The sequence below is a fragment of the Mus musculus genome, chromosome 7 (assembly GCF_000001635.26).
Source record: "Mus musculus strain C57BL/6J chromosome 7, GRCm38.p6 C57BL/6J".
NCBI classification, from domain to species: domain Eukaryota; kingdom Metazoa; phylum Chordata; class Mammalia; order Rodentia; family Muridae; genus Mus; species Mus musculus.
This window is the reverse complement of record NC_000073.6, coordinates 88388545-88532723: the sequence shown is the minus strand read 5'-3', so window position 1 is coordinate 88532723 and position 144179 is coordinate 88388545. Positions and strand designations below refer to the sequence as shown.

The 144179-nt window shown below is 38.4% G+C and overlaps 1 protein-coding gene and 1 pseudogene across 1 annotated transcript; one reads left to right on the top strand and one right to left on the bottom strand.

The window, feature by feature from the left end:
• On the top strand, positions 1800-2321 carry Rps13-ps2 (ribosomal protein S13, pseudogene 2; annotated as a pseudogene).
• On the bottom strand, positions 41152-102451 carry Rab38 (RAB38, member RAS oncogene family). Its single transcript, NM_028238.7, has 3 exons — positions 102121-102451; positions 81963-82243; positions 41152-42116 (listed from the first exon to the last, which is right to left on the bottom strand). The coding sequence occupies exons 1-3, from the start codon at positions 102320-102322 to the stop codon at positions 41964-41966; spliced, it is 636 nt and encodes a 211-aa protein (NP_082514.4). The 5' UTR covers positions 102323-102451; the 3' UTR covers positions 41152-41963.
• Positions 102452-144179: the final 41728 nt, after the last annotated feature.

Sequence of the window (144179 nt, the reverse complement as noted above, 5' to 3'; positions counted from 1 at the left end):
CAGGTTTTTCAGAGAAGACAATTTGTACAAAATTGCTCTGAGTTATCTGCAAGTCCTTCTTATGTTCGCCATGATTTCAGAACAACAAAAATAGTAGGGAAGAGATTTTTTTTTTTAATGAAAAAATTGTACCATCCTATACTCCTCCTGTGTCACAAGATAGAAAATAATATGTAGATGAAAAGATCACTGTTAGCAACAAGACCTTTAGCAAAGATTTTTTTGAGGATTTGTTTCCTTATCTAAACGATAGAATAAATTTCACCACTGCTTTAATACCTGTTGTAAGGAATGACTGCTATGAAAATACTCTTTAAACTACAAGCTTAAGACTGGTGAGATTGACCACTAGGTGAAGACACTTTCTGCAAAAGCCTGACAGCCTGAGTTGTTTCCCACAGATCCACATGGTAGAAGGAGAATGCCAGGTCTCACAGGTTTTCTTCTGACAGAAAATAAATAAATAAATTCTATGACTCTACATGGTTGTTAATTTTTAATGAATATTAACACAGACCTGATTATTTGTAAATTATTCTCATCAGATAATTGTAAATAGCTATATTCATAAAGGAACAAAATAAAGACTCTTAAATATAATGAGTACAGAATCTATGACTCCCACTGAAGTCCTTTGGTAGGTAAGATCGGTCTGGTAAGATTCAAAAAAGGTGGAATGGCTTTCAAAATGATTAGTAACCAAGACGAGAAAACCCATCATTTATATAATGACTTCCCAGGGGCAAAGTTTGCAGAGAAATCATTAATAGGAACAGGTATTAAGACAGAATAAGTGATGTAGTGGGGGAATCAGTGCTTTGATTATTTTGAAAGAAACTTGAAAATGAGGATGCAATACACAAAGAGGAAATAGAGGCCAAGGGAGCACAAAGCATGAAAAATAAGTATGGTACATCTTACCAGGGGGACTAAAGATAAGCAAAGATGCACAAGACAGGATAACTTCAACCTGAGCAATTCAAATACAATGACTCCAAGGAGATGGTGCCAGAAGATCTGGAAGAATGAATTGTTTTGATGAGATAATCCAAATAAGGCCCTGATAGTCAAATGATGACAAAGGACTGCACTGTTTTGTTTGGGGTGTTCTACAAGGTTCACAAACATTCTTGGATACTTAATGACATTTCTTTCTTCTTAGCATGTGTGCATGTGTGGAGGTATTTAGGTTTTATGAAATAGTTTATCTTGAAACTTTACCAAGTAGACTTTTAGGGTTATTTTAGATTAAAACAGCTTGCAAAAGGTTACGAATCACCTATGTTATGAGTGAACTAAAATGTTTAATTAATCAACAAATTCAATGTTTTAGTCAACCAGTCCCTTTTGTGATGCCAGCCTGGGAGTTATAAGTGTGACAAAGACAGCTACTACTCTACCTTTGAGATACTTGTAGGTGATTTAGGAAAATGTTCAGATGACTTCATAAGAATGCTAATTGCTGCTTTTGTAGGAGATGCAGTACTACAGGAATCTTGGAGCAGGAGATTCCTGTCAGAGCTTAGAGTGGCAATGAGTCACAATGACTGTCACTGATGGACTTCCAAAAAGGCGTTCTGGAGTAGACGTTTTACGAGTGATCTCTCTTTTTCTCTCTCTAATCTTGTTCTTTCAAAGCATTTCATAAACACATATAACTATTGCTCAATATATGCAGAATATAGAAATCACTAAGTAACTCTCAGAAAAGAAAGTTCACTGCTCACTGTGTTGCAAGTGATACAAGAACAAAGTGAAAGTAAGTCTACCAGGAAAGTTTTATGTTTAGAAATGGGTGGCTCTTTGCTGCCAGACCTCCGCCATCATGGGTCGCATGCACGCTCCCGGGAAGGGCCTGTCCCAGTCGGCGCTGCCCTACCGCCGTAGCGTCCCCACGTGGCTGAAGTTGACGTCTGACGACGTGAAGGAACAGATTTACAAATTGGCCAAGAAAGGCCTGACTCCCTCCCAGATAGGTGTAATCCTGAGGGACTCACACGGGGTGGCCCAGGTCCGTTTTGTGACTGGAAATAAAATCTTGAGAATCCTCAAGTCCAAAGGCCTTGCCCCTGACCTCCCCGAGGATCTCTACCATTTGATTAAGAAAGCTGTTGCTGTCCGAAAGCACCTTGAGAGGAACAGAAAGGATAAGGATGCTAAATTCCGCCTGATTCTGATAGAGAGCAGAATTCACCGATTGGCTCGATACTATAAGACTAAGCGGGTGCTCCCACCTAATTGGAAATATGAGTCATCCACAGCCTCTGCTCTAGTGGCATAAATGCTGTTGTGTGCACAAGCAATAAAATCACTTTGAGTAAAAAAAAAAAAAGAAAAAAAAAAAAAAAGAAATGGGTGCGTGCCCCTCAACAGAATAATGGATATAGAAAATATGGTACATTTACACAATGGAGTACTACTTAGCTATTAAAAAGAATGAATTTATGAAATTCCTAGGCGAATGGATGGACCTGGAGGTCATCATCCTGAGTGAGATAACCCAATCACAAAAGAACTCATACAATATGTACTCACTGATAAGTGGATATTAGCCCAGAAATGTAGAATACCCAAGATATAAGATACAATTTGCTAAACGCATGAAACTCAAGAAGAACGAAGACCAAAGTATGGACACTTTGCCCCTTCTTAGAACTGGGAACAAAACACCCATGGAAGGAGTTACCGAGACAAAGTTTGGAGCTGAGGCGAAAGGATGGACCATCTAGAGACTGTCATATCTGGGGATCCATCCCATAATCAGCTTCCAAACGCTAACACCATTGCATACACTAGCAAGATTTTGCTGAAAGGACCCAGATATGGCTGTCTCTTGTCTAATCTGGGGCCTGGCAAACACATAAGTGGATGCTCACAGTCAGCTATTGGATGGATCACAGGGCCCCCAATGGAGGAGCTAGAGAAAGTAACCAAGGAGCTGAAGGGATCTGCAATCCTATAGGTGGAACAACAATATGAACTAACCAATACCCCCCGGAGCTTGTGTCTCTAGCTGCATATGAATCAGAAGATGGCCTAGTTGGCCATCAGGGGAAAGAGAGGCCCATTGGTCATGCAAACTTTATATGCCCCAGTACAGGGGAATGCCAGGGCCAAGAAGTGGGAGTGGGTGGGTGGGGGAGCATGTGGGGGACTTTTGGGATAGCATTGGAAATGTAAATGAAATAAATACCCAATTAAAAAAAAAGAAATGGGTGCCAACAATAGAAACTGAGCAAACAAGCACGTCAAGACATTTAGTTCTTATCCTAGCACAGAGTAGTGACTATTTTACCATTGATGAAAAATGGAAAGTCTCAGGATTATTAGGCATGGGAGATGAGCAACAAACATATCCATAAGAATTTCCCAAGAAAGAGGTGATGTATAGAAAATCTTGCCTCTGGCAAGGTGGCAGTCCTTGATGGAAAAGAATGCATCTCATAGTCACCAAATCTAATAGACTAACATTTATCTTCAATTCATTAAGTGAATTTTCAAGGAATATTAATGTATCATATGGGCTAGGCTTTAAGTGTGAGCACTGAGCAAGACTGACCCAATCCTCTCTCACACTGAACATTAATGGGCTCTAACAACCCTTGGACTCACTTTTATCCCAACTTTCTCCCATAAGCAATAGGTGACCTCAGAGCTCAGGGGGAGAACTTCTTGTTAGGAGTATGTTAAATCAAGAGAGATTTGTGGTTCTCAAGCATCATCTTTAATAATACAGACTGCTTGAGAAGCCTCTGTCTCAGTCAGAGGAAGGATTTCCTGCACAGCTAGAGCCTATGAATTTGCAAAATAAGTGGCCATACACATTTGGCAGTCAAAACAAAGAAGAAAATGTGAATATTTACATGATTTGATGTGGGAAAGAAAAAGGCAAACAGAAGCATTAGGGAAGCGTCATTATCCCTGGTATTAAAATCAGAGAGTTATTTCTCTAGGGCCTCACAGAGAGGATAGCATTTAATTTAATTAACAATGCCAGCAAATCAGCAAACAACAAAAAGGCCATAGCCAGAAAATCTTGGCTTTTTCTTGTTGGCCATTTGCAATCCAGAAAGAGACTTGTACAGTATCTGGGGAACAAGTGGAGATCATAATCTTCAAACAATCCTCCATAAATAGTGTTTTCCTGGAGCCCATTTGATAAATGCATAACATTGACAGTCTACTCCCTGAAGAAAATAACAGCAGTGTTGTCTAGTTATGAAGAATCAGGGCTGAGTGGGGCTGGGAAGAGCTCATACACTGCTAGTGGGAATGTCAACACATGCGGCTGCTATGGAAATCAGTATGGAGATTAAAAAACAAACAAAAACAAAAAACTTAAGAGGAAAATAGCTAAGTGGTCCAGGGGATGGGTTATTCAGTAAAAATCTACCCTACCCATTCAAGCATAAAGACCTATGAAGGATCCTAGAAATGCCCGTCACAGTAATACATCTTCATAATCCCAGTTCTGGTAAATGGAAAAAGCTCATCTCAAGGGTTTGCTAGCCAGCAAGGCTAACAGAATCAGTGAGCTCTAGGACACTGAGGGATGGGTCTCAGAAAACAAAACAAAAAAAAAAAAAAAAAAAAAAAAAAAAACGGTGTCCTGAAGTATGACTCCCAAAGTCATAAATACATTGAAAAATTCATACAAGTCATACAAAATATCCAAACTCTGGACTCACACTAGCCTGATTACTATTACTTTTCAAAGTATGAAAAGAAGCAGTGAAATTCTTTATGACTCCATTTTCTTATAGAATGGGGTAGCTGCAGAATCTATGTAAGCAGGAAATGTGAAAACATATGAAAAGTGTTCATCTCAGTGTGTTGAAAGGAGCATGCATTTAATAAGAATGAATTATTACTCACTTTTAAGTTACTCTATTATGAAAGAGCTGGAGTCTTGCATTTTGGAGAAAGACTATTTCTATAGTAGCCTTAAGTCCTGTGACTCACCAACTAAGTAGACAGCGTGCCCCTTGAAGGAGGCTGTCTTCATCTCTACCTGGAGTTCTCCTTTCAGAACTCAGGGTCAAATGTTACTAGGATTTAGTCATTATTTATCAACTACTTACTATGTCCCATTTACTGTTCCTGGTATACCACTTTTGCTGAAGTGAACAAAACAGCATGCCTCCTCACAAGGCTTCTGGCCAGGTTTTCCTAGGTCTCCCTGGCTCTTGTTTATCACTGCTTAACATAGAATGTAAACAGCAGAGCAGCCATGCCGGGTTTGACATGTAGCACCATGGGTGTGGTCTGTTAGCCTGGCTGTTGATTCCAGTGAGAAGAGACATCCTTATCTGCTCTCTGTACTTTCATCTGGTTCCCTAGACATTTCATTGTCCTTCAGAGGCTCTCAGTCACTGTAACAGTCTTGGTAAAGGTAAGCCTTTGTGATTCTATTAAATCAATTAAGCAAACATTCAATTTTCTAAGTACTTACTGAGCTTAGGAAGTTAGTGTACTCAATGTCTCTAATGCTTTGGCATGCTTCTCCTCTTGCAATCTATCTTTGGGAAACAAAGACAAAATCTCAGAGTCACTCAAGGCTCTGTTTTTGTTCTTTGTCTGTAAGTATCCTTTTGGCCACAATTGCCCCTCTTTGTGTCTCCAGGGAACAGCCAATGTCTCATTAAGACTCTTAGGTCTTACTAAGACATGAATCCATTTTCTACCAGTGGTCAGAGCACTCTCTGCAGGCAAGCTCTCCTCTTGCAGGGTCCCTTCAGCTCCTACAGTTCTTGCCCTAACTTTCCCATTGGGAAAGTGTCCCTTCACTTAGGACAATGTTTGACTGTGTATATCTGCATCTGTGTTGGTCAGGCTCTGGCAGGACCTCTCAGGGGACAGCTATACTGGGCTCCTGTATATTTTTAATGGGTTCTGAAATTTTTTTTCTTTTATTGGATATTTCATTTATTTATATTTCAAATTTTATCCCCTTTCCAGGTCTCCCCTCCAGATAGGGGGTTCAGGAGAGCTCCTGTATATTAATTTTGGGACACACTCATCCATCAAGCATACATTATCCATATATTCTTTCCTCTGCTGTAAGTACTCATCTTTTATTATAATTGTCGATCTAGATATGAAAAACTAGAGACAATACTCAGCGTTTTTGTTAGTTATGTTGCTCAATAAACCTCTTGATGTTTTTATGCCTTCAAAAAAAAAAAAGAATCCATTGTCATCTACTTTCTTGTGTGGATTCTTGAAAAACTTTATGTATGAAATAATTTCAAGCATATTAGGAAATTTATATACATTTTAATACCTTCTTTAGTCCAGGCATTAAAATACATTATTTACATAATTGTGTCATCTCAAAATAAAAGTAAAGAGTATCTTTATTGTACAGAAGACAAACTAAAATGTAGCAAAGTTAGGTGAGTTACCGAAATGAACAGATGAATTGAGATTAAAGCTCAGTCTGACTCCAAAGCCATACGTTTTTTCATAATAGTAGGGATCACTAAGGCTAGCCCTGTTAGGTTCAGAGCAAAATTATTCTCATTGTTTTCATGTATTACATAGTTTACAATGTTTTACATCATCCCTAACTCATACTAACAGACGTTCACAGCAGTTCATTCATTTGTGATAGCCAAAATTTCCCCCTGATATTGCCAAACATCTCAAAATTTAAAACTACTACCATATGCTAGACAAACAAACAAACAAACAAACAAAAACAAAAACAAAAACAAAAACAAAAACATTACCTAACTTTTATATATTACAGAGAAATTATGTATTAGTCAAATTATGTAAGGTAGCATGTTAGTAACTATGGAGATACAAAGGTACATTTAACATTTTACCTTTGAGTATGCTCCTAAAATGGAATTGGAATGGCCTGGGCTACAATTCAGTGGTAGAGCATTGGTCGAGCATGCAAAAGGCTTTAAGTCTAAACTTCAGCATCACATGAACACAGACATTGAAATCAAGAAAAGATTTTAAGATTGGGACAGGTCAACAATGTGTCTCAGAGAGTAAAGTTGCTTCTTGCCATGACTAATGACCTGAATTCATCCCTAGAATATGCATAAAAGGAGAGAATAAATTCCTGCCACTTGTTCTCTGTTTCTCTCTATATTCCATGACTGGTGGGTATAGGTACATATAATAAATAAATTAAGTAAATAATTTGAAGGTGCTAGGACTTCTTGAAGTTGTAGCAAACTATTTCATCGATTGAGAGGAGGAAACTTTTAGAGAGAAGAACTGTCATCTATTCAATGATCTGACCAACCTTATCAGCACCCTAGCAAATTGCTTCTCGGCCATTCGGCTAAGCTCAAGTGCAACATCCTAAAATGATGAGACAACATGTGAATAGTAATTATCACAATCAAAACAATTTTGTTAAAAGATTGACAGGCTTTTGCTGATTTTAAAAATAAATGCATAAATGCATAAATTCATTTGTGATAGCCAACATCTCCCCCTGATATTGCCAAACATCTCAAAATTTAAAACTGTATCAAACCACACATCTGTGTAAAGGAAAAGTCCAAATAGGCATCCATTTCCTTCTGCTTCTATCCTGAATCAAAGGATCTATGACACTGGACAGTCACAGATGCTGTAAGAGACCCAAGTGGAAGCAGTTGGTGGAAGCCTTGGAAGCTAAGTGAAAACAGCAATTCAAGCACCAGTTTCAGTACTGTGCAAAATGAGAATATTAATCATGCATATTTGAAGAAGGCATCCCAGATGTCTAGAGACATTAGCCAGCTTATGCAGCATAAATGAAGACATCACTTTATTTAATGGTCATTTAAGAATCAAATTATAGTATGTGTGTTAACTCAGATGTGGAGGGCTGATTCTAGCTCATGAAATATTAAACATGGGCAACTGAGGAACGCTGAGGCCATGTACAGAAACTGCTAAAACATAATCAGGATAGCTTATAGGAAAAGAAACACTACTGACATAATAGTCTTTTTCCATAAGCCAGTGAAATACCTGAATTCTGAGTGTGAGGGCCCTGATTTTCTTTCATGTGGTCAAATAGCCGCATGTCAGCCAAGAGTTTGCCAGTTTGTTCCTTTGGGAGCTCATCTGGCACCATGCAGAGGCATTGCTATGAGAGGAAATGATCAAGCTTACAGGGCTACTGGTATATCTGCAAGTGTTTATTGGTTGCATCTTTTTCGACTTGTTTCTGCCTATCCTGAAAGAGTGTTTTGTTCTCTTTGTGACCTCCTCAATTTCATTTTCCCTATTTTATTTTATTTTATCTTATCTTATTTTATTTTATTTTTACATTTAAAACAGCAGCTTCTCTGAAGTTTTCAGATAAATATATTCTCTTGACTTGAGGAGAGGTGTTTGTGATGGTTTGTACATGCTTGGCAAAGGAAGTGGCACTATTAAGAGAAGTATAGCCTTGTTGGAGTAGGTGTTTCACTTTCTGTTAGCTGCCTGGAAATCAGTGTTCTGCTAGCATCCTTTAGATGAAGATGTATAACTCTCAGTTCTGCCTGTACCATGCCTTTCTGGAAGCTGCCACGCTCCCACCTCCATGATAATAAACTGAACCTCTGAACCTGTAAACTAGCCACAATTAAATGTTGCCTAGGAGTTGCCTTAGTCATGATATCTTTTCCCAATGGTAAAATCCTAGGACAGTGTTTAACACAAAAATAAAAGACATATTATTTAGACTTAGCAATTAGATTATAATTTCATGGTGCTCTGAATGTGTCTTCCCTTAATTTTCTTGGAGTTGCTTGTGGAAGACAGATCTTGTTCTTCACAAGTAGTAAACGTACATTTGTTGGTGTCAATTCATCCAAGTTATAAAAGAATAGTTAGATTGGCTTGTAGCCCTTAATTCCTGCCAACTTGGCTTATATTGATTATATCTTAACTCCACAACAAAATTTATGATATATATTTCCTAAATCTCCAATAATAGAAAGACTATAGACTCATAAGTTTGTTCAATGTCTACAAGTTCAACTTTATTTAAGTTTATGTGACTTTAGTAGTCTTAACTATTACATGACAAACAATATATTATATATTTTGTAGCTCAAAATCACCATCCAAACTCAAAACCATCAGAAACAACATACATAACAAATGTTTGTTCATCCAGCAGTGGTAATGACAGAACTATTGAAAAGTTTCTAAGTGTGAAAACTAGAATCATAACTAGTTTTTGAAATCCATATCCTTTTGATACCTAGAGAATCTAAATATGGTCTTTTACTAGTCTAACTTGATAAATTTATTTTTTTCTATGCATGAAGTTTAGTGTTTTGGTAAGAAACAAAATAGAGTCTGCTTGGTAGAAATTTTCAGATGAATTATTTATTAGTGGCTTATAAATGTCTCCATTTGTTCCTCTGATGGAGTGTTCTAGTTAGCTTTAGCTGTCAACTTGGCACAACCTAGAGCTATATGAGAAGAGAGTCTCAAGTGGAGAATTACCTAGGTCAGTCTGATCTGTTGAATTGCCTATGGGGAATTATCTTGATTGCTAGTTATTGAAAGAGAGCCCAACGCCCTTTGGGTGGTATCATTCTGGGCAGGTGTTCCTGAGCTATATACAATGCAAGCGAGGCAGGAAGCAGCATTCATCCATGGTTTATGATTCAAGTTTCTTCTTTAGTTCCTGCCCTGACTTCTCTACTTATGAGGGAATAAGGGTAACAAGTACTCTTGGATTACCTTCGACTCTAATATTAGTTTCACTTTTTTACTGAACACTATTGGGCTAGAATTGGAGAGAGAAAAAGAGAAAGAGCACTTGTAATTTAAACTTTCTCAACATCTTTGCCTATTTCATTAAAATACAAGGAAACTTTACCATTCCACACTGCTGTGGGTAGGTAATACATGTCCTCTTAAGAGCATAACATAAGAATGCTACATAGCACAATCAAGAAGAGGGAAATAGGTATGAGCACTTGAGATATATATATATATATATATATATATGGCAGTGATTATTCCATGTGTACTAGAGTGTGGTTATAGCTCGGAGTTCTTGTGGGACTCCTAGTGGTAGAAGTTGGGGTGGCATTTCTGACTCTTGTAAATGCTCTTGAGACCTTTCCCTTCTACCAGGCTGCCTCATCCAGCCTTGATATAGTGGTATGTGTCTTTTATAACTTGTGATGCCATGTTTGATGATATCTTTTGGGGGCCTGCTATTTTCTGAAGGAAAACAGAAGAAATGGATCTGGGGAGAGAGGGGAGTTTCAGGGAGAACTGGGAGAAGTGGAGGGGGGGAAACTGGTCAGGATGTAATATATAAGTGAAGAATAAAACAAGCAAACAAACAAACAAACAAACAGATGAAAAACCTATCGGATTTAATTAACTCCATGTTACCAAGTTGAATATGTACAGCTTAAGGAGAAACACATGAAACATCACAATAGGCTTGCAAGCAACATAAGCTGAGTTATTAAAATAAATTCACAAAACTGATTACTTTTGTTTAGTAAGTTGTGAGGAAAAGCAGAAAATAATGAATGGTGGAAGAAGGCTAGAGAGGCATAGCGATGAAAAGATGTCACCTGAAAATTGATTTGGCAAATAAAAACAATGAAGCATACCACTAACGAGCTAACTTTTTTCTTGGTAGATGAGCCATATTTGGTTATAATTTTTAAGATGTCATTCTCTTTTCCTGATGTATAATGAAATATATATGTAAAGTGATACTCCACAATGCAATCTTCCCATCAAGAAAACAAAGTGTGAATTCTTGGACCAAAAGTCATACATTGAATATTATTGGACTTGGATAGTTGAATCAAGCTGTTCTACAGTGCTAATTTTCTTATTGTATAGTGAGTTATTTCCACAATAATATGTAAGACTGAGTCAAAGTAGTCCAGTAGAATGCTTTAGCCAAATGTATCATCTCAGGGTGTAAAAGCAATGTATCTTGATGCACTCCACATACACCAAAAAGAAAGAAAGAAAGAAAGAAAGAAAGAAAGAAAGAAAGAAAGAAAGAAAGAAAGAAAGAAAGAAAGAAAGGAAGGAAGGAAGGAAGGAAGGAAGGAGAGAGAGAGAGAGAGAGAGAGAGAGAGAGAGAGAGAGAAAGAAAGAAAGAAAGAAAGAAAGAAAGAAAGAAAGAAAGAAAGAAAGAAAGAAAGAAAGAAAGGAAGAAAGGAAGGAAGAAAGGGAATGTAGAAATCACTAACTCTCAGAAAAGAGAGTTCACTGTTCACTGTGTTGCAGTGATACAGAACACAGTGAAAGTAAGTCTACCAGGCAAGTTTTATGTTTAGAGTTGGGTGCCCAACAAAAGGAACTCAGCAAGCAAGCATGTCAGGCCATTTGGTTCTTATTCTAGCACAGCATAGTGACTAGGAAAAGAAAAAAGAAAAGGAGGGGGGAGGAGGGAGGGAGGGAGGGAGTGAGTGAGAGAGGGAGAGAGAGAGAGAGAGAGAGAGAGAGAGAGAGAGAGAGAGAGAGAGAGAGAGAGAGAGAGAGAGAGAGAGAGAGAATGAGGATTCATAGTAGGGAAAACAAACATAAGAATTAATCAGGTGAAGTTTAATATCATATCAAAAACAAAATTTTGTGCTTAGGAGCAAATTGAATGACTCAGAATCTCCTCATCTCTTAGAAAAGTATAATATTTGAATTTAAAATTACCCTTAGGTTACCAGTTTTGGGGAAGCTGGTTTTGAAATGTTGATAACCCTGGGGAAGGCTATATCCTTATACCCATTTGAAATGAGGAAAATGAGCTGTGGGATTTCTCTTTTACTGGTCTACCACACAGAGAAAGCTGGGAAAAGGAAGAAGCCATCTCCTGTCAGAAAGTAGTTTTCACTAAGATCTTCCCTTCACCTAGGATAAGAATCTTTCAAACACATGTCTAGGGAGATTTTACATTTTTCTTTGTATATGCAATCCCCATGTCCCACTGGAAATAGATATATAGCATCAGGTTTAAAGGTTATACTGGGACAAATAACTGTAATGTGTGATATCAGTGACTTAGAGATAAAATGTCACTAATGGGAATTTTAAGCATTGGAAAGGATGCTTGTGTGATGAATGACCAAATGCAACTCTGTGAAAGAATGTATAATACAAAGTTGGTTCTCAGAAAAAAAATGGACTATATCAGTGAATGGGTAAACAGTTACTATTTGCTTCTACTGGAAAATGGGCATTTGCTTTCCACAATCTATGCTTAACTGTGACTACGAGATTGCTACTATCCAATGCCATGTAACATACTGAATGTCAATTCCAAAGCAATCCTGTTTTACCATGCAATGTTCTATGTGTTCCTTGTCTCCCAACAATGTTTTAAATGTGAAGTCAAAAACTGATAGAAAAGAGCTTGTATTAATATAGTTTGGCACATGAAGGATGTACAAACTTCTGGTTCATATCAGAATATAATATGCATCAGAAAAGAACCTGACTCCATGAAATCTCTGAAATTCAGTTGCTGTTTGTTAAAGTAATAAGATTCATATTTTGAGGTAAGACCATACACATAAATCTTTAAGCTGATAGAACTTAAATAACAAGAATGTCATATAATTTGACTTAGCATGTATTTGAAATTTCTTTTGCAGTTTGGGGGGTTCTTTAATCATGATATTAGGTCTTTGTTTTGTTTTGTTTTTACTTTTTTGTTGAAGATCAAGATCTAATTCTTACTAAGAATTGTACTAGACACAAGGAATTGCTGAAAGTCAATACTCACCTTATATATGAAGATCATATTCTAGTGGGAAGGAATCAGATTCAGAGATTTCTTGAAATCTTTAGGGAAGACCTGGACTCAGGCTATGATATATTTTCATGCATCCATGTTTCTTGATTTTTCTTCTTAGCATCTCAGTCCTGATCTTTGTTTGGTCAGAGCTCTGCCAAATCCAACATTTAACAAGCTTTTGGCATATTCCTCTCAGTATCAGATATGAAAGGAGAGTTTGGGGGTTTATCTTCCAGGTCCATGTACTATACTCTGTGCTGCCTTGCTTTGGAAATATTGACTCTTGTGACACAATCATATCTTGTAAGTTAATGGAAACTAAGATTTCACTTGTAAATCCTAAATCAATCTAGTACAAGATAAACCACATTTTCTGGTATCTAATATTCCAAATATTCTTCTTGCCCATAGAATTTAGTTTTAATATTTTTTCTTTAGTCTATAATGCTCTGGGATTCTAGTCTTAAAAGAGTGTTTAGGGGTGGCAAACTACTGAATGAGGTGGAGAGAGAAATAGATTAATTACTACTTTCTAGAGTTCATTCACCTCCAAAAGCAGGTACAGGCAGTAGAATATCTCAGTACATTTTGCTGTTCTCTTGGGAAGAGATAATCTCTCTAGTACTAGAGAAGAAAGGAGTAAATGTGCCTTAATTTTCACTTTTCCACTAAAATACTGTCAGATGTGTGTCCTTGAGTTAGTCAGTTAAACAGTAATATAACTTATTAATCTACAGCTGAACATATTCATAATAAGCCATTATAGGGTTGCTGTGAAAACTGAATTAATAACATGGACATTGGAATGTAAAGTGATCTTAGATTATAGCACAGAGAGGCGCTTTTCAGTTTATATTTATCGTGACACAGAGTAAAATGTCCTTGTGATTTGATGTATTATCTGGTTTGAAATTTGTATTTCATATTCAGTTTTCTGTATCATTATAAGTCTTTTGATGGAAAGCTAGAAAGTGACATATGGGGCAAGGTTATTATAAATTTAGAAGCTGCTGCCCCGTTGAACGAGGAAACGATTCTGAAGTGACCCGAGCACTGCAAAGACATGGCTTTGTATTATAATCATCAAAATAGCAAGGGGCTTCGCTGACATGTTTGATTACAAATTTAAATGTATGCTTTTCACGGAGGGTTAGACACGTAGCAGGTTACTTGATTGCTGACATTCCAAGACACATCCTGACTCTTTGCTTTCTCACTACACAGCAGAGGCACTGACAACAGCCTGCTACTTTAATTCTTACTGAGTAAGCTGACATTTCTTTTTATTTATCGTTTGACACACGTTTATTTATTGATTTATTGATTTATTGATTTATTTAAATAAGTGCAATCTATAAATTCTTTTTTTTCTTTCTTTTTTTAAAATTGGGTATTTATTTCATTTACATTTCCAATGCTATCCCAAAAGGCCCCTACATGCTCCCCTACCCACCCACTCACACTTCTTGGCCCTGTCCTTCCCCTGTACCGGGGCATATAAAGTGTGCACGACCAATGGGCCTGTCTTTCCACTGATGGCCGACTAGGCTATTTTCTGATACATATGCAGCTAGAGACAAGAGCTCTGGGGTACTGGTTAAGTTCATATTGTTGTTCCACCTATAGGATTACAGATCCCTTTAGCTCCTTGGGTACTTCCTCTAGCTCCTCCATTGGGGGCACTGTGATCCATCCAATAGCTGACTGTGAGCATCCACTTCTGTGTTTGCTAGGCCCTGGCATAGTCTCACAAGAGACAGCTATATCTGGGTCCTTCAGCAAAATCTTGCTAGTGTATGCAATGGTGTCAGCGTTTGTAAGCTGATTATGGGATGGATCCCCGGATATGGCAGTCTCTAGATGGTCCATCCTTTCGTCGCAGCTCCAAACTTTATCTTTGTAACTCCTTCCATGGGTGTTTTGTTCCCAATTCTAAGAAGGGGCAAAGTGTCCACACTTTGGTCTTCATTCTTCTTCAGTTTCATGCGTTTAGCAAATTGTATTTTATATCTTGAGTATCCTAAGTTTTGGGTTAATATCTACTTATCAGTGAGTACATATTGTGTGAGTTCCTTTGTGATTGGGTTACCTCAATCAGGATGATACCCTCCAGGTTCATCCATTTGGCTAGGAATTTCATAAAGTCATTCTTTTTAATACCTGAGTAGTACCCCACTGTGTAAATGTACCACATTTTCTGTATCCATTCCTCTGTTGAGGGGCATCTGGGTTCTTTCCAGCTTCTGGCTATTATAAATAAGGCTGCTATAAACATAGTGGAGCATGTGTCCTTCTTACCGGTTGGAAAGTCTTCTGGATATAAGCCCAGGAGAGGAACTGAGGGATCCTCCTGTAGTACTATGTCCAATTTTCTGAGGAACCGCCAGACTGATTTCCAGAGTGGTTGTACAAGCTTGTAATCCCACCAACAATGGAGGAGTGTTCCTCTTTTTCCACATACTTACCAGCATCTGCTGTAACCTACCTGAACTTTTGATCTTAGCCATTCTGACTGGTGTTTTGATTTGCATTTCCCTGATGATTAAGGATGTTGAACATTTTTTCAGAGGCTTCTAAGCCATTCGGTATTCCTCAGGTGAGAATTCTTTGTTCAGATCTGAGCCCCATTTTTAAATGGGGTTATTAGACTTTCTGGAGTATACCTTCTTGAGTTCTTTATATATATTGGATATTAGTCCCCTATCTGATTTAGGATAGGTAAAGATCCTTTCCCAATCTGTTGGTGGTCTTTTTGTCTTATTGACGGTGTCTTTTGCCTTGTAAAAGCTTTGCAACTTTATGAGGTCCCATTTGTTGATTCTCGATCTTACAGCACAAGCCATTGCTGTTCTGTTCAGGAATTTTTCCCCTGTGCCCATATCTTCAAGGCTTTTCCCCACTTTCTCCTCTATAAGTTTCAGTGTCTCTGGTTTTATGTGAAGTTCCTTGATCCACTTAGATTTGACCTTAGTACAAGGAGATAAGTATGGATCGATTCGCATTCTTCTACATGATAACAACCAGTTGTGCCAGCACCATTTGTTGAAAATGCTGTCTTTCTTCCACTGGATGGTTTTAGCTCCCTTGTCAAAGATCAAGTGACCGCAGGTGTGTGGGTTCATCTCTGGGTCTTCAATTCTATTCCATTGGTTTACTTGTCTGTCACTATACCAGTACCATGTAGTTTTTATCACAATTGCTCTGTAATACAGCTTTAGGTCAGGCATGGTGATTCTACCAAAGGTTCTTTTATCCTTGAGAAGAGTTTTTGCTATCCTAAGTTTTTTGTTATTCCCGATGAATTTGCAGATTGCTCTTTCTAATTCGTTGAAGAATTGAGTTGGAATTTTTGATGGGGATTACATTGACTCTGTAGATTGCTTTTGGAAAGATAGCCATTTTTACAATGTTGATCCTGCCAATCCATGAGCATGGGAGATCTTTCCATCTTCTGAGATCTTCTTTAATTTCTTTCTTCAGAGACTTGAAGTTCTTATCATACAGATCTTTCACTTTTAGTTAGAGTCACACCAAGATATTTTATATTATTTGTGACTGTTGAGAAGGGTGTTGTTTCCCTAATTTCTTTCTCAGCCTGTTTATCCTTTGTGTACAGAAAGTTCATTGACTTGTTTGAGTTAATTTTATATCCAGCTTCTTCATTGAAGCTGTTTATCAAGCTTAGGAGTTCTCTGGTGGAATTTTTAGGGTCACTTATATATACTATCATATCATCTGCAAAAAGTGATATTTTGACTTCTTCCTTTCCAATTTGTATCCCCTTGATCTCCTTTTGTTGTCTAATTGCTCTGGCTAGGACTTCAAGTACAATGTTGAATAGGTAGGGAGAAAGTGGGCAGCCTTGTCTAGTTCCTGATTTTAGTGGGATTGCTTCAAGCTTCTCACCATTTACTTTGATGTTGGCTACTGCTTTGCTGTAGATTGCTTTTATCATATTTAGGTTTGGGCTTTGAATTCCTGATCTTTCCAAGACTTTTATCATGAATGGTTGTTGGATTTTGTCAAATGCTTTCTCAGCATCTAATGAGATGATCATGCGGATTTGTCTTTGAGTTTGTTTATATAGTGGATTATGTTGATGGATTTCCATGTACTAAACCATCCCTGCATCCATGGAATGAAACCTACTTGGTCAGGATGGATGATTGTTTTGATGTGTTCTTGGATTTGGTTAACGAGAATTATATTGAGTATTTATGCATCAATATTCATAAGGGAAATTGGTCTGAAGTTCTCTATCCTTGTTGGTTCTTTTTGTGGTTTAGGTATCAGAGTAATTGTGGCTTCATAGAATGAGTTGGGTAGAGTACCTTCCGTTTCTATTTTGTGGAATAGTTTGTGAAGAACTGGAATTAGATCTTCTTTGAAGGTCTGATAGAACTCTGCACTAAATCCATCTGGTTCTGGGCTTCTTTTTTTGGTTGGGAGACTATTAATTACTTCCTCGATTTCTTTAGGGGATATAGGCCTGTTTAGATCATTAACCTGTTCTTGATTTATCTTTTGTACCTGGTATCTGTCTAGAAACTTGTTCATTTCATCCAGGTTCTCCAGTTTTGTTGAGTATAGCCTTTTGTAGAAGGATCTGATGGTGTTTTGGATTTCTTCAGGATCTGTTGTTATGTCTCCCTTTTCATTTCTGATTTTCTTAATTAGGATGCTGTCCCTGTGCCCTCTAGTGAGTCTGGCTAAGGGTTCACTGTGTCCCTGTTTAGTTTCTGTTTCCATGATCTGTCCATTGGTGAAAGTGGTGTGTTGAAGTCTCCCACTATTATTGTGTGAGGTGCAATGTGTGCTTTGAGCTTTACTAAAGTTTCTTTAATGAATGTGGCTGCCCTTGTATTTGGAGCATAGATATTCAGAATTGATAGTTCCTCTTGGAAGATTTTACCTTTGATGAGTATGAAGTGCCCCTCCTTGTCTTTTTTGATGACATTGGGTTGGAAGTCGATTTTATTAGACATTAGAATGGCTACTCCAGCTTGTTTCTTCAGACCATTTGCTTGGAAAATCGTTTTCCAGCCTTTTACTCTGAGGTAGTGTCTGTCTTTTTCCCTGAGATGGGTTTCCTGTAAGCAGCAAAATGTTGGGTCCTGTTTGTATAGCCAGTCTGTTAGTGTATGTCTTTTTATTGGGAAGTTGAGTCTATTGATATTAAGAGATATCAAGGAAAAGTAATTGTTGCTTCCTATTATTTTTGTTGTTAAATTTGGCATTCTGTTCTTGTGGCTGTCTTCTTTTAGGTTTGTTGAGGGATTACCTTCTTTCTTTTTCTAGGGCGTGTTTTCCAACCTTGTTTTTTTTTTTTTTTTTTTTGTTTGTTTTGTTTGTTTTGTTTTGGTTTTTTTGTTATTATCCTTTGAAGGGTGGGATTCTTGGAAAGATAATGTGTGAACTTGGTTCTGCCATTGGAATACTTTCGTTTCTCCATCTAAGGTAATTGAAAGTTTGGCTGGGAATAGTAGCCTGGGCTGGCATTTGTGTTCTCTTAGTGTCTGTATAACATCTGTCCAGGCTCTTCTGGCTTTCATAGTCTCTGGTGAAAAATCTGGTGTGATTCTGATAGGCTTGCCTTTATATGTTACTTGACATTTTTCCCTTATTGTTTTTAATATTCTATCTTTATTTAGTGCATTTGTTGTTCTGATTATTATGTGCCGGGAGGAATTTCTTTTCTGTTCCAGTCTATTTGGAGTTCTGTAGGCTTCTTGTATGTACATGGTGATCTCTTTCTTTAGGTTTGGGAAGTTTTCTTCTATAATTTTGTTGAAGATATTTGCTGGTCCTTTGAGTTGAAAATCTTCATTCTGGTCTACTCCTATTATCTGTAGGTTTGGTCTTCTCATTGTGTCCTGGATTTTCTGGATGTTTTGAGTTAGGATCTTTTTGCATTTTCCATTTTCTTTGATTGTTGTGCAGATGTTCTCTATGGAATCTTCTGCACCTGAGATTCTCTCTTCCATCTCTTGTATTCTGTTGCTGATGCTCACATCTATGGTTCCAGATTCCTTTCCTAGAGTTTCTATCTCCAGCGTTGCCTCACTTTGGGTTTTCTTTATTGTGTCTACTTCCCTTTTTAGGTCTTGGATGGTTTTATTCAATTCCATCATCTGTTTGGTTGTGTTTTCTTGCAATTCTTTAAGGGATTTTTGTGCTTCCTCTTTAAGGTCTTCTACCTCTTTAGCAGTTTCCTTCTGTATTTCTTTAAGTTAGTTATTAAAGTCCTTCTTGATGTCCTCTACCATCATCATGAGATATGCTTTTAAATCTGGGTCTAGCTTTTCGGGTGTGTTGGGGTGCCCTGGACTGGGCGAAGTGAGAGTGCTGGGTTCTGATGATGGTGAGTGATCTTGGTTTCTGTTAGTAAGATTCTTATGTTTACTTATCTCTCTCCACTGACACACATGTATGTGCACTCACATAGACATTAAGTAGCCTCTTAATATAACATTACATCACTAAGTAACAGGACTTAATTTAAGCCTTTTCCCAGCTCTAAAATTCTATCAATTCCAGCAAAAACTGGGGCTCAGCAAACTGGGACTCCTATAATAGAAAGCTACTCTGGAAAGGACAATCACAATAGCTGAGTCTGGAAATAGAAAAAGATTCAGCTTGGTGCTTTCTTTTCAAACATTATTTCATCTAATCATCAAAGATATAATTTTTTTTTTCATTTTAGTTTTGTGGAATTAGTAGAATAAAAGAGGTGAGCATCAGTATGATTTTCGTTGCGCTTCAACGGTCAATTTTTCTGCTTTTCAAGAACAGAAACTAACTAAACATATATATGTATATACACATTTGAATATATATACAAATATATAATTTAAGAATATTCATTGAGGGCTCAAATCTCCTCAAAGTGCCAATATAAATCTTAGTATTTAAACTTCAACTTAAAACAGAAACATTGGACGATGTTATGATATCAAATCAAGTACATTTAAAGTTATGTGGTTTAGCTTCTGACATTACTAAAAGACGTAACTGCACAACAAATTCCCTGTTCATCAGACTTTTTCATTCTCTCTGTTCTCCCTCTACAGCATTTTGGTAAACCTTAGGTGTTGGACTTTTAATAGATGTTCCAGTTATACAATACCACGTTATTAACCCTCAAAACACAATACAACCAACATTATATATGCCGAGCAAGTTATATTTATATATGTATGTACATATACACATATGTTTGAAATAACAATAAAATGGAGACTGAGTTTGGAAAAGAGCAATGAGGGGTACACGGGAGGATTTGGAAGGAAGAAAGGAAATGGAAATAAAGTACTTATAATCTCAGAAAATAAAAGATAAACTAAAAGAAAGTTACCTGTGGATTTTATTAAATATCTCATAAATTTAATGGCATTTATTTTGAATAATACAGCAACTACATTACTCTTTGAAACTTTTTTCTTATTACTTTTTAAAATTAATTTACTTTTTACACTCTATATTCCATTCCCTGCCACCTCCATCTACCCTCCAACTGCTCCACATCCCACACCTCCTCCTGACCCCCTGTCTCCACGTGGATATCTCCCAAGCTCCACCCCACCTGACCTCTAAACTCCCTGGGGCCTTCAGTCTCTTGAGGGTTAGGTGCATCATCCTTGAATGAACACAGACCCGGAAGTCCTCTACTGTACTTGTATTGGGGGGTCTCATATCAGCTGGTATATGCTGTCTCTTTGGTGGTCCAGTGTTTGAGAGATCTCTGGGATCCAGATTAATTGAGACTGATGGTCCTCCTACTAGATCGCCATTCTTCTCTGCTTCTTTCAGCATTCCCTAATTCAACAACAGGGGTCAGCTGCTTCTGTCCATTGGTTGGGTGCAAATATCTGCATCTGACTCTTTCAGCTGCTTGTTGGGTCTTTCAGAGAGCAGTCATGAGAGATCCCTTTTTGTGAGCACTCCATAGCCTCAGTAATAGGAAGAACTTTTTCTATGTGGAAACACTGACTGATTGAGAAATAGAACAATAAATAGCTCTAAAATTCATGCATCCTTGAAGAAATCCAATAAAACACAGGACATATGTATATAAAATCAATTAATGAAAATACAGGCCATTAATTTAAAAAAAAGAATCTTTAGGGTTTTAGAGGGTGAATAGGATGGGGAAAAATAATGTTTATTCTAATAGTAAAATATCAAATTATATTGTAATCTTAAAAGAAAAAAAAAACTTTAAAAACATAGTACATGTCTAGACTAGGATGAACAGTAGAAATTGAAAATGAAATTTAACTTTTCTGGGCCCTGGGGAAATTGATTATATTTTTACCATAAGGTTTTTTTCTTCATTCTATTAATGTGAGACTGAAAACTAATTCAGTGAAACTTTTTATACTGAGAGTATTTCATAAAGCCTTACCAAATAATAATATCCCAAATGGGCACGCGTGTGCGTGTGTGTGTGTGTGTGTGTGCATTTGCGTGTGTATATAACAAGTGAGCCTGATTAATCAGACAAATAAATGACTTTGTAGCAACAAAGAAAGAGTAAAAGCAAAGGAAAGCAGAGGGGCAGAGAGGCAGAGGGGAAAAGGACTAGTGCCAAACATGTCAAACTAAAGTTCCACACGAACATTTCTCTTATTTAGGGTGGCAGTGAATGTATAATTTGATATATTGTTTATATTTTAAAATGAAAAAATTCATAAAGTATTCAAAGAGAAAACAGTAGAAACAAATCATAAAATATTAACAGAGTGTACAATTAAGTATTGTGATAAGAGAAAAAAATTGGAGAAAAATGGGATTTTAATTTTTATTCTATTATTTTGTATCCAGAAAATAATCAAAGAAGACCTGAGATCTTCTTTGGGGTATTCTCTCTCTCTCTCTCTCTCTCTCTCTCTCTCTCTCTCTCTCTCTCTCTCGTGTGTGTGTGTGTGTGTGTGTATGTTAGAAGACAACCTTGGATGTCACACCTCAAAAGTTTTTTATTTGTTATTATTATGTATTATTTATTTTTATTCTCAGGTAGAGTCTTTCATGGGCCTGAAACTCATTAGGTAGTCCAAGTAGGAGGCTGTGAGCCTCAGGACCTGTCTGTCTCTGGCATTAAGATTATAGGTGCTAGTCACCAAGCCTATTTGATATTGTTGATGTTTGCTTGCTTGATTAATTTCTTAAAATGTATTCTAGAGATGGAATTCCGGTCTCAATGCTTGCCTGGTAAGTTCATTAGTGACTGGGACACTTGTGAATATTTTTAAATGGAAAGAAAAACTTTAGAGAGTAACAAGATGTAATAAGGTGAGTGTGTGCTCCTATTTTCCCCATCTATTTCCTAAGCAGAAAATTAAACCACTGGACTAAATTAGTACAAACACAGTTTTAGCCATTAGGAAGAGACTTCCCTTTCCTCTCAAATTTCCTCTGACTTTTTAGAGTATCATTCAAAATCCATGAAATGCCTACACGGAGTCTATATAAGTCGAATGTTACAGGTCCAATTTCAGATGCACCTGTGGGTAAAAATAATAAAATTCCAAGCACCTACCCGACTTAGCTAAGTACAGAGAACCATGCAACACAAAGAGTGTAAACTATCAGGAAACAAAGTGTTTGCATTTGGGACATAAATCATTGTTTGCATGTGAGTCATGTGCTATAGATTTTAGGAACTCAGTGAAAGAAAAAAAAATAAAAGTAAACAAGACTATAATGGAACCTTCCTGAGGCAAACCTGGATGCTGCAGTATACCTGGACATACTCACAGTGTAATATACCTTGTGGAGTTCTTCTCTGTGAGCCAGCTATACCAAGGAGTTTATGGCTACACAAGGACCATGTCTATTTTCTACTGCCCAGAGAATGCAAACTCTTTTAACTCCCTTTGTAGCTATAGGTGTGTATGCCCAACTATTCCATTTCAAAACCTAAAAAAATTCCAACATGTAAAAATTTTTATAATAAGGAAAGGACAGACTGGGGCTTCAGACTGTGTCTCTATACAACTTATGTCTTAATCTAAGGTCGCAGAGGTTCTGCTGTCATATCAGCACAAGGCATGGTTATCAGCACTTGGTAGAGTCATACATACAAAAACAACTCAACACAGTATCAGTTCATCGGTGCTCTAGTGATCTTAATTATTTTGTCAGGTCAATCCTTTCAGAAAGTCATTAACTTTCTTTTAATTTGACTTTTTAATAGAAAAATTTAAGCACCTTAGGAATTTCTACATAACCCATTTATAAACACACAACCTGGTACACATACACAATGTGTGTGTGTGTGTGTGTGAGAGAGAGAGAGAGAGAGAGAGAGAGAGAGAGGGAGGGAGAGAGAGAGAGAGAGGGAGAGAGAGAGAGAGAGAGAGAGAGAGAGAGAGAGAGAGAGAGCGAGCTATTCAGGAAATGTAGTCACACAAATAGACAGAAGGATTAAACTTTTTGGTAGTTATTACCTAGAATCTTACCAGGAATTTGATGCACAATCAAAGTCATTTCAACACCAAAGTTGGAATAAAATGCTATGAGAACCACAGGCTAGTGTATCCCCCCCCAAAAAAAAAACCAACCAAACAAACAAAAAACAACAACAACAATAACAAAAACAAAAACAAAAAACAAAACAAAACAAACAAACAAAAACCCACAAACTTATCCTAAGGATGAGAATTTGATTTGGCGTATATTATTTGGTCTTATATGTATGACTGTGCACATGTTACTTAACTTCTCTGCCTCTGCTCCTTTTAAATGTATATGTATATTTATATGTATAGTGCAAGTTTGATATACCACTTCCAAAACTAAAGTAAACAGAATACCTGACTTCCAACCTGGTACTACAGACAGGAGGTAGGATTAGTGGAATGCTGGGAATACAGCTTTTAGCCACTCTTCTGTTTCACAGCTGGTTGCAATGGCCTTTTGTGTGCCACCCAACCTTCTGAGATTGGAGTTACAACTTTTAAGAAGGAGAAAATAATGGCTCCACACTGGGTTTTCAAGCCACCTAGATACTTTGTTTAAAAATAGGGCATCTGCTCATACTAATGCCCTGCAGATGCATCGCTGAAGCTCAACAAGAGCGTTAAACCCAAAGCCAGGCTGTCAGTACACCTTGAAGCCAACCTGGCCACTGCTTTCGACTTCTAATTTGTCAAGTAAGGCTAAAGGAAACCTGTATACTCTGTTTACCTCTGACATATTTACCATGTCCTGGAGAAGAGACCCAACTCCTGGAAATCCAAAAGGGTCTCTTCATTTTTCATCTTCTGAATAGTCATGCTAATGAAATGATTTTTTTTATTGTTTGATCTTTGGTGAGCTTGAGGAATGAATAAAAGTTTAATTTCTTTTACTCAGAAAGTTAATAGTAGCAAAATTTATTGTTCTTTATTTCTACTTGAAAACATAGCAGATCCAAGGAAGTGAAAGTGTTTCCTTAGTATCCACTCTGATTTAGAATAGAGTTCTTAGGACTTCCCTCATTGTCTTAATAATTGCTTAAAAATTATATAGAGAGGTACATCTTGTCTTTCTCAAAACATAATCTAAATATGCGGAGGAACTTGTCATTGCAATTTTCACAAATGTAAATTGAGTATGCTGAGTGTACAAAATTCAATAATGCACTGAAAAATAAATTCTGAGATTAAAATCAAGCCTGAGTTGTTATTAAATATTCAATGACATTCATGCCCTGGAGCACAAGGAAATCCCTTTCCTTGTAATATTACTTTATATTTCAATTTTCACAGAATTCATTACCACTTCTGGAGCCACAGATTTTCTTTGATTGATGTTCAGAAAAAAATAAAAGCAGGGAGTGAGAGCAAACTTCATACAGACCAAAGTGGGAATTCTTTACACTGAATTTCATTGTCACCAGTTATAGTCTACTGGAGGGAGTGAACTGATTCGAAGTGTAAGCAAGCAAAGACATCTCAGCAGTGGTTTGGATACAGAGATAGGGAGGATCTGGGAGCAGTTAAGGGAGGGAAATAACATGATTAAAATATAATATCTGAAAAAAAGTGTGAACTGTTCTTAGAGAAGAATGGAGTTCAGTTCTCTGGAGACTCATAAATTCCTATAACTCCAGATCTAGCACATCTGATACCTTTGCCACCTGCACATACATGCCTAGACTTCCACTCAAAAAATACAGACATACACATCATTAAATATAATAAAAGATAAACCTTAAGTCATTGCAAACATGTGAGTATATACACACACACACACATGAGCACACACAGGTATACACAAACCCCACAAACTCATAGACCTTCATCTAACAGAGTCGAATGAATGAAAGAATATACTTAGAGGTATCAAATAAGCTTTTCCTATCACCATTAGTGTTTGTTGCACTCTTAGAAGAAAGATTGGGGTCAGATGTCTTTAAATCTAAATGTATGGTTGTTGTAGACAATGCTCTTGGCACAGATGGTCACAGAAATTTTGTTTGTCTATGTGACATTTAAATTTTAATTCATATCAGAATATCACTAGATAACAACTTTGGAAAGCAAGAAGCAAGGGACTCATCTAAATATTTCACATTGATTATTTCATTTAATTCACTTAGGAATTCAATTAGCAAGATCTTAAAGTTTTATCAGCAAGTGTTTAATCATGAGTTACTTCTGAAGTCTCTCCCCCTAGGAGAAATTAAAACTCAAACAGGCAGCAAATCAAAAGGAAAGGGAGGGAGAAGAGAGAAGGAGATTACCTAAAAATCTGGTTTTCTTTTACCTTTTATTTTGGGAATTACAATTACAACATTTCTCTCTTTTCTTTCCTCCTTCAAATCCTCTAACAGGGAGTGGAACAAACCCAGGAAAGGAAGTTTGTTGAAGTCAACAATGATGAAAAAGGAGCTGGAGATCTGAAAACTGCTTTGACATCAGACATGGAGGTGCAGAGTTTAGAGCTTGTTCAGTTGATTGCCTGTCTTGCTTTGGGGCTTACAGTTAAGTGATTGTATGGATCCCAGAAGTAACTTTGAATTTTAGACTTTTAACATTGTTCAGACTATTGTAGACTATGGGGACATTGGAAGTTGGACTAAATGTACTTTTTATTATGCTGTGTCTAGATATGGACCCCATAAACTCATGTGTTTGAACAAGCCTATGCTGGCCAGGGAGTGGAATGGGATGGTTTGTATATTCTTGGCCCAGGGAGTGGCACTATTAGGAGGTATGGCCTTATTGGGCCATACCTGTGGGCATGGGCTTTAAGACCCAGATCCCAACTATCTGGAATTCAGTGTTCTGCTAGCAGTCCTCAGATGAAGATGTTGAACTCTCAGCTCAACCTGTACCATGCCTGCCTGGACACTGCCATGCTCTTGACTTGATGATAATGGACTGAACCATTGAACCTGTAACCCATCCCCAGTTAAATGTTGTCCTTATAAGAGTTGCAATGGCCATGGTGTCTTGTTCACAACAGCAAAACCCTAACTAAGACAATGATAATGGACTCTGAAACTGTAATCCATCCGGTGATGGTTTGTATATTCTTGGGCCAGGGAGTGGCAACATTTGGAGGTGTGGCCTTGTTTGAATAGGTGTGACCTGGTTGGAGTAGGTCTGTCACTGTGGGTGTGGGCTTAGGATCCTCACCCTAGTTGCCTGGAAGTCAGTCTTCCACTAGCAGCCTTTGGATGAAGACATAGAACTCTCAGCTCCTCCTGTGCCATGCCTGCCTGGATGCTGCCATGCTCCCACCTTGATGATAATGGACTGAACCTCTGAACCTGTAAGCTAGCCCCAAGTAAATGTTGTTTTTTTATAAGACTTACCTGCTCATGGTGTCTGTTCACAGCAGTAAAACCCTAAGACACATCCCAATACATGTTTTTCTTTATAAAAGTCATGTTCATGCAATCTCTTCACAGCAATAGAACTTAGACTAAGACACAAGGAGCATAATTTTTACTTACATTTTTGATAGTGACTCACTGTATAGTCAGAGTAGAGTAATATCCGACTCAGTGCCTTCCTGCTTTAGCCTTTCTGAGTGCCAGGATGACATTATAGGCATATGATATCAGAGTTGTAAAACCTCTATAAATTAAGATAAAACAAAACAAAACAAAACAAAACAAAACAAAACAAAGTGTGGCTGGGGAAATGTTTTAAGCTTGGATTTATTCTATCACTACAATTCAATTTTCTACAAGGTTAAAGTGAAAGCAGTCAATAGTATTTTGTAAAAGTCACTTTATTGTCATAGATTGAAAGCAAACTAAGAAGATTCTATTATGATTTTGGAAGTGTTATAATTTATAGTGCCTTGGTAGAATATATAATGATAAATGTAATGTTATAAAGCACAATACTTGAGTCATCGATTTCATTAATATTATTGGCAATCAGATTTACTGAAGCCTACAGGTTACATTTTCCTACCAGATAAAATACTAGGAAAGCCAATTTGTGCTCACTGATTTTTTTATTTAGTACCATGACACTTCTCCCCAAGGACATGAGAACACAGTGACTTTTTCAGGTATTGAGGAAAGGAGAGAGGAATCTAAATTTGTGTTTAATAGGGTCTTCTATTAAAAATGACATCATGTCTTCGGTATCTGCAGAGATTCCTCTTACTCTCATATATTTGCCTATCCTCCCCAGTGCACGCACGCGCGCGCGCGCGCGCGCGCGCGCGCGCACACACACACACACACACACACACACGCACACACAGAGGGGGGGGGGAGAAATTGATTTTCTGCAAAGAACATGCAACGGTTCTGAGTCCAGGCAGAATAGAGAATCCTAGCTTGCTTTGCTCTCTGGCTATTTTCAAATACCTTAGAGAGAAGAGGAGATCAGTACACATTTTGCTGCAAAATAATTTCCAGGTGGCTTGAAAGTTTAACATAAATTGTGACACAGCAGTTTCATTTCTAGAAATTTATTCTGAGGAATTAATCATGACTATATAAAAAGTGTATCTTTGAGATATTTTAAATTCAAATTATTGGTGAAAACAAGCCCTTCATTAGTAGTGTGATTGCATAAACTACACTGAATTACACTGTGTGCAATTTCTATCCACCCTCAAAATTTATGATGCAAAAAAGTTCATGCACTAGAAAGATAGTCATCATAAAGAGAGAGAGAGAAAAAAAACATTACCATCAGGTTAAACACCAGTTCATTTTAGATAGGGAACAAAATGCTTGTTAATTTGGAAAGTAAAGTCACTCCTAATGCTTTCCTTTATTTTACTTTTCATAACACACAAAGAGGCTTATTATGAAAACCTAGTCACTGTTTCATAGTACTGTCTTTCTTTCTTTCTTTCTGAGAAAAGATTTATTTCTGTGAGCACATGCTTCCTATTAATATCTTGAGCAGCTGATTATCAGTTTACCAACAAAGAAATAATAATATACATAATTATTGTATTAAAATTAAATGATACATATTAATAGCTGTATTCTTATATATCACTTGTATATTTAATCTGAATTGGAATAATTATTATTGTGATCATGAAGAAGGTGAAGGTGGGAAACTGATAAAAATAAACAACAAAGCTTCTCACATGCCTGAAGTAGTTTTCTACATGCAACACACTTATACCCTGCAGCAGAACATGTACTGCAAAACTCCGTATTTCTACTGCTGATGTTGTTGCTGAGGACTCTTCACAATAACTGAAAACTAAGGAATGATTATCAACACTTCAATACTGAAAACTGAAGAGCCAGAGTGTTAGAGTATGTGTAGAAAATTCATGCTAGGCCTTACCAATATCAAAGCTTCAATATGTAAGATTTCTTCAAATTTATGGCTAATGATATAGCAACCATTATCTGGCATCCAGATAATTTTAAAAAATCTGTAAATTCCATCACTAAATAACAAGCTTTTCTGGTTCCCTCTGTGAACTACAGACTGAATATCTTTTTTTTTTTTTTTGTCATGATGACTTCTTTAAGGATATTTACACATGCATGAACTTTTTCTCCAGCCCTACCAATTACTAATTAAAGGAACTTAATATAATACTGAATATATGCAGTAAGGATTACCATTTTTGTATTATAGATATAATAATTGAAATTGGGACATTTTTTTGGCATGCTGAAAATTTAAAATTAACAAATCACTTAGAATCTAGTGTGGCAAAGACAAGACTACAGGTTATTTTTTGATGGGACATTCAGGCAGCGGGTACAGGGAAATAAAGGGGGTTGGAGAGAAACTGCATCTCGCCAGAGCTCCAGAGCTCTGGGTGGGCAGACGTGGGGGATGGCTACACTCTTTCCTCACGGCCTGGGTGGGCATCTGGCTATGGGAAGTCATGGAACACCCATCTGCAGGGGGTGGAGAGGAAGCAGTCCGGAGGTCCTTAGGCCTCACAGAGGCCAGAGATGACAATCTCAGGATGTCACTGGATACCTGGGAAGAGCTGAGAACAAAGTGAGAGCCCCAGAAGCAGCTCCAGTGCTGAAGGGAGAAGGAAGCAGGGTGAGAAGCACTGGGTGGTTCCCATGTGTGTGAGAGTCCTTGGTCTGATCCGGTGGCTAGAAACACTGGGAGGCCTTCTCACAGGAGATTAGACTGGGCTCTCTAGGGGAAGGCCTATTCCATTGTTCTAACATGGAGGGTCTTGATGAGCAGAGAAGGTCCATTGTTTCAAAGATTTATTGTAGAAAACAGAGAGAGGGAGGGGATGGGGGAGGGGGAGGGAGAGGGGAGAGAAGTAGGCTGGCCATGGCCACATAGAGAGAGGGGAGAAGGGATGGGAAGAAGAGCTAGAGATGAGAATAAAAGAGGTAAGAGCTTAAGAGAAAGAGCAGGGGCCAAGCAGCCCCTCTTATAGTGGGTTGGGCTATCTTGCTGTTGCAGGGTAACTGTGGAAAGGAGCATACCAGGCTATTGTCAGGTAACTGTGAGGGTGGGGTCTACCTAGGAGCTTGGGACATTGCCTAAGTGACTGATAGTCACAGGATTATGGAGTTGGTGGCGCTGTGGTATCAGGCGCCTGTGTCTGGGAATGTGGCTCACTCTTCTGTCCCTTGTAGAGTTTCCTACTGACTCTCCAGAGTAAGCTTCACTGGGCTAGAACGCATGCTGCCTCTCATGGTCCCACATCATACAACTAGGAATCTTCTTTATTTTGTTCAGCTAGAGTGTGAGCAAGAGTTCAATATGATCCTTAATAAGATCAGCTTTCATCTTATGTATTTTGCTCTCACACTTCTGCCTGCATATATAGAAGCAAAGAGCCCCAAGATAATAGAGCAACTCCAGAGAAAAATAACCTCATCTGATTAGCTCCATGTAATGATTCCAATGATGAGGAAATGGCTAAGCTGAGCCAGTGACACAGGAAGCTTCTTGTGGTTGAGCTGTTGTGGCTTACCACAATTAACACGTGGTGTTGCTTATCAATTCATGGCATTTCTATTCCGAATTCAATCTGACATCCTTCCCTTATTGTTTTGGCTTTATTTTTGAGTTTTTATGCAATTGTCTTGAAGCTTAATGGCTCTCCTTACTGCATATCCATGAGCAACTACTTTGGGTTTAGCCCCACTTCTGTGCCTTCGCGTTCATACCACATGTGCTCTGTTACCCTCTCCTTCCTCCTTCTGAGGGTTTTATTCTCATTCAAGGGAACATTCTTGCTTACTAATAGCACTAGCAGCTATTGCCACTCAAATGCCCACGGTTAACAGTAAGAAGATAAGGTCCACATTGCCTCTCCTTTTATTCCAGAGATGAGTCTTCTAATTCTCTCTTATGCTAGTATGCCTATTGTACAGCCTTGTCGGTAGAGAGTGCTAGCCAGGTCCCAAAAGGAAGAAGGGACTTTTCCTCCTGCATTCAGTGTTGCTCATTCCTCCATAGGCTGATCCTAATGAATTCCTTTCTGGGAGACAGCTCTTTTGTCAGAAGACTTTGGTAGTGGTGCACACCTCCTCTCAGGGGGCTTCAGTAGCATCCATGCCAATGATTACCAAAGAATCCTGTGTATCGTCTCTTGAACAGGATTGTTCACTTTGAGCCACTGTGAGTTTCTAGGGGCCTCAGTAGCATCTTCTTTATCAGAGTCCAAATATCAACCTCAGTCAGGGGTGAGAAGTGGGGAGGCTCAGCTGACTTTTCTCCCTCTTTGAACAATTCTCTCAGTCTCAGAAATACTGGTTTCCCCTTGCATTCCTTTAGTAATTCTTCATAAATAACCTCCAGTTACTAGCCTATAAAACTATCCTCATATTAAATGTTTGCTGTTCAACTTCTTGTATCCCTCTCTTTTTACCTAAATTTTATAGTTTTTACACACAAAATCAGTACCCCCCGGAGCTCGTGTCTCTAGCTGCATATGTATCAGAAGATGGCCTAGTCAGCCATCAGTGGAAAGAGAGGCCCTCTGGTCTTGCAAACTTTATATGCCTCAGTACAGGAGAACGCTAGGGCCAAGATGTGGGAGTGGGTGGGTAGGGGAGTGGGGGGGAGGGCATGAGGGACTTTTGGGATAGCATTGGAAATGTAAATGAAGAAAGAAACATAAAAACCAAAGAATACTGTCATTTGAATTTCATTACGTGGGGAAATGTTCAGAATGTGGTCCCTGGGCTTTCAGTAGTCCCCCTATTTCTGGTCACCAGAGCTTGAATTACAGGTAACACCATGACTCTGTTACTTCTCACACTTCAGTGGGCCCATGTTACTCCATACCTTTATAACATTTTTATTCCTATCCTATTTTGATTCTCCTCAAAAACTCCATATCTCTTTAAAACAGATTATACTTCCAGCAACTTTTAAGAAACTCTGTTTTTCCTAACTGACATATAAATGTAATTGAAAACATTTTTGCACCAAGTTTTAAATACAAATTGATAAGCAATGCAAAACAGTTTATGTGCATTGTACTGTTCTCTATGATCTTACAAAGTAATTTAAGCACAAAATCTTTATTTGCTTGTTTTTATCAGGTGGGCCATGTCAACTTTCAGCTGACCTGTGCAAAGCTTATCAGCTGGAGCTGGGATCTGAGGACCTGAGAGAATGGAATGGAGTTAAAGTCTCTTGCTATAGATAGTCTTATTTCAGTTTCAGTGTGCTTTTACACAGGAATGGAAGCAGAGCTATGATCTAAGGAAGGCTAAGTTCAGAAAAACATGATCAAAAACCATCAGTAAGCACACTGAATATTAACAGAGCAGCTCTTTCCAGAACTTTCTCAGGACAAAACAATTTAAACACAATTTGCTGGCATGTAGTATAGATTATATCTGGAAGAGCCTGAAAGCAAGGCAGAAGGCCATATCCAGATTCAGGGTACGCTGGTCAGATTAGGTTCTATAGCTATGTTCTGACATTCAACAAGAATAAAAATGTCTTCTAAATTGAATGAAAATGCCTATCAAAGGAGGCATGAAATGATATCCAGAAACAATCCAGGAAACAAAATGCTCATGAGGTAAAGACTCCTGACTTTTTTTTTCTTTTTCTGGAGACTTTCTGACAGTTCCCCAAGGCCTTGTTTGCCAATGAGTCATTCTTTTGACCATGTTCCAATGGGCCATTTTTTTAACCATTATTTAATTTTGTAAAACTGACTTTTGATTTTTATTAGCATAAACGAGTTATCCTTTCATCAGTTACATTTTTTGATGTTTCCATGCTCCTAGAATATTTGACGATAAAATTCCAATAAGAAAAATGAAAAGTCTCCATGTAACTGGGGATTGTAGCTGTTAATGAACATTATGGTCAGGAATGTGTGCTGTGTGGACCATGCAGGATTCAGGTTTAACGCACTCTCAGTAGCCAGAAGCATTTGGTTGACAGACAGTAGATAATCAACTCAACATTTTTACTGAAAAAAACCAAAAGAAATAAAGTGATAATTTGTTGCTTCTTGTAACACGATAGTGTAATAAGATCCCTGCATAGTTAAACCAGGGGACCTAGATAGGCTCTTCTATCATCTTCACTAGCCCATTTCTCTGCACGACTCTCACCCCATTGTGTATAGGTCAAGAGTTCAATGTACTGCTGCTGGAGGAAAGAAATGACAGTCACACCCTGTAGCTCTCCTTATTGGGGTCTTGGGGGTGGGGAAGCACAGAGGACTGCATAGTACAGCCTCCATCACAAATACATCTCTGTATCTTACATTAGCTAAGGAAAGACTATTAAAAATAACTGGAAAGGCAGAGATCCTGGCTAGAAATCTCTCCAGAATCATGATAATAAGGATATCTGTTTTCTCTATAAGCTAATTTATTTTTAAAATTTGAAATCCTCCAGAGTAAGTAGAATAGAAGGATAATTAAATGACACGGTATTTGGAAATTTTATGTTGTAGGCTCTAGAAATAAATGATACTATTACCATTTACTCTAATGACTGAAGATACTATAAAAATGAAGACTTCCATGTAGTAGAAACAGAAACAGTCATCTCCAGCCTTAACTCCATCTTTTGCCTCTCTGATTAACCACTCTCTTTTCCTCAAAGAAAATTCCGAACTTAAAGTGCAGGAAACCATGACATTTTATTCTTCATGTTTCCATGACAACAGCTATCACAGGAAAAAAAAAAAAAGAAACCAACCGATATTAAGCACTATGTATTTTGTTACAAACCTTGACAGGTGGCGTATTTAATACAAATATAGAGACATGCTCAGAGTAGTGACTTGATAGCTATTTGCTTATGAATGTCTGTGAACATAAACTGATTGATGTTACATATCTAACATAACAGAACTTCTTAAAACTCCACTTCAAGGTAACCGAAAAAAACAAGAATGTATTTCAAGTATCAGAACATATATATATATATATATATATATATATATATATATATATATATATATGTGTGTGTGTGTGTGTGTGTGTGTGTGTGTGTGTGTGTGTGTATTTCCACAACATTGATTCATGTTCTAATAAAAATCATAACCCTGGTCTTCTGGAATATTGATTCTGGAATTCTTATGTCTAAAGTCAGCTAGGACAGTGCGTTAGGCATATACTGTCTGTGCTTGTAGATTAACACTGACAATTAATTCAATTGCAGAAAAATAATTGGGTTGTTGAATAGAGCATTTCAGTCTTAACCATGCTCTGAAAGTGAGTGCTGCCATGCTTTAGGGAGATACTTTCCTCCTATATTTGAGATTCTTTTTTAGTTCACATGCATTTTCCAGCATTACATTTGGAGCTTCTCATTTTCCTTTTCTTCAAGCACTGGAAGATGTACTATTGCTTGGGGGGCATTCAGAGAGGTAAAGATATCATGGGCAGGGACAGCTCAGAAGCAGCTGAATTTCCAGTTATACACAATGGTAGTTCCCAGCATATAAGAACAAGCAGTGTGTTCAGCAGTGCAGGCTAAGGAGACAGATAACAACAGTGGAATAAACACACTTCAGGAGACATCTTTCTGTGGAACCACATGAGGACAAGTTCTTCAAGTTGAAGTACATTAATGCCTCAGGGAAAATAATTCCATATTTATTTTTCTCTGCCTTCCTTCAATTTGTTTCTTAAGGACTTTGTGATTTTTTTTGCTCACCATTTATTCCACCTTTCACTGGATTTTAATATATTCACAAAGTTGTGTGACTATCATTACAACTATTTTTCTAACTTTTTTTTTGCTTTTCCCCAAAGAAAACCAATCCTTTCAGCTATCATTGGAACTGATCACTAAACAGTATCAGTGAGTTAGTTCTAAGTACATTTATATCTCTAAATCACATACATACACACACACACATATGTGTGTGTGTGTATATATATATATAATATATAAAAGCTCATCAGATGGTCATGTTGGACTCCTTTAGTTTAGTAATAACTAACTCATAGGATAATAACACAATAATACTTCTTGTTGATTATTTGCCATGTGTTAGGCACTGTGCTAAGGGTTTTCACAGATTGTATACAGCAGAATCTCTCGTGGTCCTGAAGAGAAGTGTTTGGCAGCAGCTTGCAGTTGGTATCCCTGCTTCCTGGAGAAATCTAAGAAGAAAGTTTACCATGACATTTAACAACATGGCTCTTGGCATCAGGACTCCTGGGTGTGAGTTCTGGCTCTGCCCACTGATAGATGTATGAGCTTTGGAAAGTTGATCACTGTCTTCAAAGATGGGTGAGACCATATTAATACACCATGGTTTGGATTCTTGAGGGTGGGTATGATTCTAAGACAAATCTATACCCCCAAAAGAGAATAATCTAAAGAGCAGAAAAACATAGACAAATTTTTGTAGTCCATCTAAATCTTACTGTAAAAGAACAGAAGAGTAGGAATACACCTCTATCCCCTACCTTGATTATAATTATAGCTAATGTCACAACTAAAGACAAATTATATTTTCATACTGGGGCCTAGCAAACACAGAAGTGGATGCTCACAGTCAGCTATTGGATGGATCACAGGGCCCCTAATGGAGGAGCTAGAGGAAGTACCCAGGGAGCTGAGGGGATCTGCAACCCTATAGGTGGGACAACAATATGAACTAACCAGTAACCCCCAGAGCTCATGTCTCTAGCTGCATATGTATCAGAAGATGGCCTGGTTAGCCATCAGTGGAAAGAGACCCATTGGTCCTGCAGACTTTATATGCCTAAGTATAGGGGAACGCCAGGGCCAAGAGGTGGGAGTGGGTGGTTGGGGGAGTGGGTGTGGGAGGGTGTGGGGGACTTTTGGGATAGCATTGGAAATGTATATGAAATAAATACCCAATAATTAAAAAAAAGAAAAAAAAAGAAATTTCTTAACCTTATTAGATATTCACCTTATTTCTTAGCACAGAGTGAATTGCTCATGTGTTTGCCTGTTTGAGCATAGCATTTTCAGGTCTGGGATCACAACTTAGTCATTTATCTCTCCACACACAGTTCTCAGGGGTCGGTGGTGGCAACACAGTGATTGATTAATATAGATTTGTGGAGGGCCAATGAATTACCATGGTTGGCAGGTAAAAGTGTCTCCTGCCAAGCCCGGTGACCTGAGTTTGGTCCCTAGGACCCACAGCATGATGGAAGGAGAGAACTGATTTTTAAAGGTTTTTTGCTGTTTTGTTGTTTTTGTTATTGTTGTTGTTGTTTGCCTCCACACATGCTATCTAGAATGAGCACACGTGATGTATACACCCATACAAAATAAAGAAGTAAATGTAACTTCTGTCCTTAAAAACATATATCGACCTATATATCAATGACTATATATGGACTGGAATGATGGCTGAGTGGTTAAGAACTCTAGCTGCCCTTCCAGAGGAATCATATTCAAGTCTCTGCGCCCATATTTCAGCTCACAACCATCTTTAACTCCAGGTCCAGCGGATCCAATGCCCGGTTCTGGCTTCCAATAGTACCACATGAAAACGATACTCAGATATACCAGCAGAAACACCACTCACACATGATTAATAAAATGTAAAAAAAAAAAAAACAACAACAACAAAAACTGTGTAGAAAATATGTACTAAGAGCTAGATGGTCTGGCCCACAGTTGTAACTCCAGCTATTCTGGAGCCTAAGGCAGGGATAACATGACAAAACCCTCGGCAGTAGAGTGTGAGAGAGAGCCTGTATCAACAAAACAAGTAGAGTGAGCAAGAAAAGCAATGTGTTGTAAACTTCATAGTTACTAATGAGTGCTCTGATGTTTTAAGAGACACAAGCACACAGAGCTTAAACAAATGAAAATTACTTAAGAATCACTGGTACTGAGATAAACGAGGCAGGGAGGAATGGAAACCAAAAAGGTTTCCTCAGTTTCCTATGGTGTGTAGCTTTACCTCTGGAGGAGGAAGTCTGAAGTTGATTCAAGCCAAAGTGAGAACACTTGATTCTTTGACTAATTTCCACTAGCCTTGCACAGGGCTCTAGGAGACCTTTACTCTGTGCTGCTCTGACCCAGGCATCTAGAGAACACTTGGAGGCAATGGTGCAGGGAACTCTAGTTGGGGGTCTCATGCAGAATGCATTTGGGATTCCTTGATCTTTATTTACTCTTTCTGCACTCTGCAACCTGCACTGAATGCTCATATTCAGTACACTCTGCTCTTTCACAGAGTTTTCAAGAAAGTCACTGGTCTGAATAGTTTTTCCACTCTTGTCCCCCTCCCACAGGGAAAATTTTTTTAAAGATCTTGAGCATATAGAACAATAGAATATGTATAAACTCCAAATATTTACAGATAACAAATGACAAATAAATGTATTTTAAAGAATTCTTTGTTGTATATATAATTTTATAATTTGTTAAAGATGAAAGTTTATTTGAAGGAGTTACAGACACAAAGTTTGGATCTGAGACAAAAGGATGGATCATCTAGAGACTGCCATATCCAGTGATTCATCCCATAATCAGTTTCCAAACCCTGACACCATTGCATACACTAGCAAAATTTTGCTGAAAGGACCCAGATATAGCTGTCTCTTCTGAGACTACGCCGGGGCCTAGCAAACACAGAAGTGGATGCTCACAGTCAGCTACTGGATGGATCACAGGGCCCCCAATGGAGGAGCTAGAGAAAGTACCCAAGGAGCTAAAGGGATCTGCAACCCTATTGGTGGAACAACAATATGAACTAACCAGTTCCCCCTGGAGCTCATGTCTCTAGCTGCATATGTATCAGAAGATGGCTTAGTCTGCCATCAGTGGAAAGAGAGGCCCATTGGTCGTGCAAACTTTATATGCCTTGGTACAGGGGAACGCCAGGGCCAAGAAGTGGGAGTGGATGGTTGGGGGAGTGGGTGGGGGAGCGTGTGGGGGACTTTTGGGATAGAATTGGAAATGTAAATGAAATAAATACCTAATAAAAAAACAAAAATAAAACAAAACAAAAAACAAACAAAAAAAGAAAGTCTATTTGAATTCTGAGAGGGAAGAGATTATTTTTTCATAAAGAATTAAATTTTGCAGATCATAGATGATCTTTAGTAATTTTTCAAGCTGTTTGGAGTTTTGATTTTGCAAACATTAATGTTAAGAACTCCAGTTCCTATAATAGCATAAAGTAATAGAAATACATTTAGGGTCATTTCAGCAATTGTTTAAAATTCTATCTTAACCTCAAGTCAAAATTCCTTTAGTGGTTTTTTTAAAACTCAATTCAATAGTTTAAATAGAAACTTTCAAAATCAAGCATTCTGACATGACTCCATTCAAATAGTTCAAATATTTATTTTACATTAACAGGCCCAGGCATGGCAGAAAAATATTAAAAATGTTCATTTTACAGCACAATGCTACTATGCTTCTGTAAGAGGAAAAACTCTTTATGTACAATGAAAGCACGGCAATTGACAACATACAATAATCTCCAATCTGAATCAAAGGGATTCGGGTAGCATGTGGTGACACAACATACCCAGTGCAAAGTATGTGTATTTTATGTACAGAATTAAGGCCACAATAAGACCTATGTAAGGTATAGCACAGGTTGAGTGCAGTCAGAAACACACTGGATTCATGAGGTATTGGTTTTTAAACTAATATTTGGTCGTTGTGTGTTCAGAAACCTTTTAGTGTTGCTAAATTTTCAAGATCCTTACATTTGATTATTTGGCCCCCTTTAGGTCCCACAATCCAGTTTATGAAGTTAGAGTCTTAATAAGGCATGGGGGGCAATGGGGAGAGACTACTTAAAATAGGGCTAGTGGAACAATCTGTTACCTTTTATTGTGGTTAATCTTTGAGATCATAACTGATGTTCATGAACGTATTCTACTATTCTCATTCCCTTGACTCAGTTATTTCTAGATTCCCATATGACTTTGTAAGTCAGATTTTATCCCCATGCATGTGAATTCTTGCTTATCCTTACAAATGTGATACTACAGTTACGCTGGCAAGCTATCACTATGCAAGAAAATAGCAAAAGAGTCCCAGTGAGACCAGAATTCCAGACATGTGCCTCTTTGACCCACTTGTTTTGAGCAATCCTATCTCCCCTTGACCATCATGATGAGTTACTCTGTCTGTTTTAAGTACCTTTCCTACATGCTGATCTATGAGCATAAGTGTTCAGAACTAATTAAGCAGCTGCTGATGCTACAGGGAATCCTTCCTGTATTCACTGGGTAAGTATCAAGTCTCTCAGTTGTCTAGAAATTTGGGGAAGCAAGGAGAAGCACATATTTAGAATTTCTCATTGATGGAAGAAGATCAACTCCAGATTTTATCTTTCAGTCTGAGCTGTCCATAGCATCATTTTAGTACTTCTTGTACCATAACCACATATATTGCACTCATGCTAAAATACAGCCACATATTTATTTACTTAAACGTGATATACTGAAAAAGTTTCTACGATGTTGTCTCTTCTTCCCTGCCCCTTCTCTCTTCTGGGAAATCCTTATTGTTTTAGTGAAGGGTGTGTGTTCTAAACTCTGGAAATGAAATAACTGATCGACTATTCATCTATTCAAAATAAGTACTTTATTCACATTCCCAATTTTTCTTTGCTGAAGCAATTCTGGGCATTTTTATATCATTTTGTTTGGGGCTGATATCATTGTCAATTTCAAGTAGATAACTAGGAGCATATTAATGTCTACTACAGACAGATTTTCCAGAATGTTAAAAATTGAATCATGAAGGAGTGCCTTCATGAGCAGATTCTCAACTATCTAGACTTAAACATACATTCTTAATTCTATTTACTGTATCATCTCAATTCAACAAGGTTAATATAATTCCCAGGATCCTTCTGGCATTTATTCGATAGGACATGTACACTACATTCCCTAACATGCTGATTGATCTGACTCTGTATATATTTTCTTCTTTAGAGTTTCCTTCATCTGTTTTAAAAACTTCTTTTAAGTAATAGATGATAATCATATACATATGCTACATTAATATATTTAGATACATTCACCTAATATTATTTAATTCATTAAATTAACATTTCTCTCTTTTTGTCACATTTGGGCAATTAGAACATATCTCTCAGTTTTTTATGAATATGTTGACTACAATAACCTTACTATACAGTAGAACACCAGTTGTAGATACTTGTTTGAAAATAAGTTACTTCATTTCCTTTTGAGTATAGATCAAGAAATGTATGGCTAAACCATGTGATAGATACATTTTCAGATTTTAATGGGATCTTTATTTTGTTTATCATTGCTGTTACATTAATTTTCATTCCTATCAATATGAGTTTCATTTTGTTTTCACCAACATTTCTTATTTTTCTTTTGTGTCGTTAGCTATTCTGATTAGAGTAGAATTACATCATTACATCATATTGTGGTTTAGCTTTGACTTTTTCTGATGGCCAGTAATGTTCTACGTTTATTTTTCATAGACATGTGGCCATTGATATTTTGTTATTGGAAGAGCATCTCTTCAGATCATTTTTATTAGGTTATTATTGTTGACATTGAGTTTTTAGAGTACCTATTTATTTTCATATTACTTTTTTCAGTGAATAGTTTGGACATATATTTTGCATTCTGTAGTTCACCTCTTCACATTACCGATTGTGTCCTTTGGTGTGCAAAAGTTTGAGTTTGATAGAATCATATTTACTGCTGATCTGTTCTCTGTCTACCTCATGAGAATCTTAGCAACTTGGCACTTCTACTAACAGCTTTGCTCATGAACACTGAATCCATCCTGACTGTGACTTTTTGTAAATGGTTCAATTTAGGCAAATATACTATCTATCCCCTAGGTTCACCTCTGTCTTAACAAACTTAGGTTGCCTTCTTCCTAAGACCTGTATTTGCATGAATGTAATTTACTTGGAAGGTTAACCAGAGAACGTCACCAGAGGAATAAGGAAATAATCTGGGATGAATCAAATGGAAAATTACCTCCATAAAAACCAGATACTAAGCACCACTAGGAACTATCTAGACTTAAACATACATAGAACACGTCTTGGAATTATCCTTTGCAAGTAAAAAGAAATGTGGGGAGCATTGATAGTTCATTCTTGTTCTCATGGGTGAAAGCTGATTCAAGAAAGATGAATTCCTAGATGTTTTAGGACTATCTGCCTTATGGGTCAACTGCATCAGGGATAAGGGTACATGCTAAGGGAAAAAGAAATACAGCACTAGCACATGGGTGTGGAGCTTACAGAAACAATGAATGTCAAGGGAATATGAAAAAAATATATGTTGTAAAAGTTGAAGTCATTGTGAGTATACTATGAATATCAAAGGGAAATAGTTCTATTAAAAATGTACCCACCTGCAACATTTCAACTGTTGTTTTTTGTTGTTGTTGTTGTTGTTGTTGTTGTTGTTTTTAAATTCAATGCTCTGCCACCTTCTTGGTCAGAATGTATGAAGCTATGTTTCCATGATTAATCAAAAATTCATAAACACTGATTATTTCCTTGACCTAAATACTGAATGAAACAGTTGGTGAAGACAGAATGCACACATCCCAATACCTTACCTCCTTTCTCAAATCAAATGTAGAAGTGCATTTTGAGAAATATGGTTGTATAAAGCCAAAAAACAAAAAACAAAAAAACCCCCACAGTACTAAGAAGGTAATATCAGAAACAGGGAAACAGCATTTTTAATGTTTTATTTTTCACTTGTGAAAAATATATATAATATATCTTCCACATACAGAAGAGTCCTGCAGCTTGAGTCAGAGGAAGCTGAAAGAAAGGCACATACAGGGAGCAGATCTTTCCATACAGTTTTCAGTTAAACCAGCATTCAGGGCACAGCAAGTGACAACAAAAGCCCAGGCTGCCTGTGCACACGACTCTGAAGAGAAACATCACAGACAACCCTTAGGTCTACCATGAATGGTTTCTATTTAATAGACCTATCAGACCACCCGGGAACAAATTGATACCTGAACAAAGACACACCAGGGCAAGACAAATCCCCACACTTAGCTTGACCTCTGCCTTGCTCTGTTATTCCCCTTCTCAAGAAGACCAGAAGCCTTTGTTGATTTAAAGGAACAAATATTAGGGCTGTCTGTGTCCCTGAGTGGCTTTGCTCAATGATAAAACAGCATATTGTGACAGACTAATATTTTAAAAGCTTGTAAACACTGTGCTGATGGGGTGGGAAAACACATAAAGAACATTTGCTGTTCCTCTTTGACAGGAACCATACAGTCATGTATCTTTGGCTTGTCACATGTGCTTCCCTATCCTGACGCTTACCCAAAATGGTAATAAGGAAAAACTGAAGCACGATTCATGAGGGCCACGGGTTCTGTCTGTCATATGCCAGCAGAGGAGCCTTCTAGGATTTGGCACAGCCAGAGCAGCTGACAACCTTGGGCGATGTGAGATGGGGCTTCACAATGTCCGGTTCTATAGACTCTAGGAGGTCACACTCATTTGCAAGTATGTGCTTGACCAGGCATCTTGAGGCTTCATCAATGTTTATGTTTTCCTAAGGGAGGGAAAACAGTTTTCTTTTAGTGCAATATTCTAAAATAACAGTCTCATATACGACAAAATCCAGTATTTAAAAAATATTTGTGTATGTGTGCATGAACATGTGCATGTATGTGTGTGTGTCTGTGTGTATGTGTTGCTTGCTTCTCCATGTACATGTGCATAGGCATGTGGACATCAGAGCATAGTTCCAAGTGATGTGTCTCCAGTACCTTCACCTTTCCTTGAGACACAGTATCTCACTGGCTGATAACTTACCAAATAGGCTAGGCTGTTTGGCCAGTGGGGCTCAAATATCTGTCTCCCCAACTCTGGAATCAAAGGTGCCTTGGGGGCAGCTTGTCTAGAATTTGTTGCCTGTGTTCTGAGGATCAAACACCAATCACTATGCTTGTAAAATAAGTAGCTTACCACTGAGCTAACTCTTCAGCCAAGGTGTTGTTTTCAGTGATTCATATAAAATTTCTTTCTACACATCATCCATTTTCCCCTCACCCTCATCTCTATCATCCATCTATCTATCTATCTATCTATCTATCTATCTATCTATCTATCTATCTATTATCCATATCTATCATCTGTCTAGCTGTTTAGCTGTCTATCTATCTCTTGGTTCTACACAAATGTAAAAATATAGATTTCAGTTTTTCAAATAGGAACAATATTATTTGGTGGATATATTTAACGTCAAATTTTTTAGATTCAAATTTTTTATTTTTACCTGTTCATAATCTTATAAAGAATAATATATTTTCAGTCTAGCTGAGATTTATAATTGCATGGGTTCATGTTGCTTTTATAGTCTGAATAGGAAATAAAGACAACAGGACACCTTTTACAGCAGTCGTTAGCAGTTTAACAAATATGTCTTTGTGCCACCCTGCCAAATGATACAACTACCATGTTTCTGGCCTCCTTGAACTTAGGTAAAAACATGTGACAGCTGCTGGCCAATTAAATATGAGAAATATGAAATGGTATGTTTCTTACTTTCTTGGTGAGGAGAGAGAAAAGTCAGGATTTAATTGTCCCGCATTGTTTTCATATAAATTCCCTTTAGGTGAGAATTCTTAGACTCTGTTTCAATCAGCTTATGATGCAACATGTAGCATGGATAGGAGTTATGCCTTGTCTATTTGAAATCACTAAGACTAGAAATTATTTTATTGTGGCACTTTGACATTCCAGATGGAGGTGACTCTTTAAAGGAAAACGTGAACTCACAAGTAGATCCAGGGATGGAAAGATAGCCTTGTGAGCAGTGTTTGCTACATAAGACTAAGGATCTGAGTTCAGATCCTTGGAATCTATGTCAAAGAATGGATGCAGTAGCCAGAGGATATTTAATAGTAGCATACTCCTGCATGAAGATGTGAGGCACTATCAGGAGACTTGCAGCACATTTATGGGCCAGTTAGTTTGATACTTGCACTGGAAGTACAACAAAAAGACCTTGTTCAAGCAAAACCCAAGTTTGTTCTCTGACTTACACACAGATACTGTGACATAACATAGTATCAGCCCCACAGCAACTCCATCCCTGCCACACATACATGGGTGCTCACATAAGATACAAATCTAGTGTTAGTAATAAAATAACCTTTAAGTTTGAAAAATGGAAGAAACGCGTTAATCTAAAATATACATCAGAGACTTAGTTGCTATAAATTGAAGATTTTTTTCTTGCTGGACAAAAATAAAAGTAACAAAAAAAATTTACCACCAGGATACCAAAAACCAGTTTTTCTCGTGTAGAATTCAGTGAAGATCTCCAGTAAACTTTTAAATCATAATTTATAGAACCTTTATAATTTACTTCTAGATAGTCCATGTCAAAAAATACAAGGGTTTTTGTCTTGTCAAACTATTGATATCACTGCATCTTTTTGTCCAACCTGAACAGAAATTATTTATCCCTAACTTTTTGTTTTACAAAATCATTGTTTTATTTTAAGAAACTTGAATGAAGTTCTAGTACACAGAATATACAAAGGGTGACGATGATCGCCAAATGTATCCATGGCCAATGGTACAAGCTGACAATAGATGTTATCATACTCTAAGTCCTTCATACCTGACCCTGAGTTTACCTGCTGTCAAAGCACAAGCTGTCATACCTTGTTATTCATTTTATTTTCTGGGATAATGCTCAATAATCGTCTCTGAGCCTCTGTTTTGTCAGCTATAAAGGGCTCTTTCTAACAACACAGAACTAATAAAAACTTGTTTCCCTTGACTGATCATGGGTACATGTGCTTTATATTCATATGCCAAAACCTTTAGGCTCATATTCTTTAATTTTACTTAGAATTACTGCAGGTTAAAAATTAGGTTTCGTTCTTATTGGTTCTGTTGCTACTGTTGAAGTGGAAGGTGAGTGACCTCCCTTCTGCAGCTCAAATGTCTGTCCCATTCCACGGACACCAGAGAACAGGAACACCCGTGCTACTGTTGCTGAGGGGAAGACTGCTGTGCTCCAAAGTCACTGTCCCTTCTTCTCACACCTGTCACAATTCTGTTCCCAGTGTCCTACCCCGAGGTCACACCTGAACTTTTTGCTCAAAGGCAATATAATCTGAGTTTAGGCAGTGTCTGGGACAGACCAAGATAAATGCTTTGCTCCTGAATCTAGCTAGTTGTTTATGTCACTAAGGAAAAACCTAGTTGGTGACTGTCTCTCTATTCTATTACATTCATGATGGGGAGACTGAGCAACCACACTTAGCCTTGTAGGTCTTTGCTATGCCAGATGGCATCTCTCACTGAAGAAACCATATATACTAGGGTGGTTTTAAAGTATACGCTGTATATCCAGATGACGATTTTTGCATCTGGTTATAGTACAGAAGATGGCAAGGTTAAGCATCTCTGGTCTCAATATTATGTAAAACTTGTTGTCCATCACCTCTGACTGGTTAACAAAGAGTTGATTATCCTACAACTGGGCAGGAGAGGACAGTAGAAGCAGGATGTCAGATCCCAGTGAGAGGGTCCCAGGTAGAGAGAGGGGAGCAGAAAGAGAAGGAAGGTGTGGAGACCATGTAAAGAAAACAAGAGAATTCACCGTAAGGTCTCAGTGAGATGAGAGCAACCAGGAGGACACACATGGATGGAGCAGATGGATCCAAAAGAAGTCTGAGATAGCAAGTAACTGGGCATTTATCTGGGCGCAAATAGAGGATTAGAATAGCTCAGAACCTGCCCAGCATAGTGTGTCTTTTAGTTGGGAGTTATAAGAGCTACATGAGTGTAGAAACTTGCTGCATTTATTAGGGAGCAAAGGGGAAATCAAGAACCCCCAACAAATCTTTCTATACACCCCAATACCAGACATGAGCTATAATCATATGTTGGAAGATAGAAATGTTAAGTTTAGAAAGGTTATAGATTTGCACCATGATTGCATAGCAGGTGGATAAGAAAGTCAGACATGACTTTTCCCTGACCATCATGTATAATATAACTTAGGCATTTTAGTAGTGTTTTAAAATTTTCCATTTATATATTAACATGACATTTATGTGTGGTTTCATTCACTAATGTACAATTTGGCAAAAATCTGTTAATGATTATGGTTAAATGCTAATACTGGAAAATAAATGACAATCATAATGAAATGATCAAAATCAATCAGTGGCAGCCTAGTTAGACAGTCCCCATAAAACACAATATGATGCAGGGGAAATTGTTTTGAAGAGTAATTTATCAAGTGAAGGTGAGGGAGGTTAGGACTGGGGAGGGGAAATAAGTGGAACAGAAGAGTGACAGAATCTTCACTGAGGCAGTAAATAGGCAGTTAATGGTGACCAAGCCACATCCATTATTTAACCAGTATTACCTGTTAAATATCTAGGCATAGAGGTATAAATGAGTAAGACCCATTCCAGTCTGGGATTACACACTAGAATCATAGATGTATAAAGTGTTCAGAAAGAGAATCTGGAAGCTAGTTTATTGCAGAGGTTTGAACACTAGCATCTCTTGGAGGGGAAGTATTATTAAGTACAATTCTATACAATTTCATTATAGACAAGACTATAGATTAGACAAGACACTGAGCACTCTGCCTTATCTGTCTGTCAGTCCATGTTTCATGAATGACAGAGCTTGAATGGTGATAGTTATGGCAGCATGCCTGACTCAGACCATAGGCTTAAAGATGAAGCCAGGCAGTCACTACATTCATGATAAGCATGCTATAACCAGGAAGGGATATAAGAGGTAGAGAAGGTATCTCAAGTCGCATGCTTATCTTAGTTTCCCCACGTGTTTGGATCTTTCGTGAAACCAGGAAAGGTCAAAGCATCAATCAGAGACTTTTTCTGATAGCATGAATGAGACAGTGGTGTCCTAGGCTTTTTCTGATAGCATGAATGAGACAGTTGTGTCCCATAGACTCGTGTGCTTGAATACTCGGTCCCAGATATTGGTGGTGTTTGGGAAAGTTATGGAACTCTTAAGAGGTATAGATTTGCTGGATGAAATACATAATTAGAGGTGGGATTTTATTTCGTATACCTGGCTCCAGGCCTGTTCTTTGTCTCTACTTCCTGACAACCAGGCTAGTCCATGTTTTTGTTGCCATGTCTTTCTACTTCTGGTGGACTATACAGCCTTTGGAACTTTCAGCTAAAATAGATAAACAATCTTCTGCCCTAAGGTGCTTTAAATAATGATCTTTTATCACAACAGAAAACTAATCAATATACCTAAATTTTCTCCTTTCAAAAAGAGGAATAAAAAAGACCTACCACATGTGTGATTACAATTTCATCATATTAATACTTAAAACAAGGGACATAGTTGGAGCAGTGAAGCATGGGGAACTATCTATATTCTTCACACATAAGGCTTCACTTAGCATCTGAAGAACAGTAATGTGTGAATTCTGTCAGCTGAAGAAATTGAGATTGAAAATGAGGAATTAGCTGGCCCCAAGCCACACATTAGTAGGTGGTAGGATCAGGTGTGCATTCAGGGAAAATAGTAAATAGTGATAATGACCACAGTCTTACTGCTGAAGGGAAAGGAAAGGAAAGTATATAATGTCTAAAGACAGTTTGAACTCATTTCAGTTCTTCTAAACATTTTCCCAATAAATATAGGGATGCAAAGGACAGGTTCTTGGTACCACAATGAAAAAGGGAAAGAGCATGCAAATGGCATCTCAGGTAAGCCTGATTTTAACTGCTAATACCCTTTCAAATATAGTTAGTGTGCTTTTTCTTGCTTTCCTTGTGCATCACTAGAGTGACAGCCAAGCAGGCTGATAAAACAAACAGCAATGTAGAAAACAGTAAAAGAATTATTTATTTAGTGGTGTGTGCATATGTCCATGTGTGTGAGTTTGCATGTACCCATGCATGTACCTGTGTGTGTGTGTGTGTGTGTGTGTGTGTGTGTGTGTATGCACATGCATGTGTATACAACTATGTCAACCTGAGGAAGTAGATTCTCACCCTCTATAGGGCCTTGACCTCAAATCATCACATTTGGCAGTAGGTGCCTTTACCTTCTGAGTCTCCTCTCTAGCCTGATGATATAGAACAAATGTCTCTCACTGCCATTCGTTCCAAGGTGGATGATAAAACCCTGCTAGTTGAAACTTGGGTTAAGTAGCAGGCATCACTTCCTGAGCTACTCTGCATCAATGCAGGCAGTCAGGTTCACATTGCAGGTGACTGTGCTGAAGCAGAATTGCTGGCTCAACTGTAAAGTGCTACCTGGGGATTTTTGTTTGCATATGTGTTTCAGAGCAGTAACAGCATCCCAGGAGTCTCTTCTGCCTGAAAGGGAATGTACACACTCTGTAATTCCCAAACCACACACAGACTGGCAGGATCTGGCTGATTCACTCAGACATCTGCAGTGTGAGATGATGTTGTATTGTGCTGACAACTTCAGGTCAGAATGCTCAGGCTGGGGCCACTGCTATGGATTCTCTTCACTGTATCAATTGATACACTGAGAAATAGTCTTAAAACTGCCAACAAAGCATTTTGCAAAAAAACAAATGGTGTGCATTCTATGGTTAGACAAGTGAGTTCTCATACACTCACCTCTCTCCGGGTCTCTCTCCTCTGTCTCTCTTACTGTCCCTGTCTCTCTCCATGTCTCTCTGATTCTCTATCTCTATCTCTCTGCCTCTGTCTCTCAGCCTCTCCTTCTTAAACAAAACAAACAAACAAACAAACAAACAAAAGACTTGCCAGCCAGAAAAACTCACCTAGAGCAGAGCCTGTCCTTCATCAATTTGTCATTAAAAAAGAGAAAAGAAAAGAAAAGAAAAGAAAAAAAAGAAAAAAAGAAGAGAAGAGAATAAAAGAGAAGGAAAGATGAAAAGAAAAAACCACAACTTCCTATGTTCATCTCCAAGCATTATACAATAGATTTCAGGATTAAAATACAGAGAAAATAACTTCACTTCCAGACCCTGAATTCTTGGTCATGGCTATATACACCTACCATGTGTGTGTACAAATGTACATTACCAGGGTCCTCCTCTCAGGCACTGATTCAGTGGATCTGGCACAGTAGCCCACACATCTTCTGGACGTGCTTCAGAGGATTCTGGACTGAGCAGGTGACCCAGCCAGCAAAAGCAATGGCTCTGGAAACCTGAGCATCTGAGTTCAAACCTTTAGCATCCATGTAACAGCTGGTTATGGATACACTGAGAAGGACAAAAACGAAGATCAAGATCCTGGGAGCCCATTAGCTACTCAGCCTAGCCAAAAAAAAAAAAAAAAAAAAAAAAAGGCTGAACTTCCAGGCCAGTAAAAGACACTCTGTTACGGGAATAGGATAGACAGCAGTAAAAGAACCTCTCTATGCCTCTACCAATAGCCTCTTCATGCTTGAGTATGGGCACCCAGGGACACACTAACATATACAAAGACAGTCAGACATCACACATACACAAAGACATCACACACACACACACACACACACACACAACCACACTCCAGGGAGGTAGCTTAACTGATCAAGCAACTGTTTCCAGTTCCCCAGTATCCATGGAAAAAGCTGAGTGAGGTATAGTATGCACAACTGCAACACTGAAGGAGCAGAGACAGAAGGGTCCCCGGGGCTTGCTGGCGAGCCAGCCTAACTAAAAGGGTGAGCTCCAGGCTTTGCAAGAGAAGCTGTCCTAACAAAGAAGTTAGAGAGGGTTAAGGTAGGTACTTAATGTTAACCACTGTCTTCCATGCACACACACACACACATGACATGTACACAGGCAGAGCACCATACCTCATCTCATGTATACGAACACACAAAAAAGAAAGAATTAAAGTGTGCATCCAGTTACAAGATACAGATGGTAAAGACATCTTTAAATACAACTATCTTTTTCATTTCTATTTTGGAACTTCTGAAAATATAATTTAATACAGTGCCCTATAGTGGTGTGATTCTGATTTTCCCATGGAACAAAACATCTAAATATCTGGGGTCTGTAGATCTTTTAATTTTTTTAAATCAACTCTTTAGAACATCTGTCTGTATAAGATCAATTTATTTAATCTTTGACCCTCAATGCCAGAGAAGAAAAAACAAAACAAAACAAACTCAAATAGAAAACGTTCACATGTCCTTTGTCAGAAGCCAGCAAAAAATTCACTTTCTACAATCTTTTCAAATATATCAACCTCAAACAAAATACAAGATGTACTAGAGGCTTGACGTTCGGGCACTAAATTCCTCAGTACTGTGCAGTTTTAATTAGAGCAGGAGCATGCTGGGACATAGCATGACAGTGAGAAGTCATACACAGATAGGAGCTTAACACTTAAGTGGCAGAAAGTTTCTAGCCCTTTATTGACTGTAGTCAATATGAACCCTGGCGTGTGTGTGTGTGGAGATGCCCATGTTCGTGTCTGCTTTGCACTTTTTCCTCCGTTTTGGTTTGGGGTTTACTGCCTCTTGTAGATCTCGAGCTTTGACTAAGCTCCCTTCCTCTGAGAGCTAATGCCTCACATGCTGTTCTCATGGTGGAGTTTTTCACTTACTCTCAACGGCAATACTGACTAAACATTTCTACAGAATTACTTCAGCTCATAGAATGTTGTGCAAAAGATCCTGTAACAGTACAGTTCAGGATGTGGCTCTGTTCTTCACAGCCCTGCATTTTCCATTTGCTTGGGAAATGCTTGGCTACTTTTTATTTAGGTCCATATTTACAGTCACACCTGCACCCGAAGCTTCGTTCTCTGCCACGATTTCTGAATGAGATGGCACGTGTGGTACATAAAGAGAAACTAAAAGTTACCCAAACGATTATTGGGAAAAGCATACTGATCTGTATCACTACTGAACTGGACACAGAACAATCATGTTGTCAGCACAGAGAAATGGCAAACACTCAACAATAAGGACAATGTTCCTCTGCAAATACTTCCCCTTTCACTATCGCACTCTTCATGCCTTCCTGTTCTTTACTTCAATTTGTTTTTATTTCATGTGCTATGGATTGAACCCAAAGCATCTGGCATGTGAGGCAACTGCTCTCCGACTATAGTCCAACTTCAATCTTTTGGCATGCTCCCCTACAGCTTCAGTGCCTCCTATTTCACAGCTCTGCTCTCTGATATGCCAGGGAACACTACCTCCATCACCTGGGACCCCATGTACCTAGGTACCCCACTTCAGCGTTGAAAACACCCTAGATTTACAGAGTAACCAAACACTAGAAGAAGGGAAACAAGTTGTCACTACTTCAACCTTCTTTGACACCCCAGAAATTTTAGGCAAACAGAAGGAAATATGATTGATAGGCATTAATAGGTTACTGAACTGCACAGCTTCTGCTGCCTACTCTCCTCAATTCTGAAATATTATCTCTTCTTAGTGGCCTTCTGTCTGTTTTTGTGAAATGTATTCTCTATGGCGTCTGACACTATAGAGCCACCTAACCTGACCCTGAAGCCTGTGCCTCTCCTTGCTGTTGCTGGTGCCCCAACAACAGTACCATGTTTAACTATGATGCAGCTGGAGAGTGGTAGCACATGCCTGTAATCCCAGCACTTTGGAGGCAGAGGCAGAGACAGGCAGATTTCTGAGTTCAAGTCCAGCCTGGTCTACAGAATGAGTTCTAGGACAGCCTGGGCTACACAGAGAAACCCTGTCTTGAAAAACAAAACAAAACAAACAAACAAACAAACAAACAAACAAAAATGTATGAACTATGATAAATGCTCTGTGCTAGTGACTTCCACCATGCCAAGAATGCTCTAAATCATATTACCCAACATCACTCTAACCTATGGACGAGTTATTTATAATGTCCCATCTACACACTTGTCCTGTGTCAGCTAAGTCAATGACCCCAAAAATGACCCACGAAAGCTGAGATTGCATACTTTTCTCAGAGTTATCCAGCCCACAAATCAAACTATTCACATGACCTAAAAACATTTATATCAGGGCAGCACGGCAGGCAAACGGAATCTTTGTCCTTAGACTACTCTTCTCCATAAGTGCCATGAAGCCACCAGGCATCAGCTCTCCTACCTCATTGCTCTACTGCCCTTTTTTTTTTTTTCCTAAATCTGAAAAGTGGGAAATAAGCAGTCTACAATGCATCACACTTGTCCACCGTTATTAGTTAATTTGGTGGCTTTGAGGCTTAATATCTTTAAGTGGCATATTTGTAGCCTCAGACTTCATACTCTGTCTAGCTTAGTACCTAACTCATTCCCTTCCATTAAATTCCATAAACTGAAGAAACATTGTATCATATCTATTTTCTGTCTGCTTCATCAAGTACCTTCAACCCTAATATTAGGCAGACAGTTCCCAAGAGGGTTTTGTTTTTGAGTTTGCCATTTCTGAGATGTACTTTCCAAATCCAGTGTGTGTAACTCATCATGAATGATCACTGAGTCAGAACACTCATGGATTCTGCTACTATTAACACTTCACTTTTAATTTAGTTGCATTTTAATTATTTTAATTATCATCACTGTGAGTTTTTTGCTAACACAGTGTTAAGACACCCAAAAATCAGATTTAAAAAGAGAATACTCACGTTTCAACACTATTGTTTAGTTAGACTTAATAACTCCATTCATAAAAAAATTGCTTCAGATAATATCCTTTGTCTTTGTCAGCTCTGGAACGTAAGTGACCCCACAGAAACAAATATTAATACTAATAATTACTAACACTACTTGCTTGGACACTTAGTATTCTGCTATGCATGCTGCTATATATATAAACTCATTTGCGAAGAAATATATTATCAACCCCAATTTGGCAAAGAGAAGATTGAGATACACACAGATTAAACACTTAGCCATAGTGTATGCTGGATGTATTTGATTCAATTTCAAGTGTTATTGATTGCTCGCTATGAGCAGAAATGATCTGTCTTAAAATCTATTTCTATCTTGATTAAATGCTTTTGTTCTGGCCACTCTGTGTTAAGACTACCTACTGAAACTGGAGCATCATTGTCCCAGGAAGCAGCAGGGTGTAATGGCATGAAAGAAAGCTTCAGAGTTAAGATCTATAATGTGACTTATCTCTGGAACCAAGGATAAGTAGAAAGGCTCTGCCTTCACTTCTTAGTCTGCAAAATGAGACCAGAAATAACTTTATTTCACAGGGCTCTTGGTGAAGTTAAATAGTAAACAGAGACGAAGCACCCTGACCTGACTCAATACAGTCACTGGTACTTCAACAAATATATCCTATCTCATCCTCTTCTTGTTTAGGGTCATACTTTGGCAATCATAATCTGTGGGGAGTCACCTGATTTGATTTGGATGGGACAGATACCCTTCAAATACTGTCACCTATTTCCAATCAACAGGAAAGGGCTTGTTTGCATGCATCCTTCACTGGGATGTCAGACTCACTGCTGTATTCTTCTGTCCACCACAGTGGCTGCAGACAGCCAATGAGTAAATAAACAGCCAATCAACTGACAAAATGAGTGATCAGGTCTGCAGCAGTGTGACAAGTTTACATTACAACCTGAAAATACACTTAGATATGGGTGATCTGGGTAGAGACTGAAAGAGAAAAATACTTCACAACAAATTTACTCCCCAAGCCAAACTGCCTATTCCAATTTGTTCCCAGCTGCTATCGGACATCACTCTATCCAGAAGAAGTGGACAGATTGACTGAACTTGTTTATTGCCATTGAGCTGAACTGAGTTGGATAATTAGACTTTCAACCAAGCAGACCTAACTTGAATCATTTATTCCCTCTAGAAATAATTCCTTATATTTTGCTGTTCCTCACTGTTTAGAATAACCACTGCTGCTTAATAACTATGTTTATTTAGGAAAAAGACACTTTTCTTGAGCCTTACTTATGAGATAGAAGTAATTAATAAAACACACTTGCCAGAATATTCAAGCTTCATTTCCACTAATGAGTTAAAATATCCTTACAAAAATCAACTTAGGGAAGGAAGGGCTCATTTGGCTCATTCCTGGCTACAAATCATTATTGAGATGTAATCAGTGAAGGAACTTAAGGGATTACATACACAGTTAAAAGTTACTTTCTCTGATAGCTTCCTTTCCTATTACACAGCTCTCGGTGCTGTGCCTAGGCTATGATGTCACGTTCAATGAGCTGGGTCTTCCAAAATAAATGACCAGTCAAGACAATCTCACACAGCCACAACCACAGGAGTATTTGATCTGCATCATTCCTTATTAAGACTTTCTTCTAAGTTGGAAAGAGGGCTCAGCAGTTAAAAGCTGTTGCTGCTCTTGTAAAAGAACTGGGTTAGATACCCAATAACCACATAGTGACTCCAAACTGTCTTCAACTCCAGGTCCATAGTATTTGATATCCATTTCTGGCTTCATTGGGTACCAGGCACAGATGAAGTGCACATACATGCAGATGAAGCACTCATGCATACAAAATAAAAATAAATAAATATTTACTTAAGAAAAAATGTCAATGTGACAGTTAAAGCTAATGAGTACAGAACTATAAAGATTATAAATATTATGTTTGGTAATGTGTATAAGTATTATATATTATATAAGACCGTTTATTTTAGGAATAGATACTAACCTTGTATATATGCCTATATAATACATGTCTATATATGTGTATATTATTATTATCTTTACCAACAGTTTTTTTTTTCAAAATTAAATGAATATCTTCCCAATCGTTCAGTTTAGCTTTTCTTTACATATTACCCTTTTGTCCATTCCTTAACTAACTCTTTAGTATAGTGTCGTGGTTAGAATGTGGAAGTAGGAATGGAGTCATATTTGAATTTGAGTCATTAGCAAGTGGCATTACTTGACAGTGATGAGGAAGTCTGGTCTTGTTAGAGATTTCAGAAGTAAGCCCAATTAAATGCTTACCTTTATAAGAGTTGCTATTGTCATAGTGTCTCTTTATAAGAATAGAACACTGACTATGACAGAAGTTGGTACCAAGGATTGGGGTAATGCTGTGATAGCCCTGGCCATGTTTCTTGTTGATGGAATGTAGACTTTTGGACTTGAAATTGGGAACACAGTTGAATGCTTTAAGTGAGGCTTAATGAACCATACTAGCAGGAGCATGGATGACAGTAATACTGAGAGCAATATAGACTATGACAGCCTACATCAAGAGTTTTCAAAGGAGAAGAATTTAGTATGCGGCCTAGAGAATGTTCTTGTGATATTCTGTTGAAGAACATGGCTGACTTTTTCCCTTGTTTGAAAAATATGCTTGAGGCTAAATTGAAGAGTCTTGGATTAATGGTATTGTCAAAGGAGATTTCAGGGTGTTCTGGTATAGACCTTGTTATGTGGTTATTAGTGGTGACTCTTATGCGGGTCTATAATGAAAAGCAACATTCTGAGCAAGGAAAAATACAAAAATGTATGTTTTGAGAAGAAAAAGACCACTAGGAACTGTAATAGAGCTACGTCGAGCATTCATGGAGATAAAAAGTTTAAAGAAAGGCCTGATCCTAAATATAATAAAGAACGTATTGACTGCAGAGCAAAACCCCACCCAGCTAAGCTTTCAATTTATGAAAAAGAATTAAAGAAAATCTTAGGGTTGGGTACAGTGGAGCAGCCCATTAGTCCTAGCACCTATTCAGGAGGCAAGCTGTGAAAGTGAAGGCTGGGTTGTCTTGGATAACAAGGTAATGGCTATTGCATAGTTGTGGCATACCTGCCAGAGAGAGCTGTTAATGAATGGGGTGTGTAGCCCACCCAAGAAAGAGAGGTGTGTTTCAGTCAGCAAAGCTGCTAAAGGAGTTGGAGATCTGAAGAATTCTTTGACATCAGACACAGAGATGCAGAGCGTGGCATTTCCCAGCTGGTTTTGGTCTTGCTTTGGTCCAGTATTTCCTCATTATGCTCCCTTTTCTCTCTTTTGGAAAGATAATGTGCATCCTATGCCATTGTACGTTGGAAGCATGTAACCTGCCTTTTTATTTTGATTTTACAGGAGGTTACAGTTAGGAGTTTACAGTTAAAGAGTTGCCATGAGTCTCAGAAGAAACTTTAAACTTTGGACTTTTCAAACATCATTGAGACTTTTATACACTATGTGGACTTTTGAAGCTAGATGAACACATGTCTGCATTATGATATAGCCACAAGCTTATGATGGCCAGTATGTGAAATGTGATGGTTTGGATAGGAATAGCTCCCATAGCATATTTTGAATGCTGGTTATTACTGAGTGGTGCTACGTGACAGAGGTTAAGGGGTGTGGCCTTGTTGGAGTGTATCACTAGTGGTGAAATTTGAGATTTCATATGCTCAAGCCAGGTAGCCTCCCCCCACCCCATTACCTGGTGATCATGATGAAGAACTCTCAGCTACTTCTCTAGAACTGTTGTCTGCCTAAATGCTGTCATTTCCTGCCATGTCTCTAATTGACTAGACTTCTGAAACTGTAAGCAAGCTCTTATTATATGTTTTGTTTTATAAGAGTTGCTGTGATCATATTGTTTCTTTACAACAATAGAATACTGACTAAGACATAGACAGTTTGAATTTCTTGCTTTTTCTGATAGTATAAATTAAATTATCTTTACCAGTATTATGAGATTAATGCCAACTAGGATTAAAAACAAATAAGAACAAGAATGATGTACAAAAATGGACACGTTGCTAAAGCTACGAAACTAATCATTAGTCACCTTTTCATATGTGGAATGTCTGGAATGTTAGTTAACTATCAGAACCCAAGCCTACACCCTGGGTACTGAGACTGCACGCCTGCGTTTCCAAATCCTGAGTTCTAACTCCTAGGTTCCACAGTCAGATAATGGGCCAGGCCACACTTAGCATGGAAACATCCTGAAGTAGCACATAGAGACTGATATATAATTTTTTTTCTTTCTGATGAGGAGTCATATGTTCCTTTCTTCATTCTATAACTTTGTAATTGGAAAAGTAGATACTCCAAGCCTTGAAATACCAGATCGCTGAATGGAATGATCTTATAGTCAGGAAATAATCATTGAGCTTTTCATCAGGTCAGGTATATTTTGTCTCACACTATGTCAGCATCTGTGATTGTTGATTTAGGCCACGGATCTTTTTCTGTGTTTAGAAATGATGTAAGACAGGGTGCGCTTTCATTCTTCAGACATTCTTCCCCTACATAAGCTCTGAGGCTTCATACCTCTAGTTCCTTTCCATTAAAAGTCACCCTTCTTTCCTCTGCCAGGTTGTCTCCTCATTATTTTAATTAAAGTATAATTTTGTTCACACCTCATCCTTACTATCAGCTTATAAAAGTGTATTGGCTCAGAATGACTATTGAGTGAGTACATGCTACTTGAGTGAGTGCCAAACATGTCTCTCATGTCTCATCTCCACTGCCTCCCTTGCTTAGCTAAGGCCCAGCTGAGTTAGATCATAGGATGTGCTAGAGGTTTGAGTACTCATTATAGCCTCTGTCTAATTTAGTCTTATATCCCTCCCTGGGTATAGATCAACTACACATCTCTGACTTGATCATTCTTATTCCAACTCTCTATGTAGATGCTTTGCCCATTCATAGCAACATGAAGAGCACACATGAAGGTTTATATCCTTGGAATTCACATGGTGAATTCCATTTAGAAAGGTAGAATTAAAGAAAAGCAAAAAGAAGCCACATCCCCCTTTATTCCTTCTATGCCAACCCAGAGGACTATCAAGCAGTAATGCTGTATCTGACCATAGAGCTATTACATAATACCGTGTCAGCTTTAGTCATTGTATTTAGACAATTGGCAGCTACTAACTTGAAGCAGCAGTGGTATATGGGAGAACAAATGATGGAGCAGTTGGGCAGCAGGAGACATTTATCAACTACTTCTTTATAACCTTGTTCTTTTTAACCTTTTTCTAAGGTACACTACTTCTACTATCATCTTTCTCTATTTCTCTGAGTCTCTGAGTCTAGTAGAAGATGGTGTGTGTGTGTGTGTGTGTGTTTATGAAATATATTAACAAAATAGAGTCACATAATGTAGCACTGAAGATAGTGGGCCTGGTTGCTTTGAAAAGACATCGTGTTCTTTGATAGATTGGTATCAAACTATCAAAAGATCTAGGTACTAGAGGTACTAGTATTCCTCTGCAGTACTATTACATGGTACATAGGGGAATAGTTTTTAAAATGTCATTTATGGGTAAGATATCTTGTGAAAGAGAAAGAAAAAAATATGTATGGGCTTCCTTTGTTGATATCCATTATATTCGGATTCCTTTAAACTCAAGATCCAGTAGGATAATAAAATCACCTTGGCCTTGATATCACTGTTCTACTCATTAAAAACATGTCAAAATCTCTCTCTCTCAGGATGTTGTTAATCCTGCTGCAATGTAATGTCCCAGGGCAGGCAGATTCCCAAAGGAGCTTTCCCTTCTCTAAGGAGAAGGGAAAAAGGTAATGGGGGAGGTGTTTGTAGCAGTGGGACTGGGAAGAAAGGAGGGAAGCTGGGGCTACAATGCTCTCTCTCTCTCTCTCTCTCTCTCTCTCTCTCTCTCTCTCTCTCTCTCTCTCTCTCTCTCTCTCTCTCCTCTCTCTCTCTCTCTCTCTCCCCACCCACCCAAACCTACACACACACCTCTGTCTCTCTAGTGTCAATTTCATCAACTATGAAGGCAGGGAATTTATACTCTGCCATTTTCTTGACAGAGCTGAAGATGACCCTGGAGACTATTTCTGTCTGTTGACTAATGCAGTGAAACTTGTGGGAGAACTAAGAATAATGCTCCTTTAATGGGGAAAATTCCTCACATTGAGGCTTTAAGTAGGAGACATTTGTTTAACGGATCACTTGCTAGAGCAACTACACTCTATCAACTTGATTAACCATAAGTTTTTTGACTATTAAATTCAGGAACCCATTGAATTGCCCAGGGCATCTGGAGTTTAGTTCCCAGGAGTGACAGAATTGCTGAAAGACTCAGACTATTCAATGAACATTAGGCAATAAAATTATACTCTCAAATGCTATCAGGTCTGCTTCATTTTCTCCATCTGTAGTGGCTTTTTGTATATGAAGAGACTTGAAGCGTCTAGGCTCATTGGTTCATTAATTTGATGTCTGAGAAAAAGGTTTCAAGTCCTCAACTTCAGATGCAAAAATCCCTCAAGAATCACTTGGATGGTTTTAGTTTCAGCCACATGTTCACACTCAAAGCTAGAACAACTCCAAGTTCAGTGGTCCCCAGAGTGAGCCCACTTCAATCGCATGGACACTATTAGAAGTTGACAGTGATTTTAGCACTAGCATGTAGAAGTAGTAACTTATGTTTAAATAATATGTGTGGGAGAGGGAAAGAAGGATGTGGATAGGCAGAAAAAGAAACCTGACATGGTAAAATAATTTTGAACTTGAAAGTCTTTAGTTGTCCTTATTATATCACTTCACAGACATTTATAGCCTCAGCACCAGTATAGACAGGGTACATGCTTTTGTTTTAGATAGCCTAAACAAAAAAGGAACAAGAAAAGTATTTTCCACAAAGCTATATTTTCCATCAGGTACAGGGATGTCTAATAGCCTCACTGTATGCTGGACACATGGATAATTTGGGCTACCTCACTGGGCATAGTAAGAGAGACAGTAAGAACTGAAACAGAAGTGCCTTGAAAGAATTAGCTTGATCAGAAAGCCACAATTGTTCAATACATCCTTATATAAAATAACAACAACAACAAAGATAATAGAAATAAGAATAGTACTAAAAGGGCCTACTTGAAACTTAAGGATTAGAACCTAATTCCTGTTTTCTGGTTGTTTTATCAAATTTTACCAACTATATCAAACAAAAGGAACAATATCTTCGACAAGAAGATGCTGCTGACTCAGGTGTGAACTTTAAAATTATAGCATTATTGCTGGGAACTGGTTAAGATATATACATCATAAAGCCTTATTCAGAAGAGTAGCTTTTATCACTAAGCCTATTCTTCTCTCCTTGCAGCTGTTACTGCAACTATACACCTATAGACTGCAACTCTACATCTAGAGATAATGAGTCCATCTTGAGAGCTAAAATGTCAAAATAAACAGGGTAGCCTAAAGAGATAGCTAGGTGGTTAAGGGGGCTGGATGCTCTTCCACTGAGCTCAGATTGGATTCTCAGCAGCCAGAGGGTGGTTCATATGTACTTCCAGTTCTAAGATGTTTGATGCAATCTTCTGACCTCCATGAACACCAGGCATGCATGTGATACACAGACATGCAAGTATACAAAATATTCTTACACCTAAAGGTAAATTTTTAAAAAAGGAATAAATATAGCTTAATAAAATTAGGATAGAGTTATTTTAATGTACATATATACACAAAATCCTTGCTGAAAACAAAGTAAAATATTCTCATTTAATTCAATTAGTCTTTAGATTATAGAGAATGTTATCTCGTGTTTTTAATTGTGATTATTTTTAAGTTCTCCATATGGCACCTATATGATAATATTCCGACTTAAAGGTAAAACAAATAAAATAAAGAATGTTAAATTGTAAGCCAAAAATAACATAAGAAAACTTAAGAGTTTACTTTACGACCAAAGCCCAGACTGTTATGAAGAAAAGAACACACTGATAAATACTGCAGGAACTAAAGAAATATTAAGGATAAAGAGAAAAGTAATATAACAGAAATCCCCGTATGGATGAGATTTAAAAAGAAAATTGACAGAGGTCAGAGCACTACGATCTGAACTCAGAACAGTTCAGAATTAGTCATTAAGCTAAACCAGATTTTAGGACAAGATTAAAAAAATTGCTAATGGTACAAGTTAAATCAGAACAAAAAGTCCTATCACTGAAAGCAAGGGGTCACAGAAGGAAAGGTCTTCCAGGGAGCAGAGACAGGGCTCTAGCTCCATGCTTCTGTTTCTTCAGCACCTGTTTAGGACGCTGCCTTTCCTTCCATGTGTATTTTTTCATCTTTATCAAAGCTTGGATGACTATCTGGAGTTTACATGACCCCTCTGTGCCGTTCACCTACAATTTGGTCTTTGGCCCAGTACCAAGTCATTTTTGGTACTGTGGCTCTGTAGGAAAACTTGAAATCAGCTATGGTGAGAACATGAGCATTGTATTTTTTTGTTTAGAATTGCTTTGACTATTCTGGATCTTTTGTGCTTTAATATGAATTTTTTGAAGGTTTTTCTTTTTCTAGCTCCTTGGAGAACAAGTTTGAAATTCTGATGGGAATTACATTGACTTTGTAGATTGCCTTCATTAGTACAGTATTTTCACAATATTAATTCTGTTGATGTGAATGAGAGGTTTTTCCATCTTCTAGTGTCTGCAATTTCCTTTTCACTGTTCAAACTTTTCATTATACTGGGCTTTCTTTCATTGATTAAATTTTGTTCTGAGGGTTTTTTTTTTCCTTCTCTTGTTTTGAGGTAATTGTGAATAGGACTGTCTTCCTGATTTCTCTTTTGTTACATCCATTACTCTTATATTATTATTAATACTATTATTATATTATTATGTTGTATTTTTAAAAGTTATAGAGTTTTGTGGGTTAATTTTGTATCCTGCTACTTTGAAAAACTAACCTAGACCTCTGAGATCTCTTAAACACTGAGCCACCAACCAGGCAGCATATGGGAGCTGGTCCAAGGCCACAGTACATATATAGCAGGGGCCTGCCTGGTCTGGCCTCAGTTGAGAAGATGCACCTAACCCTGAAGAGACTTGAGGCCCCAGGAAGGAGAGCCTTGGAGACAGAGGTGAGGAGGAATGGGATGAGGAACTGGAGGAAGAGGGACCAGGAGGGAGACAAAGACTTGACTGACTGTAAAAAATAAAAATAATAAAAAGAAAGAAAGAAAAATTTCCATCCAACCTAAAACTATTCTGGTAGGGTTTTATGGGCTCTTACATGTAGGATCATGTTTTCTGCAGTAAGGAAGCTTTGACATCTTTCTCCTACTTTCCTATTTGTATGTCTTTTATGCTCTTCATTCGTCTTATTCTGTGAGACTTTAAGCAGAAGTTGGGGAGTGTAAGGGAGTTTACAGTGACTCTGAGAGGAGATAGTAAGAGGAGCCAGGTGTTTGTACAACCAAATACATTATGTAAAAACTCAAAGAATTAATTAATTAAAATATTTTTGCTGGGCGTGGTGGCGCACGGCTTTAATCCCAGCACTTGGGAGGCAGAGGCAGGTGAATTTCTGAATTCAAGGCCAGCCTGGTCTACAGAGTGAGTTCCAGGATAGCCAGAGCCATGCAGAGAAACCCTGTCTCAAAAAAAAAAAAAAAAAAAAGAAAGAAAGAAAAGAAAAAAAAGAAAGAAAGAAAAGAAAGAAAGAAAGAAAGAAAAAGAAAAACAAAACAAAAACAAACAAGAAAAATATTTTTATTTATTTAATCATTTATTTAATTTTTTTAAATTTTAAACCAAATGTTATTCCCCTCCTGGTCTACCCTCCAACTGTTCTACATCCCATACCTCCTCCTGGCCCGTCTTCACAAGGATGTCGCAACCCCCATCCCTACCTCCACCCTACCAGACCTCCTCACTCCCTGAGGTCTCCAGTCTGTTGATGGTTAGGTGCATCTTTTCTGACTAAATCCGTCAATCCTCTGCTGTATATGTGTTAGGGGCTTCATATTAACTGGTGTAGGCTACCTGCTTGGTGTTCCAATATCTGAATGATCTCCAAGGTCCAGGTTAATTGAGACTGCTGGTCCTCCTCACCTTCTACCAGCCTTCCCTAATTCAACAACAGGGGTCAGCAGCTTCAGATATCCTTCTTTTGTTTCTGATATTAGTGAAAATGCTTGCAGGTTTTTCCCATTTAAGATCATATTGGTGATACATCTCCTATATGTAGTCTGTATTATGCTGGAGTATGTTTCTTCTACCACCAGTTTTTGTTGATGTTTGTTTTTTGTTTTATCATGAAGAGATGTTCTCTAGTTCATTCAGGAGCTTATGTCCTCTTTGATTTTTTTAAGCATTCTTATAATTATTTTTTTGGCTTACTCTGGAATTAAATCTAATTCAATCTAAGTGGAATATCTCACCATGACACTATGTATTTGCAACCAAGTCTGGCTTTCATTTTTCCCTCTTTCTTATGCATCTGCAAGATTTAAGCACTTGGGTTTTTGTAGTTGGTTGGGTTTTTTCTTTAAGAAGCATATTCTTTTACTGGAAGTCACTGTAACATTCAAGAGCGTCTAGACTGTGGTAGAGTTGAGGTGTCTTTCTGCTTTACTACATTAGGACTGTGGGTCAGAAGCTAAACCCTCAGTGCACCAGACATGATCTCCAGTAGCATTCTAAGATTAGAACACTAACTGAAACAACCCCAGACAACAGATAAATTCATTGCGACCACTGTCAATTATACATAATTCTACTCTATCAAGCAAAAAAAGAATAAAGGTGCAGGAGAATGTGATATGTACTAAGATACTTATTGTAAGGGTAAGAATGAAAGGAAAATTGGCTGGGTAAGACTAGGGATCAATATTATAGTAATGGTTAAAAATAAAGAAGACCAGGTAAAAGGAAGTTGGGTCAGGATATCATTAGGGCAAGTAGTTTAAAAATTATTAGTGCTATAGATACTTATATAGTAGAAGTGAAAATATGACTGGAAGGATAAAACAAAGAGCAAATGAGATATGAGAAAGAAAGTTACATGTATTGTATGTAAATAACAGAAAGAACACAACAGAATAGGTATAGAATGGAATGGAATAATCACACAATCTAATTGAGCAATTAAAAAATAGAATGAATCAAGGGATGTTTTTTCACTTGCCATGATAAAATATCATGACCAAAACAACTTATATATTTTGACTTATGGTTCTAGATAAGAGTCCATTATGGAAAAGAAACAACTGTAGCAGAAAACTGAGACCTTAAGTATTCAACCTCAGTCATGAAGCAGAGAAAGTAAGTGGAAATAGGGTAAAACTATGAGCTCTGAAAGTCCACCCTAGTGACATACTTCCTCTGTCAGATCCATACACTCCAAACCTCCCTAAACAGCACAACTAACTGGGAGCCAAGAATACAAGTCCTGGAATCTATAGGGAATGTTTCTCATTTAAACAACCACAGTAAATGAAAATTTAAAACAAATAAAAGCCAAAGTGACAGACAAAGCTTCAGTCAATATCCCATCCTTGGTAAGATGAATGTTAGATCCATCTTCTCCATTAGATATTTTCCAGAGCAAATCATAATGATGAGAGACTTGCTATTCATGTATCCAGATGAAACCTGATATACATGATTGGTCAATATTGTTTTATGCTGTATTTCTGCATAGACATCAGGATGGGTGAGTCATTGTTCTGGAGTTTCTCAGACATTTGTATAAAGTGTTGTCACTGGAGTACCTCACCCACTGATGAGCAAGATCTTTACACTTCCCTGAGTGAAACTCAGCACCCATGGCTCTGAAGTAGCTATGCCCTATTTACTTTTTGTCTGGACATGCTCATCTGACTAATGTTTGGATTGCTCCAAAGTTTCACTCAGTACGTCAGTGGCTTGCATGGAATATTCATAAGGTTCTCTGGGCCTCACACTGTTGGTGGGAAGAAGAAGGTTTGAAGATTTAAGGGCATCATGCTGCATCATTGTCTCTCTAACTGCTTTCTTCCAAGCTGAGCAGCTTAATTGAAGAGTTTCTCTTAGGATCTGTTCCTTCCTTACTCCAGTATTATAGGCAGTAATGAGACATGGCTCCCTGTGGGTGGACTGTCACCCAGAATCGCATCCTCTCTACATGTCTTATAGGTCTTTTGTTTTCACATCTACAGAATTTTCCATTTCTCTCTTTTCTGGTAAGTCCAGTTCCCCCTCTTCCCTGCCACTTTGTTTAGTGTTCCAGGTTAGTCTGTGAATTCGCTTATAAAGTACCCATTCAATATTTCTGTATTTTATCAAGTTTCTTCCAGTCTGAAAATTAATGTAATGCTCTGTTGCCATTTCACACTTTTCTTCACTTTTTGGAGTCACAGATCAGATCTTCCCATTCAGCTTTACCACAGCATAGGAAAGTGCTGCCTATGCCTACCTGGCTACCTTTCTTCTCTCTATGACATTCTCATCATTTCAGAATCTATCTGGGCCCAGCAGGCTGAGCCAGACTTTGAGCACTATCCCAGCATGTCAGGTCAGTAAGCTGGCAGCTGAGGTGCTCTGCTACTCCTCACTTATGTCTAATGGGATATTGATTTTTCCCCCAATCCCAGCAGGCTCTCCCAAGAAATCAATATCTTACTCGCAGGGAAGCAGACGGAGATGAAATGGAAGGCCTTGAGATAAGGCTGTCACCAACAAATCAAGAATGCTTAAAAGATGGCAAACAAGACACCATCGGAGAAGGCAAAGCACCACAAAACAGGGGACAAACAAAGTCCATACAGAAAACAATAAAGTAACACAAGGAGGGAGAAGGCAAACAGGTCTTAACAATGAAGTCCTCCTGAAGCAGGGAAAACCCTTGTCATGGCTAGAAAGTAGAGACACTGGTTCTGACAGAGGAGGACAAGCTTTTGTCTACTCTGGTTTGTTTTTGTTTTTGTTGTTAGTTTGTTTTTAAGTCAGAAATTAACAAAGAAAGCATGAAGATGAATCAACAGTAACAAGTTTTAGTCCCAGCTCTGACGCTCACCAGCTTGGTCACTGAGAGTAAAGTACTCATATACTGCTACGCTTTATTTCCCACATTATAAAATTAAGACAAAATACTAATTTTTAAAAAAAAATGCAGCAATTAAGTTATGTATTAACCAGGTTTGGAATGAATAAACACCAACAAGTCGACAAAGAGCATGCACACATTCCAGTTAAGGATGACAGGATAATGAAACGTGTCTGTTTCTTTTCTTTACCAATATTCTGAAGAAATTAACTGCAAGTAATAGAATATATGAAATAGCATCTTAATGATTAAAAGAATAAGAAAATGTGATTTCATGAGATTTTGACATAGTTTTAGGAATCTAGAGGAAATAGAAAATTGTTAGTTCTAGCATGGAGATAGTATAAATTAAAGCTTGTGTAGGGGAAGATGATAGGCAAAAGAAATGTCATGCCCACAGTACTTAGCCATCTCTAGAATTGTATTTTAAGGGCAGCTGAAATCAGAGGGACTGAGGGAAAGAATGAGGCCCTCCATTCCTTCTCCATAACATACCAGCAACACCTGTAACATATACAGTGTGAATCATCTATACTTATATCTTCCAAATAGCCTGAAAATAAATGAATAGAAAGCTTAATCAAAATGAATACAATAAAATAAAAATGTAAAAATGCTTCGAAATTATATGGAAAAATGAAAAGTTCACAGACTTAAATGAAGTAATACCAAATCATCATGGACATTATAAAAAAAAGAATAAAGAAAAGATAGAAAACTATCGTGTGTGTGTGTGTGTGTGTGTGTGTGTGTGTGTGTGTTTCTAAGGTGAAAGAACTCAGGATCCAGAAACACAAATGAACAGTAGCCATACACAACAATAACATGTGAACTTACAGAATACTGGGGTTAAATAGATAATCCTGAAACATGACAGACAATGGAAAACAGCTTCAACAGAAAATTGTAAGAATCAGAAGGTCTCAGCCCTGTACAGAGCAGCAAAGAGTATTATTATGCAACAGTGGAGCAAGGCTTCCAGCAGTACAGGGAAATAAGTTAAAATCTAAAATCTGAGAACAATGCAGAGATCAAAAATTGTATGAGGTTTAGAAAATGTATACTTGAACTATCAGAGTCAGAAACGTCTATGCAGCTTTGCCTACACAATTTCAGAAGCTTGTGTTCCAGGTAAATGAGGTGATGAGACAGGGCCCCAGAATGCGGGCAATCCATACAGTGGACAAGCAAAGGCAACCACACAGAGAGAAAGAGCAAAGTTCCAGGACTGTAAGCTGTGTGATGGTCTGGAGGACATTCAAAACAAACAGGAAGTGGGAAATAGAGGAGCCTGGGATGTAGTCTGCTAGAACAATGCTATACTCAACTGAATAATCAGCAGAAAGGGGAATGTTTAAGACCATTAAGGAATAAAGTTTCACTGACATTAATGATGAAGTGCAAACTACATAAGGAAACAACACTGTCATTTTAAATCATATCAGATGGAATCATTATTTATGATTCAACAAAAAGCAGTGACAGGAACACTGGAAAGATTCGGGGTAGTTGAAGAGGAAATAGCCACGCACAGGAAGCCATCTAATGCATCAGATAACACCTATGTTTGTTGTTCTCTCATAGACTAAGAAAAATAATAGAAAACTGCTTAGAAATAGAGAAAAAAGAGAATACAAAGTTTGAGAAGAGAGAGCTATATTCCAATTCTGACTTGGCCACAAGCTAATAAACACATAATTGCAGGTAAATAAGTTAACATCTCTACCATCTGTTTGGGTATCATAAAGGTTGGAGAGAAGTTGGTAAAATGAAGAACCGAATCATTTAGGGAAAAGTCTCTTTGAAAGAAAGCATGAATCTTTAAAAAGTTTCACTAATATTAGAATTCTCCATGATTTACAGTGACAATTTTCTAAGGACTTATATAGTAAGATAACTCTAATAGCAGCAACATATTGCTATGTAGATACTTAGCATTAAGATGAAAAGCTAGAGGGCCTTCAACAAACCCTGGGTTCCTAAATGGGATTCCTAAAGCTCCACTCTACACCCATGAGAAAAGAAGTCTACCCAGAGACTGCCCCACCCAGGGATCTACCCCATCTGCAGACAACAAACCTAGACACTATTGCTGATGCCAACCCTGGTATGGCTGTCCCTTGAGAGGCTATGCCAGAGCCTGACCAATACTGATGTGAATGCTCACAGCCACCCTCAGACTAAGCACTGAGACCCCAATGGAGGATTTAGGGGAAAGATTGAAGGAGCTATAGGGATTTGCAACCCCATAGGAAGAACAACAATATCAAACAATCAGACCTCCCAGAACTCTCAGGGACTAAACCATCAATCAAAGAGTACACATGGAGGGACCCATGGCTCTAGCTGCTTATGTAACAGAGGACTGCCTTATCTGGCATCAAGGGGGGGGGTGGGGGGAACCCTTGGTCCTATGGAGACTCAATGACCCAATGTAGGAGAGTGCTAAGACAGTGAGGTGGGAGTGGGAGGGTGGGTGGGTGGGTGTGGGGAGCACCCTCATAGAAGCAGGAGGGAGGGGGATAGCATAGGGGGGTTAGGGAGGGGAAACCTGGAATGGGGATAATGGTAAATAACTCAAATAACTAATAAAAAATTAAAAACAAATTTTCTTTAAAAAACAAAAAAAACAAATTTTCTTCAGAATCCCCTTTGACTCTCTCCTTGATGTTTCCTTATGCGTAGTGGTCCTGATACAATAAAAAGGAAACTGTTTCGCCAAGATATAGGTAGCACTTTTAGTAGCAAATTCTCTAACAGCTCTTATGAAGTAGATGTTTTTAAAAATCAAACTTCAAACTGTACTGGTTTATGGGCTTTCTCCTTGGACAGTGGGGACTTTTTGATTAAGAGAAACTGCCCTTAGTTTTTGGTATCTCAGTACTTAGCAAAGTGCCCACTTGAATACAAAGCAGAAATTCTTAAAACATTTTGAGAATGAATGAACATTAACACAGCAAATATTACTACTGAAATTAAAACACGCAAAGTAGTATTTTCCAACAATATTGTCTTCCTCTACAATTATTTCTAAAAGTTATATAGAAGAATCTGCAATTGCAATAAGCCCCTTAGATGACCCCGATGTTCAAGGCCCTTTAAGAATCACTGTCAGAGGACAGGTCATTGGCCAAGATCTAAAACTCATGCTTAGTATGTCCAATAAACATCACTGAAAAGCTTTCCTGGGGCTGTAGGGGTGACTTAAGGTGTTTCCTGCTCTTGTAGAGTGCCTAGATTCAGTTCTTAGCATCAAGATTATGGCTCACAAATGCTTGTAACTCCAGTTCTAGGAGATCTAACGTCCACTTTTGACCCTCTCAGACTCGTAGGTATATTAAGTGCATGAAAACTCAGTCAAGCAGACACACATCCATATATATAAAATAAATGTGCAAAGTTTTAAAGAAATTTATGAAGCTTTCTTAGAACTCTGTTCTTTCTTAGTAAAAACAGACAATTGTGATAACCATTTTGTCTGGCTCAAATAGCAGTACCAGAAACTCCTATGATGATAATGCAAAAAAAAGAAAAAAAAAATCAGTAAGGAGAAAAGGTGGATGAATACACTGAGTGAGCAGACCCCAGGATTAATGTCAAGTCCTTATGGGACTCTAGGTAACATTACTATAGTTTGCAATTCCAGTTTAGGACCGAGGGCATTAAGAGAGGAGGAGGTCTCCTTCATCTTCATTCCTTTCTTCCTATAGCCCATCCACACAGCTGGGTACAGTAGCAATCTCCTTATTGTACAAAGTATCTAGAGCGCTTTCTAGACGAAAGAAGTTGCTTTCTCTAGAGTCCTTCTGGGAAATACACAAGTAATTTAATTTTTCTCTTCTGCAGAGTTCTCCAAGGACAGAAATCATCTGCAAAGGGCAGGAAGAGAATAATACAGTAGACAAATCTTCTGAAAGTGTCCTTGAGAGACATGCCAGTAGCACTGCTCTTCTATTCAGTAGCTTCTGACAAAGCGATCACTTTCTCTGTCACAGCTATTGTATTGGGTTATAAACAGGGACACTCATGGATGAGGGCAGGGCCCAAGCTCATGAAAAATAATCATTACATAAAGTCTGAAGCGAAGAAAGATATCACCTGAAATCGTTAATGTTGAATAGCAAGCTGTGTCTCAAAGGAAGAGAGCAAGGTACACAAAAGCAGAAAGTATATTCTGCTTAGAAAGACCAGGAGATTTCAAGCAACTGAGAGTAATTGTGGAGAGCAATGAAGTAAACAAAGCTCCAGGGGAGCAAGCATAAAGCTCTCTGTGGGAGTTTTTGATGTTCAGTAAAAGGGTTCCTGAAGGATGAGTAACAGGTTATATTAAGGACTAAGGTAGGTGTCTGTGTGTGAGGAGGGTCTCCAAATAAGCATTTGTAGAGAAATGCTGAGATCCAGGCATGTCAGTTGACATCTCTAGATGGTAAGAAGGCATAGATACCAAAAGAAAAAAAAAAGTTTAAGGAGTGGAGATCAATAATTACACCTGGAGGTTGATATTCAGGCAGATGACACAACCCAGAAACAAATTCTGGTTTTATTTAATCATTCCTTGGATCAAGGCACGTGTAAAGTGGTCTACTTATAAAGTCTGGAGATCAAAATTTAGTTATACTCTGTACTGGGATGCACCCAGGCAATTTTTTTATCCCTAACAATCTAGAATTTAATAAGCTATTTTTATTACCTACAGTTTTATGGAAAATGGGGCTTTTGTATTTCAGGTGAAGCTTGAGGTGGGTGGGGCCTTGCAAGCGTCTTTAGTCCACAGAATTCTCAAAAGAAGTACATAGGTCTTTTGTTGGAAAATGATTAGCAGAATACAAAATGGAAGTCTGAGTGGCTAGGGAGATAGCTCCATGGATAAAGCATTTGCCTTGCAAGCATGAAGACTGGAGTTCATATTCCTAAAACTCACATACAACCATGGCAGTTATGTTGAACTTCTTTATAATCCCAGTACTTGAGAGGCAGAAACAGGTTCCGCTAGGAAATCTGGTTAGTGAAACTAGCTAGAGTTAGAGAGAGAACCTGACTCAATAAATAAGGTAAGGTGATTGCAGAAGATACCTGGTATTGACTTTGGGCTTCCACATGTGCATATGCACATGTACACATGCTCTCCCTTATACTTGTGTAGCCGCACCCATGTGGCCACACACATACACATGCACACCACACACGTGCAGGCAAAATGAGAAATAAACCCAGTTCTTACAGGTCACATTAACTCCAGCCTTCCTCTAGATAAGCTCACTAGTTTGTAGCCTCTGTTCCTTTCTCATAGTGAACTGATCCACATAAGAACCATTCTAAATCCATACAGTGACTCTCCAAAGGAAAGGAGGGAGGCAGTGGGGCCTTCTACCGAGGCAGTTGGCAAAGTTTTTTGCATTTTCCTGAAAGGCTTCTTCCCCATTCTCTCTGATACTCACTCCTCCTCCTAAATAATACTCTAATGAAGCATGTTTTCTTCTGAAATTCCTATCTCCAAGCATTTTTCTTACCATGTTGCAAAGAAGACATATGAAATTCAAGGAACCAAGGGAGTAGCTAAAGAGGATTCAATGTTTTGGTTGGCAGGCATGACTGAGAAGCCTTTGGAATTTGAAATTAGGATGCAATGATTGCATAGAGTTGTATTGTTTTATGTATGATGTGTGACATTTCCATACTTGAATATAATGGGTTGTGATCAAGTCCATCCCCCATTCCTTCTCCTTCAATCCCTCCTTTGTTTCCCATGTCCATTCGATTCCCTCCAAATTCCAAGTATTCTTTTAAAAATTAACTAATAAAAACACTGAGTCCACTGAGTGTTGTCTATATGTGCACAGGTGTAAGGCCATCTACTGGAGCATGCATAGCCACTCGGGAGCTGAGTCCCTGAGGAAAACTGACTCTGCCTTCTCCAGAAGCCATCAATTGCCAACAGTTTCTCAGCTAGAAGTAAGACTCCATACCCCACTTCGCTCTCCATCCTGAGGTCTGGCTTGGTTTGATCTTACACAGGTCTTGTGCATGTTGTCACAACCCCTGAGTCCACCTGTGGCACTGCTTTATTGCATCCAGAACATGTTAGTTTACTGATTTTTGTCATCCACTAACTCTATCTCTTAGAATCTTTATGTCCCACCTTCTGCAATGATCCCTGAGTCTTAGATGAGAAGAAATATTAAATGTCCCACTTAGGAATGAACACTTCCAAAGTCTCTTAGTCACTGCATGTTGATCAGTGGTAATTCTCGTTATGGTAACTGGCAACTACTACAAGAAAATCGTGTTTTGTTTTGTTTTGTTCTACAATGCATTTTTTCAACTAAAAATAGATTCTTCTTTAAAAGAATATATGTGGATCACAGTTTACCCTCCTTCCACTCCTCCCAGCTAACCCACTACCCCTCCCCCCAACCTCCATCTCCCATGGATTCACTACCCTTCTGTTTTCAGAAAATAGCAAGCCTTCTAGAGGCAGCAGTAAAACAGGACAAAACAAGATACAATAAGACAAAGGAAAGCCCTTATATTGGTGCTGAACAATGAAACCAATAGGAGGAAAAGAGTATCAAGAGCAAGCAAGAGTCAGAGATACAACCTCCCCACCCTCACTGTTAACAGCTCCATGAACACAGCAAGCTAGCAGCCATAACATATATACAAGGACCTGATAAATATCGAAGCAGATCCCTTGCTTGGTGTTTCAGTTTCCATGAGCCCATGTGAGTCCTCCTTAGTTGAGTCAGTGGGTCATATTCTCCTGGCATTCTCCACCCTCTCTAACTCCTACAATCTTTCCTCATCCTCTTTCAGGGTTTCCTGATCTCCTAGGGGAGGAAACCAATTGAGACCTCATATCTAGACTGTTTCCCTGCATAATGTCAGCAGTGTTTGTTTGTTTGTTTTAACTAAGGACTGAACTCAGGGATTTGCATTTTGTTAGGCAAATGTTCTACCACTGAGGTAAATCCCAGCTTAATTCATAATTGATAGCATTATTGGAAAGTGGTAGAAGTTCTCAAAGTTGGAGTACATTTAGGTTAAGTAGGTCATGAAGGTGTGCCCAAGAAGAGTATATATTATGTTTCTCTTCCTCTTGACCTTCCTTCCTTTCTTTCCTGGTCTTCCTTTTCTTCACTCTTTGCCTTTCTCCCTTTGCCCTTCTACTTTGTCTTCATTCCTGTCTTTCCTCACTCACATGTTGGCCTCACCTTAGTCAAAGAACCATGGGCTGAGAAATGTATTTAGACTTTTCTTCTTTCCAAGGTTTTTCTCTCTGTCATTTTGTCACAGTGAAAGCAAGGCCTGTTTTCATCACATGCATCTCTCTCATTAGACTTTAATGTTCTGGAAAGCAGACTCATATTTTCCCATCTGCAAGTATCAGTTGCTCAGTATAAATAGTTATTATAGAAAGTCACAATGGGGGAAAGCTACAAGGTAGCACACTGTAGTGGTGGAATGACTAAACTTGGCTGTTAGTACACTTAGATTCACATCTCAGCTTTATTACATGCCAACCACAAGTACTTAGCCTAGTCACTTACACTTTCTACTTTAAACTTCAAAGCCCTCATATGTAAGACAGGAATTAACAGCAACTTCATTGCAAACTTGTTTGAAGGAAACCAATAAATAGCACAGCATTTCATGCAAAGCTAGTCTTATGTTACCTTGAAAAGAGAAGCTGAGCTGGGTGTGGTGGCACACACCTTTAATCCCAGCACTTGTGAGGCAGAGGCAGGTGAATTTCTGAGTTCAAGGCCAGCCTGGTCTACAGAGTGAGTTCCAGGACTGCTAGGCTACCCTGAGAAACTCTGTCTCAAAGAAAGAAGAAAAACAAAAACAAAAACAAAAGAAAAAAAGAAAAGAAAAGCTGTTCTTATTAGAAAACATCTGAACAGTTCAGAATTCGCAGTCTACAAGGCTTCTTGTGTAACTGCTCTGCAATTGGGCCAGAAAAACAGACATCAATAATGTGTAAACCATGAGTGTAGCTCTGCTCTAATAGAAGTTTAGGTTAATATAGAGGTGACCTTTATTTGATTTGGTGACCTTCCTAATTTGTCTGACTATTATTCATCAATAAATAAAGCCTATTAGAGATTTTTGATCTAGGCAGTGAGGAAATCAAAACAATTCTGTTCAATTTTCAACGTATGGCACCTAAACTTGGTCTCAAGATGGCACACTATAATTTTCTAAATGTGAGAAAGCAAAGGTTTGGAGGTCTAAGTTATAAAATCACAAGCTATGAAGGACAGAGTGACAGGAGCAATACTGTACCTTCTAGTAACCAAGCCATGATAACCTTCTCTAATGGTCTCTTTCCCCTCCCGTGAAATGGGATGACTAGCTATCTAGCAAATTATTAGCACAGAGCTAGAGCATATTTAGAGAAATAATTATACCAAAATTAATAAGTTATTATTAATTTATGCTAATCTGTAAGCAGATGGGTAGATTGAGTTTGTTACTCAAGCTTAAGCCAACTCTCAAACTCAGGAAAAGATTTCCATTTTTCAAGTAAGGCACTCAGAACCTGTCAGAAGTAATTACTCAGAAGGTGCTAGTGCAGACTGGTAGTCATTATGAACCCAATCATGACTATTAAACACACCCATAATCTCCTTTAAATTACACTTTCTAACTTTATTCTGATTTTAGATTTCAAATGGGTCTCATCCTTTTATGACTCTAAGTTCTAACAGCTACAAGTAGGAGAACAAAAAGTACAGGGTGAACTGGATGGCAGGTTTAAAAGAGATGGACAAATCAATCAGTCTAACCATAGCCTATAATTCCATCTAAAGCCATGGGAGAAAACGTGCAAGTTTATTTATTTTCCTTAGTACCTTGTTAATAAAATAACAATCATATTTCTTTGAATACACTATGGACTATAATACAGATCCTGAAAGAAAGTCATCTGATTCAAATTGTGCTCATCAAAGAATACATAAAGTGACTATCGAGGTTTCTTTCTGACATTTGGGAACTAGAGAGAATGAGAGATGGCTTATTACTTGATTTAATAGAAAAGGATTTAAAAAAATAATGTGCTATGCTCAACTCATTAAAAAAGAAATTAGAATAGCTATTTACCCATACCCAAGTGCAATTATCTATGCAATTCCAGTTTGTATAAATGCATGTTTTTATAACTGTTTATTTTCTAGATGCCTGTAAAATAAATGACGTGTGATATGACCCTTTGAGCAGCTTCCAGAAAACTCACCAATATTAACTGCTCTCCGTGCCAGCTTCAGAATTAACTTGAAAATAATAAAAGAGCTCAGTAAATTTGATGAAACACAGAAAACTTTCCCTTTACAACAACAGCAACAACAACATAATTCAAGGCCAGCATTCCCACTGCTTTATCTAAGTGTTTAACATGGGGCAAACCACTTAGGAACTGCCACTCAGTACAGCTTCCTCTTAGAAGAAACATGGAAAGCAAAAGTAAACCTGGCGTTTGTTATGACGCAGCATCAGATTATAGGAAGGGTCTTAATTTTTAAAATGTCACTATAATAGGGTATGAGGAAACATGTATTAAAATAAAAATATAAAATAACTATAAAACATCAGGGTGGTCACCTATGCTTCAGGTTTTTGTTTGTTTTTTTTTTGTTTTGTTTTTGTTTGAATGATAATAAGGCCTACCCCATAAAGTCTTAAAATAATTGAGTGGGTTCTTACCTTTAAAAAAAAAAGATAAATCTTTGCACAGAGTTAACATATAACAGGGACTAGAGAGATGGCTCAGTGGTTAAGTGAGCTTCCTACTCTTTCAGAGAACAAAAGTTTGATTCCCAGCACCCATATGGAGCTGCTCAAAACTGCATCTCCAGCTCTGGGGAAGCCAACACTCTCTTTTGCCCTCCTCAGACACCTGCACACATGTGGCACACAGACACACATAATAAAAACTAGTAAACCTTTTTTTAAAAATCAAGTCAGCATATAACAAAATTTTGAGATTGCCAATATGGATTCACATCACACAGGAGAGTAGAGTCTAAAAGGTACTGGAGTAATACAGGGGACAGGGGAAAGGCCAGGGCCAGGAAGCAGGAGTGGGTGGGTTGGGGAACAGGGCGGGGAGAGGGTATAGGGGACTTTCTGAGAGGAAACTAGGAAAGTGGATAGCATTGGAAATGTAAATGAAGAAAATATCTAATTAAAAAAAAAAGTTACTGGAGCAAAGACTGCAATAAACTTGTTGTTCTCACCCTTTATTTATGGTAAGCTACATACATTCTCATTTGAAAACCCTAATGCCAGGTGGATACAGTGAACAGAATCATGCATGCATCCAGAAAAACAATCCAACATGATCTTCCACAATGGATTCAAGCCCCACAGAGAAACAGCTTAAGGAAGAAACTTTTTCTAACCCCCTAGCAGCGCTGAACCTATTATTTTCTGAACCAGGGAAGAATTTAACTTTAAACATAACTGTTCTTGGGTCTAGCAGAGGCTGATTGGGTAAAGCTTATAAACTCCAGGCTTTCCCAAACATCTTGCCATCCTGCTCCAGAAACAAACAAACAAAAAACAAAAAACAAACAAACAAACAAAAACAGGTTCTGCATCTAGTTGGTCACTTCCTAGTCTAGTTAATTGGTGCAATCTAGGTCATAAGATTGTGTCTGCTTCTTCTTTCTTTCTTTCTTTCTTTCTTTCTTTTTTTTTTTACTTTATTGGATATTTTCTTTACTTACATTTCAAATGTTATCCCCTTTCCTGGTTTTCCCTCTGAAAATCCCCCTCTCCCTATCCCCTCCCCCTTCCCCCTGCTCACCAGCCCACCCACTCCAGCTTCCTGGCCCTGGCATTCCCTTACACTGGGGCATAGAGCCTTTACAGGACCAAGAGCCTCTTCTACCATTGATTTCTGACAAGGCCATCCTCTGTAAGAGTGTGTCTTAAGTCCAGAAGAAGCAATAAAGGAAAATATGAACAAGTGAGATGGTTCAGTGGGTAATGGCACCTGCTGCCAAACCTGACAATCTTTCATTCTTGGAACCTAATAGGGGAAAAAAAGAACTGACTCACAAGGATTTTTCTTTGACTTCCACACATGTCAAGATACACACACATATACACACACACACACACACACACACACAGAGAGAGAGAGAGAGAGAATGTTTTTGTTTTTTTTTGTTTTGTTTTGTTTTGTTTTGTTTTGTTTTGTTTTGTTTTGTTTTGTTTTGAGACAGGGTTTCTCTGTGTAGCCCTGGCTATCCTGGAACTCACTCTGTAGACCAGGCTGGCCTCGAACTCAGAAATCCACCTGCCTCTGCCTCCCAAGTTCTGGGATTAAGTTCTTTACGTGTGCCACCACTGCCTGGCTAAATTTTTTTTTTTTTTTTTTTTGGTGTGAGAGAGAGCAAGAGAGAGAGAGAGAGAGAGAGAGAGAGAGAGAGAGAGAGAGAGAGAGAGAGAGAGAGAGTCAAAATAAATAAAATCTGAAAAGCTATTATAAATAGTATATTATGTGCTTATCTAGAACATACAAATCTATGAGTTTAGTCAAATCCCTAGCACCTCATAAAACCATGTGCAGTGGCTGATGCCTGTAATCTCAGCGCTCAGTGACTGACAGATGCCTGTAATCTCAGCGCTCAGTGACAGATGCCTGTAATCTCAGCGCTCAGTGGCAGATGCCTGTAATCTCAGCGCTCAGTGACAGATGCCTGTAATCTCAGCGCTCAGTGACAGATGCCTGTAATCTCAGCGCTCAGTGACAGATGCCTGTAATCTCAGCGCTCAGTGGCAGATGCCTGTAATCTCAGCGCTCAGTGGCAGATGCCTGTAATCTCAGCGCTCAGAGACTGACAGATGCCTGTAATCTCAGCGCTCAGTGACTGACAGATGCCTGTAATCTCAGCGCTCAGTGGCAGATGCCTGTAATCTCAGCGCTCAGAGACTGACAGATGCCTGTAATCTCAGCGCTCAGGAAATGGCAGCAGAAAGATCAATAAAACAAGGTCATACTAGATTAACCTTGTCTATTCATAGCAAAATAATAATACATGGTCATCCTTGAATACATAGGGAGTTTGAGGCCACCCTAGGTATGGAAGACTTGCCTCAAAAAAAAAAAGGAAAGAAAACAGAAACAAACAAGCAAAAAAAAAAAAAAATTATAGGTTTTCCCTGTGTAAGTGAACTAAAAAAAAAATCTCTAAAGATAGTAAATGTGTTTAGCACTTATTAAAATACAGTAGGGAAAAAGCTGCTGTGTCAAGTGTTCACTCTTTTTCTATAATAAGTAGCACCATGTCAGATGATCCACAGTCAAGCACATTCATTCTCTCATCCACAGGCATATTGACTTTTAACTCAAAATAGCTGCTTCCCAATGCACCTCTTTACCTACAGCATTCTTGGAAGTGTGTACCTACAGATTCACTATACATAGAAGAGAAATCAGCCAGTAGTAAATCTTGAGATAAAGGGAAACAAGAACAGAAAACACTGCAGGTTTTCCTCTGTGAATTAGACTCATCCTCACTATTACACAGATTCAACATGCTCCATTGTTTCAATGCCCCATTTCTGCACACAGCTGCACCTACAGAACCACACTTTAAGAGCGAAATGAAGTGCTGGTGGTGGGAGGTCAGATACAAAAGGACTTCTCATAAGAGTACAGCTGTGGGCACCCCAGAGCCAACTATGGACAGTAACCCAGATTAGCTGATGGACTCTAGGCTATGGCACCGATCAGCAGTAGCAGTGTGTGTGTGTGTGTGTGTGTGTGTGTGTGTGTGTGACAGTGAAATCATGTAATGCATCTAGGTGATCCACATACATTTTCACAATAATTTCAACAACTTCAGAAGATGGTAAGAAAGCAAATCCCCAAAGTGAAAGTGGGAAGACTCAGACAACAGCCTCCAGAAATGTACTAGGTGAACCTGTTAACACATCGCAGGGTTCAATCCACCCTCAAGAGGAGCTTAGATGGCAGGACTCCAAATTTTTATAATGAAAGCAAATTGTGAAAATTATGTATGTTCACAGGAAGGCATAAAACATCTATTGTTAGAGTAAATGGACAGAGAAAGATGGACTGAGATCCCACTTATACATGTAAGTGTAAGCTTACAACCAGGAGTAAAACAAATTGATAATTATTTTTAAATAGCAGGAATAAATCAGGAATGTTTGGGGAAAGTTGATATGCTTGAGGGAGCAATCATATGTTACCTAGAAAATCCACACACATTCATACAGAGTGCAAAGAAAATCTGATTTGGTAAAGATCATTTTTCCTTCCTTTGAATTTAATATAAGAAGATTTAAAGATCAGATGCACCACTTTATGTATGTATACGTTCATATATATGAAAGTTACTGAAGAGACTGCAAGGCTAAGGCATGAAATTCTCCTGGGCAGTAGGGTCAGCAGCATGGTGGAATGTAGTTTTGATTATAAGCTCCAGTTTCAATTAAGAAAGGGCAAGGTTACTCCTGATGTCCATGGTATTTCTACAGGTTGTGGCTATGAGGGCAAAGACAGAGTGTGTGGCTTTGACTCATTAGTAGTTTTTGAGCTATAAAAAGGGAAAAATGGAGATCAGATGTTCATTGCCAGCTGATTATGATATCATTCAAGAGACCTGCTTACTTTATCAAAATGCTTTATAATAGACACATCCCCTGATCCCACATGCAATCAAAGAAGGAACTGCTGTTCCCAAATGCTGCCATCTCGGGGTCAAACAGGAAGTTTAATCTGGGTCTCAGTTTTATGGGTTAAAATGCCGTATTCAAAGCTTAGCAGACTTTTATTTCAGACCTGTGAAAGGACTTGTTCAGCAGCTTGGCACTACACTTTGCCAGTGATGCATATTTTTGCAGAGGTTTCAAATATTGATGGTGAAGTTAACTCAGGGTCAGCAAGCCATTATTGTTAGGATGCTCCACAGGGCAACTTCAAATGAATTGCTTTTAGAAAGAAGACAAAAGTAGAATGTAGACTCTATGTTTCACCATGTGGTCTTACACAATCATGCACACATTGCTTGTGAAATTCCATGGCCCACTTTCTCACACGTATACATAGCTTCTCTTCAAACTTAACACTGGTGTAAATTTGGACAATTAGAAATATAGTATTTAAGTGGGAAGGTCAGCCAGGCCTGAAGTTAATGAGCATAGGATTCTCAGGCATACAGAATTTGATGCTGCAATGGGGGAACAAAGATAATTAAGGAAAACAAAGTTAAGAAAGTTCTTAGACCCTGAAGTAATTTCAACCTGACCAACCGTTCATAGCCTCCTTACCCTTTTTCTTGTTAGTAATTAATCACTACTCTGCACACTATAAATTTTACATATGCTATGCTATGGTTAGGCATGAAGACTGATTGTATCTGCTTTAAAAATATCTGCAGTTTCAGTGCACATAATACTTGACTGATAAGTAAGATATTCTTGATGGTATCCATTCAGTGGAAGAATAATAAAAGACCACTTCTCCATAAAATCTATTCCTTCTCATTCAGCAGTAGTTAAGAAGAGTAATGCAGAACACCATGTCTCCTGTGAACAGATGAAGAGTTGAAATAAAGCAAGGAAGCAAGCAAGAAAGGAAGAATGAAAACAAGAAAGCAAGAAAAAAGACAAAGAAAGGACCTGAAGGAAAGTACACACAGTGTGAAAGTGGGGTATGTGGCTCAGGGAAAATGAAGACTATGTTAGTTAACTGGTGTTTTGGAATGAAAAAGGAAATTCCAGGCTAATTCAGGGGAAAACTACAGATGTTGAATTTCTTGTGTTCTAGAACTAAGGGAAGAATAATACGAAATGGCTAATTAAGGAATAAAAGAGCTAGAGAAGTACAGTAGAACATGAAACTGTTTAAAACAAACAAAAAGTCCAAAACAAAACAAAAACAAACAAAGACAACACTAAGAACTGAACAACCTAACTCTCGAAACCCAAGGAAATCTTAGTGAGCCATGGTAGAGCAGAGAGTAGCCAGGTGCTGAGTGTGTCCAGAAATTAACTCTAACCAAGACTGCTTCATTTGGGAACCCATAAGTGGGACCAGCAGCTCTTTTCCCTTTCCATCATCTTGTGAGTCGAGTAGTAGCTTAATCCTGCTGGGTTTACACTTCAGGGATATTCTTAAATAAGCTTTTTCTTTTCAATCCCTAGATAATCTTGGGCAAGGTCATTTTCCCATAGGAATCCGGATATGTTTAAATCAAAGGAAACATATTTAATGAAACATTTTATTTCTTCCAGCTATTTGAAAATACATAGCCATGTTTAACCTATACAGTAGAGCAGAGTATCTATAGTAAGATGCTATGTAACAGAACACCTGCAACCCACTTTGAATGATGGCCATTCAAGGAATTTCCCCCAAAATTCTCTGAAGCTGTATATGAATGTCTGCAATGGAGTCTACTGATGACCTCCATAAGTAAAGAGCTACCTGTCTTATGCACATCTGAATTCCAAGCAAGTAGCAAATGCTTGGGATTCACAGATATCTAAATATTTATTTTACACTAATTAAAAAGAGTAGGACAGCTATGACAACAAAATTACATAGATTATAATCTAAATAATCTAAATGATATATTTACATGCATACAGAAAATCTCAGAAAACACAACAAAATAAGGTGATGAATATGCTAACTACCCTAGTTTGATTATTATCCAATGAGTAAATAAATCAAGGTATACTGCCTGACATAAATTTGTCTAAGTATTTATGTTAATTAAAAGTAAATTAAATTGAACAAATTTACTATTAAAGTTATTCCCTGCTATGATTGAGATTTAATATATAAACCAAAATTGGAACTGAGAGTGAGAGTAGAAAAGAAAATTTGTTCTAACAAATAAAAGGTAAGGCACAGCTCTATGTGCAATGCTCTTTGTACACAAAGGTTCCTGGCTCTCAGTTCCTCATACTTACCAGGCTACCAGCAGAACCAGAAATACCAAGCTAGGCTATGCTCTCCACATTTGTATTATTCTGTCTCTTGCCCCACTATCCTAGTATTCCCAATATGGTGGTTCTATATGGTTGTCATCTCTTCATTCATATGACAAAGTATAACTCCTGACATGCACGTGCATGCACTTAATGGTCACAGTGTGAAGATTAAGACAGTGACACAGATTGTGACCTCTATTTCTTTCATATATTTTCAAATATTTATGAATATGTATATATATATTGCTGTGAAATTACAAAATGTTGTTGTAAGGACTGAGTGCAAGAATGATTTTAAAACATGCCAGTATGAATTGAGCTCAAAAACTTGTTCACAATTTTAATTATGATCCATGTGTAATCTAAATAATCTAAAGGATATATTTATATGCATATAGAAAATCTCAGAAAACACTACAAAATAAGGTGATGAACATGGTAACTACCTTAGTTTGATTATTATCCCAATAAGTGAATGAATCAAGGCATACTGCCTGACATGTGGCCACATACAAGTGGTTTGGTTTATCTAGTCATAATCATCTTAAGTAGTAAATAATAATTTCTGTCACTTATTTCATAACTATGAGACAGAGCACAAAACAATTTGCTAACTCCAAACCACTGGACAGAAACATTATTGTCACTATGATAATAATAGCGGTTATATGTTGGATTCTTTGTAAATCCTACTCTATTAACCTTATTATTTAATGTAGCATTACCTTGGCTGATGTTTCAAACCATCCTACGAAGCCATGCTCCTTGCAGAACTGGTCCATCTTGAGTCCATTGTTCATAAGCACATCCTTCCCTTGGTCACATTTGTTGGCCAACAGAACCACTGACACTGGCTTACCATTAGGGAGCGTTAACTTTGAGTCCAAATCATTTTTCCACTTTGCCACGGCTTCAAATGTGGCTGGTCTGGTGACATCAAAAACAATAAATGCCCCCATAGCTTCCCGGTAATAAACTCTTGTCATGTTTCCAAATCTTTCTTGACCTGTCAGCAAAAAGAGACAGAATTCACTAAGTTACTAAAATTAGAATCATAATTGTACACTACACTGGAGCTTCATATCCCCCCCAAATGATCAGGTGATGCAATAGAAAGTTTTAATGCTAATATTTAGAGACAGAATAAAATATACATTTATGTAGCTATGTTGTTTAATATTTACAACCAGAAATGAAAATTTAATTTTTAAAAAATAGGTAGTTGATTATTGGGCCTTGAAGATAGTTCAACAGTTGTAGGCTCTTGCCGTTTATCCTAAAGACATGAATTCAAACCCTATAACTACCATGGTAAAAGGAGAAGCCTGATTACTTCAACTTGTCTTCTGAACTGCACAAATAAATGTGCTATAGTATACGTGCTTGTGTATTTGTGTGTGCACATGAATGGACACAAAATAAGAAAATAAATGCGAAAGATGAAATATTTACTGAGAAAATGTGTAGCATACAATATTTTATAACTCTGCTTATTTAGTACCTCAATAAGTGTATATGGATATTTACATTAAGTTAATTAAAACAATAAAATTTAAAATTCAATCTGTAAGTCATAGTAGTTAGCTACATTTCAAATGTTAAATTACATGTGGCCTTCTTTGGAATTCAGGGTAAGGTGACATATTAGGAGCTGTGTCTGTGAGACTAGCAGAAAAATATTTATGTTAAAAATAGATTCTATTCTTATAAAAGAAAGAGCTATGCAAAACAGACATAATACTTGGTAAAGTGTTGCCCACAAAGCAATAGCCAGGCCATCACTGCAGCCTAGGCACACTGCCCATACCCTGGAAAATCAAGCTGTAGTTGCCTCGGAAGCAGATTCCCAGACAACCAACAATATAAGACCAGGTTTCAGAAACCCAACCAGAGGTCGGAGAGCACAGCCAGCTTCAGAAGTCAAAGTGTGCCTGCCATAGCTGTTTGAAGTGGAGAGGAACTCCAAATGCACACACCTGTTCCTGCCCATTAGTTGAGTGAGCAACTATACTCACAGGAAGTTTGAAGCAGAACTTAGTATGGACTGCTGACGGTACAACCAGGCTTCAAGCAGAACAGACTGGAAAGAGCATCCAAAGTAGGGAAAATGAAGCTCAAAACTTCTCAAGGATCCTCAACCGATACCCCTGCCACTGCCTAGAGGAGCTACAGAATGTGATATGGTATTCAGACAGACTCCATAAAAAGTAAACATGGGTTCTTCCTGTAAGTAGTCAGAGGTGACCTGTGAAGATGGTTCGCCACTCTCTTGACCCAGAAACCCCCCACAAAATCATGCAAATCAAGAGGTTCAAACCTTCTTGCTTACTTTAAGAACACTCGGAAAACTGCCCAGGTCATCAAGGGTATACATATAAGCAAAACCACCAAGTATCTGAAGGATGTCACTTTAAAGAAGCAATGTGTGCCACTACATTCCAGTGGTATAATGGTAGAGTTGGTAGTTGCGCCCAGGCCAAAGAGTGGGGCTGGACACAGGGACAGTGGCCAAAAAAGAGTTCTGAACTTTTGCTGCACTTGCTTAAAAATGCAGAGTAATGCTGAACTTTAGGGTTTAGATGTAGATTCTCTAGTCATTGAACACATCCAGGTGAACAAGGCACCTAAGATGCTCCGAGGAACCTACAGAGCTCATGGCCGGATTAATCCATACATGAGCTCCCCCTGCCTCAGTGAGATGATCCTCACTGAGAAGGAACAGATCTTTCCAAAGCCAGAAGAGGAGGTTGCACAGAAGAAAAAGAAATCCCAGAAGAAACTGTGGAAACAAAACCTCATAGCACAGGAATAAATTCAGCATAAAATAAATGCAGATAAAGTAAAAAAAAAAAAAAAAAAGTAAACATAGGCAAGGAGGTCTTCTAAACTCTTTCTCAGTGTCAGTCACAGTAAGTTTTGACAAAATGAATGATCCTCAAAACACCAGAAACTAAGTTGCAATCTGACAGCAAGTGTCAGACTGGGAATTTTGGAAGAAAGTGGACTTCAGCCATACAAACTTCTCACACTTGCAAGGACAAACTGACATAACTTGTTTGAATTATTGACCCTATTATGAATTATTATTAACACAATAAATCTCCTTTTCCTTCCTATGAAGACTGGTTCAAAAGGTAAGACAAGATGAGGAAGAAGCCACATCTTCCTAACTATAGTCATAATGCCTTCTTCTGATGCACTTTAGAGCTGTTACAACTATTATTATCATTATTATTTATATTGTTATGCTATTGTGTTTTAATCTATATCTCAGTAAAAAAATCTAATTTTATACGATCCTTTCTTTCTCTATATCTACTCAAAGATATTTTCTCTAGTAATTCTCAGAAGTCTTTATTGCCTAATTTCTTTATTATTATTCTAACTTTCCCTCTTCCAGATTCTCTCCTCACCTGACTCTGAAATACTAATACCCATACCTCTAAAGGCACTACAAAATATAGTCCCTTAACCAATACCCTAGGGACACTGACTCTGAAATCTATCAGGACAAAAGCAAGAGCACAAATTATCATCTACTAAAAGTTTAGGTTGTGATTTCTGATAATCCGCTACTGTGGTTAGTTTCCAAAATAAGTAGCATTATAGAACATTAAAACCTAATTAAAGATATATCACCAGAGACCTAACATAAAAATAAAATAAAAACAATAGACAGACTAGGACAAAAAGAAAGACTGAGAAATACCTCTATTTTAACAGAGCATGAAATACAAAGGTAGCAAAAAATTCACCATGACACTTTCACAAGCACCCAACTCCTTAGTACTGGAAACCAAAGATAATGAGATGCATGAAATTCGAGAAGAAGAGCTCAGAGTCCAAATTTTAAAAAGGATCAGTGACTACAAAGAGAAAGAACACAGCAAGTGGACAAATGAAGTGAGGAAATCGGGACCTAGGAAGGAAGGCACTAAGGGAGCTAAACCAATAACTTGGAGAAGAAACTTAAGTATCAAGTGTCCAGAGGACAATCTCAGTAAGGATTCTGAAACTACCAAAAGGGAATCAAATAGAAATTTTGGAAATGAAAGAATAAATCAATCAAATAAAGAACAGCAGGAAGTATGTTCAACACAGAAACCCAAGCAGAAGATCTCATCTCAGGAGCGAGGGTGAAATTTGGGGAAATATTCAGGCTTAAGTAAAAATGAAATTAATGAATGTGAAGAAAAAAAAAACTCAGAAGAACTATGGGTTGTGTTCAAGATACAGAGTCTAAGAATCTATGAGGTAGAAGGTGGATCTGGAAAAGCCTAAAGGAATAGAAAATATATTCAATAAAATTAATAGATTTTTTTCTATCACTAGAGAGATATTCAAATGCAAGAGGCAATTAAGATTCCCAAATACCCATGACTAAAGAGAGGCCCATTGATCTTGCAAACTTTATATGCCTCAGTACAGGGGAACGCTAGGGCCAAGAAGTGGAAGTGGGTGGGTAGGGGAGTGGAAGAGAGGGTATGGAGGACTTTTGGGATAGCATTGGAAATGTAAATGAAGAAAATATCTAATTAAAAAAATTTTTGAAAAAAGAAAAAGAATCCACAACAATATAACTGTTAAAATGTCAAAGGTAAAACAAAGAAAAGAATATTAAAAGCTGTAAGTTAAAATTACCAAATTATTACATAGATGAGTATTATCAGAATACCATCAGCTCTCACATCAACAATCTTAAAATCCAGTGTGAAGCTCCAAGACATATTTGAATTATACAGAAATTCATTGAGACATACAGATTTTAGGTCTGACTAATCTCAGAGCATATTGTTTTTTATTTGTAAGAGCTTTAAAATATTGTTTTAACTGCTAAGAGGAAAAGCCATGTAAGCATGAAATGCTATGCTTTAAGCCCTCAAAGAAAAAAAAATTTCTATGTATATCAAAGATTCCATACATAGAAAGTTGTCTCTTAAAATTGACAGAGAATTTAAAAACATCTCATAATATACAAAAAATACAGCGACTATGACAATCAGGCCAACATTGCGAAAGATATTAAAATGGGAAAGTACACAGTGAAAGAAGAAAAACAGACTCCTCAGTGGGCACACAAGAAATAATACAATTTATTTCAGGAATTGATAAAAGATTGGGAATTAGTAAGGGATCAATCATGCTCAACACAGGAAACCAAAAATCCCCAAAATGAACAGGAGGGAAGAAGAAGCAAAACCCCCCAAAAACCAAACAAACAAAAAAACAAAACATGGGAATATCAAATCCCTCTCGGTAACAACTGGAAATACAAACAGACTCATTTATTGAAAGAAACAGACTAATAGATTAAAAACAACATCTAACTAATAAGCCCTAATAAAATCCATTACTACTTATACTGTGTTTTAAAATTGCTAATTTAAAAAAATACCCATATATTGACTGCCACATTTTATGATGTCAATATAGAATATTTGAATCAACACAGGTCATTGAATTTGTCTCTGAACACTTGATACACAATGATGTTATCAAGCACATCCCTGCTCTCCAGAGTTTATATTTTAAAGGGAAGACAGACTAACAATTAAAGTATGCCATATGATAGAAGAGGCATCCGAAGTGTATTTCCATTAAAAGCAATAGAAGTTAGCATACTCTGTATGCTTCCCCCCCTCAGGAATCTGGTATACACAAATGACCATTACAGAACGGTTATTATCCTCACTGTTTAGTTTCTTGGTATCATGGAGATTAAGATTATGCACAGGGTCTCAGGAGTTCTAGGTAAGCCTCTACCAGAGGGCTACACTCCCAACAGTATGCACAGTATAAAATGAGAAAATTGAGACTTGGAATGTCTGTAGCTTTATCAAATTAAACAGATGGCAAGCTTGCAAAGTCAGAACCTAGACCTCAACTGTCTGAATTCAAAGCCATATTTATTCACTAACATCAAGTACTTTCAGCTTCTACACCACACTCTTGTGTTATCTCGACTGCAGACCTATGTTCCAGAAGTAGCCAACTCAATCCAATTTTACAGATACTGGCAAGGAGAGAATTTGTGACAGTTTGTGGTCTATGTCCTTACAGTACAATAATGAGCCTATCTCTTCCTTAAGTAGTCTACAATCTATATCTCTGATATTGCAGAAAGCCATTTTCTCTTAAAGAATAAAGATTGGTTTGGGAATTAGTTGCAGTCAGCTGGAATCAGTTTGATTCTGAAAATCTTCCAAATGAGTATTGGTGAATTTCTTAGACTTTCTCAAATAAACCTTCCTCATCTGGAAAGTGCCTAGGAGTGTATGGAGACCAGCTTTATGCAAATGGAATGCATTAACATAGACTAAGCATTCAGCAGTCAAATTTGCTTTACTATGTTAAAAACATAATAGAAATACTACATAAGTTCTAAAAACAGAGTTTTGGATCAGAGCTTAAGACAAGCCACTATTACAGACAGGTACTTGAGCAGAGACAAAAGGCGAACAAAATCCTATTACCTCTCATTCTGTCTACTAATGATTGCTGGAGGCAGGGACTAATGAAGGACGGATTTTTATTTCATGAGCCACAAATCTTTATTTACATTGGATCATAAAATTACATTAATCAGAGTCTTTTCACAGGAAAAATAAAATACTGAAAATGCAATGTATTTAGGAAAATTCATGTCAACAGAACCTCTAACTATACTTTATATAAACTTAGAGCACAATGTTTTGTGCTGGTAAATTTTCATAAAAGATAATAAATGTTTAGTAGGTTATTTTCTCATTGATATTACAGAAAAGGCAGTTTCCTAAATATGCCTTGGGAAAGGATGGAATTTGCTGCTCTTGCCTTAGTATCTGAGCCACTCCTCAGGATTGTGTGCTAGAGAGCAGAATTTCGTCAGGACCAGCACATGACAATCCAGTATTTCTTACATAGGTTGCACCATAGAGAAACTTAAAAATATTTCCCATAATCATCACATCAATTAAGGAGAAGGGTGAAAAATTCTTCAGATGACCCACAGCCCATAGATGAACTTTCCTTTTACCCAGATGACCCCCTTTTCATTTTTTAAATGCCTTATACAAATAATGATCTCCTTTGATTCCATTCAGGGTGTAGCATGACATTTCAGTACAAATGGGGAAAAAAAGCTCTCTGTGTCATTCAGAATTTGGAGGGCCTCTAGGCTTGTTAAAGATGTCTTATGATCTCTCTAGAGACCTAACCTGATGAAGGGCAGTCATGGGTTGTTCAATAATCTGTTTGTCAAGAGGTCTGCATAGTAGATGGCTCCTAAAAATTAAGATTTCACTTTTAACATATGGCCAAGGATCATCTTCAGACTATGAAAAAGATATATTATGGTCTTATAGCCTGACAGGGATTGAAAAAGTGTATAAGTGTGTGAGTGAATGAATCAGAAATAAGGAGAAAGCAATGTCTCTAGAAAGAAAAGACCTTTGTATATGGAGGTCACTGGGCCAACCCACTGGGAAATTTTGTATTTTTGACATTCCAGAAAGGGGTCACAGGCAAACCAGAGAAATTTCTGGCTTTCACATCTTATCCTTCCTCCATCAGCTGACAGCCCTAATTGCTAGTTCTTGTTAAAAGTGAAAATCATGTGACTTTCAGTGAGTGACTGCTTATGGGTAGAGACCTGCACAGTCTATCGTGAATAAATTTATTGTAAAACAAAACAAAGACTATGATTCAAAAACTCTCTCTGGCATTATAATACTCATTGAACACCCATTCACTGGACAACTACTTAACTCTGCCACTAATATGGAGGTTTTTGCCCATGAGAAGGCTCAGGAGTCATACTTGGCTTTTCTATTTAAACTGACCTAGTTCCCAGGTGGAGTGCCACTTGTCTTATGGCCTCTAAACACACTCCAGTATAGTATGGATATGAATCACGACTCTGCTTCCAACTTTGAGGGATGTGGAGTCGTAAGCACATTTATTTGAGAACTCAAAAAACACGGGCCTTAATTTGATCACCAGAGATCTTTCACAAATCAACGTAGCCTTAAACAAACATATGTGTTAGAATGAATTTCACACTGAAGAGTTGTATTTTTTGTAGGCATTCTCATCCTGAAGAAATAGTGTAATGAATTTACTACAAGTAGTTCCTGTTTGAGAGTTATGGCCTGATCATGAGATCTAAAAGAGCCATAAATATGTTCTCTGTATTTATAGGACTAGTATATGAACAGCAGAAAGCCAATATAAAATCAAAAGTAAATAGATCTCTTTCATAATGTTCTCAGAGAAAACTAATCAAGCCATACAGTTCCTGCTGTGGAGAAAGGAACACTGAGCTGTTAATAGAGTAAGCTTTTTCTAATGTCTCAGGGAAACCAACAGGCTATGATAAGTGGCTATAAATTTCTTGTTTTAGGAGCCTCGATGAGATAATCATCTTGTAGACTTTTCTGTATTTACTCTTCATAATTTTACCCTGACATGCCAGCAACAGAAAGGTGTTTATTACTCACTATTTTTTCATCATCTAGGCATAGATTATACTTAATACCAACCTTTTATCACCACCCCTGAAACATTACCAACTTACCTACAACCATGATCAAATTTCTATCACCCCTATGATCAGCTATGAACAGTGAAAATTCATTAAGGTTTATATAGGAAGTAAAAGAGAAACTATGTTGTGGTTAGATATGAAAGGCCTCCCCACAAAGCTCAAGAACTAAGAGCCTGAGCTTTACCATTGTTAAGGGGAATGGGTTATGAGGATGGTTATTTCATATACTCATTGATGATTTCATACTAAGTAGAGATGGGACCTGGCTACAAGAAATAGGTGGCCTTGTCTGTGGAGAGTAGTTTCTTTCTCCCTCTCCCACTCACCCTCTCCCTCTCCCTCACCCCACCTCTGTTTCTCTCTCTCTCTCTCTCTCTCTCTCTCTCTCTCTCTCTCCCTCTCTCTCTCTCTCTCTCTCTCTCTCTCTCTCTCTCTCTCTCTCTCTCTCTCTGTGTCTTTCTCTCCCCCTTCTTCTCTTCCTCCCTCTTTCCCTTCCTTTGCCCTTGTCCATATATATAGTGGTGATTTTAATAAGAATGGCCCTCATAGGTTCACACACACACACACACACACACACACACACATACACACACAAAATTGACTATGACTAGACAAAATTGTGTGTGTGTCTTTTCTTTTTTCTCTCTTTCTTTCCTAGGTGCAATGAGATGATCAAAATAAACCTTATTTCATTAAGGTTTTACCTCAGATGTTTGTCACAGTGGCAGAAAAGCTGCATAACAACCCTTCCCAATAGACAAGTATATGTTTACCAAACCTTCAACATTTCTGTTTTGCCTGTTGCATTTGCCACTGTCATTCTACTTGGACTGGAATAAACCATCTTATCTCATCAAATAACAACAAACAAAAAAACCTTAATGCTGATTATTTTCTAACAATAACTTCAGCTATTACAATTTTTTCAGTTTCATGTTGATTATATTATACAGCAAGAGATAAACAACAAATATTTAAAAGAAAACAAAATGGAAAGAATAATATTTATTTGTTTCTTTTAAATTGTTATGGAAAAAAACAGGAAATGAGGAAAAATGTATTCTGAGAGTGGAAACAGACTTTAAAAGAGTAAATATGGAATCCTCCGGGAGAAGGACATTATTTGAGAAAAGATCAAAATACTAAAAGGACAAACTATGTGAATATTCTGTAGGTTTAAACAGAGAGAATGCCTGACCCAATAAAAATGAAGCACAAATCAGTCTGTCAATTCTTTGAGGAAATAGTACTAGGATTACGTGAGACACCAAAGAATGAATATGGGCCAGAATAGACTGGGGTAAAACAAGGAGACCAGAAGGTCTAGAGTATACACAGTTTGATGCAATTGTATTGATATTCTCTTTAATGCTGGGCAAGAAATAAAAACACCGAAGGTCACAAGCAGATGAGAAATGATGGATTACTACGGCAGGTGCATTGAGAAATGGTGTATGGGAGTCAGGATAGGACTGGAGACACCAGTTAGGAAGGTATTTCAATAATTGGCAAGAGATTATTATTTGAATTAAAGCAGTAGTTGTGAAGATTGTTTGTTTCTTGAATACAAATGGAGACAGAGACATCAGAGGAATTGTACAACAAGGGATGATTCAAGTATGACTTTCAGAGCCTCAAAGAGAACTGGACGGAGATAATTTCATTAGGTTTGATGTGTTACACTCATTGGCAGAAAGTAAGTCAGGATTCTGACGTGTTACAGTTGAGATTAATTTCTATTAATAAACATATTGCATAGATAGTTGAATGTATGGCCAGAAGTTTCACAGGGAGGTCAGGACTGTGTCATTAATCTATTTTCTTTTCTATGTAATACTACAAAATTCATGACCCTGTGTCTCAATATCAACACTTATAGAGAGTAATATGTACCTAGAGCCTCGAGCTGACGTGGATAATTAGAAGTAGAACTCCTAATATGTGGTGTGATCCACACCAGGTTTCAAACAATGTAAATTAGCCCCTTCAGTTATAACAGAAAAGAAGCTACTTTGTAAATATCCGCATATTGGGATACCTTAAAAATTCTGAACACTTAGAAATACACAACTCATATTAATAAGTCATGATTACTTGTGAAGACTTTTGAACTAATCAAAACTAAACTTCTAACTTTTAAATGGAAAAATGTGCTGACACTACTTCCTTCAAATATTTATGTACATGAAAAACACCATTTTAATGTACATATTTCAATCATACCATTTAAATATGATAAGTATGCCTTCTTTTTAATCACGACTATGAGTAGACTATAATTATTTGGCTTTGAACTCATTTTTTTTCCTAAGTTTCCACAGGAATGACTCACTCTACCACCATTTTGGTTATTTAACTTAGCACCTACTTGTAGTATTTTTCATGTTCTGTAAGCCTCTGCAATATTTCTAGTGACATTGTAGATTCCTCAAGCCACCAATTCAATTACTCAATCACAGTACTCAGGTTTGCATAGCACATGGATTTTAAGAGGTTCTTAGTGTGTGTTCTTAATAGACTTACATAACAGAATGAAACTAGCAATACAGGAACTTCATATAATAAAGTGACTATTTTGATTCATATTTGTGGGAGGGAGCCCCTACAAGAAAAGAAGTGGACTGAATAAAGAAGGATCACAGATCTTATGCATTGAATTCCTATTTCTTCTAATCTGTTCATAAAGATCTCAACCTGCCTGTATTTCAGAACTATCCAGGCTCTTTCCATCATTTTAGATCCACCATAATCAATGGCTCTTATTTAATATTCATTGTACTTATCATTTCTTGAATTTATCCATCCAGAATAAACAAGCTATCTGTGATATGTTTAACTAAGCTAAAATGTACAAGAAAATGTGATTCCATTAAAAAGATCTCCTATGTAACCCAAGCTAGTTTTGAAGTTGTAATCCTCCTGCTTTACATCTCAAATGTTGGGATCACAAGTATACATTGCCTTCCCTGGCCTAAATTTAAATATCTCATGATTTCTTTCATTAAAATTATTAAACAGTAACAATTTTAATTGAAACCATTGTTCCTCTAAAAATAACAAATTAACATCCTAAAATAGGTTCACTAGATAATTAGCTCAATATATCCAATGAAAAGCAATCTTTGAATTATTAGCATTTGAAATAGTGGTCCTAAGTAACCATTAAAGCCATTTTAATACATTCCATACAAAAATACCCTCTTATTTCCAATCTTGATTCTCGAAGGATTTCCAGAGTCCTTTAGAGTACTAATTCCCCCAAAACGTATGCCAGAAATGCTCTACTCTGCCTCCAGGAAATTCATGTGATGTATTAAAATCCCAAGGCAAACACAGTAGCATTTTTGGTCAAGCAGATATCAGACCAATTGTGGTAGTTTAATTTTGGAAATTTCTGTCATAGAAAACAAGAATTGTGTGACAAATCAATGCAGACTGGAAATGGGGGTAGTGGGGCAAGTCTGTCTCAAAGAGTTAAGAAATCATTCTGTGACCCAAGGGATATATTTCTAAATTGTAATTAAAAAAAATCTTTTGTAATTTGAGCTCGGTTTATTTTCCAAATGAATAATTACTTGCTAGAGGATATGCCTTTGTATGTAGAGCAAAACCACATGTACCCCAGGCTGACCTTGAACTTGCTTCATAGTCTAGGATGACCTTTGATGAGCTTTGATCCTTTTGCCTACACAGTGCTAAGATTATTGACAAAGATCACCATGTCTGATTTCATATAGTGCTGAATAGCAAACCTAGAACTTTATGTATGCTAGGCAAGCACCCTACAAACAGTTACTCAGAAACATATGCGTATTAAGTCACCTGCTGTTAATACTTTAAAGGACAGAATTTTTAGGTATTTCCTTTGGCTTGAATGCATAATAAAAAATTATTTTGACACTAATAATTTGATGCACTAAGTGTCTGAGATTTTCTGGATATACATCTAGAGGCCATTCTATTTATTTTCTTTACATCAAAACACAGATACATACATACAAAGACACAGAAAGAGACCTTCCTATCGCCATAAGAGTTAATTATTATTTGGAAACCAGACAGCTATTCTTGGCTTTCTTTCACAAATGAAATACTTTTTGCCCCTCAGGTACGGTAGTTTTCTGGCCTAAAAGTCATATATAAAGATGGGCTATCTTAAGCTCAGCTAAACATAAGCTTTCATTGATGATCAGTGTAAAGAATTTAGCTATCTAGTAGATGAGCTTTAAACCATCTATGAGTTGCAAAACTATTGCTTTATTTTATCATCTAGTGGGAAGCATAAGAATAAACTGGTTAGACAATAGGAGTAGTGGTCAGATAAATCATAACTCAGCAGATCTTCTTATCTGTATGCCGATCCAAAAAGTTCTACATGCTTCTCATTTTTATAGCCTAAATAAGCATAGTTTTCTTGTCTCTATGTAATAAGTGTCCATTGTGAGCAATAAAGCTAATGGCGCATATTCCTATAATGTGCCTGACCATCAATACATAGAGCTATTAATAACACAGTATATTGCAAAGGAGAACAAGCTTCTCAACAAGGACTTTGAATCATTTTGTTTTGAACTTCCTCTATACATTAGAGAGAAATCTTTTGGAATCCCCTCACAATTTAAATACTTGCTCTACATTAGACTGAGGAAGTAAACAAGAAAATCCATCATTCTTCTTGGGAGAGCAATTTTATGCAAGACTGGTAAACTAATTAAAAGTTAAATTTGAATATAAATATAGGGAACACAGCTATAAGGCTTATCAGGAAAATACAAACTACAAAAATTACAGAGTCAAGGAACACCATAATCAAACACTTTAAAATACCCAGTCTTCTTAAATTCATTATCTCTTCCTCCCAAAATTAGGCATTTTCTTAGCTCTGATATCACAGAATCTAGAAACATGTGGGAAACAGACCCCGGTGCACACCTATGGGAGATTATCTTGATTTTTTTTTTAAATGATGAGGGAAGACCCATGTTAACTGCATGTGGGACCCTCACTGAATCAGAGGAACCTGAACTGTATAAAATGGAGAAAGCAAGCTGAGCACTAACATGTATGCATGCATTGTTCACTGCTTTCTGAACATGATGCTTTGGGCTCCTTCTGCCTTGACTTCCCTTCTGTAATTAACTGTGAGCTAAAATAAACCCTTTGCTCCCTTACATTGCCTTTGTTAGAACATTTTGTTACAAGTGGAAACTTAACGAGGACACCCTCCCAAGTAGCACTCTCACTTTCTCTACTTCTTTGCTGACCACAACCACCTAATTAAAATATGGACCAAATAACTCAAGGCAGAGGTTTCTTAAACTTGCACAGTATATCTACAAAGGGATAAACTCACTCTAATACAAGACTCCTCACCAAGTATTATAGGGGAATGAAAAAAAAAATGTCACATGGGATTCAAAGGATGAAGAAGCTTCTATTTACAGAAACAACTGAGGGATTTTCATAGGGCAGTTGCATTTTAAATGAGTCAAATATATTAGCACTATGATGTGTCTAACCAAAGAAAAGATCTCATGGATCTTCAAGGTAGAGGGAAAGGAGTAGAGACAATAAACATGGAACCAAACAGGGAATGTCAAGGAGTTAAAACGACTAAAATATAAATATTACCATGTCATTGGGATAGTTTTCATTTTAGTATCATTGTTAAGTGCCTGAGGATGAGCTCAGTGGTATATCCCTTGCCTTAGCCTTCTTCACAAGGTTCTGAGTTCAGTCCCTAGAGCTCAGAAAAAATGTATTGTTAGCAACTGAACTGTGGAGCCCTCTTGCCTACCCAATTCCATAATATTTGAACCTCATATAACACAAGCTAACTGCTTTTAAAGGGTTTTAATTCTTCAGGCCTCACCAATAATAAACAAGGAATTAGTTCTATCATTAATAATTTCTGTGAGGCTGAGACACCAATGGTATTCTTCCAAATCATAAATTCCTTTGTCTCTAAAAAGGACTGGAAAGGTTTGGATGATGTACAAGATGATGTAACAATATAAAATTACTTTTCTCAAGTTATTACTCCATTTAAAATGCCACCAACCAAAGAGTACACATGATAGAACTCATGGCTCCAGGTGCATATGTAGCAGAGGATGGCCTAGTCGGTCATCAATGGGAGGAGAGGCTCTTGATCCTGTGCAGGCTCTATGCCCCAGTGTAGGGGGATGCCAGGGCTAGGAAGCAAGAGTGGGTGGGTTGGCAAGCAGGGAATAGGGGAGGGGAGAAGAGGAGGGGAAAAGGGGAGGGGGTTTTTGGTGGGGAAACCAGGAAAGGAGATGATTATATTTGAAATGTAAATAAAATATCTAACAAAAAAATACTGAAAATTCCAAAGAATGTATTTTTCCAGTTGACCTTTAAACAACTGACATTTTACTCCAAATTATAGATTTTGATAGATGAAGAATCATAGCTTTTAAAATCATATTTAAGCTTATTCCCCAGTTTTTCATGTTAAAAATACTAGAATGCCTCCTTAAAGTATTTGGTTATCATATTTCTTAACTAAAAAAAAATACTTTATATTTTATACATATGTCAATATGTATAAAATTCTGGTCTTCAACTACAATCACATTTGAATTAGTAGCTTTTATTTAATCAACAAATTCAAAAACAACCTGTCTTGGAACCAAATTACTGATACAGTATTTGATTGTACTCTATCAGTACATGTCACGAGATGTTAGAGGTGGCATGCTTGCATGTCATCATGACACAAAAAAGTTAACCTTCCTGAGGTCAAGAATCAAGTCATATCTAATTCACTTCCCTTAGCCTGACATAGAATCCAACCACAGATATAAATAAGAACCGTTCCTTCTAGCTCTCTTTCCCTCAAATCACTTAGAATTGTTTTATGAAACTGCTCCCCATCATTGTGTCAGAATGGGCCCTAGATGATGGGGCATATTCCATATGTTCACACATTTTAAACCAATGCAAGCTTAATAAAGGCTCTATAAAAGGTCTTGACTTATTCCTCCATGTTTCCTACACAATATTGAAAAGTCTCCACACTTCTGCTTACTATACATTCCACTTAGCTGTAAGCACACAGCATGTTATTCCACATAGTGATCTGAAAACCTATAATTAGCTAGGATAAAAATGGGGCAACAAATTCCCCTGCAGAGATAGGCCCTTGTTTAAAAGCATTTTGTTTTACTTGACATACTTGTTTTTAAAAGTTAGCTTTTTCTATATAACTAGATATAGTGTCAAAATACTTAGCACTTATAAAATTCATTGGATAATTATTTTCAACATAAATACTAAAGATACTGAGGAGATGGCCAAATCCAAATCCTTCCTTTGGTTGAGATCACAGCATGAGAACACTTTGAAAACTATAAAGCAGTCTACCGTGGTGACCCAAGGGAAAGAGAAAAGACAGAATAGCTGAGTCTTGCATGTATACTAAAAAGCTATTCTGGAAGCTGGACCTTGTTAGAGGCAGCTGTCATATAGAAGACTGCTTCACTAAAGGTTCTCCGTGGTGAAGAAGCACTCTTCAAACCGTCAGCAAATATGATGTTTTACATGGCAGTTTTGAATATTGAGTTGAGTTGTGTGATGATTAGCAGACTCAGTGAAATTTCATTCATTCATTCATTCATTCATTCATTCATATGTATGCATGCATGTATATATGTAAGTACAGTTACATACATATATATGTATATAACTATACATGTCAAAAGATTCACAAGTAAGAAAGTTAGGAAAAACTATCATGAATTGCCTACACTGCAGCTCAAGGTAAAGCTATAATAATACAGCTTGTAGAGGTTGAAAGAATATCTTACAAATGTGATATCATAGGCAAATGAAATAATTGCTATTCCATAAGTGGAATGGTTCAGTAAGATTTCATGACTTGACCAATACCAAGTATTATATTTTTATCATACATAATTCATATTACATTTAGAATGTATCTGAAACACTCTACTATTAAACAAGAGGAAGTAGAATAAAGTTATTAGAAAGAGTAGGGTTGGGCATGTTCTTTAAGGTAAGGAGTGGCCTGTTTAATAGCCATATTTTAAATTCTAACACTACCATATAGCCAGCTATTTTACTAGGAAATTAAATGTCCTTGGACAGTCATAATAACAGTTGTTCGTGTGGCAAATTGCTGGTGTCTGTATCTAGTTTGGATTGTAGTATGAAAATAAGTCTCAAGTATAAATATTTCATTTTCTTTTTCTTTCTTTTTTGTTGGTGTATACAGAAAAGAGGAGTATAAACTCACATCTCAATCAGTGATCAAATGTTCAAAGAATTTTATTCATTCATTCATTTCCATTTTCTCTCTAGTAGTATCTGTAAATCTCCAAAAATTGTAGGAAGAAGACAAGGATTGCCTAATAACTAAAGGACAGGAAAGATGGAGAATAACTTAGAGAAGTAGTAGGATGATAAAATGTGATCAGAATGTGTTGTATGAAAAAGTCTCTTTTCAGTATAAGAAAAAAATCAGGAAGAAAGCAAAAATTATCTATCAACCAAAGAAAGGGAGAGGGACTTATCCACAAGAACTCACTGCTTGTAATGTGCACACAGCTGGTAGACTATATAGCCTAACTGGTGAAATGTAGAACCTAGCTGGTAGACTGTAGAACCTACCTGGTAGACCATAGAACCTTGCTGGTGGGCTGTAGAACCTAGCTGGTAGACTGCAGAACCTAGCTGGTGGACTGTAGAACCTAGCTGGTGGACAGTAGAACCTAGTTGGTGGGCTGTAGAACCTAGGTGGTAGACTTTAGGACCTAGTTGGTGGGCATTAGAACCTAGTATGATTTCAAATCAGACAGAAAAGGCACAATCCTGCTTGGCTGTTAACAGGTTCATCCTGGGCAAAATAATGTAATAATATATTTCACTCTACCAAGAACATCTGAACAGAGTTGACCCAGGCTCTTCTTTGTCGTAGACTTTTCTCAGAAATAGGGCAAATTTTGGAGAAATTATCATCTTGTTTCACAAGCCCCTAATGTCTTGGGAGTTTCAGAATCAGGCAGGCCAGTTAAAGTGATGATATAAGATATATATCATGGTAACCCATATACGAATCAGACCTTACATCAGTGAACCAAATGAAACACAATGGACCTATCAATGGCAAGAACTACTTTGCAGTAGGCTAATATCCTATAGAGTCAGGGGAAATCCCTGCCCTCTCATCAAGAGCGACAGGCCAGGCCTGAAGATAAAGCTCAGCAGGTTAAGTATTTGCCTAACATGCCCAAGGCCCTTAATGGGATTCCTCATATTGCATAAGCTGAATATGGTGGCAATCACATGTCACTTCAGCACTTGGGAAGCACAGGAAAGAAGAACAGAAGTTTTAAAATCAACTTTGGCTCCACGGTGAGTTCAAGGGTAGCCTAGGCTACATTGTCTCAAAACCAAAACAAAATAAAACAAAGGAGAGGAATTAGAGATGTAGCTCAGTAGTTAGGGACTTTGACAGCAATTGCAGAAGACCTACTTGAGTACAATTCCCAGCACCCACATGGTAGCTCTCAACTCTGTAAATCCCATTCCAGAGACTGAAATGCCTTCTTCTTGCCTACATGGGCACTGCACATAGATGGTGTATAGACATACATGCAGGCAAAACACCCATACACATAAAACTATGCTTTACTTTTTAAGTAAAAAGAAAAAGAATTTGAACATTCTCAAAACTCAGTTGACTACTACCCGTTCTTTATAGATACATATTAGAGTTAAGAAAAGGAGAGTGGCATGCTGTGACTTGAGGGTACTCAAAGGCATACTTAACCTAACTTGAATCTCAGTGGAGAGTGGAGGTTGGATTTCATATCCCCTTAGAACCCAGAGGTCTCTAATACAACTTGAAACAATTACGTTACAACCATCCTATCCGCCAATTACCTTGCTTTTACCCAAACATCTTTCAACCTCCAACTCAGCAGTTCAGGGCCTTTGAGCTTGAAGTTATCAAAGTGAGCTGAGCATTACCTTGGGGTTGGATGCCGCTCTGACTGCTGAATGGAGCTCAGATCCTTCAGACTCCCTACTTGTGCAGACTTCTGTGATTATAGCCTTCACCAAAACTTTGGTCTGAAACTGTGGCTTAGGAAAGGATTCCCAAGTGTGGGAGTTAAATTGCTTCTGAGAGCAAGTGTGGAACTCAAACTGCCTTATGCTGCCAAATGCATGAGACTAAACTGATGCTGGACTGGCATTTGAGGGCAAGATAAATGTGTGATATAAGAACTGCCACTTGTTAGGACTTAGTCAGTGTATGTATGGCATGTTCCTCTTGCTTAGTATTTATAAATAAATGTACAAAGAGTGGTAACTCCTAGAGTGTAGCACTATTGCCTTTACCTTGCATTATTGTTTATTCTTCTCTCATTTGGAGAGATAAAATACACTCCCTGTTTATAGATATCAAAAGCTAAACAAAGATATCAGAATTTATCTGTAATCACACGGTAGTCTTCAGAAGAAGGTATTTCTCTCTAGAGGTGTCTCACTCTGGAAGCTCAGAATCATTACATCTTTCTGTTCTTCCCGTTTAGAAGAGGAAACTAAAACTCACCAACATATAACAAGGCTGAAGACATAATGCTATTTAGACTATAATTATGCTAGTTCAATAATGCTAGCTACAGCTACATCTTTTAAACAGTAAGCTATTTTAAACTGGGGTCCCGAGAAAACTGCTACAGCTGAAAGACATTTCAGACACTAAAACGTGCAGCGACAGAGGGCCCAGGTACACAGTGAAAAGCTCAAAAGGCTCTACTTGATGCAATCTCCAAGTCTCTAATAGCTCATGCTTCTCTAGAACTGCCAAAGACTCCAAACCATGAACCTAGCTACACCAACTAACCTTATCTCAAGACCAGCAAGCTCATGGCTACAGAAGCGAATGCATCTCAAGACTGTACATGTCCTTTGAGGAATTTTCCTTCTTAGTGCCCATCTCAAGTCCTGGCAAAGTGTTTCCAGGGAAATGCACTAGTTCAAATGAGCACATCTTTTGAAAAAGAACTGCTTCTTTTCAATCCAGAGCTTATCAAAGGCTTCTTGGTACTGTGGGCTATGAAGAGAGATTAAGTAGGGTTATTTGAAAGGGATCATGGAAAATCTCATTGGAGTTTAAAACTCCAAAGCAAGAAGATTCTTGAGCTGTCGCTGCCTAGCCATTTGCAGCTTAAAATGCTACTGCTTTGGTGAGTTAGCATCTAGAATGCTAGGCATGCCCAGGTTACAAGCAGCCAGGTAGGACCCAGTATTGAGCACTAACTATAGCCTGCCTCAGTCTTTATTGTGGCTAGGAGCTGGTAGAAGCTGTTAGTCAAACTCTGATTTCATACTTTAGATTTCTCAAAAAATACACCAAGATCAAATCAAGGAATCTTAAAGCAAACGACATTAACATCACCATAACCCCGACCCTTGCCTCTAGGGAGGCAGAGGCAAGTGGGTCTCTATGAGGTCAAGGTCAGCTTGATATAGGTTAGCAGAGTTACATGACGGGACCCTGTCTCCGTTTTGTTTTTGTTTTTGTGGTTTTTTTTTTAATGTTTTCCTAAAAAACATACACAGTCTCCTGTTTGAAATGGAAAGTGAAGAAGAGATAGCCAAGGATGGAGGGAGACGGAAGAGAGATGGGGAAGAGGGGAGTGGAGTGAGAAGAGATAGTTCGTTCTAGATGTATACAAATTTAGCATCTCAAATTTTTCTGACTGAAGAGGCCAATAAGCAAGGAGATGATAGTAGTGAGATTTGAAAGAAACTAAATTCCTAAGATAATCCTGCTCCTTCTTAAATTTCCTAGGGGCTTCCCCTCTAAACACGAAGGATGAAAGCCACGTGAGATACTCTGGGCCAAGTCGCGGCTACCTGTGTCCAGAAAAGGACTAGAATGAAACAAGAATGCGACTACAATCTCCTTGTGAGTCCAGGCGACAGCCTTCTCTGCACCCAAGAATCCCAGGAGAAAGTGGTTCGCTTTCTCACAGCCAGTGAGAGCCAGCGAAGTTATCTAGAAGTTACAGGTAGAGTGGGGACGACTCCAACAGAAACAACAGCAAAAGAAAAAAAAAAAAAAAAAAAAGGAAAGAAAGAAAAGAAAACACTTCCATTTCTTTGAAATCAGGTTTCCAAGCCATTAAGCCAAACTTTCCAAGAGTGGAGCGCCCAGGCGATCCGGATCTCCTGCTTGATTGCACTCAAGGGTCCCGGGACTGGAACCGACTGAAAAGTCATTTTCCACTCCCCGAACCTTCACCCCCGAACTCCTCACTGGCTCACTCCACCCTCACCCGTTGCGCGCTGCTCTGATCGCTCACCAGCAATGTCCCAGAGCTGCAAGCGCACCACCGTCTCTGGGTCCCAGTGGAGCACCTTCAGCGCGAAGTCCACACCAATGGTGGCCCGGTAGTGCGAGGAGAAGTTTTGGTGCACATAGCGCTTGATAATGCTGGTCTTGCCCACACCCAGGTCGCCGATCACCAGCAGCTTGTACAGGTGCTCCTTGTGAGGTGTCTGCATCCTGGAGGCCCGCGGGTCTTGCGGAGCCTGGAGCTTGCTCTGGGAAGCACAGCCGGGGCTGGGCACCGACGGAGACCGGAGCTCTATGTGGGCGCTTAGGCTAGGCGTGCTGGCGCAGGATAGGGAGCTGGTGCGGAACTCCTCCCCCGGGTTTAATCCTCCTTCCTACTCTGCGGACTCCAGAGTGGGAGGAGACAAGAGCAACTCCTGGGACTGGAAGCTAAAGGACCCGGGACCCCAGTGCTACTGCCTGTCAAGCTGGTATTTGCACAGTGCTTTACTCCTTTCACAGAGATTTTTCTCTCGCCTCCCGTCCATGACACAAACTTATGTGGATTTTGTTTTCCACGTTCTGCCGGGGAGAGAACTGAGTGTCGAAAAATACCCAGGTCTTCTGAGGCTATTAAGCCCTGTTGCCACCCACACAGTGTTGTAAAGTTGGGGAGACCTTGAGAAACAGCAAAGCAGTAGACTTAGGTCTTCTCTGGCCCTTAGAGTTGAAAGAATTTAGGCAAACCCTTTAATCTCCTTTTGCCTGGGCTTCTATAAAGTGGTAATGCTATCTCTTAGCGCCTATTCAACTGTTAATGACCTAAAGTAGAGGCCACCTGAGAGGAAATGCTAAGGGCTTACTTTTCTTTCAGCCTCCACTCCTATCCTAAATTCTCCAAGCTGAACAACACACAAGTGGTCTTATCATTGTAAGTAGCGGCAGATGTTTATAAATCTTCTCATACACACCATTTAGTCATCCTGGAAGTCTTAAAAGTATCATTATTTTTCCTTTTACAAGTGAGGAGTCCCACTTTAGAAATGTAAAGAAAACGCCTATTTCAAATCCAGGTCTTCTTCGGTTTCAACGCCTTCTTTCTTTCTTTCTTCCTTTCTTTCTTTCTTTCTTTCTTTCTTTTTCTTTTTCTTTTTCTTTTTTTTTTTTGGGGGGGGGAGGGAAGCCATGGTTTTATTTTTATTATTGATTGATTGATTGATTGTGGTTTTTTTTTTATTAGGTATTTTCCTCGTTTACATTTCCACTGCTATCCCAAAAGTCCCCCATACCCCCCCCCCCAATCCCCTACCCACCCACTCCCGCTTTTTGGCCCTGGCGTTCCCCTGTACTGGGGCATATAAAGTTTGCAAGTCCAAAGGGCCTCTCTTTCCAGTGATGGCTGACTAGGCCATCTTTTGATACATATGCAGCTAGAGACAAGAGCTCCAGGGTTCTGGTTAGTTCATATTGTTGTTCCACATATAGGGTTTCAGTTCTCTTTAGCTCCTTGGGTACTTTCTCTAGCTCCTCCATTGGGGGCCGTGTGACCCATCCAATAGCTGACTGTGAACATCCACTTCTGCGTTTGCTAGGCCCCTGCATAGTTTCACAAGAGACAGCCATATCTGGGTCCTTATAGCAAAATCTTGCTAGTGTATGCAATGGTGTCAGCGTTTGGAAGTTGATTATGGGATGGATCCCTGGATATGGCAATCACTAGATGGTCCATCCTTTCGTCACAGCTCCAAATTTTGTCTCTGTAACTCCTTCCATGGGTGTTTTGTTCCCATTTCTAGGAAGGGGCAAAGTGTCCACACTTTGGTCTTCGTTCTTCTTGAGTTTCATGCGTTTAGCAAATTGTATCTTATATCTTGTGTATCCTAAGTTTCTGGGCTAATATCCACTTATCAGTGAGTACATATTGTACTAGTTCCTTTGTGATTGGGTTACCTCACTCAGGATGATGCCCTCCAGGTCCATCCATTTGCCTAGGAATTTCATAAATTCATTCTTTTTAATAGCTGAGTAGTAGTCCATTGTGTAAATGTACCACATTTTGTGTATCCATTCCTCTGTTGAGGGGCATCTTATTCATTCACTTAACCATTTGTTCATAGGTATCTGCCCTTTGCAGATACCCGTGTGCTTGTGGGAATAAACAAATAATCAGAGAGCCACGGCTAGATAAATGCACCTGTAAAGTAGGAAAGGGAATATGGAAAGCCTATGTGTGGTTAAGTGTTTATTTAGGGGAGGGGGCAGAGAAAGACTCACTGGGCAGGTGAGTATTCCCTGAGGAACTTAAGGCTGTGAGGGAAGAAGGACCAGGTCTTTGGGATCAGTATTCTACCTTTATCTGGGGTGCTCAGAGAAGAAATAACACTCGGTCCATGCAGTGTTATTTCATCATTGTATCCCTTTATGAAGTGAGGTATTCTGTGTAATTATGAAGGAAGAAAGCAAGATTGAAAACTGTGATTCCAAGATTCCATGTAGTGAGATGATATAAGAGATGAGATTTAAACTGTATAAAAGAGTGAGCAAAAAGTCTGTGATGGCCAAAGTCTTTCTCCTCTGCTCCTCTGAAATTACATACCTTCACTTTCAGCCTCTACCAGCATCTAATAAGCAGAAGAATTCTTTCCTGGGTGGTCACACATGTATAACACCTTGAATTTTAGTTTCCAGAACAAAAAGAAAGTAATAATGTGTGTGTGTGTGTGTGTGTGTGTGTGTGTGTGTATTAGATTTAACTAAATGACAGTTCTTAATGGGAAATGACAAGCAAGTTTAAAACTTCATCAAAATAGCTGTTTCTTCTTGTGGGATAATTCAGAAGCTTTGCTCAAAATGGAACACTAAGGGGGATGTATAGAACCGCTGAACCACTATCTTCTGATTTTGTTGAAGTGCTTAGTATCAGGCAAGTGTCATCCACATACGCACTGGGCAGATTATATCTAACAGAAAAGAGAAACATTCTGTCTGCTCACAGTTGTGACGAATTCAGTATCTTCATTTTCCAGGAAGAGCCCTCAGGAACTAGAAGCACTTACACCTTTTTAGCATCAACAAAATCAGACCCTTCTTCAGATCCAAATCCACACTCCTATAAATAAGAAAAAACCTTGTGGCCAAAAAGCTGATGGAAGAAACCAGCAGATAGGGAGAATTTGAGATCCAGAGTGGCCCATCCCTCACTACTATAGGTTTCACAACATTTTTGCAGGCCCCAGCCTGTTTCCCAAGCCTTATACCACCTATATCATCTTGACTTTAATTTGGTCTCTCCTCTTATTGGGACATCAGACATCCAAATATATGGCACGATAAGACTCAGGGTTTCTGGGGTTAATGTTTATAAAATGGGGGGAGGGGTTCTTTAAGCAAGATAACACAAAATTAAAACTTAAAATGTAGGTCTAGAGCCACATAAGGAGCCCTAACATGTCTGTCTTGTGACCTCTCTGAAGCAGTAGATGACCCTCTTAGGGACAGTACCTGATCAGAGTTAGCAGGCCCTCTGACTAGGCTGGAATTATGTACAATTTGTTTCCAGAGATATTCATTGCAGTCTTATGATAATTCCTCACAGTGGGAAGAAGTTACTGTGAGCTTCTTTTTTAAACCCTTTAGACTTAAGAAGCATAGTAAGCAATGATTAGCAGCCCAGTGAGACCTAACTAGGTCCCTGAACTTGTAATGGAACCTTCTCAGTATCCATCCATATTTGCATCAGGGAAACCGGTTTTTCCCAATGGCTGTACAAACATCTCTGGCACTGTTTTCAGGCTCTCCCTATGCTCCTATTACCAAATCACAAGACACCCTTTCCCCAGCAACAGAAAGGCAGATGACACAAGTCATAAAGGTGTGAACCTGCAAAGTTCTCCCAGTTCAAGGCCTTCACAATATCCCAGAAAGCACATGAGGCAGTTATCCCTGTCTCCATTCACTTGCTTTCCAGGGTGGAGACAAAAGCTTTCATTTATTAAGTGGAGAAACTAATTAAAATGATTGGAAATTGCTTTGCAAATATAAACTTGAAAGGCCAATTCCTTTCGCTTCTCTCTGGGGTTGCCAAATTAGATGAGCCTCTGAAAAGTTACTTTATTTGCTTTTGCCATTAAAAGAACCACAGGGAGTTAGTGGTTAGCTTCTGTGAGCTCTTAATTATTGCATCAAAGAAATACTTAAAGAACTGCAAGACAGAGTCAGTCCCAAAGGCTTTGTTGCAGGAAAGGTAAGCTAATTTTTCTTAGAGTAATATAAGGAAGATATCATCAAGAAGATGGGCTAAAGGTTAAAAAAAAAAATGGGCTTTTTGCCCCCCCCCCCACAAAAAGAAAGAAAAAAGAAAAACCTTTGAAGAAATGACCATAGAATTTATTATCCAAAACTGGGCCTCTTGAGAACAGAAAGGGACATTACTAATAATCACACCAAATATAAGGAATGAGCCAAAGCTCTCTTCAAGCCTATTCCTTCCTGGGGCAAAAACAGAGTTAGAGATCTCAAATGACACCTGCATTTAACAGTGACATCTGAAATTTTCCTAAAGCACAATTTCCACAAATAAAGCTGCCAAGTTAAGGCTGCAGCAGGGCTTTGCTCTGTTATCTTCAGAGAGTTCCCCCTTTTGTCCTCTAGGCTCATCTGAAACCTGTTCCTCTCAAACCTGCTCCCACTTGTAATGGGCGTTGGTTACATCCAGTATTGATTCAGGAATGCGGCAGTCATCTACAAGTACACATTAACATTTAGATTATTTGGAAAGAGGCCCAGGTGGATTTAGTGTGGAAAGTTCTTGAAATGAACACATGTCGGTTGGTAAGAATTCTGATGTTGCAATATTTTTCCTCCAAAAGTTTGTTTAAAAAAAAAAAAAAAAAAAACACAGCACTTATCAGCAGAAACTAAGTGCAGGTGAAGCTTGGAACTCTCCATTAGTCTACACCAGGAAAACCTGATTCAGCCCTGAACCATTTGGCCATAGGTTAATTGAAAGATAGAATTATGTTCGTAACTGCTTTTTATTAAGGTTGCATCAGACAGATGTGCCAGACTTGGAGCTCCTGTTTCTTCTAATCTGCCCAACATAGATGAGGAGACACGAGCAATGGAATAGCTGAAGAGCAAGGATATGTGAAGCACAGTCATCAAAACATTCCAAATGTTTCCAAATGTAGTCAAATTTAATGTTCCTTATGATATATGTATTCTATATTTAGCTGAATTTATTGAAATCTCATAATTATGCTATAGCAAGTACCTTCTTTTTATTTGGGCAAAATAGGCATTAAGTAGTTTACACAATCACCCCACAATCACAGAAATAAAAGAAAAGAACTTGAATTTCATTTAATAGCTGCAACATTTGTTTCTTTTGGTATGTACTGCACTCCTTGATATCTGACTTATAGATCAAAATTTCTTCTCCAGATATTTTTGTGCTGTACTATCACATATTTAGGCTATACAGGAAACTAAAAGGTTGTTCTATTTTTAGGACACAAAGTCTTATCACTTAATGGTAAAAGTATAAATTCTACAATCATTCAATAAATAGAAATAACATTTTTATTTGAGTAGTGATCCAATCACACATACACACACAGACAGAGACAGAGAGAGAGAGAGAGAGAGAGAGAGAGAGAGAGAGAGTCACATCATGTGCCAAGGTATCTTTTTCTGTTGATCCAAGAGAAAGCAGTAATACTATGATACTGAGGGTGTCCAGGGTTGAGTGAGTCCCCAGCCTGTGAAAGTTATGATGTAAGAACTCATGCAGTATAGCCAGAGGATGAAATTATGACAGAAAATTATTGACATACTATTAAAAGTATTTATATGCAAAACACTGCAATAGATAGTTTTATGGATCTCACATCTATCTAAAAGAATAGGAAAGATACAAGCACCTACCATTAAAATACACCCATTCTGATTAAAGTATCAATATGATCCTCTACCTACTCTGTGACCAACTTCCGAAGCTCTTTCATTGGCAATTTCTTTTCTTCTCCGTCCATCTAGGTTTTTTGCTATTTTCTTTCCTTTGGAACCTTACTCTTTACTTAAACTCATTCACTCTGCTGCAATATACCAAATTAATCTAAAGATTAAATTTTCATTCAGGTTCTACTACTACCCAGTTGAAAGACCTTATTCACTTAATTCTGTAACTGTGTCCCCTCCTACATACAATCCAAACAGTAATACATTTTACCTGATAAGTTTTTTGAGAAGACTAAATCAAAATAACGCAATAAAGCATTTTGTATAATTCTTGGACCAGGATATGCACTGAAGAAAAAAAAAAAAGATAAACTAACATGTTGGCTGATGAGTTCCACCACCACATTTTAAACCCCAGCGTTACTCTTGTATGTCATTGCTGTTTGTAACTCTAGTTACACATGGCTGGTGGGCATTTCTGCCAGGTTTCCTGGCAGGCGTTTTAACTGCAACATGGGCAAAACTGAATTCCTTATCTAACCTAACAGACATGTTCCTTTTCCTGTGCTCATGAATTTTGGTCTGTGGTTGTAACCTAACATCATTTACCAAGCCTGGAAAGTCAGCCACATTTGACTCCTCCCTCTGGATTACCAACATCTATCAGCTGATTCTCTGAGTCTATCACAGGCCAGTTCCTAGGAGTGTTTCCTCTACACCACAGAAATGGTTTGAGAAGATAAAGGTGAATGGTTATTAAATATTATTGGATTACATGAAGGAAAGAGTGATGCGAGGAAAAACAATCCGTGTGCACACACATTTCTCTGTGTGTGCATGTGGCTACATGTGTGTCTACGCATGTTTGTGTGTTTGTGTATGTGTGACTGTGTATGCTTGTATTCATGTTTGTATATGTGTGTGTGTTTGGAAACAAGACAAATGACAGATGGAAAGCAGAAACTTACAATTAAGAAAGGAAAAATTAAATATGTTTTACATACATGAATTCCCATTGAATTATTTTAAAACATGTACACAGATAAAAGTAAAGATAGAAACAAATTATTTGGTACAGAGGAAAAACAAAAATCCAGTAATATGAAAAGTATTTACTTTACATCCTGCTACATCTCTCTCTCTCCTTCCAGTCCCTCCCTCACCCCTCTACACCCTACATTGTCCTCAGAAAAGAAGAGGCCTTCCATGGATATCAAGTAACCTTGACATACCAAGTTGTAATAAGACTAGGAGCATCTTCTCCTATTGGTTAGACAAGGCAGCCCAGTTAGGGGAAAGGAAGTAATGACAAGTAACAAGAGTCAGAAACAGCCCCTGCACCAGTTTTAGGAATCATAAAGGCAGGAAGATCTAGACCCACAACTGTTACATATGTGTAGAGGAATAGGTCCTTTTCATGCATACTCTCTGTTTGACAGTTCAGTCTCAGTGGGCCCCTATGGGCCTAGGTTAGTTGATTCTGTATGTTTTCCTCTGGTGTCCTTGACTTCTCTAGCTTCCCCATCCTTCCTCCCCCTCTTCTACAGGATTCCTCAAGCTCAGCCTAATCTTTGGCTGTGGGTCTCTGCATCTGTTTCCATCACTTACTGGGTAAAACCTCTTGATGACAGTTTTGCTAGGTTCATATCTTCAAGTATAGCAGAATTATCACTAAAAACTCGGGGCTGGCTCATTCTCATGGTATAGGTCTCAAGCTGGGCCACTCATTGGTTGGCCATTTCTTAAATTTCTACTACATCTTTATCCTTGTAAATCTTGTAAGCAGGACAAATTGTGGTTCTAAGGTATGTGTGTCTGGGTTGGTGCCCTAGTCCCTCCATTTGAAGACTTTTCCTGGTTCAGGAAATGGCAATTTGGGGTTACATATCCCCCATTGCTAAGAGTTTTAGCTAGAGTCATTTTCATAGATTACAGGGGGTTTCCATTGCCCATGGTTTCTAGCTCATCCCAAAGATGCCCCCCACCAATTCCAGTTCTCTCTCCCTCTAGCCTCCCCAGTCTTGATCCCTCTTGTTTCCCTCTCCAAGTCAATTCCCTTTCACCCCTGATCTCTATTTTATTTACCCTTCTCAGTAACATTCAACCATCCTCCCCTGAGCTATTCTTGTTACTTAGCTTTTAGGGTCTGTGTTTTGAGGCATGGTTATCCTGTACTTTTTCGCTACTATCTACTTATAAGTGAATACATACCATAGCATGTGTGGATTTCTGCATTGTTGTTACCTTACTGCGGACGATCTTTTCTAGTTCCATCCATTTGCCTTCAAATTTCATGGTGTAATTTTTCTAAATAGTTCTATAATATTCCAATGTGTAAATGTATCACATTTTCTTTAATCATTTTCAGTTGAGGGACATCTAGATTATTTCCAGTTTCTGGCTATTATGAATAAATCTGCTATAAACATTATTGAGCAACGGTCTTTGTGGTATGGTAGAGAAACTTTTGGGTATATGCCCAGGAGTGGTATAGCTGGATCTTGAAGTAGATATAGTCCAATTTTCTGAGAAACTGCAAAATGGTTTTCCAAAACTTGCACTCCCACCAGCAATGGAGGAATGTTCCCCTAGCTGTCCTTGCCAAAATGTGCTGTCACTTGAGTTTTTATCTTATCTATTCTGACAGGCATAAGATGGAATCTCAGAGTCATTTTTAATTTACATTTCCCTGATGACTACAAATGCTATAAACTTCTTTAAGTGCTTCTTGACCATTAGAGATTCCACTGTAGAAAATTCTCTATTTAGACCTGTACAGCATTTTTAAATTGTGCTGTTTGGTTTGCTGATGTCTAGTTTCATGAGTTCTTTATATATTTTGGATATCAGCCTCTGTTGGATGTAGAATTGGTAAAGAACTTTTTGCATTGTGTAGGGTGTTTTGTCCTATTGACAGTGCTCTTTGCCTTAGAGAAGCTTTCACTTACGTGAGATGTTGGTCTTAGTGCCTGAGCTGTTAGTGTTCTGTTCAGGAATTTGTCTCCTGTACCAAAGAGTTCAAGTCTATTCCTCACCTTCTCTTCTATCAGATTTAGTGTGTCCAGTTTTATGTGGAGTTCCTGGATCCACTTGAACATGAGTTTTGTAAAGGTGATATAAATGGATCTATTTACATTCTTGTTGAACACAGTTAGAACAGCACCATTTGTTGAAGGTGCTTTCTTTTTACATTGTATAGTTTACTTCTTTTTTTTTTTAAATTAGGTATTTCCTCATTTACATTTCCAATGCTATCCCAAAAGTCCCCCATACCCTCCCCCCCACTCCCCTACCCACTCACTCCCACTTTTTGGCCCTGGCATTCCCCTGTACTGGGGCATATAAAGTTTGCATATCCAATGGGCCTCTCTTTCCAGTAATGGCCAACTAGGCCATCTTTTGATACATACGCCAACTGGAGTCAAGAGCTGGGGGTACTGGTTAGTTCATAATGTTGTTCCACCTATAGGGTTGCAAATCCCTTTAGCTCCTTGAGTACTTTCTCTAGCTCCTCCATTGGGGGCCCTGTGATCCATCCAATACCTGACTGTGAGCATCCACTTATGTGTTTGCTAGGCCCCAGCATAGTCTCATAAGAGACAGCTATATCAGGGTCCTTTCAGCAAAATCTTGGTAGTGTATGCAATGGTGTCAGCATTTGGAGGCTGATTATGGGATGGATCCCTGGATATGGCAGTCTCTAGATGATCCATCCTTTTGTCTCAGCTCCAAACTTTGTCTCTGTAACTCCTTCCAGGGGTGTTTTGTTCCCAATTCTAAGAAGGGGCAAAGTGTCCACACTTTGGTCTTTGTTCTTCTTGAGTTTCATGTGTTTTGCAAATTGTAACTTATATCTTGAAGTTTCTGGGCTAATATCCACTTATCAGTGAGTACATATCCGTTGAGATCTTTTGTTATTGGGTTACCTCACTCAGGATAATGCCCTCCAGGTCCAATAATTTGCCTAGGAATTTCATAAAGTCATTCTTTTTAATAGCTGAGAAGTACTCCATTGTGTAAATGTACCACATTTTTTGTTTCCATTCCTCTGTTGAGGGGCATCTGGGTTCTTTCCAGCTTCTGGCTATTATAAATAAGGCTGCTATGAACATAGTGGAGCATGTGTCTTTCTTACTAGTTGGGACATCTTCTGGATATATGCCCAGGAGAGGTATTGCAGGATCCTCCGGTAATACTATGTCCAATTTTCTGAGGAACCACCAGACTGATTTCCAGAATGGTTGTATAAGAATGCAATCCCACCAACAGTGGAGGAGTGTTCCTCTTTCTCCACATCCTCGCGAGCATCTGCTGTCACCTGAATTTTTGATCTTAGCCATTCTGACTGGTGTGAGGTGGAATCTCAGGGTTGTTTTGATTTGCATTTCCCTGATGATTAAGGATGTTGAACATTTTTTCAGACGTTTCTCAGCCATTCAGTATTCCTCAGGTGAGTATTCTTTGTTTAGCTCTGAGCCCCATTTTTTAAAAAAAAATTTCTTAGGTATTTTCCTCAGTTACATTTCCAATGCTATCCCAAAAGTCCCCCATACCCTCCGCCCCACTCCCCTACACACCCACTCCACCTTTTTGGACCTGGCGTTCCCCTGTACTGGGGCATATAAAGTGGGAAACTCAAATGGGCCTCTCTTTCCAATGATGGCCTACTAGGCCATCTTCTGATATATATGCAGCTAGAGTCAAGAGCAATGGGGTACTGGTTAGTTCATAAAGTTGTTCCACCTATAGGGTTGCAGATCCCTTTAGCTCCTTAGGTACTTCCTCTAGCTCCTCCATTGAGGGCCCTGTGATCCATCCAATACCTGACTGTGAGCATCCACTTTTTTGTTTGCTAGGCCCCGGCATAGTCTCACAAGAGACAGCTATATCTGGGTCCTTTCAGCAAAATCTTGGTAGTGTATGCAATGGTGTCAGCATTTGGAAGCTGATTATGGGATGGATTCCCGGATATGGCAATCACTAGATGGTCCATCCTTTTGTCTCAGCTCCAAATCTTGTCTCTGTAACTTCTATCATGGGTGTTTTGTTCCCAAATCTAAGAAGAGGCAAACTGTCCACACTTTGGTCTTCATTCTTCTTCAGTTTCATGTGTATAGCAAATTGTATCTTATATCTTGGGAATTCTAAGTTTCTGGGCTAATATCCACTTATCAGTGAGTACATATTGTGAGAGTTCCTTTGTGATTGGGTTACCTCACTCAGGATGATGCCCTCCAGGTCCATCCATTTGCAGCTTCTGGCTTTTATAAATAAGGCTGCTATGAACATAGTGGAGCATGTGTCCTTCTTACCGGTTGGGGCATCTTCGGGATATATGCCCAGGAGAGGTATTGCGGGATCCTCCAGTAGTACTATGTCCAATTTTCTGAGGAACCACCAGACTGATTTCCAGAGTGGTTGTACAAGCTTTCAATCCCACCAACAATGGAGGATGTTTCTCTTTCTCCACATCCACGCCAGCATCTGCTGTCACCTGAATTTTTGATCTTAGCCATTCTGACTGGTGTGAGATGGAATCTCAGGGTTGTTTTGGTTTGCATTTCCCTGATGATTAAGGATGCTGAACATTTTTCAGGTGCTTCTCTGCCATTTGATATTCCTCAGGTGAGAATTCTTTGTTCAGCTCTGAGCCCCATTTTTAATGGAGTTACTTGATTTTCTGGAGTCCACCTTCTTGGGTTCTTTATATATATTGGATATTAGTCCCCTATCCGATTTTGGATAGGTAAAGATCCTTTCCCAATCTGTTGGTGGTCTTTTTGTCTTATTGACGGTGTCTTTTGCCTTGTAGAAAGTTTGCAACTTCATGAGGTCCCATTTATCGATTCTCAATCTTACAGCACAAGCCATTGCTGTTCTATTCAGGAATTTTTCCCCTGTACCCATATCTTCCAGGCTTTTCCCTACTTTCTCCTCTATAAGTTTCAGTGTCTCTGGTTTTATGTGGAGTTCCTTAAACCACTTAGATTTGACCTTAGTACAAGGAGATAGGAATGGATCAATTTGCATTCTTCTACATAATAACTGCCAGTTGTATCAGCACCATTTGTTGAAAATGCTGTCTTTTTTCCACTGGATGGTTTTAGCTCCCTTGTCAAAGATCAAGTGACCATAGGTGTGTGGGTTCATCTCTGGGTCTTCAATTCTGTTCCATTGGTCTACTTGTCTGTAGCTATACCAGTACCATGCAGTTTTTAGCACAATTGCTCTGTAGTACAGCTTTAGGTCAGGCATGGTGATTCCACCAGAGGTTCTTTTATCCTTAAGAAGAGTTTTTGCTATCCTAGGTTTTTTGTTATTCCAGATGAATCTGCCAATTGTCCTTTCTAATTCGTTGAAGAATTGAGTTGGAATTTTGATGGAGATTGCATTGAATCTGTAGATTGCTTTTGGCAAGATAGCCATTTTTACTATATTGATCCTGCCAATCCATGAGCATGGGAGATCATTCCATCTACTGAGATCTTCTTTAATTTCTTTCTTCAGAGACTTGAAGTTCTTATCATACAGATCTTTCACTTCCTTAGTTAGAGTCACACCAAGGTATTTTATATTATTTGTGACTATTGAGAAGGGTGTTGTTTCACTAATTTCTTTCTCAGCCTGTTTATTCTTTGTGTAGAGAAAGGCCATTTATTTGTTTGAGTTAATTTTATATCCAGCTACTTCAGCGAAGCTGTTTACCAGGTTTAAGAGTTCTCTGGTGGAATTTTTAGGGTCACTTATATAGACTATCATATCATCTGCAAAAAGTGATATTTTGACTTCATCTTTTCAAATTTGTATCCCCTTGATCTCCCTTTGTGGTCTAATTGCTCTGGCTAGGACTTCAAGTACAACGTTGAATAGGTATCTAGAGAATGGACAGCCTTGTCTAGTCCCCTATTTTAGTGGGATTGCTTCCAGGTTCTTCCCATTTACTTTGATGTTGGCTACTGGTTTGCTGTAGACTGCTTTTATCATGTTTAGGTATAGGCCTTGATTTCCTGATCTTTCCAAGACTTTTATCCTGAATGGGTGTTGGATTTTGTCAAATGCTTTCTCCGCAACTAACGAGATGATCATGTGGTTTTTGTCTTTGAGTTTGTTTATATAGAGGATTACGTTGATGGATTTCCGTATATTAAACTATCCCTGCATCCCTGGAGTAAATTTTACTTTGTCAGGATGGATGATTGTTTTAATGTGTTCTTGGATTCGGGTAGCGAGAATTTTATTGAGTATTTTTGCATCGATATTCATAAGGGGAATAGGTCTGAAGTTCTCTATCTTTGTTGGATCTTTCTGTGGTTTAGGTATCAGAGTAATTGTAGCTTCATAGAATGAGTTGGGTAGAGTACCTTCTTTTTTTTATTACATTTTTTTCAATTACATTTCCAATGCTATTCCAAAAGTCCCCCATACCCTCCCCCTACTCCCCTACCCACCCATTCCCACTTTTTGGCCCTGGCGTTCCCCTGTACTGGGGCATATAAAGTTTGCCTGTCCATTGGGCCTCTCTTTCCATTGATGGCCTACTAGGCCATCTTTTGATACATATGCAGCTAGAGTCAAGAGCTCCGGGGTACTGGTTAGTTCATAATGTTGGTCTACCTACAGGGTTGCAGATCTCGTTAGCTCCTTGGATACTTTCTCTATCTCCTCCATTGAGGACCCTGTGATTCATCCAATAGCTGACTGTGAGCATCCACTTATGTGTTTGCTAGGCCCCAGCATAGTCTCACAAGAGACAGTTATATCAGGGTCCTTTCAGCAAACGCTTGCTAGTGTATGCAATGGTGTCATCCTTTGGAGGCTAATTATGGGATGGATCCCCGGATATGGCAGTCTCTAGATGATCCATCCTTTTGTCTCAGCTCCAAACTTTGTCTATGTAACTCCTTCCATGGGTGATTGTTTCCAATTCTAAGAAGGGGGAAAGTATCCACACTTTGGTCTTCTTTCTTCTTCAGTTTCATGTGTTTTACAAATTGTCTCTTATATCTCAGGTATACTAAGGTTCTGGGCTAATATCCACTTATCAGTGAGTAAATATCATTTGAGTTCTTTTGTGATTGTGTTACCTGACTCAGGATGATGCCCTCTAGGTCCAACCATTTGCCTAGGAATTTCTCCTCATTTGTTTGATTCTTTGAATAGTTCTTTTTCCACTTGGTTGATTTCGCCCTGAGTGTGATTTATTTCCTGCAGTCTACTCCTATTGGATGAATTTGCTTCCTTTTTTTCTAGAGCTTTTAGGTGTGTTGTCAAGCTGCTAGTATGTGCTCTTTCTATTTTCTTTTTGGAGGCACTCAGAGCTATGAGTTTCCCTCTTAGAAGTACTTTCATTGTGTCCCATAAGTTTGGGCATGTTGTGGCTTCATTTTCATTAAACTCTAAAAAAATCTTTTATTTCTTTCTTTATTCCTTTCTTGACCAAGGTATCATTGAGAAGAGTGTTGTTCATTTTCCACATGAATGTTGGTTTCCATTATTTATGTTGTTATTGAAGATCAGCCTTAGTCCATGGTGGTCTGATAGGACGCATGGGACAATTTCAATATTTTTGTATCTGTTGAGGCCTGTGTTGTGACCAATTATATGGTCAGTTTTGGAGAAGGTACCATGAGGTGCTGAGAAGAAGGTATATCCTTTTGTTTTAGGATAAAATGTTCTGTAGATATCTGTTAAGTCCATTGTTTCAAAACTTCTGTTAGTTTTACTGTGTCCCTGTTTAGTTTCTGTTTCCACGATCTGTCCATTGATGAAAGTGGTGTGTTGAAGTCTCCCACTATTATTGTATGAGGTGCAATGTGTGCTTTGAGCTTTACTAAAGTTTCTTTAATGAATGTGGCTGCTCATGCATTTGGAGCATAGATATTCAGAAATGAGAGTTCCTCTTGAAGGATTTTACCTTTGATGTGTATGAAGTGTCCCTCCTTGTCTTTTCTATTAACTTTGGGTTGGAAGTCTATTTTATTTGATATTAGAATGGCTACTCCAGCTTGTTTCTTCAGACCATTTGTTTGGAAAATTGTTTTCTAGCCTTTCACTCTGAGGTAGTTTCTGTCTTTTTCCCTGAGATGGGTTTCCTGTAAGCAGCAGAATGTTGGGTCCTGTTTGTGTAGCCAGTCTGTTAGTCTATGTCATTTTATTGGGAAATTGGGTCCATTGATATTAAGAGATATTAAGGAAAAGTAATCGTTGCTTCCTATGATTTTTGTTGTTAGAGTTGGCATTCTGTTATTGTGGCTGTCTTCTTTTTGGTTATTGAGGGCTTACTTTTTTGCTTTTTCTAGGGCATGGTTTCCATCCTTGTATTTTTTTTTCTGTTATTATCCTTTGAAAGGCTGTATTCCTGGAAAGATAATGTGTGAATTTGGTTTTGTCGTGGAATACTTTGGTTTCTCCATCTATGGTAATTGAGAGTTTGGCTGGGTATAGTAGCCTGGGCTGGCATTTGTGTTCTCTTAGGGTCTGTATAACATCTGTCCAGGATCTTCTGGCTTTCATAGTCTCTGGTGAAAAGTATGGTGTAATTCTGATAGGCCTGCCTTATATATTACTTGACCTTTTTCACCTACTGCTTTTAATATTCTCTCTTTATTTAGTGCATTTGTTGTTCTGATTATTATGTGTCTGGAGGAATTTCTTTTCTGGTCCAGTCTATTTGGAGTTCTGTAGGCTTCTTGTATGTTCATGGGCATGTCATTCTTTAGGTTTGGGAAGTTTTCTTCTATAATTTTGTTGAAGATATTTGCTGGCCCTTTAAGTTGAAAATCTTCATTCTCATCTACTCCTATTATCATTAGGGTTGGTCTTCTCATTATGTCCTGGATTTCCTGGATGTTTTGACCTAGGATCTTTTTTGCATTTTGCATTTTCTTTGATTGTTGTGCCAATGTTCTCTATGGAATCTTCTGCACCTGAGATTCTCTCTTCCATCTCTTGCATTCTGTTGCTGATGCTTGCATCAATGGTTCCAGATTTCTTTCCTCAGTTTTCTATTTCCAGTGTTGCCTCACTTTGTGTTTTCTTTATTGTGTCTACTTCCCTTTTTAGGTCTTGGATGGTTTTATTCAATTCCATCACCTGTTTGTTTGTGTTTTCCTGCAATTCTTTAAGGGATTTTTGTGATTCCTCTTTAAGGTCTTCTACCTGTTTAGCAGTGTTCTCTTGTATTTCTTTAAGTGAGTTATTAAAGTCCTTCTTGATGTCCTCTACCATCATATTGAGATTTTCTTTTTAATCATGGACTATCTTTTCGGGTGTGTTGGGGTGCCCAGGACTGTGTAGGGTGGGAGTGCTGTGTTCTGATGATGGTGAGTGGTCTTGGTTTCTGTTAGTAAGACTCTTAAGTTTGCCTTTTGCAATCTGGTAATCTCTGGAGTTAGTTGTTGTAGTTGTCTCTGTTTAGAGCTTGTTCCTCAGGTGATGTTAGCCTCTATCAGTAGACCTGGGAGACTATCTCTCTCCTTAGTTTCAGTGTTCAGAGTACTCTCTGCAGGCAAGCTCTCCTCTTAAGGGAAGGTAACCAGATATCTGGTGTTTGAACCTGCCTCCTGGCAGAAGTTGTGATCCAGTCACCAGAAGTCTTAAGATTCCATGGAGGGTCCTGTAGGTACCTTGTGTGGGGGTGTCTGTAGACTCTGCGCCCAAGGTACCCTGGTGCTGGCATGGACTAGAAGGGACTTGTGTCCCTGATCAGTCTGGGTTTTGTGCTTCCCTAATTAATGCAGTCTCAGCTCCTGCGTGATTGGTTTGGACCAGAAGATGTGTTCCACACACCAGAAGTCTTAAGATCCCGTGGAGGGTCCTGTGGGTACCTTGCGAGTGTCCGTAGACTCCTCACCCAAGGTACCTCGATGCTGGCATGGACTGGAAGGGATATAGTTTACTTCTATGACTTAAGTTCAATTCCATTGAGCAGCATGTCTGGTTTTATGCCAATACCATGAACTTTTTATTACTTTTGCTCTGCAATAGATCTTGAAAGTAGGAAGAATGATACCTCCAGAAGTTCTTCTATTTTATAGGATTGTTTTAGGTAATTTAGGATTTTCTCTCTTCCATATGAAATCAAGTATGGTTCTTTCAAGTTTTGTAAGGAAATTTTATGGAAACTGCATTTAATCTGTAGATTGATTTTGGTAAGATGGCCCTTTTCACTATGTGAATCTACCTACCCAAGAGCATAGGAAATCATTCCCTATTCTGATATCTTCATCAATTTCTTAATTCAGAGACAAGGTTTTTGCCATAGAGTTCTTTCACTTGCTTTGTTAGAGTTACCCCCACTATGTTTTATATTATTTGTGGCTATTTTGAAGGGTGTTACTTACCTAATTTCTTTCCCAGCCTGTTTATCTTTTGTATAAATGAGGTCTGCATTTTTAAAGTTAGTTTTGTATGCAGCCATTTTACTGAAGGTATTTATTAGATGTTGGAGTTCTCTAGTAGAACTTTGCTGGTCGTTTATGTATACATCATATCATTTGTGAGTAGTGCTACTTTGTTGTCTTTTTTTTTTCGACTTGTAACTGCTTGATCTCCTTTAGTTGTCTTATTGTTCTAGTTAAACTTCAAGTACTATGTTGAATTGATAAAAGGAGAGTGGGAATCCTTGCCTTATTCCTGATTTTAATGGAATTGCTTTAAGTTTCTCCATTTAATTAGATGTTGGCCAGGAAGAACGACGCTGCTACAGGATCCTTCTGCACACATTTATTCAGTCCTGTTTCTTCTTGTTTATATCTCCCTTGTTTATATCTCCCTTGTTTATATCTCCCTTGTTTTTATATCTCCCTTGTTTTTATATCTCCCCCGAACCCTGGGCCTCTCACTCTTTTATACTCTCAGTTCCCATCCACGCACAGCAGGCCACGCCACCTCACCAGGCACGCAGCTTCAGCTAATCAGGGCAGCAGGGGCAAATCTCCACCAAATTGGATTCACCTGTATCCTGGTACACCTGCGCAGCACTCAAGATGTTTGTGTCTTATATGAGGAAGTCAGGTGCAAGTCATATGACTTAGCTGCAGTCCCTGGCGCCTTTGGGACTGCCGCCACACCCGCTCCCCACAATTCCCCCTTTTTTCTTTTTTGGCAGAGAGAATGTCTGTAGATAGCCCCCCGCAGCCATGCCCCTTACCCGTCCTTGGGTGACAAACAGCATTGGTTTGATCCCTGTCTTAGGTTGGTGACATGCCCAGGGAGTCTTATCACTGACTACCTCTCTATCATGCCAAGCCACACCTGGGGAGATTGTGTTTTGCTTGTGGCAGGTGCATCAAAAGGCCAGGATGTTGATTAATCTATGGCCAGATCTTAATTGCTGCAAGCAAGCCTCATGGGTGAAGGTAGAGGTCTGATCCCCAGTGTGCAAGCATAGGGGCCCTACACAAAACCATCCCTTAGGCTCATCACCCAGAGAGGTCTTGGCCAGCTCCCGTGTCGTTTTTCCTGGGGGAAGGGAACTAGGACACTGAACCTTCATGCAATCAGACGTGCCTTCCACAGGATGCCAACAGCAAGCTATCCTCTGTGCAGTGCTTAGCCTCGCAACCCATGGCATAAAGCAGCATAATTTCTTTTAGAGCGGCAAACCGAATCTGAGGAGATTGTCCCGCCTCCACTGCAGCAAAAGCCTACGCTACCATGGCGAAAGTGCGGGCCGCACACTCTGCACCTAACACATGTGCCAAACACAAAAAACACACACACTATAACAAGCATACATCCCAGGGCTCTCATCCCCGCTCATCTTCCCTGAAGCAAGGGATAGATAGCCAGCGGGGCTATCTCTTTAAGGGGAATTCAGGGATCAAAAAGCGTGGAAAAATTTGAATGTCATGTCGAGCTGGTATCAGCTTCTGGAATACCGAAAGGATCTCCCATCTCGGCTCCATCCTTTGTGCTTGTGGGATCATCCACCACATCCACAGGGGCAACTGGATCAGGAGCCTCATTCTTGCAGCGTCTCACCAATCTCTCCGGCACCCAAAGAGGTTCCGTCTGGTCCTGTGGAAACACACAAACAGACCCTCTCGCCCACGTCAACACCTGATTCGATCGATCCCCAGTGGAGATGGACACAATACCTCATGGTGATGAGACCATAACCTCAATCACCTGTGTGTCCATCTGGGAAGTCAATATGAAAGTCAAGTTTTCACTGCTGAGGAGGCATAGGGAGGAGGCACAGAAGCTAATTCGCCTTCCTCCTCCGCCTCGGCTCTTTTGTTTCGTCCTTTCTGTTCACCTGATTTTACTGTGTCTTCTTTCTTTTTCCTTTTTCTTTTTAAGCCCTTCTCCTTTTCCTACATACTTTCTTGTTGCTCTGTAAGGATTTTCTGACCTGTCTTGACTGCCTCTTGATTCAAACAGTAACAGAGTCCATATATCAGAACAAACAAGACCAAAACTATCAGACCTACCCACAAAGGGTCAACGGGAGAAAAAAGCATAACTACACAGCGAGGATCTATTGATCACTACACTGAGCTTATCATAGTTCCTTAACTTGTCCCCAAACAGGGAACCTTAACTTGTCCCAAAGCCGGGAACATTAACTTGTCCCAAAGCCGGGAACCTTTCGTTACCTTGTGCCTGCTTCCTGGCAACTTTATGCTTGCCTCTATTTTATCCAGGTCCTTCCCAAACTCCTGGGTTACTTTGTGCCTACTTCCTGGCAACTTTATGCTCACCTCTATTTTATCGAGGTCCTTCCCAAACTCCTGGGGTCGCAAATTTCACTCACCGTGAACTTACCCTGCCAGCAACCAATGACTGCTGAAAGTTCTGAACTCGGTGGGGGAGTCGGTTCCCCGTACGGGCCACCAATTGTCGCGCCCGCTCTCGACCAGCAAGAACGACACGACCACCAGTCCTTCTAACAGCAGTTTATTCAGTCTTCATCTTTCTTCTTTCTCTTCATCTATATCCCCCTTTAACCCGGGGATCAATTTGGGAGACTTACCAGTACCGTTCCCCAGCTGAAGAGTTCTGAATCCACGCTGGATCCTTCTCAACAGTCTGTTTTACGGGAACCTTTATTAACCATTCCTTCCCCGTGATGCAGTTCTGAATCCTTCCTGTAGCAGGGGGTCTTCGCTCTTGCCTGAAGATGTTTCTTTTCCCGGGTTTCGGCACCAACTGTTGCGCGCGCTCAACAGGCCAGGAAGAGCGACGCTGCTACAGGATCCTTCTGCACACATTTATTCAGTCCTGTTTCTTCTTGTTTATATCTCCCTTGTTTATATCTCCCTTGTTTATATCTCCCTTGTTTTTATATCTCCCTTGTTTTTATATCTCCCCCGAACCCTGGGCCTCTCACTCTTTTATACTCTCAGTTCCCATCCACGCACAGCAGGCCACGCCACCTCACCAGGCACGCAGCTTCAGCTAATCAGGGCAGCAGGGGCAAATCTCCACCAAATTGGATTCACCTGTATCCTGGTACACCTGCGCAGCACTCAAGATGTTTGTGTCTTATATGAGGAAGTCAGGTGCAAGTCATATGACTTAGCTGCAGTCCCTGGCGCCTTTGGGACTGCCGCCACACCCGCTCCCCACACTTAGATATATATCCACCATCTCTCCAAGACTTTTAACATGAAGGGGTGTTGGATTTGGGTGAAAGTTTGTATAGCATCTAATGAAATATGGTCTTTTTCTTTCAATTTGTTTATATGTTTAATTGCTTTGATAGCTTGTCATACGTTAAACCATTCTTCATCCCTGGGATGAATTTTAGGTGATTATAGTGGATGATTTTTTTGATGTGTTCTTGGATTCAGTTTGCAAGCATTTCACTGAGTATTTTGTATCAGTGTTCATAAGGGAAATTTGTCTGAGATTTTCTTTCTTTGTTGAGTTTTTGTGTGATATAGTCATCAGGGTGATTGTGGTCTCAGAGAATGGGTTTGGCAAAGTTCCCTCTGTTTCTATTTTATGAAACAGCTTAAGGGTTATTGGTATTAGCTCTTCTTTGCAAGTTTGATAGAATTCTAAACTAAAACTATCTGTTCCTGGACTTTTGGGTGGAGGACTTTTAATGGCTGCTATTCCCTTTGGAGATATACGCCTATTCAAATAGTTTACTGATTTTCATTTATCTTTGGTAAGTGGAATCTAGCAAGAAAACCATCCATTTCATTTATATTTTCTAATTTTGTGGAAGACAAAATTTTAAAGTAAGACCTAATGATTTTTTGGATTTTCTCAGTGTCTATTGTTATGTCTAGTTTTTCATTTCTTATTTTATAATTTTGGATAGTCTCTCTCTCTGTCTCTCTCTCTCTCTCTCTCTCTCTCTGCCTTCTAGTTAGTTTGGCTAAGGGATTCTCAAAGAACCTGCTCTTGGTTTTATTGATTATTTTGTATTGTTCTCTTTAATTTGAATGTATTGGTTTTAGCCCTGAGTTTGATTATTTCCTGCTGTCTACTTGAGTCTGTTTGCCCTTTTTTCCCTAGATATTTTAAATGTACTATTGTTAGTATGAAATCTCTTCCATATTTTCTTTTGTGGAAGGCTTCATTGTACTCTATAATTTGGGGTACGTTGCACATTCATTTTTGTTGAATTCGAGAAAGCATTTAATTTTTTTATTTTTCCCTTGACCCACATTGAGTAAATAGTGTTCAGTTTCCATGAGTTTATAGGCTTTCTGTTATTTCTATTGTTGTTGAGGTCAATCCATGGTGGTCTGATAAGATACAGGAGGTTAATTAAATTTTCTTATATCTGTTGAGAAATGCTTTGTGGCCAGTTTTAGAGATGGTTCCATGAGGTGCTGAGATGAAGGTATATTCTTTTATGTTGGGGTGAAATGTTCTGCATATATCTGTTAGGTCATTTGATTCATAACATCTGTTAGTTTCATAATTTTTCTGTTTGGTTTGTGTCTATATGACCTTTCCCTTTGTTAGAGTAATGTGTTAAAGTCTTGCACTATTAATTTGTGGGACAAGATCTGTGATTTTAAACTTCATTATGTTTATTTTATGAATGTGTATACACTTCATGTAGGCCATATATATTCAGAGTTAAGATGCCATCTTGTGGATTTTCATTTGATGAGTACAAAGATTCCTTTCTCATCTCTTTTATTAATTTCACTTGAAAGTCTATTATATTACATGTTAGAATGGCTACTCCAGCTTGCTTCTTGTCTCCATTTGCTTGGAAAACCTGTTTTTAGTCCTTTATTCTGATGTAATGACTATCTTTGTTGCTGAGGTATGTTTCTTATATCCAGCAGAATGATGGATTCTGTTTTGTCATTCATTCTGTTAGCCTGTATCTTTTGGGGGAATTAGTCCATTGATATTGAGAAATATTAATGTTCAATGATTGTTGATTCTTCACATTTTGATTGTGGTGGGGAGTGTGTGTATGTGTGTGTGTATGTGTTTCTTTTAGTTTAGTTGGTGAGGAATTATTTATTTCCATTGTTTTCTTGGGTGTAGTTAACCTTCTTATGTTGGAGTTCTTCTAGTATCTATTGTAAAGCTGGATTTTTCAATAGATAATGTTTAAATTTGGTTTTGTCATGAAATATCTTGTTTTTGCCATTTATAACGATTGAAAGTTTTGCTGGGTATAGTAGTCTGGGCTGGCATCTATAGTTTCTTGGAGTCTGTAAGACATCTGTCCAGGTCCTTCTAGCTTTTAAAATCTCTATTGAAAAGTCTGGTATAATTCTGACAGGTCTACATTTATGTTACTTGGCCTTTCCTTCTTGCAGCTTTGTTTTTCTCAAATAGAAACAGTTTATAGTGCTCAATATACAATTAAATCTTCACAAAATTTTCTCCATTGACTTATTCTATATATTATTCTGTTTGTGATTAACCAAAAAAAGGAAACATTTTATTTCCCAGAAAGTCTAAAGAGGAACAAATATAAATAACCAGTTCTTGCTTCATTTTCTCACTCTAAGTTAAACAATGCTCATGCTCTAGTCTAATGCCTTGTTTAAAATCAGAAACAATAGTACTGTATCTATTCCTCTTAGATTAGGTAGATATTTAATATGAAGTTTGATAACATATGTATTTTCAATTTGAAGTCAACCTTAGATGACTACAAGTTGAGTCAGATAGCTCATTGTGCTTTGGGCTTCCATGCATAGGAGATGGCAGGCCTGGTCTGAATGTTTGCTGACTAATTAAATATTTGTCTGTGTTAGCCTGTAGGAATGAACACCAAGAGTTGTCAAATTTTACTTTATAGAGATACCTTAGAAGTCATGATTTATATATATATAAAGTTTACAAATTTGAAAAGAGTTAAATCTATGTAAACACTATGCTTGCCAAAAATATCTCACTGTTAAGTAGAATTTGGCTATGTAAGAAAGATCAACATTGAAACTTTTATTTTGAAATCTAGCATATCTGGTCATGACCTAGGTGTTTCTTATGAAATTATATGATATTTTTCATTACACTCTGGAAGGTGTTATGAATCTGGACCACTATGTTCTTAGATCTTAAAAGTGTGTGATTCTAGTTCATCTGAAGAAAGATTCCAAGACTCAGATAGTATGCAAAGATAAAGAGCATTTATTTTGCAACTAGCATGCTAGGGTCACCATCATTCCAGAATGGCAACAGAGACAAAGACATTCAAGTCCCTTTTATAACAGAACTGCTTAATTGCTTCTGAGATAACATCAGACTTCTAAAATATAGGGCACATTCCAAGGAGTTACAAAACACAATTAACTGAAGGTCATAAAGAAGATATATACCACAGGTGCCAGTACCACAGATGCAAAAACAGGAAATACAATATAGACTGAGTTTATCTATACAAAACTTCAAGGATAGCTTATTTGTCATCTTTAACTTTCTATGAACCTGTAAGCTAGTAACAAATGCAAAATGTTTAGCCAGATAATTTCTCCTGGTGGATATACATGTAAACATTCTTTGTTACAAACCTCTTATTCAATTTATGACCTGAATGTATGTGCAATCTTGTAGTGAGCCTTTTACGAGCATGCACTCTGAAAGTCAGACAAGTGTTAGAGCAGAGCAGGCCTCTCTCCCCTTTTCCTAAAAACTTTAACCCAGAGCCAGCGGGGGACAAACAGAACAAAAGGCTTATCTAGCCTCCTGAAGTTCTCACTATGAGGTGCTAAACTAGAGACTGTAGCCTCCAGGCCCAGAGCTTCTTAAAGCTTTTTATAGTCTTTCTTTGTCCAGTCTATTTAGTGTTTTGATAATTATGTGGTGGGACGATTTTCTTTTCTGGTCAAATCTACTTGGTGTTCTGTAAGCTTCTTGTATGTTTATAGACATCTTCTTCTTTAGGGAAATTTTTCCTGTGACTTTGTTGAAATTTGTGTTTTTGGACCTTTGATATGGGAGAGGTGGGAATTTTCTACGCTTGTTATTCTTATGTTTGATCTTTCCATAATATCCCAGATTTCCTGGATGTTTTGTGTCAGAAACTTTTTAGATTTAACATTCTTTAATTGATGTGTCAATTTCTTCTACTGTATGTTCTATACCTGATATTCTCTCTTTCATTTATTATATGTTGTGGGAAGTATTAAAGTGACTGGCAAGTTCCTGAGCTACTACAGCCCCTTCAATCTTGCAGGCCTGTTCTTGTTTTTGTTTGTTTTGTTTTGTTTGAGACAGGGTTTCTCTGTGTAGCTCTGGCTGTTCTGGAACTCACTCTGTAGACCAGGCTGGCCTCAAACTCAGAAATCCACCTGCCTCTGCCTCCAAAGTGCTGGGATTAAAAGCATGTGCCACCATTGCCCAGCCTGTTCTTATCTTGTGGAGATTCTCTGACTCAGAGCTCCACAATCTCTCCACCAATCTTTTTAAGTTCCCACTGGCAGGCCACTACCATGTTTCAAAACCCCCATGGACTTTGTGGTGCACATCTGGCAAACCCATGCTTTGCTTCCATACCTTTCTCTCTTGAACCCAGTCAAACCACCATGTGAAGGAAAACACCACATAAACTTAGTTCAGAAACTATGGTAACTCAATTACTGGGCACAATAACTAGAATCTTAATCTTGTACTCTCACTATTCCTGTCCAAAAAGCCTCTCACACTCTCCTGCTTCCTCTCTTTTCCTTCCAACCTGGAAGTCCTGCCTATTCACCCAGTGATTGGCTCCTTTATTCTTTAGGGGATCATTCTTAAGAAGTCACCTGAGTACCTAATTCTTTCCAGACAACCCCTTCTGGGAAAGCAGAATTACCATCAAAATGCAAACAACACCAGGGCCATCTACAGTTGCATTCTGTTGGTAATGTTTATCGGCAGTTCCTATTTTCTTACCTAGATTTTCCATCCCCAGCATTCCTTTTTTTTTAAAATTTTTTTTATTAGGTATTTAGCTCATTTACATTTCCAATGCTATACCAAAAGTCCCCCATACCCACCCACCCCCACTCCCCTACCCACCCACTCCCCCTTTTTGGCCCTGGCGTTCCCCTGTACTGGGGCATATAAAGTTTGCTTGTCCAATGGGCCTCTCTTTCCAGTGATGGCCGACTAGGCCATCTTTTGATACATATGCAGCTAGAGTCAAGAGCTCCGGGGTACTGGTTAGTTCATAATGTTGTTCCACCTATAGGGTTGCAGATCCCTTTAGCTCCTTGGGCACTTTCTCTAGCTCCTCCATTGGGAGCCCTGTGATCCATCCATTAGCTGACTGTGAGCATCCACTTCTGTGTTTGCTAGGCCCTGGCATAGTCTCACAAGAGACAGCTACATCTGGGTCCTTTCGATAAAATCTTGCTAGTGTATGCTCAGAAAATTGGACATAGTACTACCGGAGGATCCAGCAATACCTCTCCTGGGCATATATCCAGAAGATGCCCCAACTGGTAAGAAGGACACATGCTCCACTATGTTCATAGCAGCCTTATTTATAATAGCCAGAAGCTGGAAAGAACCCAGATGCCCCTCAACAGAGGAATGGATACAGAAAATGTGGTACATCTACACAATGGAGTACTACTCAGCTATTAAAAAGAATGAATTTATGAAATTCCTAGCCAAATGGATGGACCTGGAGGGCATCATCCTGAGTGAGGTAACACATTCACAAAGGAACTCACACAATATGTACTCACTGATAAGTGGATATTAGCCCAAAACCTAGGATACCCAAGATATAAGATACAATTTCCTAAACACATGAAACTCAAGAAAAACGAAGACTGAAGTGTGGACACTATGCCCCTCCTTAGAAGTGGGAACAAAACACCCTTGGAAGGAGTTACAGAGACAAAGTTTGGAGCTGAGATGAAAGGATGGACCATGTAGAGACTGCCATATCCAGGGATCCACCCCATAATCAGCATCCAAACGCTGACATCCCCAGCATTCCTGTAGTTTGCTTTTGATTTATTGCTTCATTTTCAGGTCTTGAAGAATTTTGTTCATTTCTTTTTCCCATTTGATTGTATTTTCCTGTATTTCTTTAAGGAATTCATTTATTTCCTATTTAAAGAGCTGTATCATCCTCATAAGATTGGATTTATGATCACTTTCTTGTGCTTCAGTCGTGTTAGGATATGAGGTCTTGCTGTAGGATAGCATGGTTCTGGTGGTGGCATATTGTCCTGGCTGTTGTTGATTGTGTTTTTGGCCTTTAATCATAAGGATCTTGTGGTTATTATGGGTTTAGATGCTGATTTCTAAGTTTATATTTTTGGGGTATTGTTTTTTTTTTTTTTTTTAATCAACCTCCCTGTCCCATTTCTCTTTCTTCTCTGACTATTGGTCTGAGTATCCTGGGGTTCTGGTGATTAACTAGTCCTCAGGTCCAATAGGATATTTCTCCTAGTGTTTTTGTGTCCTGCATGACCTCCATGATTTTGAGTGATATCCTTACCTCTTGGAAACCTAGTACCAGTGTGGCCTGAGGTTCCTGGTACTGATGAGCCTACAGGAAAACATGTGGGGCATGAACTGGAAAATGCAGTTCAGGGGATTGGGATACAGCTTAAGGCTTATAGGTGTATTTTAGAGGAAAAGAGTGGGCAAGGCCTTTGCTGGTATTCAGGGTGCAGGTAGTTTTTGAGAAAAGCTGGCATAGTTGTGGGGCAGGAAATGGGGCACAGGGTATGGGGTGCTCTTGTGCTTTGAAAACAGATGGTGGGCAGGGACTTGTATTTTTATGTTTTATTTAATAAACATTGATATGTCATGCTTAGAAACATATCAAAAGAGTACACTATTATATACAGTTGAAGTATATTCTTGATGAGATGATTACCTTTTGACACTGTGTTGCTCCTCCTTTTGTATATTTTCTTTTTTACCTATATAGGCAACACTGCTGATACTGAAAAGAGAAAAGTATGAGTGCACAATTAGGTCTTGGAAAAGGAGTCCTAGCAAGTCCAGATGCCAATTTTAGGGTTCAATGTGCAGTGACAATGAGGTCCAATGTCTTGCTGCCAAGTTCTCTCTCAGCTGTGTGTCAGTATTTTTCCAGCCAGAATTTGTCATTCTCATCCCACTGATCTTATCAGTGTTGAGACTTATTCCCTCACCACCGACCAACACACTATTTCATGTGACACTCAGAACCAGTCAAACTGGGCCTGGCCACTGTCCTGGAGTGACTCTGCTATAGCTCAAGAGGCACTGATGGGAGCTGTCTCCATGAGCTCATTTTGATAAAATACTTTTACCAAGCTATGAATGTCATCTGATAATATCTTTGTCACCCTTTTGATCCTGCCCTACTCTCCCACTGGCTCTCTTTGCTGATTCTTATCTCCAGTGCCTCTCCCACTTATCTTGTCCTGGTCCCAGTACTCCCCCTCCTTTTCTCCCTCCCTTCTTACACCTCCATTTATTTATTTTCAGGGAAAGTAATTGGAACACATGTAAGGATGAATGCCAGAGAATTGCTAGCAATGGTCCTCTATCCAACATGTGGATCCCAGGGATAAAACTCAGTTCAACAGACTCGGCAGTAAGTGTGTTTACCAGATGATTCATCTTACTGGACCAATTTCATTCTCTCTTAACATCCCACCAAGCAACTGTTTCCTAAGAAATCTGCTTGACTTAGTTTTCCTAGGATGGAACTCTGTCACTAGCCTTGATTTGATCTGATCTTGGTCTGATCACCAGATTAATCTTCTTCAAATATAAAATAATACATATTTTACCCATAATTTTGAGATTTACTTTATGTATGAGAACCATATAATCTACTTTATTTATCCATTAGTTCAGTAAAGTTATATTAGATGCAGCTAAACTGAATCCTAACTAATAACTCTCCTTGAGTCTAAAAAAAAGGGAGTTATGCCCCTCAATAGTACACTGTGTAAAAGCAGATTCTATAAATGCTGGTATGCCATTTCTCTCTACAAGCTTTGTTTCTGGAGACTTTGTCTCACCTCTTTGACTCTACTTGTGAGGTTATGAACACATCCTCTATCAGCACATTAGCACTATGCCTGCTACATCATACCTGGAGGGCTGAGATATTTTTTTATATCTGTCCAGATGCAGCTATATTTAATGTTCTTCCTGGCACTTGTGCTCAAGAATCATTTAATAATAATATAAACCATGAAACATGACCATACAATGGAAAAAGAAAACATCTTCAAGAAATGGTTCTAGTTGAACTAGATGTCTGCATGTAGAAGAATATAAATAGATCCATATCTAACACCCTGCATAAAACTGAAGTCCAAATAAATCAAAGACCTCAAAGTAAAACAGGATACACTACATCTAACAGAACAGAGAGTGGAGAATAGCATTGAACTAATTGCTACAAGAGATTATTTGTAATAACCAGAAACTGCAAAAACTCTAGATGTTCCTCAGCTAAAAAACGGATAAAGAAAATATGGTACATCTACACAGTGGAATACTATTCAGTATTAAAAACAAAGTCATCATAAATTTTGCAGGCAAATGGATGGAAGTTACAAATATAATCCTGAGAGAGGGAACCCAGATCCAAAATGGTGTGCATGGTATGTACTCACTTATAAGTGGATATTAGCTATAAATTGCAGGATACTCTACAGACCCAAAGAAGTTAGACAAGAAGGAAGGCCCAAGTGTGGATGCTTGAATCTCACTTAGTCATAGGAGGTAGATGGAGTGAGGGAACTATGTGGGAGAAGGGATAATGAGGGGGATGGGGGCATTCAGGATCAGGTGTGGGTAGAGACAGGAGAAATGGTCAGATGGCCATGAGAATGAATGGAAATCTGCAGTTGTCAGGGGTGTGGTAGTAGTGGGCATCTTCAGGACATGCCAGAGACCAAGGATAGGGGAGGTGCCAGGGAATCAATGGGGGTGACTTTAGCTGAGCCTCATAGCAGTGAGTAGATGGAACCTGAAAAGGCTAACCAGGAACCTGAGTAGAACAGTAGGAGAACCAACCCACCCACAAAACTTTTGACCCAAAATTTATCCTGTTGATGAGAAATGCAGGCATGAGGATGGAGCAGAGGCTAAGGAAATGTCCAAGCAATAACTGGACCAATTATCTCATGGGCAAGCACCAATCCCTGACAGTATTAATGATACTCTGTTGTACTTGAGTACAACAGGAGCCTAGTGTGACATTCATCTAAGAGGTTCCACCCATCACCTGTCTCAGAAGGATGCAGAGACCCAGAGGCAAACACTGGAGAGACTTTAGGGACTCTTATGGAAGAATTAGGGGAAGGATTTAGAGCCTCAAAGGGGATAGTAACTCCACAGGAATACCAACAGAGTTATCTAACCTGTACCCTTGGGGTTTCTGAGAAGTGAACCACAACCAAAGAGTATACACAGTCTGGATCTATCTCTCTGCCTCTGCACTTATGTAACATATATGCAGCTAGATCTTGTGGGTCCTGAACTGGAACTAGGGCTATCCCTAAATCTGTTGTCTGTCTATGAAATATGTTTTTCTAGCTGGACTGCCTTGTCTGGCCACAGTGGGAGAGGATACATCTAGCTCTGCAGAGACTTGGTATGCCAGGATAAGGGGATACCCAGGATGTGAAGCACCACCCTCTCAGAAAAGAAGGAAATAGAGTATGGGGGGAGTATTGTGGGAGAGTGTAACCAGGACAGGGAGAAGCTATTGGGATGTAAAGTGTATAAAGTATGTATATTAAAGTTGTAAGACCATGACTTCTTTTACTGTGAGCCTTAAGGTACCTGTATCAGATGGTTGTGTTGTTGCTGGTGTTTTCTAAGACAAGAGCATTATGATAGACATTGATAGAAAACAATGGAAACATAGAAGGTCAAAGATAGCTGGGAAAGAAGCTTTAAGGGTTGTTTTTCCTTTCTGAATCTACCACCAACTCCAGCATCAGCCTAGTTTTGCTCCCTCATATGTGCTATAGCCTGCTAAACAGCTTTTCTGAATTATGAAGATCTTTATAAACATGTGCATCATGGGTCTCAAACATAGATATAATTATCTAACAAATTATATGAGCTGGGTAACCAGTGTCGTGTTAAGAATCTATTTTATTTATTATTTTTTTCTTTTTTCTTTTTTTTAATTAGGTATTTTCCTCGTTTACATTTTCAATGCTATCCCAAAGGTCCCCCATACCCACCCCCCAATCCCAGAAATTGGTCATCTTTCAAATTTTGTGCACAAATTATTTAGTATACCACTAATTATAATAGAAACCATTATATGCCTCAATTTAAAACTGGTAAAACAACAAATGCCATGTTCATAAAATTTTATTACATACTTATTTAACAGGAATTTTAGTCAATAGAAATTATAATCACTCTATTATATTATTTGAAATTTAAACATTTAAATTTACATGTAATATGTTTATGTATCAAAGTGTATCATGAATAATGACATACTTTTATGAAATATTACATGGCATATTTATCATATCTTTGTATATGAATATTGTACTGGCTAGTTTTGTGTCAACTTGACACAGCTGGAGTTATCACAGAGAAAGGAGCTTCAGTTGAGGAAATGCCTCCATGAGATACAACTGTAAGGTGTTTTCCCAATTAGTGATCAAGGGGGAAAGTCCCTTGTGGGTGGGACCATCTCTGGGCTGGTAGTCTTGGTTCTATAAGAGAGCAGGCTGAGCAAGCCAGGGGAAGCAAGCCAGTGAAGAACATCCTTCCATGGCTTCTGCATCAGCTCCTGCTTCCTGACCTGCTTGAGTTCCAGTCCTGACTTCCTTGGGTGATGAACAGCAGTGTGGAAGTGTAAGCCCAATAAACCCTTTCCTCCCCAGTTTGCTTCTTGATCATGATGTTTGTGCAGGAATAGAAACCCTGACTAAGACAAATATTATAATCCTAATTCTATAAATATATGGACATGGCTCTTATATATGAATAACTTACATACATTAAATATATTATATGCAAAATTATCACTTTATATAATTATAGTATTATATATGAATAACATTATAATATTTTATCTCCCCAGGTATCTCCCCACCTTGGGGCATCAGGTATCTGTAGGTTTAGATACATCCTCTCTCACTGACGCCAGACAAGGCAGCCTTATACTAGAGATGTTCCAGGGTCCTTGGACCAACCACGTATGCTTTTTGGTTGGTGGCTCAATCTCTGGGAGCTCCCAGGATCCATGTTAGTTGACACTGTTAGTCTTTCTGTGGGGTTTCCAACCCCTTCATCTCCTTCAATCCTTCCCATAGCTCTTCCCCAATCTCCATTCAATGCTTGGCTGTGAGTATCTGCATCTGTCTCAGTTAGTTGCTGTTAGAGCCTCTCAGAGGATAGTTAAGCTAAGCTCCTGTCTGCAAACTCAACAAAGCAGCAGCAGCAGTGCCCAGCCCATGGGCTGGATCCCAAGTTGGATCAGTTACTGGTTGTTAATTCCTTCAGTCTCTGCTCCATTTTTGTCCCTGCATTTCTTTTAGACAGGAGCAACTTTCTGTGTTGGTGTTTGATAAAAGCATCCTTTCAGATGCCTCAAAAATAAACTGGAAAGTTTATTACTTAAGGTCCTCACTTCCCACACCTTGCCACATTTGAAGTAATTAAAGATAGGAAATTATATACTGCCTGTAGATTGGCAAACTTGGTATATCCTAGTCTCCACAATAACCTGGATGTTTTGCAATGGTGGTATTAAATCACCTATGGAAAGAAGAGTTCCTTCAATTAATTATTATGGTAGTTTGTATAGGAATGGCCCCCACATATTCATGTGTTTGAGTGTTTGACTCATGGGAAGTGGCACTATTAGAAAGTATGGCATTGTTGGTGCAGGTGTGGCATTGTTGGAGGAAGTATGTCACTGTATAGGCAGGCTTTGAGGTCTAATATGTGTTGGGAACAACCCTGTTTGTATTTTAACTGCCTTGTCAGCCATAAGTGCTTACTTACAAAGTCTTGGCCTTAGTGAAAAAGTGCTAGCTTAGTTGAGATTTCTGTGGGAAAAGTTGAGGCCTCTGTAGGAAAGTACTACCCCCAGTTAAGAACAAATAGCTATAGATCTGGTGGACAGGTACCTAGCAACCCATTCTGTTCTGTTTCTCCTGCTGATTTTTTTACCTAGCCAATATCCTGCTTTTTGGAACAGGTGCGTTCCCCCAGAAACAAAGCAATTCTGCATCATCCCCCTCCCCACATCCTGCTTCTATGGGTATAAAACCTGCCTGAGAAAAATAAAATTTGACAGCTTGATCAGACTTGCTGTCTTTTCTTTGTGTTTCTTGCCCCTCCCCATTCTCTCCACAGGTGGTTCCTCAGACCCTGTTTGACTCTCCTGCCAGCCGAGACAAATATGTGCTCAAGCTATGCTTAGTGTGGCAGACTCTTTATGCTTCCTAGATGTAGAACTTTCCACTTCTTCTCCAGCACCATGCCTACCTGCATGCTACCATGCTTCTTGTCATGACAGTAATGTCTATACTTAGAACTATAAGCCAAATCAGTGAAATTTTTTCCTTCATAAGAATTGCTGTGAGCATGGTGTCTATTCACAAAAATAAAAACCCTAACTAAGAAAATTACAATTGGAAGACAATTTGATGAGCTAAGCTGATGTTTGTCCAACCTGGAAGGCAGGTGAGAAATGACAGGCTTTTGTTATTTTTTTGGAGTAAAAAAAATATCATTTTTGATTCAGAATTTGGGTATGAAAGAACTCAAACAAAATGTAGAAAAGGAAAGTGATGAGGAAAGATGATGAGAGGGTTCTGTTGTTATTTGCCTTTTTACTAAAACAGTCGCTTAGCTCAAGCCTATTTAAATCTTTTTGGTAGAGTCAGATTCTGTGGTACAGATGATTGATGCTGGCTCTTCCCAGCCTCTTCACTCATGTTAATGTCTACAAAGTAATGTGTATTGTTGCACAATAGACTCATGTCGGAGGGAACAGATGAAGGAAGATCAGAGAGATGTTGCAACAAGCTTGTCTACTAGCCTTCTTGAGGTACCTATCCCATGCTAAATTCCAGAGAGGCACAAGGCCCAGTGTTTGAAGGCTCATATCAGACCTGTACAGAGCCCAGCCAGGTCCCATATAGGGAAAGTGTTTATAGAAGTTGTTGATAGAAGAGTCAATTTTGATGTATGCAGTCACACTGTTACTTATCCTCTATTTGATGCAATGGTTCTGCAAAGAAATCTTTACTAACTCAGTGAAGTTTTCAAGTCAACACACTTCCCAATGCTCTCCTCAGTCCTAGAGTAAATTCTGTACATATGAAGAGAGCTGATGTGAGCTTTGCTGTCCTAGAAAAACATTAGGAGGACAGTCATCCACCAAACAGGTCACTTTTTTACCCCTCATTTGCTCTCTGTTCTTTTGTGTTTGCTTTGGTTTGGTTTAGTTTGGGTTTTGGTTTGTTTGTTTGTGTGCTTGCTGGATTTGGTTTGGCATTTTAAATAAAGGGTTTTTAGTGTTTTAATTATCCTTAATTTAAGAATCATGTGCAATACTAGAAACTTCTTGAGTTATTTCCAAAGTAGCCCTCCTGGTTAATATCCACGGGACAAGTGAATTTCTAAGACAGGAGAAATGAATGGAATTTGGGGGTAGGCATTTCAGGGTCAAGGACACCACAGGAATCAACTAATAGAATCAACCACAGAATCAACTAACCAGGTCTCACTGGGGCTCACAGAGAATGAACTGGCAATCATGGAGCCTGCATGGGTCTGACATAGGCAGTCAGCATAAATGCTATGGTTATGTAACTTACTCTTCTTATGGAACTCCTAACAGTGGGAACAGTAGCTGTCTCTGACTCTTTTGTCTGCTTAAGGGACTCCTTTCCTCCTACTAGGTTGCCTAGTCCAGCCTTAGCATGAGTGGGGAGGTGCCTAAGCTTGTTGTAATTTGGTATGCCATGTTGTTTGATATTTCTAGGAGGCCTACCCTTTTCTGAAGGGAAAACAGAAGGAATGGGTCTGAGAGGAGAGTGGAATTGCAGAGGGGTTGGGGTCGGTGGGGGGAGTAGATGGAGGGGACACTTCAGGCAGGATGTAATATATGAGAAAAGAATGAAAACAAATCATATAAAAATGAAATAAAATAAATGGTTCTCAGTGTTTTACTTTTCCTTAATTTAGGAATCCCCTACAATGCTAGGAACTTCCCTTGAGTCATTTCTAAAGTAACTCTCTTAGTCAATAGCCATGGAGCAAGTGAACTTTTGAAATGCCCACCTCCATCATTACTGGGGTCAAGAGCCTGTCTTCTAGCTCCTGGTATGTAACTCTAGCATTCCTTTCTGCTGGGGCAAACTCCTGAGGCTCAGTCAAAAGGATTAGACAGCCGGCTGCCCTCCAGGGAAACGGGCCAAATAAATAATAATTGAAGATGAAAGAGACTTTCACAGTTTCAACTAAGGCTAAGAAGATTACAGCTACTGTAACCCCAATCACAGTGGTAGCCTTATTGAAACTTGGGTTCACAATGAGGTCACAAGTCACAGACAGCAAATAGGGACTTTGAAAGGTAAGAGTTATGTATCAACACACAGTGTCTGACATTTGCTAATTAGCTGGTACTACCTGACACTCATTTTTTAGGGAAGTTAGCATAAATAAGAAAAAAGTTTTGAAACACTACTATGCAAGAATTGCTGAGGCTTTAATTATGGGTCTCACCAAAAGAAATGATGGCCATCTTGCCTGAGATAAGGAAATGGTTATAGCAGATTCCAGAGACATACTCTGCTCGGAGGACAACTATTCACTTGGTGTCAGGCATTTTAAACTCCACCACGGAAGTTATACTATCCAGTTTACAACTCACCTGCATATGAACTTGAGAACTGAACCTCAAATTCTACATGTGATATTAACCAAAAGACCAAGTAGAAATAAACCTCGATTCTTAGCAGCAAATATATACTTTCTCCAGCTGTTAAAAAAAATCAAATTGGATAATTGTAATAATAGTAGCTTAAGAATTGTCTATATGAGCCAGGCAGTGGTGGCACATGCCTTTAATCCCAGCACTTGGGAGGCAGAGGCAGGTGGATTTCTGAGTTCAAGGCCAGCCTGGTCTACAGAGTGAGTTCCAGAACAGCCAGGGTTATACAGAGAAACTCTGTCTCAAAAAACAAACAAACAAACAAACAAACAAACAAAAAACAAATAAACAAAACCTGAAAAGAATTGTCTATATGAAAGTAGCTTATGGATTCTTCTCTTGTTGAACATGCCATAAGTTAAAATAATTCTGATATTAGTTAAATATTAATATTAAATACTAGTTGTGATAATGTCTTTACCAAAGTACTAAAGTCTAAATATTGTACTGTCTGACTAAACATGAAGCTTGTCCTTTAAGTGTAAACCAACTTGACTAAGTCAAGCTGAAAACTAAAACAAGAATTCCTCCTCTAAGGAAGCATTCCTGAGCTTTGCTAACCAGAGTGACTCTAGCCTCTCTGACATTTGGTGACACATGCTGTGTTGCATTAGTGAACCCGCACTTGAACTGAGACTGTAACACTCATTAACTGTGTGCACTCAGAGAAGTCACTTAATGTGCCAAGACACATTTTTCTTGTTTGTGCCTTATATATAATTCAAGCACAGTCTTTCTTTAACACAAAACAGTATGACTATTGCCATTTATTCATAGAGAAATTCAAGCTGAGAGGATAGGTTCCCTTTTCAAAGGCATATTATATATAATTTATAATATATAAATTCTTAAACTGGATATTTAAAAGTTATTTTAGTTGCCAAATAAAAATTATATATAATAGCATACATGTATACCATGGTCAGAACATTTTTTGAGATACACACATACAGAGAGAGAGGGAGTAGAGGGAGAGGGAGAGGGAGAGGGGGAGGGAGAGGAAGAGGGGGAGGGAGAGGGGGAGGGGGAGGGAGAGGGGGAGGGAGAGGGGGAGGGAGAGGGGGAGGGAGAGGGGGAGGGGGAGGGAGAGGGGGAGGGAGAGGGGGAGGGAGAGGGAGAGGGGGAGGGAGAGGGAGCAGAATGGCTAAAGTGAGTTATTTAACATATGCATTACCTCATATGTTTACGATCTTTGGATACAATACAACTTAAATCTGCTTTTATAGAAACAGTCAAGAGGAGAAATGTCTGTTTTCACTGCAGGATACATAACTGTTACACAATAGATCTTTTGCATGTCATTGCATTCGAAGTAGAATTTAAGTCCAGGTCTTTCTTCCTTGGCAGTAATGCATAAACCAAAGTACAAAAGAACACAGTAGACATCTGGTGGGTACAGGCAGAATGATTTAGTTAAGAGCTGGATAAAAACATAGGTCCCAAGCTAAAGTTCCTGGTTTAATTTTGGTGGTGATAGTTATTAATTGTTGGACCTTGTGCAGCACAGTTAAATATAAGCTTATGGCTGGAGAGGTCAATGGCTTTAGTAGGGGATTTACTCTTATTATTTTTCTAAATGAATATGATTTACCTGTCAATTTTTCTACATATCTGTGTTTATGTGCTACTGTCAGCTTTAGATAAAGAATCTCCTTTTGCTGTAGCCAGTGGTAACTGCAGAGATGCATAGTCATAGTCCTCAGAGTCTGAGAATAAGTTGAATAGCCGGCTATATATGCAAGACGTATACCACTCTCTCAAAGACTCTGGAACATTGTGGAAGATATCCATAAAACTAACATAAGAGGCAAAGGAAAGGAAGAAGATGTGCTACATTGCTAATGCTTGGGTATGAGAACTCATAGTAGATGATCCTCTGAACAAATCTTCAGAAGACTGGTCCAATTTGATGGGGGAAGAAAGACATTTTCTACAGATATAATCTCTGGTAAGACACCCTTGCTCCTATCAAGACACTCTTTCCTCATGATTCTGCGAGCAATCATATTGAAATTCCCTGGGACAAACAAAACACACACACACACACACACACTCACACACACACACACACACACACACACACACACACACACTCACACACACACACACACACACACACACACACACACACACACACCTTATAGGACACTAGTTGGGAAGAAGAGGATCAGTGAGAATGGGGATAGAATAGGAAGGGTTAATATGATGAATTTAATTGAACTACATAATGCACATGTATAAAAATTTCATATGAAACTTGTTGCAGGATATTTGATCATCCTGTGAACCTTTAGGTTGTATTATTTACTGAAAAACCCTGTTTCTGTGTATGGTGTGGCTCAGTCTTAGCACACACCTTTAATCCCTCTGGTTGGATTATAGACCTGTCCTTATTACACACCTTTAATTCCAAGCAATGAAGGAAATGTTTGTTTGTAGAAGGAAGTACCTATGTTTGATAGTAATGTCTAACAGATAAATTGACAAATCAGAGAAAGATTTGACAGAATAGGATATGCCAACTTTCACAAGTAGAGAGAGGAAAGTGAAGCTACTTACAAAATAGCAGTGTGGAGAAGAGAGGCAGTTATATTGTGCAAGTTCTAGAGAGCAGGATAAGAGAGAGGAGGTGGTAATTTTACCAGGAGAATTTTACAGAGGCAGGTTGAAGAAAGAACAAGGTAGACACAGGTAAAGACAGAATGAGACAGCGAATGCGAAGGAGACAGAAGGTTAGAACAGACTGCCAGAGTTAGTTTGAGGTCAATCAAAGCATAAAGTCAGAGACATAGTGAGAAACCAGATTGAATATTCGGCCTGGAAAGGAGACAGAGACAGAAAAGTAGAGTTTAATCAGCCAACCAGAGCTCAGAAAGAACTAGAAAGGGTTGTTACTTATCAGTAAGTCTTAGAAGCTGAAAACATTCTAGACCTAATTAAAATTATATGGAGGCTAGAAGCTTCCAAGACTAGGCCTAGGAGTGCATATGGAGGCAGTAAGCCTTGGATATGACAATTACACCAGAAGAATAAAAGTTACTTTACAGAAAACTACATTATGTATAATTAATATATCCTAACAAGAAACATTAGAAGGATCTTTCACCCTTCTGTGTTTCTGTTTTGTTTTTTTTCCTCCTAAAATAAAGCCATACTTTATTAGAGATGAATATATTATTATATTATATTATATTATATTATATTATATTATATTATATTATATTATATTATATTAATATTATCATATTTAGAGATGAATCATTGGTTAAGACCACTTACAGAAGACCTGAGCTTAGTTCCCAGGTACATTGAACAGTTCACAACTGCCTAAAATTCCAGCTCCAGGGGGTCCAGTGTCCTCTTTTTACCCTCATGGAGACATGCTACACACACATCTTTTTTTTAAAATTGGATATTTTCTTTATTTGCATTTCAAATGTTATCCATGTTCCTAGTTTCCCCTCCAAAAAACACCCTTTCCCTCTCTCCTCCCCCCTCCCCATGCTCACCAACCCACCCACTCCTGCTTCCTGGCCTTGGAATTCGCCAACACTGGGACATAGAGCCTTCTTAGGACCAAGGGCCTCGCCTCCCATTGATGTCTGACTAGGCCATCTTCTACTACATATGCACCTGGAGCCATGAGTCCTACTATGTATACTCTTTGGTTGGTGGTTTAGTCCCTGGGAGCTCTGGGTTGTACTGGTTAGTTCATATTGTTGTTCCTATGGGGCTGCAAGTCCCTTCAGCTCCTTAGATCCTTTCTCTAGCTCCTTCACTGGGGATCCTATGCTCAGTCCAATGGATGGATGTGAGCATCCATCTCTGTATTTGTTAGGCACTGGCAGAGCATCTCAGGAGAGAGAAATATCAGGCTCCCGTCAGCAAGCACTTGTTGGCATCTACAACATTGTCTGGGTTTGGTGATTGTTTATGGGATGGATCCCCTGGTGGGTCAGTCTCTGGATGGTCATTGCTTCAGTTTCTACTCCACACTTTGTCTCTGTAATTCCTTCCATGAGTGTTTTGTTCCCCCTTCTAAGAAGGATCAAAGTATCCATACTTTGATTTTCTTTCTTCTTGAGTTTCATGGCAACACACACATCTTAAGAATAGAGTTAATCAGGCAGTGGTGGTCCACACCTTTAATCCTAGCACTTGGGAGTCAGAGGCAGGCTTATTTCTGAGTTTGAGGCCAACCTGGACTACAGAATGAGTTCCAGGACAGCCAAGGCTACCCAGAGAAAACCTGTCTCGAAAACCAAAAAGAAAAAAGAAAGAAAGAAAGAAAAAGGATAGAGTTAATGTGTGTATAGTACTTAAAGTAAACATGCTACTAAAGAAGAAAAAGTTATTACTTTGACTCAGGCATGAATACTATGAACTAGAGTAAGAACTGCCTGACAAAATATGCCTGTGAATGTCATGGTAGTAGCCAACCATTTTCTAATTGGCTTTAAGGCCCTATCCACAAGATGAAACCCATACCTGGCAGGCATGATTCTTACATCATAAATCAATGGCTACACATATCATGCATTCTGTGGGAGAACATACTATTCTTCTACTAAACGGAAATATGGTGAAATCAACCCTTAACCACTACTTTTCATATGCCCATATGTTATGGCATTTATCAGTGCTCATTTAGAAGCTTCTATTTTCAGTAGATAAGGATCATGCCAATAATAATAATATTTAGGAAGCTGAGGTAGAAGGATCTTGAGTTCAAGATCATCCTGATGTATACCCAGGTTATATAAAAACGTCAGTACTCAATAAAAAAAAAATCGACTATGGCTTAACAACAACAAAATTTCTTACTGTCACCAATAAGTGATGTAAATATACTGCATTGCTATCTACTTCATGAAGAAGCAAAGCAACACTGAAAATAATTTCCAGAGAGTTACTAGAGAGTCATAAATGTTTCTACTGATATATATCAATAAATAGTGAGTTTACATTATTTATTATTGAGTCAAATTAGGGTTTTTTTGTTTAAATTTTACTATACTCTTACAAAATTTCTTACTTCAAGAAGTTGGCAAATACAGAAAGTACAGAAAATAAATCCATACAAATTTGGTTATTTAATACAATCTGTTGAAGTTTATTTCATTTTATTTAATGTTTATTTCTGCCTGTTAATGCATATAGATAGATAGATAGATAGATAGATAGATAGATAGATAGATAGATAGATAGATAGATAGATAGATAGATATATGTAGACATGTAGATATGCTTAGAACAATGGTAGGTACATAAACATTTTATTCTACTTGTTTACATAATGATTATTTCCTTACTTTCAAATATTCTGAAAAAATTTTTATCATAATCTATTTTCTTAAAAACATTTAAGGAGAAAGCTTAGCACATTATAACTTTTAATCCAGTGTGGCATTGCCAAATATAACATTGTTGGAGTCTTAATAAGACTTTTTTCTTGCTTTAAACACTATATATGAAGTGATATACCATAGGAAATAACATTTTAAGCAAAATCATTTCCTTCCTTGAAGATAATAAAACATCTGTTTTATTTCCAAAATAAAATACACTTACAAAAATAGTCTTCTTGAGCTACAAAGGTTATTTTTTATATATCTAGAGAGCTCCTCCAAAATCTTTGAACATGATTTTTCAGCATATGCAAATTTTAAACACCTAATTATGCTCAGCAATTCTTATCAAGGCTGTATCAAAGAATTCCATACTGTTGAATAAAGGCTCAAAGCTTTTAATTAAAGATTTAACTTGGAGTGATATTAACAAAGAAAATTTCACTGAAACCCTTTACGTAAGAGACTATATGTAAAAACATATGGTTACAAACTTAAAATGCTAAGATGTTCTGTTTCAAGATAAATGCACAGCAAGTGGAATTCAGAAAGCCATTCTTTCCTTTAAAAAAAAGTTTTGATTGCTTGCTAAAATGAAACAAATCTCAGTAGCAGTCTTTAAAGTTAAGCACAATCAATGCTAAGTAAATAGCTTAAGGATTTTATTATGTATTCATACTGTTCTATGTCCATTAAAATTTTTCTCATTGCCCTTTTCTAATGTCTGAACATCTTTTTAGGTGCTTAAAAGCTCCTAAAGCTTGCATAGAAGTGTCTATGATGTATGATCTAAAGAAGAAAGTCCTGAAATCCGGCAAGATTAACTGTTTGGACCCTATAAAGAACATTTTAATCATATTCTTAATTAGATTATTCAAAGGCAGAGATCCTGGAGCATTGGTTGGTATTTTAATTGTTATCTTAGAGGTGGAGAGTTTAGCCATTAGCACATTTACTGGGAAAGAGGAATGGGGTCATTATGAGACAGCAAATAAGGAAGAAGTTGGGAAGAGAAGAAAGTAGGTTTGAGAGACTGGATGGAGAGGGGCTAATGAGAGCTAAGAGAGGAAAATTGGAATGTTTACTGTATTTTTTGGTTTGTATTTTTATTAGCATTGTGTTATTTAGATCTTAGCCTCAGCCTGAAATATAGATGTTACCCTTCAGTTTACAAATTAAATTGAAGCTGAGAGAAGTATAATTTAATAATCAACATAACTTTTATTAACTGAGCTATAGTCTAAACTGAACAGTGCCTGACTGAAACTTTTTCTACAAACACTTTTCCTATTTTTATGTTTTATTTTTGTTTGTTGTGTTGTTGCTGTTTCCTATATCCTCCAGCAAGGCATTTTTATTTGTTACTTGATGGTAATGGAAAACGTGTCTGTCAACTGTAGGTTGTTAAAGTAGGTAGGAGAAAATCAAATTAATTGACCATCAACAAAAGCTAACATTGAATTAAAC

Bases quoted from the DNA above. Each gene is read 5' to 3' on its own strand.
- Rab38 (NM_028238.7), bottom strand. From the start codon at position 102,322: ATGCAGACACCTCACAAGGAGCACCTGTACAAGCTGCTGGTGATCGGC. The intron at 82,244-102,120 runs GTGAGCGATCAG...TTTTGCTGACAG, and splicing joins GCAGCTCTGGGACATTGCTG to GTCAAGAAAGATTTGGAAAC. The intron at 42,117-81,962 runs GTAATGCTACAT...TCCCTCCCTTAG, and splicing joins GGTTTGAAACATCAGCCAAG to GAAAACATAAACATTGATGA.